Source organism: Biomphalaria glabrata, chromosome 9 (genome assembly GCF_947242115.1).
Source record: "Biomphalaria glabrata chromosome 9, xgBioGlab47.1, whole genome shotgun sequence".
Lineage (NCBI taxonomy): Eukaryota > Metazoa > Mollusca > Gastropoda > Planorbidae > Biomphalaria > Biomphalaria glabrata.
Genome location: NC_074719.1, coordinates 26,377,377 through 26,521,555, shown reverse-complemented (window position 1 = coordinate 26,521,555; position 144,179 = coordinate 26,377,377). Strand labels below are relative to the sequence as shown.

The following is a 144,179-nucleotide window of genomic DNA, read 5'->3' as shown; positions in this document are numbered from 1 at the left end:
GCTATCTAGGGAGTCGCCACCAGGGAATACGAGAAACACTGCCTTACTATGTTTTATTTCAAGTCATTGTTTAAGTGACTTGTACTTTGGATTATTTACTTTGTATTAAACTCAAGAAAAATATTGAGCGCTGTATCGCTTCATTTGTTGGATACATTTGTAGGCACCTCTGACTCCGCGTATGTCATATATGATTGTGGATACAATGCACATCTCTCCAAAATACAATGGTGATAATTATAATGAAAGTGTACAGTACGTTGAAAAGGTTCCAACAACAAAGGCTTTTGTAGTTGGAGCTTTTGTTTTTTTTCAGATTATACTTTCACTTACAATAACAAACAAGTGAACATATCCACGTCCAGACCATATATCACTGTTGAGCAGTCAAAGTGATCGAGAAATTGTATATAGATCATGACCAATGGATCTCATTCAGCAATCGTAAACAAACAACGTTTAGCCACGTGGTTCTCTATCTCTTCTAGACAAATTACGTAATACGCACAGGCTGTCACGTGACTTTTTTTCCCATTGTTTTATCAATATTATCACGTGGCTAAATGTTGCTTGTTTACGTTTGGTGAATGAGGTCCATTACACTGTTCATTTTAATATACCTGCGCAGCTCATTAAATATAATCGTCGCACATACAGGAGCATAAGTGAGTAGTCAGAACGAGATCAGTTTGTAATTAGGATAGGTCATAAGACCAGTGACTTCTGCTGTACTGGCAAGTTAGTCTAGTGATATTTTGTGGTCCCAAATTATACTACCCAGGCTATTAATTATAACCTCTAGAAACTTACTAAGACATACAAGTAATAACTTTGAGATTTCAGTACAACTAATAAAGAGTTTATTAAGGAACAAAAGAAAAAGATCATTAAAAGAAAATGGGCATAAGGGCCAACAAAGGCAAGTCAAATAATGAAAAACAAAATCAAAATAGTAGGGCCGGTTCAGTTCAACAAAATCATAGAACTGCCATCACAGAGGCACAATAGTGTCTCAGCTCAAAACAAACAAATGATTACAATAATATAATACAGGTCCTAACAGTCAAATGACCGTCATCCATGAGACACACAACTGTCTCTTATCAAGACAAAAGTTTGTCTTTTACATACTATACGACCCAAATCTGGTCTTTAAAAAAAAACACATACAGGAAAGGATAAGAGACTAAGTAGACATAATATTTACATAAACTAAATTATTAACAACTAATAAATAAAGTCTACTTAGCTCGTTATTGAAAGATACATTCCCATAAAGTGGCACACTCCTCTTGATTAACACAGTTAATTTATTATAAACTATTATATAAACATTATGGAAATTTAGTTCACAATAATGTACAGTGGTCAGCTCAAAGACTGAAGAGGAAGTGGCAATTGTACACAGGGACCTCAATCAAGTAATAAAGGGGACTAAATTCTAATAAATAAAAAATAAAGGTAGCCACCCTTATTGTCTCTCTTATCACAATAATAAAGAACCAAGATGTCAGGTTTCTGAGATCCGAAATTATTCCTAGTGCATGATTCCTAGTTGTACTTGAGGGGTACAACAACTGCGAATATGAAAGGGAAAAATGGAATGGTCTACAAAAGATAGATTTAAATTAAAGTGCACTTTTGGAACAGTGTCCAGCTCAGTCTTAATGGATTTTTTTTCTAGAAAAAAAAGGGGGCGGCATTTTTGAAAATTTCGCACGCAGGCGGCCACAACCCTTGCGACGGCTCTGATTAGTTGTTCTCCTATGTATGTGTTTTGTAGTGTGTCACTGAGGTTTTGGAAAAACTCACTTTTTCTCTCCCTCTCTGAGCGGGTACGTAAATGTTAACTAGCATGTATTTCTGTTGTTGTGAAACTACTTTAACTATTGCTACCCTTCCATTGTTGTCGTTGTGAGTGTGTGTGATTTTGTATCTATCGGATGTGTGTAAAATGGCTACCCCTTTATAGTTTCTCCCTACGCTAAAATGACCTCCCGTGAATCCCATGTATGTAATAGTTTGTTTTGCTTGATATGTGGTAGAAGTATTTGTTTCTTGAAGGAAAATAAAATCCGGTTTATTTTTTCTAGCGAGGGTGTGGTCTTGTCTTCGTTTTTTTTTTTTTTTTTTTGGTAATAAAATAATGTATGCGATATTACAATCTGTGGGCGTCTGTGCTGTTTCAAGCATTGCTTTATAAAGTGTTAGCAGTAGGGGCCCTATATGTGGGAAAAACGAATTCGTGCGTCAAACCGTCCGGACCTGGGGCTTTATCGTTTTGTGTAGTGTCTAGGGCAGCCCTCAATTCCTCTAAGGTAAAAAGGGGGGGGGTGTCTGTAATTGATTTTTCTGTCGTCGTTATTGTCTTACAGTTTTCGATGAATTTTTGTGTATGTCTATGTCTGTCAGTTCTTTGTATGTCTATGTCTGTCAGTTCTTTGTTATACAAATTTTTGAAGTGTTGCGTCATTATTTCTAAGATTTTAGAACAATTTTGCGTTTCCATACCGTCTTTGTCTTTTATGGTTTTTATTGTCTTGTCCTTTTGTATGTTCTGTTCTATCGCTAAGAACACTTTACTAGGCTCTTCCGCCATTCTAGGCTTCTTACACCGTATCTCGGCCCCTTTATACTTGTACATAGTTATTGATTCCAATTGTTCCTTTATTTGAGCTTCTTTCTATTTCATCTTGTGAAACTTGTAGTAAATCTTTTAGTCTCTCCTCTTCTTGGCGTCTTTTTTCACTTTTGGATGCAGCCAGGATTTTAATTTGTTGCTTTAGTGACTTTTTCATTATAGGCCAGTTTTGGATCAAGTTACACTCTCCTTGGGTTTTCCTCCTATAGACTCGAGCATTCTTTGAATTGATTCCACTATCAATGGATCTTGAAGAAGGCTATTATTCATCTTCCAATGTGTGTCCGTTTGTTTTTTGTCACCTGTATTTCCTCCTAACCTTAATAGCACTCCTCTGTGATCCGTGTAGTCTAACGTCTCGTGGATGTGTTTAACTCCAAATAATGTACAAGCTACTGGAGTGTAGAATCTGTCTATTCTTGTCTCCTCCGGGTATGAGCTATGTTTCAGAGTAGTTTCTAAGAATTCCTCTGACTCCCTATTTTCTTCTTCTAATTCTCCTCTTTCTACTTCTCTCTCGTGATCTTCACCCCTGTCGGAAGACGACGAGGAGAAAGCCAGAGTTCTTTTTCTGTTTTTTTATTGGGGAACTAGGCTCCGATCTTGCTTGCACACGTTTTCATTTTCTTTGTATGTGTTACTCCCTATGATGGTTACTCTTTCCACTCTTTCTACCACTTTCCTGGGAGAAGGGGTGGAAGGGGGGATTTTCACACCTCTTGTATCTGTGTTGGCCCCTTCCCTTTTGTGGTTTACCACCACAGCAAACCCATCTTTCTATAACCATGTGTCTTTTTGCGTTTCATCCTGTGTTTCCTTTTGTGTGTTTTGTTTAGTAAATTTTTCTACTGTTTCCTCCCTCCTCAAGACTGAGGCATAGGTACCTTTAATATTGTGCTCTTGTTTTCTATCGGGGATTTTTCCCTTCCCTTTCAGGGTGGCCCTATTTGGGCACTGGTTTGACCAGTGTTGGTCTTGTCCACAGTGCCAACACTGCTGTCTTCTCCCCGGAATGGTGATAAGCACTTTGTATACCCTGGGATCATCTACATACTTCAAGTGAATGTAATGAGGGACTTCTGTCCCTTTCTTGATTTTTAACCAAGCGGCCCAGTTGTCTGAATTACCTAACTTGACAGGCTCCACCTTGGAGCCTTCTTCACTGAAAGATTAAAAAATCTCTATGATTTTGTTTTTAACAATAGTGGGTGCCACCCAATGCAGTGTTACTTTGACCTTTTCATCTTCTATGGTTGACTCTTCAACTTTGAGGGTGCGTTTTAGTCCCAAAGGTCTTTCTCACCCTTGGACTATTTGGAACTAAGAATTAGACGAAAGGGTTCTCGAATCTATAGAGTGAACCCACTTCGTTAGGAGGCAGACTTAAAATAGTCATGAGGCTAGCCATTGAAGCCTTAATAGCCTCTTGCCCTGTCAATTTGAGCAACAGATTACCGGAAAAGTGGACCAAACCACCTTCCAAGTCTTTCTTCTCAATTAAGAAAGTTTTTACTGACATGATTGTGTAAATGGATCTCAACTGAATTAATCAAATAGAAGATTAAGATGAACTAATGAAAAAAAGAAAAAAATAAAGTATTTAGAATATAAACACTATGGAGTGTGTAGAGTGAATACCAAAATAAAAAGGCTTCTCACGTCACACTAATAATCCATAAAATAACACAGAAAAGCACAATAATCCAATAATGAATACACAAAAAACTTTTAGAAATTCATAGACAGAGACGGTCTAGAATGAGTCTAGATCAACTCAACGTCTGGGTCTCCTATGTGAGTCTAAAAGCACCATCACAGTAGGGGAAATAATAGTCTCTGTAGTTTGTGCCTGGTGTGGCGTGTAATACGCAACACAATATACCTGTCTGAACCAAATACAATACTGTACAAATTAAACTTTTAAATATTTACAACCTAACTCTTTTCATGACTATAATAAGTATATCCTCTCTCCACTTACCTATTTCCAAAATGACCAAACTTTTAATTGATGAGTGATGATGATTATAATAAAAAAATTATTTGCTGAAGATAAAAATACTTACTTTAGAAAATCATGTTTGACTTCCATAACTCAAACTTATCTCCCCTGATTTATAAAACAAACATTTACTGGATTATCTCCCTTTTTATCAAAATACCAGTATTTTTTATTCATGACCTTAACTAGTACATATATATTTATAGTATATATGTATATATATAAGAAAATAAATATCTGAAATTACCAAAATATTTCATATATTTGAATATATACAGCTAATTTAAGTTACAGTAACTCTTGACAACATATCAGCTAGAATGTTTAGTTCTCCTTTTATACCTTCTATCCTAAAATTATATTCTTGAAGTATTAAAAACCATCTATACCAGTGGTCTTCAACCTTCTTTTTAACCCACCGCCCCCTTTTTGTAAATTTTCTCTTAAAATCTCCAGCGCCCCCCCAACGGACATATAATAGTAAAGAAAAATTAATTTCAGAAGGTAAATTGTACAAAAAGAACATGTATTGATTTATATTGGCATTGTAACTTATGTATTGTTAATTAATCTAAAATTATTAGTAAAAAAAAATTAAAATAGCTTACAGGATTTAAATACAAAAGTTAAACTGATTGTCTTTGACATTTTTTTTTTACATTACAAATATCAATATTAAGGAAATCCAAGAAAATAATATACAAAAAAAGACAGCCAAAAATCTACTAAATACTTGGTAACGAACAATTGTTAGGAAAATTTATAGTGCTGTAAAAGATGAAACAGGGTGGAGGACACGCATTAACCATGTGATATCTCAATTGTATAAAGACCCAAAAAAAAAAAAAAAACAGACTTCGTTGGGGAGGTCACCTTGAAAGAATGTCAGATAACAGAGGAGAGAAAATTTATATACTGGCAAAAACCAAAAGGCAGGCGACCCAAAGTCAGACCCCAAATACGATGGATTGATGATGTGGAGGCAGATCTGCAACAGTTTGGGGTTAGGACGTGGAGACGAAAGGTCGAGGAGAGATCTGAATGGAGAGATGTGTTGAAGCAGGTCAAAGCCCTCCAAGGGCTGCAGCGCCACTAGTATGGATGGATGGATGTTAAATTATAGAACACTACTATTTTTTTTACATTAAAATTTTACATTAAGTCTTATATTTAATAAAAACAATCCGCCATACATCAATGCGCTTGAACTAATGGAAACCTTGTGCCTCATGCAGTTCAACAATATTAGAAATGTCAGGCTTTAAATGAGTCAAAACAAGGCGAAGGTCTCCTCTAGTGGCTACATCCAGTCTATTTCTTTGTTTACTCATTATGCTTGTAACTGCACTAAATCCTGTTTCCGCCATATAAGTTGAAGGAAAAGCTAAAAATAGCAATCCATTTTTGACCACAGTTTTGAGTATTGACAGAAACAAATTGCTGCAGCCACATCTCTTCTGTGACTATTTTTTTGAAATTCATTTGACTGGTGATATCATTTTGTAACTCTACCATTTCTTCCTGCAAATCAACTTGAACATCAGTGACAGATGTTTCAAAAGGATGAATCATCTATGTTTCAATTTTTAAATTTATGACATCCTGGAAGCGAGTTATCATTTTGTAACTCTACCATTTCTTCCTGCAAATCAACTTGAACATCAGTGACAGATGTTTCAAAAGGATGAATCATCTATGTTTCAATTTTTAAATTTATGACATCCTGGAAGCGAGTTATCATTTTGTAACTCTACCATTTCTTCCTGCAAATCAACTTGAACATCAGTGACAGATGTTTCAAAAGGATGAATCATCTATGTTTCAATTTTTAAATTTATGACATCCTGGAAGCGAGTTGTCATTTTGTAACTCTACCATTTCTTCCTGCAAATCAACTTGAACATCAGTGACAGATGTTTCAAAAGGATGAATCATCTATGTTTCAATTTTTAAATTTATGACATCCTGGAAGCGAGTTGTCATTTTGTAACTCTACCATTTCTTCCTGCAAATCAACTTGAACATCAGTGACAGATGTTTCAAAAGGATGAATCATCTATGTTTCAATTTTTAAATTTATGACATCCTGGAAGCGAGTTGTCATTTTGTAACTCTACCATTTCTTCCTGCAAATCAACTTGAACATCGGTGACAGATGTTTCAAAAGGATTAATCATCTATGTTTCAATTTTTAAATTTATGACATCCTGGAAGCGAGTTGTCATTTCTTCCTTGAGCATTTTCAGGTGAGTAGCATAGACGTCAATGTCCTCAGGCAGTAATTCATTAGTCAACAAAGCGAGTCCTGGGAGATTGTAAAATTCCTTTCTGGAAATATTGTGGTAAAAGAGATTCAATTTCTCAATGAAAGAGACAATGATCTGCTTTGTATCAATAAGGGTTAATTTCTTTCCTTGCAGCTGCAAGTTCATTCCATTCATTTTACGATAGATCCCAGCCATGTAAAATAAATCTTTTTTAACCTTCTTTAAGTCATTGCAAACAGATAGATCTTCCTGTTGCTCAAAAAATTCCAAAATTGTATTGAAGAGTTCAGCAAAACAAGCAAGACAATTCCCTTTGGAAAGCCAGCGAACCTCAGTGTATAATAAGAGTTGAACATGTTGCTCATTATTTGTTTCACACAGCTGTTGAAAGATGCGCTCATTTTTGGTTTTATAAGTCATAGAAACAAGGAATTCCCGAACTCTAAAAATAAAATGATTATTTGTCTATATATACTTCGCCAGTGCCGCTTTGAAGAAAATTGGCTACATTGAAAACGTTTTTCTTTTTTTTTCTTTTGTTTCAAAGTACCTTAGTTTCTTCTCTGTGCCCCCGATTGCCCCCTATGTGTCCAGCACCTCCCTAGCTCCCATTTTTTAGCCCAGCGCCCCCCTTCCGCCCCTTTTGCTGCCAGCGCCCCCCATTTTCATGAAATCGTCCCCTTGGGGGCGATATCGCCTCTGTTGAAGACCACTGATCTATACAATCTTCCATTCTTGACACTTTTTTCTTGCCTAAACCTCAAGGTTTATGATCACATAGTAATACAAATCTGTCTCCTATAAGGTAACTTTCTAATTTAGTAACACAATTAGCTAAGGCTTCCCTTTCTATTACACTGTATTTCTTTTCAGCATCTGATAACTTTCTTAACATAAATTATAGGATGTAATTTCTCATATTGTTGCATAAGGCAACCCCCTATAGCATCACCAGAAGCATCAGTAGTTAAAAAAAAAATATTTTATTCATGTCTGGTAATCTTAATATTAAGTCTGAAGAAAAAAATGTCTATAATCTTGACTATTGCTTTGATACATTTTAAATTACATGTTACCGGTACTTTCCTAGGCTGTCCTTTCTTTCATAAATCATTTAAAGGATTAACTATCTCAGCTAAATTTGGCACATACTTCCTATAATAATTTATCATTCCTAAAATAGATTTAATTTGTTTCTGAGTTGTTTCAATATCTTCTTAACATTATCATCAATAGGACAAATAGTATTATCTTTAACTCTGTGACCCAAAAATCTTATTTCATTTAATCCTATTTCTACCTTCTCTGCTTGTACAGTTAACCCATGGTCTTTAAGTAATTTAAATATTTCTCTAACTCCTTTTATATGCTCTTCCCAACTCTCATGAAAAATACAAATGTCATCCAGATAACAAATTACATTACAGAATTCATCATTCTATTGAATGTAGCAGGAGCTAAGACTGAAACTCATAAAATTCCACTGAAATGTACCATATGGAGTAATGAAAGCTGTGAATGGTTTAGCATTATCAGTTAAAGGAATTAGCCAATATCCCTTTGTTAAATCTAGTTTAGTAAATACTTTAGCATTAACTAACTTATGCACTATACCATCTATATTAGGCATAGGATATGGATCAAATTCAGTGATCTTATTCAGTTGTCTGTAGTCTACACATTATCTTATATCTTTGCTATCCCAATAGGTGATGCATAGGCTGATGTTGATGGCTCAATTATCCCTAGCTTTAACAAAGTATCTATCTCATACTTCACTTTTTCCTGAAGATGCAATGGAACTCTATAAGGTTTCATGTTATTAGGTCTATCACTAGTTAATTTAATATCATGTTTGATTACATCTGTTTTCCCTGGCGAACTAGAAAAAAATTCTTTAAAGTCCTTAATTACATTTAACATTTGCCCTATCTGGTGATAAATTAACTTAAGTTTCTCCCATGTTTGCTCATTTTTAGTTTCTAATATAGGAATGTTTTCACTTTCTCTAACACTACAATTAGTTCATTTGATTTCAAATCTTTTTAAGTAATCACTGCCTGTTAAATGGTTGCATGTTTTTCTTTAGCCAATAACTATTACTATTATCATTACTAATTTGTATGTCATTTCTATGTACTGGTGTGTCATTGTTGGTGTTGATGGAACTAGCTTGTGTGTCAGTGGGACTAGTTTGTGTGTAGATGGGGTTTGCTAGTGTGTTTATAGTGTTTGCTTGTCTTTTGCTTTCAGCCTCTAATCTACATTTTTCTAAGTCATATAGCAACTTTCTGTTTGCTTCCTCCCTAACTAAAAAATCATGTCTATCTTTTTCAGCTCTAAACCTTTCTTCTTCCCTTTTAGCTTTTTCTATTTCTATCTTATTTAATCTGTCTGCCTCTTCCCTGGCTAACTTTGCCTCTAACCTAGCCTTCTTTATTTCCATCTTATCTCTGCTCTCTGCTTCTAACCTAGCTTTTTCCATTTCTACTCTAGCTTTTTCCATTTCTATCTTATCTCTACGTTCTTGTTCAATGGCTACCATATGTTGCACATACTGTGTCAATTCTTTACCCTTTAATCTTTAATTCAAGGTCCCTTTTTCCTTCTAAAATAATTTTCTGGCGAAACTTTTCCATGTCTTTTTCTGATGCCATTATTTAGATTTAAAATCAGCTTCGAATTTCCCTCGTGATCACCGGCAGATAGGCAGAGATCTTTAAGGTCCATAGCAACAGGCTACGCAAACAGTGGTGACGGAGACGCTGGGAATTGGAGCGCCGTCTGTGGCTGTGTTTTGGGCAAGTCTTGCGGGGGTGACTTTTCAAGACGAGAAACGTGACAACGATTGCTGCGACGATCTCAACAGGATGTTTCGTATCCAAATGAAAGAAATAAATGAAGAAACTAGGGAAGTCAGCTATGTGCCTGAAGATTTTATTCCTAATGTATCTGCAACAAGTACCTCAATGAGCCGAACAGATCAAAACAAAGTTTTTTGTCTGCGTCCAAGCTAGCTGCTGTGGACTTTAAAAACCCCTGTTTATCTGCATAGTGATTTATACTTATCTAGATTTTACCCACTTATAGATCTAGATTTCAAGTAAGTAACAACTTAGAACTTAGCTATTCCAGCTACTAGTCTAGAGTTTAGTCGAGATAAATTTCAACAATGATGAATGACCTGACATTCTCAGTACAGGTGTCAAATAAATTCAGTTCAGATCTAGATAATTCAATGATCAATCAATTTAATGCCCTTCAAAAATCGAACAATTATTACCATTAGCTGAGTTCAATATTTGTCTCTTACTTTTGCTGCAAAACTGTATCAATCTTAGCAAAATTTGTGAAGATTTGTGTAATAATATGTGCTTCAAAACACAAAAACTTATTAAATCTAGATTGAGGCTAGAGTCCAAAAGTTAACTATGGCTATACAGTTAGTCAGGTATTCTCATGGATAAATAGGTAAATTTATCCGACTAGATTAGATTTATTCAACCTACTCCAGTTCACACAAACATAACTTACCCGAGGTATAGCGATAAGTTAAAATAACATATCTAATTTAAATTATAAACAATAAAGAATAATAAAATTAAAAATAAATGAACATATACTAAATGAGACTAACTTCTAATGATGGGACCTAGGCCAATCTGAAATAAAGATCTAGATTTGATTCTTACTTTTCCTTACAGTACAAAAGATGGTGGTACAATGTAATGATACAATTCAGGAAAAAGAAAAAAAAATTCTATATACATGGACATGACCGTTACAACCCTAAACCTACACATCTAGTTATAGTGTTTTATCTGATTCACGTCTTTCCACTTTAAGGTGCACCACCTAAATTTAAATTAGGCTACCGTTCCAATGAGATAAAACCTATTGCTAAGGGGTAATCTAAACATAAACTATCTAATACAAAGAAAAATGAACTATATTTATCTCTGCTATTTCACCATCCTATGATCAGGTTATGACCTAGAATTAGGATAGATCACAAGACCAGTGACTTCTGCTGTACTGGCAAGTTAGTCTAGTGATATTTTGGGTCCCAAATTATACTACCCAGGCTATTAATTATAACCTCTAGATATATAACTTACTAAGACATACAAGTAATAACTTTGAGATTTCAGTACAACTAATAAAGAGTTTATTAAGGAACAAAAGAAAAAGATCATTAAAAGAAAATGGGCATAAGGGCCAACAAAGGCAAGTCAAATAATGAAAAACAAAATCAAAATAGTAGGGCCGGTTCAGTTCAACATAATCATAGAACTGCCTTGACAGAGGCACAATAGTGTCTCAGCTCAAAACAAACAATGGATTACAATAATATAATACAGGTCCTAACAGTTAAATGACCGTCATCCATGAGACACACAACTGTCTCTTATCAAGACAAAAGTTTGTCTTTTACATACTATACGACCCAAATCTGGTCTTTATAAAAAAACACATACAGGAAAGGATAAGTGTCACCGTGTGTATTTTGATGCTATGATATTATTGTTGGTTCATCTATGTAGGCGTGGTGGTGACATTGGGTATTATAATGCACAGAATAAGGAAATGACACTCGATGTAGCAGACACAAGTAAGTTTAATATAAGTAATAAAACGGCATAGTGAATATGATACACAATTCAATTCAGGAATGGTCAGTAGAATGGTCAGTAGAAATAGAAATATAGAAATATATTATCCTATAATATCCTATAGAAATATGGCGAATATAATAATAACTTTGTAACTATTCTTACTCCTTGTATCAACTGTCTATAACCAACTCCTTTAAGTAACTAACTCAACTGACTATATCAAGTGCTTGCTACCAACTCTCTATATTGACTGACTGCCCTTAACTCTGGTTCACTTAAGGTCAAAAGTGTTCACCTTAGGGCAACATGAGTTGTAAATAACATTCACAATATTGAGATAGGGTTTCTACACTATGGCACCAACTTTGAGGTGGTGACATTACCTATCACCTCCCTTTTGAAAAAAAATTTGAAGAAATATAATTATAATAAGTAGGATCAATTGGAATTCTTGTAGTCTATGAAATGTACAATTGCAGAGTTCAAATAGAACTACAAACTTCAAATAAAATATATAATATGACAGTGTTACACAAAATATTTGTACCAAAAAAATTCATACAAGGGCAAAATTCTCTAATCCATCATATTCTTGCAAGACAATTCAAATTATTCCCTGAGTCAAATGCTTTACATCTCAAATAATTCTTTACATGTAATTCTAATATATACATCAATGTTCAAATGTAGATAATGTTACAAGTAAGTCTCAATATGTAAGTGATTAGTATGGAATAATTAATTCAAAATATATCTGTCAAAATTCAACATCTAATTGCTTAATGATCATTGTTACAAATTCAATGTATCTATTTACTTCAATATGAGGTTTGGCATCTCCAAAAAAAATTTGTTGTGCATTAATATTACACAAGTAAATATGTCTACTTTAAGTATCAAATATTTGATCAAAAGTATCAACATCAAATCAAAATAATAAATATCCTTAAATCAAAATAATAAATATCCTTCATAGTGCTAATTGTTGCATGCACCTTATGTTACAAATACGTATTTCTCATAGCATATAAGTTTAATATTACATTATTTATCAAATAATTATTGTGTACAAAGTTAAAAAAAAAATCTTTGTCAAAAAGATTCAACTGAGAAAATTTGTCAGTTGTGATACAATCTTTGAATTTACATTCATTTGTTCAAGCATATATACAAGCATAACATCCTACTAGTTTAGTTGTATTCATTTTAATCTGTTGTGAAAAAATGTGTAAGTCCAATTTAAAAGAATAATATCAAGTTTCTCTTTCAATACATGAAATATCAAAAAGTGCATACAAGAATCTTCTTGTTGACATCAATGATTGTTACAAAAAATATAGTTCATAAGAATAGTTGCACAAAACTGTTTTAAAAAAATACAAGTGTATGTCAATATTTAAATATACTAATTGACATTAAATAAATAATTTACATCATGAATCAATCTCTTTTTTCCATATTATTGAGAGATTAAGTTATATAATTGTGATAAATGACATAGTAAAAAAATTGCAATCTTGTTTACAATAGCTGTAGAAAAAAATGTCAGTTGTTCACAATACAATGAGAAAAAATTTGTTTACATTGTATGGAAAAAAAATTAAGTTAAGTACTGAATAAGTTGGGGAAAAAATTCAATTTGTTTACATTGTTGAGTACAAAAATGTTATTCTTGTTGACAAAAGAATGTGAACAAAGGTTGGTTACAATGAAGTCATCAGATTCCAAAGTTTGTTTACAAATAGAGTTTTTTAAAAAAATGAGTTCTAGTTCAATGTTTACAAATAGTACTCATTGTTTACAAAATAATGCTCAATGTTTACAAAATAATGCTCAATGTTTACAAAATGGCATCATAGTTGGTTGTAAAAATAATTGTGTTTACTTTAAGGTGTGAATCTTAAATCTTTGAAATTTACAATTGTGACTTTAATTCTTTGACCTTGAATAGTGTTTTCATACATCTCATGCAAAACCTTCTTGTATTCCTCAAAATCTTTGTTCTCTAACCACATAAAGTAGCCATATTTTGGATGCTCTTCAATACTACTATAAGTAAAATTACTAGATACATTTTGAACACAAGATAAGATATCATCCAATGAACAATTACCAGGCAATTTGTATAGACATAGGTTAGTTCTTATTTGTGGCTTTTCCCAAGGTTTGACCAAATTTCCCATTTATCCATGGTGATGTGATATCTACCATAGCAGTTTTGCAGTGTATGATTTTATTGTTGGGCAAAGTAACAATAGCTATGTCATTTAAATAGTTCTCTTGCTTCACTAAATATTTATCTACAAAAGTTGTGGTAGATTCTTCATCTATTATGCACTTCACATCGCGTTCATTAATTGATGCAGTATAGAGTTCTAGTTGTTTACTATTTTTAAATGTTAAGGCCATTCTCTCATTAGTAGCTTTGTATTGAGGTCTGTATTCATCTCTATGAGCATTTGTATAGGAACATATTTCTGTTTGTATCTCACTATCTAGTTTTAGTGTTGTGTTAGAATCTGTTTGACATTCTAGATCTATTTTATTTTGTATTTGCAATTGACTGATTATGTTTAGTTGCTTCATTTATACTGACATTAGTTGATGCTAACTCAATGTTTTCTTGATTCACACTATTAGCCCATTTTACTATGGCTTCTTCTGAAAATGCAACTATGTTTTCTATGTTACCTATAATTAGTTCTTCAGCTGGGTTGCTCATTACTATGGCTTTGTATTGACCAGTGAACCATGGTGACTCTATAAAGACTAATGCTTTTTCACATACTTCCCATAGATCTTTATTAGCATATGTCAATGTGACCTTGTCTTCTAGTATCTGCTCAGGTTTTAAAAGTGACTTTTTGACAATGATTGAGGTACAGCCACTGTCACGTAATGCAAATACTTTAATGCCATCTACATAGGCAGTATAAATTTTTAATTTGGCTACTTTTGTTTGTACATACGCTGCTGTTTCATTTTGCATTGATCTTTCAGTTGCTACTGCTGCTATATTTTGTCTGGTATGATTGTTATTGTGGTAAGTATGTTGTCTATCTTGAAATTGATCTCTTCTAGACATTCTGTTGTTTTGCCATCTTCTGTTTGTTTGATATGATCTAGTGTTAGATGGACTGTAGCTTTGCCATGTTCTTCTGTTTCTTGCTTCACTGTTATATTGTTGTTGATAGGATCTAATATAGTTTGGACTAAAGCTCTGAAAATTTCTGCTATTTCTTCCATATTTGTTGTTTCTGTTTGAATATTGCTGTTGTTCTTATGCTTTTCTCTTTCTACATTCTGCTTTGGTGTGACCCAATATGCCACAGAAAAAAACATTGTAGGCTCTTGGCATATTTAAAAATTTATTCGTAGATCTTGAGTTATCTTCTGTCACTGTTGCAGCTACATTGTACAATTCCCTTTTGTCTATTGTGATGTTTGGGTGAAAGTCCTTGTATGTTGTTAAATTGGATATTAATTCAGCTTCATTTTTTTATTTTTCTCTCCTTCAAGAATGAGAATGCTGCATCTGTAACGTTTATTAACACATTCTCAATGAGAAAGAAATCTAAGATCTGCTTGGGGTCTTCTAAGTTACAGTTTGCGAGCTGTAGCCATTTTATCATATTTTGGCGCATGTCATGTATTGTTCTTTTTAAATCTGTGCTTTTTGACAATTTAATTTCTCTAAAAAGTTTACGGTAGTGTTCTTCTGTTTTGCCAAAATGCTCAATGAGTCTTTGCTTTACTGTTTTGTAGTCTTTTCTATGTTCTAAAGTTAGTGTATCAATAATGTTTAATGGTTCACCTCTAAGATTCGCTAGCAATTGTTGAGCCATTTGTGCACTATTCATATTTGCTGTTTGACAGATGTATTCAAATTGGATAATGAAATTCTCTAATGTGTCTTCTTTTGGGTCAAAGTTCCTAAATTTGCTGTGGTACTGATGATTGTAGGCAGATGAAGTGACTTTCTGATTTATCTTTATTTTCCTTTGCTAGTTTTGCCATTTTTTCCTCATGTTCCTTTAGTTTTATTTCATGCTGGCGTTCTTTTTCTAAGTTTTCTTGTTCTTTCTCTCTGAGTCTTCTTTCATGCAGCCTTTCTTCACGTTGCTTGTCTTTTTCTAATCTAATTCTGTCTATTTCAATTTTTATGAATGCAGCTCTATCATCTTCTTTTAACTTTAGTTTATCTACTATCTCTATTAGTTTTTCATACTCAGCCATTTTCAAAGATTCAAATTAGTAATATAGTTGATTAATAGATATGTGTGTACTAGGTAGTTGTTAATGAAATATTGTACAATTAATAACAATTATTATTGCTCAAATATCAATTACAGATAATAGTAGATATATATTTTGTTTTCAACAATTGAGTTTATGAAATTTCTTAAATTATTCTTGGTACTTTGTCTAGTTCATAAATATGTATATATAATACTTTACTAATCAATTATGTGGTCACGTGTATTTTTAGTAGCTCAAATAGCAATTTTAAAAAATTATTGCAACAAATACTTCACAATTATGTGAGTCTTATTTAGTGATCCATTTCTTTTTTTTAATTCAATATGTTAATCAAGTTATACTTTTTTTCACTCATCAGTGTTGATGCTCAATGAAAATAGTGTCAATAGTATCAGTGTCCAAGCTCAAACTCAATGAAAATAGTGTCAATAGTATCAGTGTCCAAGCTCAAACTCAATGAAAATAGTGTCAATAGTATCAGTGTCCAAGCTCAAACTCAATGAAAATAGTGTCAATAGTATCAGTGTCCAAGCTCAAACTCAATGAAAATAGTGTCAATAGTATCAGTGTCCAAGCTCAAACTCAATGAAAATAGTTTCAAAAATAGTTGAATGTGCTCAAAGTATATACAATCAATCTTGTCACAATCTCAAATAAAAGTATATCACATAGTGTATCAAGTATAGTGTAGTGTTGTTAATAATAATAAAAATTAGAGTAAGTATAAATGAATATATATATTAGTAAGTAATTAGACAAACATAAAAACACTATAGATAACTAGACAGTCTGCTGTAAGGAAACATTACAAGATAGTAGAAATAGTAGACAAAAGAATTACAATGAGTAATAACTATGACGCAAAAAAAGTTCAACAAATGTCATTAAAACAATACAAGAGTTTAACAATATGATAGATACATGACGAAATATAATATGGACTTGTACAGCTATACGATCAAGTATTTACTTTATCTAAAGAGTCCCTACCAATACCTGGATGAATTGGAAAAAAATTATAAATGCTCAGACTCAATAGATAATGAAATTTAGTCCCTAAAGGTCAGATGTATATATAAATACAGATGTAAACAATGAAAAAAAAATTGTGATGTAGTTCAAAGAGAACTAATCAATACTCATTAATACTAAAGGGTAATTAAAGTTACTTTCCTTAAATATTCCCTTGATGCTTGACTTGTCCAGAAAGTTCCGGTGATGCTCCATGTAAAGTATGTCACAAGTACAATTCATATACGTTTGAACAAAATAGTAATCCACTTGGTAAATCCACAGTACAATGGTAAAGGATACAGTACTCAAGTCCTTGAACAATAGTAATCCAATAAATGCTTCATATGTTTGATAGGTAATCCACTGTTTCGAACAGTTGCTGAAACAAATATAAATAACTAAAAATGACCTTTAAGGTAGTGACGGCAAGAGAGGTCTAAGATTAAGAGCGCTCTCTTATTAAATGTGCTGTTAGACAGCGACAATAGGAGTGTGTCATTAGAATTATGACGAGAACTCTGTAGATGATCTTGAATATGTCAGCTACTTCGACTGACCATATATCAGAGCTGTTTTCAAACGATGACTTGAATAACTTGTAGTTCTAGATTTTCACCCACACAGGTTGTAAGATCAGGGTTTTCTAGTTTCATCCACACAGGCTGTAGTATCAAGGTTGTCTCAGCATATCATGTTTGATCTCTTTTGCTTAGGATGTTAAAGTGATTTTGAACAATGCTGTGCTCCTAAAGCTATCTCAACTGGTGTAGAAGTACAATCACATATTAGGCTTCCAGATAAATGACACTTAGGACAGTAGTCAACTGGAAAATATGTTGAAGTTGAAAATACAGCTCAGACAGGAACAGTTAAAATTGTTCATTTTATCACAGGTGAAAAAAAATAGCTTGCTAACAGTAACTGTGTCATGGCAGGTCAATGTGACATGTAGTAGTAGATCTAGATACCAAGTGTGTAGTCAACAAATTTAATAGATTCTCCATTAGTTGCAATTGATGCAAAGTTCAATCTTGAAGTACAAGTTAAAATAGTAGGCACAGTTAACTTTTAATTTCAGCTTTGTTTTCTGTTAGACTAGCTCAAGATAATAATAATGTCACTCTTGGATCACGTGAATCTCACTTGAAAAATTGTGTGCTGGTCTCAATAAATGTAGATCTAGGTCATCTCTAAAATGTTCAATGTGTCGCTGAACGACACCAAATGAGAAATAGTAGAGTCTAATAATCAGATCTTAGCTTTCTTGCTAGTTTATTGGCGCCATGATTTGTGTAAAAAAAATATTTTAAGAGTTACTTTTTCCTGTGTTTAATAAATAGTTCACTTGCCAAATTCAAAAAAAAAATATCCGTATAAATGTTACTGTAAGTAACTGTAGTATTAAAATACTTCTGACAGTGGAGTTCCTTTAGACACTTTTGACATCATAAATGACTGGTACTTCTGCCACTATAAATGTCGTTTGCTGGCACTTCTGACACCATTCAATGTCGTTTTCTGACACCATAAAATGTCACCGTGTGTATTTTGATGCTGTGATATTATTGTTGGTTCATCTATGTAGGCGTGGTGGTGACATTGGGTTCATATTATAATGCACAGAATAAGGAAATGACACTCGATGTAGCAGGCACAAATAAGTTTAATATAAGTAATAACACCACATAGTGAATATGATACACAATTCAATTCAGGAATGGTCAGTATTAATCCTCTATAGAAATATTGTCTCTCTTGTCACACTGATTCACGTCTTTCCTCTTTAAGGCGCACCAAATACATTTAAATTAGGCTACCGTTCCAATGAGATAAAAACTATTGCTAAGGGGTAATCTAAACATAAACTATCTAATAAAATGAAAAATGAACTATACTTATCTCTGCTATTTACCATCCTATGATCAGGTTATGCGAATATTCTATGGCGAATTTCACGTTTGCTTTCATGTCCTGTCGATGCGTCTGCTCTCCGGTTCTATTTCTTCAACTGAGTACTGCTACAGGTGTGCCACAGATTCACTGTTACGACGAAATATAGTCTATAGGCTCCTACTCCACAGTCCAACGACGAAATGTATCAATCACTAATACTAAGTCCGTTGAGTAAGTTGCGATGATGACAAAGTGTCTCCTTCAAAACGACAAATGACCTGGGCTGACGAATAACGACGACAAAATTCTCCAGGAAAATAAGGTCCACTGCTTCAGTAAGTAATCGTCACTGTATAATGTGCCACCACTGGACGAATAGGTGGGCAAGGTCACCTTCAACGATCTCCAACGTTGATAACGGCTAACGGTGGGTATGGCTGTTCCCCCAACAATCCCGATCTAGGAAAGTTAGTGCAGGAGAGACCAACTCTCAAACATAGGACGAGTGTTCAATAAAACGACGAAATGGTACTGACCTTCCACAAGGTTGACTGCAGTGACCGTTAATAGTACTACCGGATCTTCTGAGCAAGCGGCTGTGCGTGGACTCTCTTGATGACGAAATGGGGTGAAAAGTGAACTTGATATCAACTGTGACAGCGGGCAAACTGTCTTTCTCTGACCTTGTGTGACTACGACTCTTTCTGCTGTCCCATCTGCATGCAGGTCTGCTAACGGCTAACCCAATGTCCAGGCTACCAACACCTACGTGATCAGCGACTATCTAGGCGTCAGGCAAATTACACGATGCCACGATCAATGAGTGCTCTGGGTGTACGTCAAACTGTTTCACAGTTGTGTTGATTCGTTGTCTACGTTGATGGACTGGCGTTGTGGCTTTCAATCACTACTTCAGTAAAACGACCCGTCGACCATTGAACCAAAGTTCTTCACTGAGACAAAGTGCGATGAAGATCACTGCTGTGACGATGATGTCTGCAGTAACAATTCATAAAGCTGGCGCTCAGGCGTGATCACCACTGCTCTAACAACGAACCTCTACGAAGACGTCTGGATCCGTCAACTTAGCAAGACCCTTAGAGCGTTCGGGGTTGCCACTGTAACGAATGCATCTATATTTATTGTCTGTCATAGGAAGAGGTCCAACCAGGTCTATAGCGATTTTCCTAAAGGGTACACCTTGTCTGTCCATCTTCCCCAGTACTGCTTTACCAGCTCGACCTGGAACTTTAGCTCTCTGACATGGGTCGCAGCACCCACTAACTGTTTAACCTCTTTGTCATTTCCTGGCCAATAAAATTCAGAGTAAATGCGTAATTTGGTCTTCTTTACAGACATATGCCCTGCCAATGGTGAGCTGTGTGCGTTTTCCAGTATCAACTTACGTGTGCCCTTGGGAACAACTAAAAGATCTTCCGTCCCGAGACATGACGTTAAACTGCGCTCCTCTTTCCTTAGCACTTTTGGAGCTCAAAAGTGCCCTACTTCTTTTCTATCATTGTGTCTGTCTCCTCTTTTCCTAAGTCTGCCTTCATTGATCATCACACTGTCTCCTTAACTTTAAATTCTCACTACGTCCTAGACCAGTCCGTTTGCCGTGGACTGCGACGGGTAAGGGGGGATAAAGAGATCCTGGTGTTTGAGTGGTGGCTATCTGAGGATAAACCACAACAACACAATACTTTGGCTCCAAGTTCCCCTAGACCTGAGACCCAGATGGCCCGCTCTGGGTCAACCGGCTGGTCATGCCGAGCTACCAGCATAGGTCGTCGACCTATGCTGGAGGGCGGTGGCTGGAGGGTCAATCAGGGAGCTGCTGTATCGGACACATGTCCGATGTAGCAGCTGACTGAGTATAGCACCTGTGTAGCCCTGGCGGGCTCATTCTGGACATCCGAATGGCCCGTCCCCTTGTTGGACTCGATTGCGGGTGGGGAGCACAGGTGCCGAATTAACCAAAATATATATGGACAAAAAAACACACACAAAACTACTTGCCCCAGACCTATGTCTGGGCAAGAAACGACGAATTGACGATAAAAAAGAGGAGGTCCCAAAAAGCTGTGCCACCTGGCCATCATTTCTGGTGGTAAGATGCACAGAGGAGGGAAAAAGCCTGACAAAGTTGAGCCCTTTTATTATCTATAAGGGACTCAAGTCAGTAGTGGGAGAGCCCAAGAGTGTGTCTAAGCTACACAAAACAATGGAACTCCTTGTAGAAGTAGACAGCAAGACACACTCTGATGGGCTTTTAAGATGCAGAAGACTCTGTGATCTCCAAGTGGAAGTCATGCCACACAAGAGTCTGAACACCAGCAGAGGTGTAATCAGCTCTAGGGACCTACTGGAATGTTCCGAGAAGGAAATAGTGGAGGGCATTGAAGGAGTCACCCATGCCCGGCGCATTACCAGGCGCAGGGAGGGTGAGGAGGTCAAAACCGCCACTATTATCCTCACATTCGGAACTAGGACACCGCCAGAGTATGTGAAGGCAGGATACCTACGAGTTCCAGTGAGGCCCTACATACCTAACCCCATGAGGTGCTTCAAGTGCCAGGGTTATGGACACGGCGCGGCAGTCTGCAAGAGGAACACTGTGTGTGCCAGATGTGCTGGAGAGGGTCATGAGGACAAGGGCTGCACAGCCCAGTTCAAATGCCCAAACTGTCAAGCTGGCCACTCAGCCTACTCCAAGGACTGCCCTGTGTGGAAACAGGAGGTTGCCGTGCAGGAGTACAAGGCAAGAAACGGATGTACCTTTAGCCAGGCGAAATCGGCTGTACTGGCCCTACCCAAGGGCCAATTCGGCTTGACAAAGACCTACGCCCAGGCTGTTGCTAAGAAAGGAAGATCCATAGCCACACAGACGGACACATTGACCCCACCACCCCCTCCTCCTCCCCCAACGCCAAAGAACACACCTCTGAAGAAACAAGAAAGCCCTGTTGTCATGCTAAAGAACAGGTTCTCTGTGCTCGCTGATGAGAGCATGGAGACTGAGCAGCATGTCAAAACCAATACTCCGGGAGAACCCGGAGACATCATGTCTGACACAGGTTCTCCTCAGAGAACCCAGCCAGACACCCCAACCTCTACCGAGTTAGAGGTTGACCAACTCCCTAAGGGGAGAAATCAAAGCGGAGAGGATGCCCGAGGTGAGAGAGGAGGAAATCACCTCCGCTCTAACCAGAGGGATCTCCCCTCTCCAGAGAGAAAGACTTCCCCCAAAAGGGGGTTGTCCTACTCTCCATCCAAACCCAAGAATAAAAATACCAAGGTCACTGGAATAAAGGGAAACCCCTCCGGGGGCCTCCCAAGGCCAAATAGCTCCAAGTAGGTCATCTAGAATAAGCCATGGATTCCAGAATTGTACAGTGGAATTGTAGAGGCCTCAAGGCCAATTACGAGGAAATGCAGCTACTGATGGACTCTGAGACTCCTGTAGCTGTCTGCTTACAGGAAACATTTCTAAAAGATTGCATCAGCTTCCGAAGCTACCGTGCTTACACCAAGAATGTTGAGGATGCAGAGAGAGCATCAGGTGGAGTCTGTATCCTTGTGAAGGATAGCATCCCCCATGAGAGGGTAGAACTACAGACCACACTACAGGCCGTAGCAGCTAGGATAACCCTTCACAAGGTTATCACTTGCTGCAGCCTGTATCTACCACCAGGCGCTCCATTAAACCGAACAGACATGGAGGACCTATTGAAACAACTCCCCCGGCCTTATTTAATCCTTGGGGATTTCAATGCCCATAACACCATGTGGGGATCCAACAATACCGACACAAGAGGTCGTATGCTGGAGGATATCTTCCTCCAACATGATTTATGCATACTTAATGATGCATCACCGACCTACTTGCACCCAGGAACTGGATCATTCACATGCATTGACCTCACCGTATGCGTCCCCGGACTTCTGGACGATTTTAAATGGTCAGTTAGCAATGATCTACGGGGAAGTGATCACTTCCCAATCATCATTACTAACAATCTCCCTTCATTGGGACGACCTCAGCGGTGGAAACTGAATAAGGCCGATTGGGAACAATTCCAAAAAAGATGCTCTGAGGATATCACAGAAAATATCCTCCATGAACAGAACCCAGCTGATACCTTTGCTAGCAAGCTACTAAGTATAGCCAGGAAAGTTGTACCCCTAACCTCTGCAAATCCAAAACGGCCTAGCAAACCATGGTTTGATACAGCTTGCAAAAGTGCTATTGGTGATAGGAAAAAACGACTGGCTGCATTTATAAAGAATCCTTCCCAGGAAAACCTAAAGCTATTCAGGATAGCTAGAGCAAAGGCTAGACAAACCATACGGTCAGCCAAAAGGAATTCCTGGAGAAGTTTTGTCGGCAGTCTGGATGCCAAAACTTCTGCTAGAGCGGTTTGGAAGGCAGTAAGGCGAATCAAAGGGAAAGAATCAAATGCAATAGGGCATTTGAAAAACCAAGGACGAACTGTCACGTCCCCCAGAGAAATAGCTGACTGCCTTGCATCCTCAATAGCAGAAAAATCATCCACTGCACACTACACGCCAGAGTTCCAAAAAGCCAAAACCAGGGAGGAAAGACACCCCATTGATTTCAGGTCAGAGAACAATGAAGACTACAACAAACCGTTCTCGCTTGAGGAACTGAGGGAATCGCTGGACAAGTCACATGACACAGCGCCTGGAGAAGCCGAAATCCATTACCAGTTTCTAAAGCACCTTCCCGAACCCTCATTGGCAGTCCTACTAGGGGTCTATAACTGTGTGTGGCAAACAGGCGCTTTCCCAAACAGCTGGAGGAAAGCCACAGTTATACCGATACCTAAACCGGGAAGAGACGGCTCTGACCCAGCTAACTATCGACCAATAGCACTAACAAGCTGCATCTGCAAAACCATGGAAAGAATGATTAACAGTAGGCTGGTCTGGTACCTGGAAAGGAATAAAGTGATCTCAAACTACCAGTGCGGATTCCGGCAGGGGCGGACAACAACTGACCACCTGGTAAGGCTGGAAGCTTATATTAGAAATGCATTACTCAGAAGAGAACATCTAGTAGCTGTATTCTTCGATATAGAAAAGGCCTATGACACAACCTGGAAACATGGCATTCTACGTGACCTGGCGCTTATGGGGCTTAAGGGACACCTCCCCCGTTTTGTGGAGGAATTCCTGAAAGATCGAAAATTTCAGGTCCGAGTGGGCAACTCCGCTTCTGACACTCATGACCAGGAAATGGGTGTACCCCAGGGCAGCATTCTGTCAGTCACCCTGTTCAACATTAAAATAAATAGCATCATAAATGCGCTGTCCCCTGGCATAGAGTGCTCTTTGTATGTTGATGACTTTGTCATTCTTACTTATGGGAAAAACATGAACACCTTAGAAAGGAAATTACAGTTATGTTTAAACAAAATTCAGGGTTGGGCAAACTATAATGGTTTCAAATTCTCAGACTCCAAAACAGTTAGTACGCATTTTTGTAATCTAAGGGGACTCCACCCAGACCCTGAACTATTTATACACAAAAAGAAGATCCCTGTCGTGAAAACTACAAAATTTTTAGGCCTCACCTTAGATTCCAAATTTAATTTTCTCCCCCACATTAAGGAACTTAAGAAGAAATGCCAAAAGTCATTAAACATACTAAGAGTACTCAGCCATACGGACTGGGGAGCTGACAGAGATACCTTGCTGCTGCTCTATCGGAGTCTAATTCGATCCAAGCTAGACTACGGATCCATAATATATGGAGCAGCAAGGAAGTCGTACCTAAAAATACTGGAACCAATACAAAATGCTGCCCTGCGTCTCTGTCTCGGCGCGTTTCGTACATCACCTATCCCAAGTCTCCATGTGGAGGCTGGAGAACTCCCCATGGATATAAGAATGAAAAAGCTTGCAATGCAGTATATAGTCAAGCTAAAATCCAACCCCACGAACCCTGCTTTTGACTCCATATTTAACCCCACAGAGGTAGAATTATACAATCGAAGGCCTAACGTCATACAGCCCTTGGGCCTTCGAATGAGAGAACCCATCCAAAATTTAACCCCACCCATTGACCAAATCTCTAAAATAGAAACCCCTCAGAATCCTCCTTGGCTAATGAATAAACCTAAATTAAATTTATCCCTCCTTAATTTCAAAAAAGAAAATACAGACCCAAGCATACTACAAGTCCACTTTAGGGAACTGCAGGAGAGCTACGGAGATTGTGGCACCATCTACACAGACGGATCCAAAATGGAGGGAAAGGTCGCGTGTGCCTGCTCCTTTCGGAACAAAACAATCTCCCGTAGACTCCCCGATGGCTGCTCCATCTTTACGGCCGAATTGCACGCAATATTGCTTGCACTTATGGCCGTAAAAGCATCAGAAAGGAGTAAATTTATAATCTGCTCCGACTCCAAATCTGCATTGCAAGCTTTGGGGCGGATGAAGACTGACATCCCATTGGTACATAAGAGCCTGAAGCTGTTGGACCTAATAACAGCCGACCGTAGGGATGTCACCTTCATCTGGGTCCCCTCCCATGTTGGCATTGAGGGAAACGAAGCCGCAGACAGAGAAGCAAAGAGAGCCCTAAATCATGCGGTGTCAGGAACCCAAATTCCCTACTCGGACCTGAGACAAAGTATTGCCTCTGCCACCTATCGAGAGTGGCAGAACCGATGGGAGGCTGAGACTCACAGTAAACTCAGGCAGATTGTGGCGGATGTCAGGTGGCGGCCCACATCTAAGGGTCTGACAAGGCGTGGTAGCACAACCATGTCCAGACTTAGGATTGGCCACACCTACATCACGCACTCTTTTGTACTGAAGAGAGAGGAGCCCCCACTTTGCGAGTACTGTGACTCTCGCCTCACCGTGGAACATATCCTCGTTGATTGCCCCAGATACCAGGATGTCAGGGCGAAACATTTTAGAGCCACTAATCTAAAAACACTATTTAATAATGTCGACCCTGGGAAGGTACTGGGCTTTATTCGGGAAGTGGGGCTATTTACGAAGATCTGATTTCTGAATTTGTGAACATGCACTATTTACATTAGATTTTTACCAAATATTTAAATTTTTACTACCTTTACTATTTTAACTGTGAATAGACCTTAATTTTAATTATATGACTGTATAGAATCTGGCCCTTGTTGTTTAGAGAGAGAGTAGTCCTTAAGGGACTGCAGGCACGACATGGCCTAAATTGTGCCGATGTGCCTCAAATCAACAAATCAAATCAAATCAACCTGACAAACGTAATACTTGCTTCTTTAGTTACCTGTGTTATTTGCTCGGTGTATTTCTTCATAGAGGTGCCAGAGTTTCATCTTTTTTTGTTCATTCCTAGATTTCCTTCTATAATTGTACCTATGATCGGAGTCTTTACTTGAGTTTCTTCCCTTTCTCTGTCCTTCATTCCTCTCGTCTCTACGGCTGACACAAACAGACCTTTCACATTTCCTATTAAAACATCTGCGACTGGCAAAGGAAACAGTACAACGATAAATTCTCCCTTAAGGTATGATGTATCAAGCATTGCCTTTGCGGTTTTGTATCTGAATACTTGCCCGTCTGCTAAGCACAATGAGCATTTCTCCGGCAAAATATCTTCTTCGTTAACAAGTGACTCTCTTACTGCGAGAGCCGCTATCTCTCAGAATCGACGCCTTTCTTCCATTAAGCTTTCCTTCTTCTATATTTAGTGATCCAATGGACTTATCGTTCCTAATGAAGTTAGCCACACTTTCTGGATTGTGATAAATCAGATTTCAAGTCCCTTGTCTTTCAGGCAGTTGCACCACGGCACATTCGGCTTGATTGGAGTAATTCCTTCTTGTCTCAGTTCTATACCTTCCTTGGTTGTTCGGTACACTCCATTACCATAGTTGTTTCTTCTGATTCTGTTTGCTTGGTTGTTAAAGATGTTACTTGGCCTATTCCATCTTCCTCTGGCTCTGTTGTACGAATTGTTATAACGTGGTCTGATGAAATTTCTTCTGGGCTCATTGTATTGAATGTTTGGCCTGATATAGTTTGCTCTGCTGGGACTGGTTTGGTAGTGGTAATTTTGTCTATTAAAATTTCTTCTGTCACTCACTGCGTTGGCCTGATACATTCTAGATTTCTTAAAAATGCTTTTACTCGAGAAGATTATCTTTCTATTCTCCAACAGATCCACTAGCTCAGGTTCTTTGTCTAGGATCTCCTCTCTTACTTCCTCGTTTAGGGCACTAATTTTATGCACATTATGCAGTCTTTGAATATTAAATCCTCTAGCTGATCAAAGTTCCGTTCTGTTTAAGCCGCCTCACACCACAGTCGGAAGTTTTTTTGTAACGTAACAAAAAATTATCTTGGGGGTATCTTCAATTGGGACAGTCTCATGCCATCTTTTCCGACAGGCTTCCTCCGTTATTCCCACATACTCTAGGAGCTCTTTTTTAATTTTATCGTAGGCAGTGCAGTCCACTAATCTTCTCTGTGTCAGGAATCGTCTAAGTTAAGGTGTTATTTTCTCCTGCAACTGTGCCACCCAGTCTTCCTCTAAAACCCTGTCTCTCCTAGCTGCCATCTCGAACATGTCGAGGTAACAGGTTAGATCTTCGGTTGTGCCGTGACTCCGGTTGTCGTAGTTGGCGTTTTATTTTTTTCCTGGGCAATTTGTAAATCCAATTGTTTCATTTTGTCCTCATGCTCCCTCTGCTCCTTTTTTCTTGTCTTTCTTTAACCTTTTCCAGTTCCCTTAATCTTACCATTTATTGCAGCTTGGGCAGTTCTCTTTCTTCCGCTCTCTCAAACCTTTCTCTTCTTTGTTTCTCTGCCTCACTCTCCTTTTCCATGTTTTAGTTTTTAACTACAATACAAAGCGCTCAGTACGTGCGCTACAAGTGTGCTACACAACAGTCCTAGTAATTCTTTTTCCTTAAATTATTACACTTAAGAATAGTTATAGTATTCTACTGAAAATACAATACGCATTAGTAGAAAAGGTACAAAAACATGAGAAAATAAAATCAATCCCTGACGAGCCCCCAAATGTAAAGGGTTTGGGATAGTTCTTGCTATACATAAATGACTCGATATACTAAGGGTATGACTCTCCAATGCTGGTTCTTAAAATGTACAAGTATTATACAATACACTCAACGAAGGAGTATAGAATTTTTATTTATTTACAGCCAACAATAGGCTACACATGTTACATTGAATACATAATCTTCAATAACTATAAGTACTAAATGTGCCCAAATTAATACTACAGGGCGCTTAGACTAGATTCAATTAACATAGGCTATCAATGACACACATAGTATTACCCCCAAATAGTCCGTTCACACACATAGCAAGAATAATAATATAACATCTCCTTACGCTAAGCATAAAAACTGATAAACAATCACAAGCACCCTACTCAGACCAGGTCAGCTCTCCAACTGCTAGACTGACCGCTAGAAACCTTATTGTCCCCCCTTGAAAATCCCGTGATAAAAACAATTCACAAACCAACTAATGAAATAAACAAACTCACTCACAATCTCACATCTTACACCCCCTCCCTCTCATGACATCAAGCCATGACGGCGATCAAGCCTCAATCAAGTTGACGATGAGTACATTAAGCGTCTATACACATCTTTTCTGATTAGGCAATTAATTCTGTTGAACTCTAGCTTGGCCGTTGAGTTGAAGTAGTACGTTGACCGTTCAAGCGGAGTGGCCAATGTAGAGATGATGTCTAATCTGCGTCTGTATAATTTGTACTGTTGGTAACCTAAAGTGCGTCTCTACATGTGTCAATGTTGTCCCCATAGACATAAATAAATATAGACTGGAAGTAGGAAGTTATTTTTATTTGGGGGAAGTCAAATATGTTTTATGTACTCTATCTATGTGAAAAAAAATGGCGACAATTGAGCTATAAATTCTAGGACTAACATTTCAGCCAATATATAATTATGATCTTTAGTTTTGAAAAATACAAAACTGCCATATTCCCAATATTTTGCCTGTGTTTCATAATCATAGACATAGGCAAATATATATAGGTTTGTGATGTGGATCTATGTTTGTTGACATGGCTTCTTTATTAATGTATGGCGGTCGTCTTATCGATTCAAATTGTTAGAATTAGTTTTTAGTCAAAAAAGTCAAAGAAAATGAGCAGAACGTGCTCTAATGTTCGTAGTACGATAGGCCAAGGATAAATTCTAAAGGTTGAAAAAAAATTGAAGATTATACACATTAACTTTTAGTTTCAGTAAGTCAGAATAATTCAGTATCACTGTGACTGTGACTAATTTAATATTGATAGATCTAAATCTAATAAATATGACTAATATTTGTAATAACTAGATCTAATACTTTTCATACTTTTTACTACTAACTATTAAACTAGTCAGTCTATCATCTATGCATGCAGACTATAGACTAGACTAGATCTAGTATAAGTATAGATTATAGATCTAGTGACAATCTTGAATCTAGTCCTAGACTATTTATATACTAACTATAGACTAGACTATACAGATTACAATTATAGTTTATAGTATAGTATAGTAGTATAGTACTAGTAAAAGTAGTATTTTTTTTACTATAGTATCTATATAGACTAGATCTAAATCTAGTATTTAAAACTATTTATAATTAGGCACGATTAGAGATATAATAATACAGAAGGGGTTCTATCAATTATATAGGTTATGACTGAAAAAAACAACAACTATAAATACTTTTAATTTTACACTGCTCATAACTGCTGTATAACTCATACAAACTTATCTTTTCCCAAATGTTTCCCATAATAATTTTTACTTTATCGTCCAGTCTATATATATGTCTATGGTTGTCCCCATCTAATGAAGCCGGGAATTTTCTGTGGAGTGTTTTTTTTCTTACCATTGGCGAATGTCATGCCCTATGTCGTCCAAACCGACATTAACATCATCATTGTGTAGGTTAAGAGGGGTTGCTTCGGAGTCGTATTTGGGTAGGAGGCGTGCAGTTTTGATCGTATTTTAAAACTTGCATATCACATAATTCGAAGATGTTCTGCAATCCACGACCTACGTCCTTCCTGGGCAGATATAACCTTATGGTGGAGGACTTTGGGTGTAAACATCGAAATTTGGTTAGTCATTTTCTCGTGGGCCTGTCAATGTCATGTAGGTCGGTGTCAGTCCATTTGATGACACTGGACGTGTAAAGGAGCACTGGTACGGCCCAGCTATTTATTGCAGTGATGAGGTTACTGCCAGACAGTTTATAGTGTTGAGAATTTTATTTACTCTTTGCTTATATTTACCAAGAAAGTCCTCATTCAATTTTGTATGTTTTATCGTCGCATTCTGGTTTATTCCAAGATATTTATTAAGGAAGGCAGAATTCATTTCTTCGATGACTTCAAATGTTATGTTAGTGTTGGCTGCCATGTCCTTACTGATGATATCACACTTATCCAAACCCAAAAAGACAAGCGTTTTACCGTTTTAATTAAGGTGTGTAAATTTTGCTGTCTCTGCATATAGCTTTAAATCATCCATATATGATAAATGGGTCACACATTTAGTGTCAACCCTAAAACCGTTTGTAGTGCCATGGAGTAATTTAGATAGTGGGTTAATCGGTTAACTAACCGTCGTGATATCCCATCATTCTACTTCCGTCCAAATAAAGTTCTATTTTAAGTGGGAAGCGTGGTCGAGAGGCCAAGTGAACTTGGCTACCTAGAAGGGGGCTCGAGGTTCGACACCCGACTCGGGCAGAGTTGTGTTTACTGAGCGCCTCAAGGCAGCACGGAAAACCAACTCGTAGATACCCCCCCCCCCCCCCCCACTGGTCCACAAATGAGATTGGACCAAAAGCGCCCTGAGCATGCAATAAGCATGAAAGTAGCGCTATATAAAAGCTATAATAATAGTAATAATAAAGTCGCGTCGCTCAAAAGGAAATCTAAACCTATAACACTAGCCCGTCCCGGGGCGTTCAGCCTAGTATGTTTCTAGAAACTGAAACAACTGTTTCTTGTCAGTATATTCATCCTCTAGGACGACAAACATCTTTTCAGTTTGTAACGTGCTGAGTCCATCGGTCATACACAGTTGTCTTTCTGGTTTTTCCTTGATACTAAGGTCTTTCTCGATCCATGATGTCTGGGAAGCTGCAGAAAGTGTGGGAGGGAGTGGTGGGCGAAACCGTTTTTGCAGCTGGTTAAACTGTTTGTAGTTTCTTTTTAATCCGTGTGGCTTCTGGAATCTTTCATGCTTGGCCTTGTTTGGCTGACCAGCCTTTAAGTTCCTATTTCTCGATGCGGGGTATGCTTGACTGGAGTTGCACCTCTAGTGTAAATTGCATTAACTTGTTGCTCACTGGTTCGCTGTTCTACTTGGTGGGTTGGCTGTGAAACAATGGGCTCACTATTGCACACAGATTAAACCTCACCCGTGAGTTGTGGTGATGGCTGATATTGACGCCCTACATGTCCAGCTTCCCAGCAATTGGTGCAGACTGGTGATCCGCTATCAGTACAAGTGAAAAATTCTTTTTTCGTCCTTGTCCACACAAGACCTGGCGGTGCTGTTTTGTTAAGAATGTTCGCGGTATGGTTGTTTCCAAGATATTGTCCAATTGTATCAATTTGGCTCCTTAGCTGATTACTATTGTCTTTAAGTCGCCGTTTCCACGCTGGCATATGGTTGTTGTTGTTTTTTTTTGGTCCTGGATTAATTGGGCCTAGCTCGAAGATCCAGAGAGCTCCATGACAGCCACAGCAGAGCAGTATGTAGCAAGGTGTATCTCAAACAAATTTCTTGTTGTTTCAAAATGATTGACTAAAACTTTATTTATTTCATTAATATAGGTGTTTGTCTCTGTCTTGATATTTAGCTTAGGGAAACGAGGCCTAGAGTTAAGATTGGTATTTATATAACGGTCCATGAGAGTAGACAACTTTAAGCATAGCTCATTGCTTATTGCTGATGTTAAATCATTCTCTTGTTGGTTGGCTGGTCTACAAATGTTTTCTTTCGTCGGCTGGGTGGGTATGTTATTTATATCTGAGATAAGCTCTTGTATTTCAAGCTCATGACCTACTTATCACGCCAATTTCTTTAGGGGGTCAAATAACATTTTTTAATTATTACAGACCGTCTGTAAGGTTTAGATTAGGATATATTTTGTTGAATTCCTGGAAGAGTTTTTGCCTATAACCTGGGAGAGGTTTATCATCACAGTTATTTATACGGAGGAACGATTTGATAATGTCTATATTCATTTCTCTCGTCCATTTGATCCTTTTGGCTCCTCTTGTTCTACCACCAACAGCACCTCTCAATTGTGTGGGTGCGAGTCATGAGGTTGTGAATTCCCTTCAGTAAACACTCGACTCATTGGTGAATAACATTTACCCACCTATGTCATTTCATATTTATCACTGTCCTGGAAGAAGCAATGGACTCGTTGTAATTCTCCTCGATAGGAGACAGGAGCCAGAGTCGGTTACCATCACAACTGTAGTTTTGGGTTATTCGGGCTCTAATAGCCTCGAATGTCCGAGTTATCCCTGTTAGTTCAGCGTCCTTTTGAATATGCAGCGAAGCTGCATAGACCTGAGCTGATCTGGTTCTGGCCGATCTGGGTAGATATAAGGGCTCCATGTACAGATCTATCGGGATCCATCAATACCGACCCATCGGTATAACAAAATATGGCATCTGATGGGTAGGATTTTAATGTAGCTGATGCCAGATTCTGGAGTATGGCAGGCCTATGAATGCCTAACCTCAACTGACCGTATATCTTATCTAAGCTACCGTCTCGCTTTGAATTCATGTCGTCACAATTGCGCGTTCACCAGCAGTCACCGAAAGTGCGTCTGTACAGATCTACATCTGCACAAGTGTAACAAGTTCCTTCTAATAAATCTTTGACCTTAAAAAGGTATCAAACATGTAACAATTTTCCCCTCTTTTTTGTTTGTTTTGGTTATACTGCATGTAGTTATCCTAAGCTATTGTATTGTAACTAGTTACTTAGAATAATATTTGTTACATTAGCAAATTATAATCTGATTGATGTACAGTTATGTGAAAAAATATATAATTATACTTATTTAAGGTCTTAGATAAATATCCACAGTTTACAACGTCATCACCAAGAATAAAGATGAGAACCTGATTTCCAATAGTCAATACATTCATAACACAAAAACGTGATTGAGTTTCAGTGACAATAGAGTTATACAATTTTTTATTAGGACATAGTGTTATATCATGTAATGTTATGTATACCTCTAAGATACCATCATTTATAATGTATAAGTATTTATCCAATTTAGTCACTCATAAATAGCCAATTATTCAAAGTGGATTGTATCTATAGACAAAGCCAACAAACTTGAAAAATGGCAAAAGATGACTGCGACTCAATGAAAAGAATAAGACCAAAAAAAAATGAAATTTCTGATTATTACCTAACTGAAAAGCAAATCATTCTACGGTGGATTCTCAGTGTGTCTTTAGTTCAACTCCATTTGTATGGACCTGATCTTTGAAGGTCTCACTACGCTAGTAATTATTGGTTGTAAAACTAGACCTGGATAGTACTGGGTAGTACCGGATAATGGTGTACGTTCCATGCTTTTTTTTTTTTATTTCTTGTTATAATTTTATAGTCAATAAAACATTTAAACAAATATTAAATTGTGCCGATGTGCCTAAACTCAAATACTATTTAGCATCAAACTGCTTCACTTGGTGTTCTTCAATGTTATAGCTAATCTGTTTTACCTTAAAGATTGTAAACAAAAAAAGTATACAATTTTCATGTCCTGCTAGCATACACTGCCAGTGTAGCCTACATCTTATAGCATCTTTAAACTTTATGGCATTTTCATCCATTATTTCACAATGTCTTTGTTTGACCAATAGAAATGGATATTTTATTGAACAAAATAGATTTAAAGCAGTACAAAAAAAGTTGTGGTGGTTAATGGGCTAAACCAGCCTTCTTGAAATCCTTAGAATGAAAATGACATCTGGTTTATATTTCCTTGAAGCATGAACAGTAGGTTTCTGTATTGACAAAACTGTAGAGTCTGACATGACTGCATAATGTAGAGGAACGATGTAGTTCTCCAGCTGTTTAAATGTCGCTTTTCTCTTGCACAAGAACTCTTTGTTTTAATATTAATGAATGCAGTTGTTTTTTTATTTTCAGCTAAATATTTTAGATTGTCCATGTACAATAGATGAACACACATTTTGAATACATTCAGTCTATCCTGAAAGTAGTCTATCTTACCAGTAGCCTTTTTTATTTTTGGGGTGATTTTGTGATTTTGAATAGCCAGTTGTGCGGAATTGAGTCAAAGGTTAATACAGCACGTGTATAAGTTGTGTGGAACTGAGTCAAAGGTCAATACAGCACGTGTATAACTTGTGTGGCACTGAGTCAAAGGTCAATACAGCATGTGTGTAAGTTTCATCACTACTTATCTGTACTTTACAGCCCCATCGATTCTTTCATGCAGTCTTGTTCTTCTGCCATTCAAAACAGAACTTGTACATTTGAGTTTTCAAAATCGAAGTTAGAACAAGCACATGGTAGGGCGGTAGTCTGACGGCTGGTTTGGATCACCTTTTGGGGGGGGGGGGGAGAGAAAATATGTTCTTCCTTTTATTTTGTTAGCATTAGTTCAGACATGAATTTGTTCACGTTTGCTTGGATGTCAAGTTTCTGCCGCTACAAGCTGTTGAGATCTCGCCTACAGGAATGAGCTTTCAAAATGGCAGCCATCATATCCTCGACTGTGAATTCTTCATGTCGAGTATTTGAGTGTTTGAAATGTGTACGTCATCTCTCCAAGTCTGTTGTACAGGACGGGACCAGAGCGCTGCCTACTTCTATTGCATGTTACGTATTCTTGAGCGTCAATAGTCTGGATGGTGGGGATGTCGTTTTCAGCGTATGGAAAACACAATTCTTTTTGTCTGGAATAAAGTTGTCTCTCCTTTGGTTTCCTTGTCCCCTTAATAATAGCAGCGTGTCTTTTGAAGTGTCTTGTGCGGCTCTCGGAAATTCCAAATAGTTTTTATTTGATGAAGGACTTTCATTGAGCTAGTATTACCCAAAGACTTCCCAGATCTATCCATCTTGAACCTAAATTTCATTGGACGTATGTCCAAAGTCCAGACATCTCTATGACAGCCACTGCGGCGCATTACATTGCTATACATCTCTGGCAGACACCACAACGAAGGATGAACTAACAATGTCCCAGTTTAATACCAAATGAAATACACAAATAAATACGACAAACCGCGCACATTGTATCTGCTTCCTTCTCAGCTGCCATATCTAGGCGGAAGTCAAGTCTGTCTCTAAACAACGTATCCATGTTGCGCGGTCAATTGTGCGCACCAATAGCAGGGCAGAGAACAATGTATCTATTATTAGAACCTATTTTGTGCCAACTTTAGGTGCAACGGCTACTTGAAGTATTTTAAAACGAACCATTTTGTTTTTAAAATTGAATCTACAAACCTTTTTTTTTTTCATATATATATATATATATATATATATATAACCCTAACCCTATACACAAATCCTTAAACAATCCTTAGAAGACTAATAGGTCTGTATTATGTACTTATAATAGTACTTCTAATGAAAGACATGGTATAATAATAATAAAACTAATTCTTATTGTCATAATAATGTGTTATAATTGTATCAGTTTGTGATTAAAATGTTTTGAACTAACTATGTTGTTATATGCTAGTTATAAATGTATCAGTTTGAGATTATAATGTTCAAGTTTCAAATAATCCTGTTTTAGTTATACTTGTACCTTTTGATGCACTGTGTGGTAAGACTCTTTGAGATGTTGACATGAGAGCTCTCTAGTCTTGAAAATAAATGCATTTTCTTACCATCTGCATTTGTTTGTTTATTTATTTGTAGTACTTTTAAATACTAGTTTGTACTGTTGAGCTCTACTGGTTGATGCTGCAAGTTATTATTCAAACATCTTACCAACGGATTTCAATTTAGGAGCCAAAAAAAGAAAGGTTCAGAAAGTAAAATGTAGTGGGGGGGGGGGGGGTTTCGCTGTCAAATGTGTTGGAGTGAGTCTCCATTACTAGAGAATGAGAGTGATTTGAAACAGCTTAGTAATGTACTTTCTGTACGAGTCTTATGACATAGCTCCAGCTTTCATTAGAAGGACTTAGCAACTGTTTTTATTGATTGATGTTCTGAGAACTTCTTTGAACACTTTCTGGTCTAGGAAACAATCTACACACTATTCCAATGACATAACTAGATGTACCTCCCTAAGCGTCTGAACCTGGACTTTGGTGATTACATTCACGCCTAACAAAATTTTTTGAGCGCCTCCTACTGGAGATAATGAACTGGGGTGATACTAATACGTATTAACCAAGCCTTTCTAGCAGACTTCAAGAAACAAATAAGACAATAAACACATTAAGAAAATGATAGGAACAATGGAGGTAAACAAATGTATCGAGTTACAATTCTTGTAGTCTCTAACCCCTATTCCTTCTCCCCAAGGGTCTTGTCACTACATGCCCCCCTCTTTCCCCTAAAGAATCAAATACAATCCAAATTAACCAGACCAGACTACCAAGATTTAAACCTTTATCAACAGTTGCTTCCGATATAGAACTTCGGCTTTTAAAGTAGCTTTAAAAATAGTTCTCGTCAACAGCTACATATTTTGTTGCTCTTCACGATAAACTGATATCAAGGAGGCTACATTGAACTTTATTGCTACCAACTAGGTAAAGACAAAGAGAGACAAGATTTTAAAAAAATGTCCATTCTACAGTGCTAAAAGGTTCACAAAAGCTCTAGAATTGAGCAAAACACATAATCTCCCTCCATTCCTTGGTTCTGTTCACTGGCAGCACCAAGAAGCAAGTTATTTCTAGTTTACGCCCGAGATGGAAACCTCCTATAGTGTAATGCAAGCTTGGAAATACAATCTCTCAATATTTTAAAGTATGTACGTCACTGTAGATCGAAACATAATTGGAACAAGTCAGTACTAGGAGGAAGTAAACCCTACAGAGATAGACGTATAAACCAGGAGTCCATTAAAGAGGCGTATTGGACTGACTTGTGTTCTGGCTGGCTAGACAAGGAAGTCAAACCTAAAGGAATACAAAACAAAATGTGATACCTTGATGATGCTTTAGTGTAGCGTTGTTCAGTTGAAACTCGGCTCATGAACTAACAAAAGAAATGTTATACAGAAACAACAACGAACTAAGAAACTATTAACAAAGAATTTCTTGTTGATTCCATCCAATACAACAGTCACTTGAAGCCAGTAGAGGTCGTCTGACTTTATGGCATGTTGATAGTCGTGTATGAATAGATGGATAGAGACAATGCAAGAGAAGACAATCACCTTCTTCATTATGTCTGGTCAAATTAGGAACCATTATTACCAGGAAGAGTTTGAGTTTCCTTGAAACCTCGACGTCTAAACATTCCTTTGTCAAATTGAAGGATAATATTCTTGGACTTCTAGTTACACAAAGGAGAAATTCGTTAGCAATGTTCACAAGTAAAAAAAAAGGTCTTTGTTGTCATAAAACGAATCGAAAATTTAAAAGCTAGAATTACGACATTGACATTTTTTTGTATATGTTATTTTAAACGTCTTCATGAATCAATATTTACTAAATAGTTTGTTCCTTTCTAACTTGGGGCACTGAAGAGTTCTATTCCTCAATAGTAATGAAACACTTAATGCTTTCATTAATCCATGAATATAATGTACCTCGATGTCGTACACTAGTTGTGTAAAGTTCTACTAGCACTAGCTAATACAAATACTAGTCATAAATAGTCGCTTTTTTTTTTTTTTTTGGTTAATGTTTGTAATATAAGCATAAATGCCGCTAGATTTTCTATAATGGCGCAGGGTTTTGTTTGAAGTCAATATTTAAAACACAACCTTCTAATAGAACGTTTTACAGTGGATATGTTCTCATCTGAAACTGGCATTTCTCTGGGTTTTTCCCTTATTATTTTAGAAAACCGAAAAATAAAAAAAAGTCACTTAAATCTGACACTGGTATTAGCATAATGACATAGAATGACAGGTCTGTAATGATAAGGTAAGTTGTACCTTTATTTCCTACGAAGTGGAGGGCTTGGGGAACGCAATCGTTTAATAACCAGTCTGGAAGATGCAGCCTTGACTACCCTAGTGGTCTATGATTGATAGCCAGCACAGAATAGTTCTTCGTCCTTTTATTTGAAGCATATATTTTCTTTTGTGTGTCGTCTGCTACGAGACGAACAAACGCTAATGATTTTTTGTCTCTTGTTTTATGAAACATTTCTTGAAATCAGATAACTCTTCTGACTTATTCATGAAAAACCTCCGCTATCTGTTAAACGCTTTATATCAATAATAAACACTCTAATCAACACAGAAATCACAGGCTTGACCTGGTAACAGTATTTAGGAATGTACAGAAACAGCTTGAAAATATATAACTTACAAAGGAACAAAGTCAGTGCAGCCATTTGAAATAGGCCTACGACTAGATCGATCTAGGAGCCTTCGCTATAAGCAAAGAACGCATACATGATGCCATCCAATGTTGAGTTATCACTGAAGCAAACAGAGAGCATTAGAGAAATGGTGAGGCCATATAGTGCAAACGTCTAAACAGTAGCGCTCCAGACTGAGTAGGCCTATTCAAATAATCCTAAAGTTAACTGTTTCTTGCCAAATGTAAACTACAATGGCTGAGACAAAAAGTGTTATAACGGAATCAAAGCCGGTTGTTGTTTTTGATCCGTTCATACGATACATTGTCACAATCATAGTCTCACTTCTGCTTGCGCAGATCGTCTGCGTGTTCGGCATCGTCGCCAACGTGATCAACATCAAGCTCTTTCGCAAACTGGGTTATCAAGATGGCGTCAACGTCACGCTCACAGCTTTGGCCATCAACGATCTCGGGGCCCTCTTGAGTGAGCTGGCGTTTTTAAACAGTGGCAACCCGTTCATTTCCGAATTGGACGTCGTGGTCTCCAAGGTGGCAACCGGGATGATCTCTGGCTACTCCCAAGAGTATTTCGTCAGAGTCAGCAGCGCGGTCACAACTTTCGCTGCTTTGGAGAGATGTCTGTGCGTGACACGGCCTCTGAAGGTCAAGTCTATGATCACCACGAAAAAGGCGGTCATGGTCAACTTATGTTTATTTCTCATTTATCTAGCTTATCTTTATGTACAGTTTTCTTATGTGTATATGGATTGGACGTTTCTACCTGAACGTAACAGAACAGTATTCATGGTATTCTTCACCAAGATGAGAACAGTTATGTTTCCCATATCTTACTACGTCACGGAAATTATTGTCCCATACCTCACATTTCTGATACTTATTGTCTGCTCTGCAATTCTGTTTGTAAAATTGAAATCCAAATCTAAGTGGAGGCAATCTCTGTCCAGCTCTAAAGATCAGCTTTCTAGCTTGACCTCCAAGGACAGGAAGACGGCCATGCTCTTCATGACGGCGTCCATCCTGTGCGTGGTGTTTCTACTTCCCGCCCATCTCTTGTTCACCACTGCCATATTCAGAAGAGAGCTGGCACTAGATGGCGCGCTCAGTGATCTGAGTCTAATGATCAGCAGCATCACCAACTTTCTAAAGGTCCTGAACTCTAGTTTGACTATATTTATCTATTATACAATGAGTACAAAGTATAGAAACGAGTTTCAGTTAATGGTGGGTAGATGCAGACAATGGCTAGGTGGTCAATTAGAGTACACAACTTCAGATATATAAACCGAATGACTAATTAATATTCACATCGCTCTCATTCAGTGCTACATCTCTTGCTGCCGCGTTGTTTGCTTTTATTGCTTCATCCCTAGCTGTTGATGTAGCCCCATCTTGCTTACTGTTGATGTAGCCCTATCTTGCTTACTGTTGATGTAGCCCCATCTTTCTTACTGTTGATGTAGCCCTATCTTGCTTACTGTTGATGTAGCCCTATCTTGCTTACTGTTGATGTAGCCTTTTTATTATTTACTGCGGACCGATGGGAGGCTGAGACTCAAAATAAACTCTGGCAGATTGTGGCGGATGTCAGGTGGCGGCCCACATCTAAGGCGTGGTAGCACGACCATGTTCAGATTTAGGATTGGCCACACCTACATCACGCACTCTTTTGTACTGAAGAGAGAGGAAAACCCACTTTGTGAGTACTGTGACTCTCGCCTCACCGTGGAACATATGCTCATTGACTGCCCCAGATACCAGGATGTCAGCGAGACATTTTTTAGAACAAACACCTTGAAAACACTATTCGACAATGTCGACCCTGGGACGGTACTGGGCTTTGTCCGGGAGGTGGGGTTGTCACGAAGATCTGATTTTGAACTGTGAACATATAATATTTACATAAGATTTTTACCAAATTATTAATTTGTTACTACCTTTACTATTTAAACTATGAATAGACCTTGTTTTTAATGATTTAACTGTATAGAATTTAGCCCATGTTATGTAAAGGGAGAGTGATCCTTAAAGGATTACGGGCACGACATGGCCTATATTGTGCCGATGTGCCTAAACTCAAAACTCAAACTCACCTATCTTGCTTACTGTTGATGTAGCCCTATCTTGCTTACTGTTGATGTAGCCCTATCTTGCTTACTGTTTAGATGTAGCCTTTTTATTATTTACTGCGGACGTGGTGGCTGAGTATTAAGGCACTTGGCTTCCAAACTGATAGGCCCCGGCGTCGAATCTCACTTACCATTGTCTCTTTACTTCACATTTTATGTTGACAACGATGCAAACTATGTCCTCAGAGTCATCCACAGCTAGCAAGTAATGTCCTTTAAATTGTGGAAGTCGCTAGCCACTGATAGCAGATTATTTATAAAAGTCACACGAGCCATGATTACGTCTTTTGAGACTCTAGGGCACTCTAGGCTAATAAAAAGATTTCCCTCAACGGATCTGGATGAAAGCAACTAATTCATCACACCATTTTTTTTCCGGGGGCTCTATACATAAGACACTCCAGGGCAGTATGTGCGCCAATTCATTTTACAGTTTCTACCCCACAACTGTGAGGAAGGGTTTGTGGGTCGTGGCGTGGTTGCTGGTGCTTTCTTTCATCCCCACCAACTGCAATGAATTGGTGCCCACAGCTAGCAAGTATTTCTTGTCATTAAGGTCAAGAGTTCAGATATAGCTACCCTTCGCTCAGCCTTTTGAAACAAAAGTTTTCTTGTCATTGCTTTATATTTCAGAGAAATAGGAACAAAACCTGAAGTCTAAGTAGTGTGAATAGACAGATTGTACTAACGAATCGCAAGCAGTAGTCTGTCGCAAGCAGTAGTCTTCACATCAAAAAAAAATTTTAGACACATTTTAGTAGAAACCCATTTTTTCAATGTTTAAGGAATTTCGAACCTGGCAAATAATGACTTTTAGCTCAGTGTGAGTAATAAAAAGTACTTAAAAAGTGTTATTATCATGAAAGACATGTTTTACAAGTCATTATACGCTTTAGACAACATTCCTTCAATATTCACAAAACTAAATGATATAACTAATATACAAGAGAATGGCAGGCTAAATGTACAAGAACAACATGACGTACTCAAATTCAACAGGAACACTTTCATTTGACATTGAAAAGTCAATTATCCAGACATTGATAGGATCCTAGCGCATAGAGAAAGCTAACGACATGAAATGAAATAGCGCTAAACAAAATCAAAAAGTAAAAATATTTCTGATTGATACAATTACGCTTAATATAAGCTTTGTGTTTTAAGTATTTTTAATGTTTTTCTTGATTTCAAAAATATTATTTATATTTTTCCTGTTTAGTGTAACCTTACTGTGCACATTTCTCTGTTTAGTGTAACCTTACTGTGCACATTTCTCTGTTTAGTGTAACCTTACTGTGCACATTTCTCTGGTTTGACTTCACATTATACAATTATTTCAGCTTCTAAACTGTTTCATTTTCACTCTGACAATCATTTCCTGTGTCACAATTGTGTCTATTTGTTTGTAATTCACTCCATTATTTGAACCAGTCCAACTAACGTTCCTATGTTTTGAATACAATGTAGACTCTGCAGACCTTATTGAATCATTCACACAATGAACAAGACGTGTTACACATTCAACAATGGACAAAATCAACCAATAATTCTCATTTCAACGCTTTAGTATTTCTGCAGTGAATCTGTTTGCATCTGAAATTTGTCTTCAACATGAATGAAACAAATAAACACATTTCAAGAAGTTTTTTTCATGATTCTTAACTGAAGATAGGCAAACAGTAATAAACAGACAGTGTAGAGTAGTAGCGCAACAAAGTTCTGCCACAAGTCCCAAGGATCTGCGTAGTTGATATCTTGATCCTCCAGGTAAGCATTACCACTGTGGCTGAGGAAAACCAAAATGGATCATGGATAACTTAGATTATCATTTTGATCATACGTTGTATACAATTGTGAGTCATTGTTGAACAGAAGTCACCCATGTTATTGTATTGTTTAAGCATGGATACATTGGTACAACAAGAAGTGTGTATGGCAGAACTTACCAAACAGTTTTGTTGTTATTACAGAAGTATTTGTCTTTGAATTCAGTGATGTAGAGCGCCTGAAAATAGAGAATAGAGAGTAGATGTTCTCAGTGATACGGTGGTTAATAGATTTGTGTTTGTGAATGTATATACATGTATGTATGTGTGTATAATAATAATAATAATAATCTTTATTGTCCGTAAGGAAATTTGTCTTACAATTTGTGCATTACACCAAACAAAACACTATAAAAAAAACAAAAATGTACATTCACAGCAGACTCACTCATAATTATATCAGATTGTTTCTACTTAATGATTTGATTGCCAGGGGAGCAAAAGAGTGTTTGTGTCTGTTTGTCTTTGCTATCTGTGTCTTTTATCTCTTTTGTGATGTTAAAATCATAAAATCCTGACTTACAGGGTGATTTTAAGCTACCCCCGAAAGGGGAAAAGACGCTATTAGTTTTGTACGAAATGTCTGTCCGTCCGTCCGTTTAGATCTCGTAAACTAGAAAAGATATTGAAAATCCGACATCACAATATTTTAGACCATTCAAAGTTCTGATGCAACGGCTACTTTTTTTTCTGAAAGCGAAAAATCTAATTTTTAAAATCAGTTATGCAAGCAGTTTTTTAAAGAGAAAAAGCTAATTAGAATGCATTATAAGTTAGACCTAATTTAAAACGAATAGTAATCTTGTAAACATCATTTTCGTGAACAATTTTTTTAATTGTGGAAATGTCTTTTTTGTGTGTGTGTGTGTGTGCATTCGAATAAGAGATTGATCCTTTTCAAAACAATTAGATCCATTATAAGACTTCAGTTAGACCAGAAGAGGCACGGTAGCTGAGCGGTAAAGCGCTTGGCTTCCGAACCGGGGGCCGCGGGTTTGAATCCTGGTGAAGACTGGGATTTTCAACTTTGGAATCTTTGTGCGCCTCTGAGTCCGAATGGGTACCTGACATTAGTTGGGGAAAAGTAAAGGCGGTTGGTCGTTGTGCTGGCTACATGACACCCTCGTTAACCGTAGGCCACAAAAACAGATGAACTTAACATCATCTGCCCTATAGACCACAAGGTCTGAAAGGGGAACTAGTTAGGCCAGGTTCACATCTAACTTTACATCACTTTCACCTATCCTTTGATCTGCGGAAAAGTTGGGGCACTACACAAGATCTGTTAACCTTCTTTCTCCATCCTTATCTCTCATTTGTCTTTGATATAATTTCATTCGGATGTTCTTTCTGAAAATATTGAAGCCTGCCTGGGTGGACCACTTCGGGGGCCGATTTTGAGTTTGTGTTTCCACACAAACTGTCTTTGTAACCTTGTTTTTTTTTCTAGAATCTTTTTAGCTTTTTTTATTGATGTTTGTCTCAAACAGCTGCTTTTTACCAGCAGCAATTTAGGATTCTATGAGGTTTATTTTTATTTTTAATGCTCCAGATTGCTATACTAGGCAGTGATGCTAAAACTTAAAATATTGCAGATGTGAGCGTGATAAAACATAGCCAAGGCCTTTTTGCTAACATTAAACGAGGACAGTTTTCTCATTAATCGTAATCTTTGCTGCCCTTTTTTGCTGATATAATCAGTATTTGCAGTAAAATTAAGTTTATTGTCTAGGATAGAACCCAGGTAATTAAAAGTTTGCACTATTTCAATAGTCTTTCCAGCCGCACTCCAGCGACAGAAACAATATCTTTTTCCTTCTTTTCCCTACGAAAATCAATTATCATTTCTTTGTTGTTGTTGTTGTTTTGACATTTAATAATAAAAAAATATCTTAACAGTATTTTTCAATGTGTTCTATTTATATGTATGTGTGTATGTATGTATGTATGTATGCATGCATGTATGCAAGTAGAAGTATTTTGCCCTTTTTAAAATTATCGACTATGTTTTTGAGAAACAAAAAAAAAAACAGTGTCTATGCCTATTTCTATATTTCATCCATTCTGTGACATCACTGACTATGTTCTCGTGACCTACCCTTAAATCCTTCTTCATAACTCTGTCAATGTCATCTGGACTGTTATTATACGTCACCCTATGTTCTAGTAGCCCTGAACAATTTAGATAGACTTTTTTGGGGTAATTTGTTTACTATTGTAATATTTATTCCTGGCCTTGTTGAGAAATCGTTAGGACTCTCATCTATAATATTACTACTGCTGGTTCTTTGACAGACTCCTTTGAAACTCGCGGTTGAAAGGCCCAGTTATTTCCCACCATATAGCCGCTACTGGACCCCATAGAGAAAGCTCTGGTGCCGCTACTGGATCCCATAGAGGAAACCCTGGTGCTGCTCCTGGATCCCTAGAGAAAACCCTGGTGCTGCTCCTGGATTCCATAGAGGAAACCCTGATGCTGCTCCTGTATTCCATAGAGGAAACCCTGGTGCTGCTCCTGGATCCCATAAGGAAAACCCTGGTGCTGCTACTGGATTCCATAGAGGAAACCCTGGTGCTGCTCCTGGATCCCATAGAGGAAACCCTGGTGCTTCTCCTGGATCCCATAAGGGAAACCCTGGTGCTCCTCCTGGATCCTATAGAGGAAACACTGGTGCTTCTCCTGGACCCCATAAAGGAAACCCTGGTGCTTCTCCTGGACCCCATAGAGGAAATTCTCGTGTCGCTACTGGATACCATGTTCGTCTGTGCCAGTGATCCCCACATTATTTTGGCCTAAGGACCATTAAAACATCCGACGCGCATGTCGCTGACCGTATCAACACATGTACAAATAAACTCGTCGATTGTCTGATGGAACAGTCTCGTCAGCATAAAGTTATTCACTATTGGCAGAAGTTTTTACGGACCGAAAGTAGCCCAAGTGCCGTAGTTTGGGCAATACTGATGCATCCATTGCTTCTCCACATAGTGTGAGCTATAGTTCGATTCTTTGTTAGATTTCTAGTGTGAGCTAGTTAGCCTGTATGAAGCAAGGATTGAAAAAAAGGCTTCCTATTGTAAAACTTACCGACAGAGCATATTTCAAAAAACTCAAATACTGAGCCCAGTACAGCCAAGGTCCCACAGAGTTCAAACTAATTAGAAACCCCCCTAAAAGCTGTAGAGAAACAGAAATACAATTTTAGAAAAAAGAAACTGTTAGACAAAGTAGACTAATGTCAAGGTTAGTGTAGGAAATCAAATATTTAAAAAATTCAATATGTTGACTTAAAATGGTAAATCACGTAACTGTTGGTACAACATTGAAAGATATTAGATGGTACATTCTTAGTTGCGAATATTATGATGCAATAATATATAAAGATTTATGGTACGATAATTAAGATTTAATATAATCTTTTTTTTTTGTTCACTTCTAACCCTAAAGTATTTTAAAGTGTTAATTTTTCTCCAGTGTGTTTAAACACCAAGTTTTGTATGACTCAAAAGTTAAGTAGCAATTATACATAAAACACTGAACCATAATCTTCAAATACAAAAACAGAATTTAATAAAATACTCTGAAAGACACAAAGATAAGGGCACATTCCTCGTTCCATATGCTAGGACAAATTTGTACAAATGCTCCTTCTTCCCTAGTGCTATTAGAGCATGGAATGAGTTGCCTGAGCCAGCCTGGAAAGCCAATGACTTGGCAGAATTTAAGTCATTGGTTAAAATGCATGACTAGATGCATGACGCGTAGGACGTAATCATCTTCTTTTGAAGTAACGTCTATATTATATAAGATAAAGATAAAAAAAAATAAAGATAAAAGTGAATTAGAAGTGTAAAAAATCAATAGGACTTTAATACAATAACTTCATATCACATAAAGAAGGCAGTATTTGTCCTTGTGACAGGTGGGGAAATGTGACGTGTGTTTGGCGCGTTTAATGTCTAGGGGATGATTATTTTTAAAGCTATCACACACCAACCTATCAGCATATGAATCGGGAGCAGACACGCAACGAGACAAAGCAATGAAAGATAGATACAAAAGTTAAAAATGAAGAATATTTATTTACATAAATATACATATAAGAATAAAAAGGGGGAGGGTTTGCTTCTATCTCTAAATAATATTAGATTTAATCATCACTCTTGCACCTAATAAGAGAGTATGTCACTTTGTCCTCTGACTTAGCTGGTTTTCCTGTGGATGTCGCAGCTGGCTGTGTCCTGGCTTGAGGTTCTGCAGCTGGAGGTGGCGCTCTAGCGGGTAGAGGGACGCCGGTGATTCAGTTCTTGTGGAGTTCCAATCCAAACTTCTGATATCTGTAGTGGGCACAGTAGGGCGGGTGGCCGGCTACCGTGGGCACAAGGTTACTGCGGGCAGAGCTGATCTGCCGTGGGCAGCGTAGTTAACAGGATATGTCCAGTGAGTTGCAGAGGGTTGGCGTAGCTATGACGTCTCACACAGATCTGAATCTATAGGGACATCGAACCTAATAGCTTGACAGGTGGGCTGTCGAATAGGCGGGCAATGCCGATAGCGCCAAGTGGTAGAGTTGAGTAGATCTCAGTAGGCAAGTGCAGTGCTGAATAGCACTAAGCACAGATGCAGGTAAATAGATCGTTGATCCAAAAATAAATAGGCAGGTAAATAGGCAATAGGTGATTCTCGATAGCAAATAAATAGGCAATAGGCAGACACCTGCACCTGAGGGAGGCTGCGGATAAATAAAGACAAGTTAGGACATGTCTCTCATACATCTTATCGATGCCCTCGACTGAGGTGCATTCGTCAGATTGGTAAAATTGCTTTAGAGCACAATGGGGAGATGATGACAAATGGGATTTGGAAAATAGATGGCAGATAGTAGCAATATAGAAATGTACATAAAAGGGGAAATAATAATATAAAAATGTACATAGAAGGGGAAATAATAATCTCAAATAAACAACACAGGTGGATAGAGAAAGAGAGGGGGGGGGATGGGCGGTGGTCAGCGACCCAGATGATTGTTTACATATGACCGTGGGTCGAGAACAATGGAGCGCGCTTGAATGGAGAGGGTGTCCGTTCAAGCGGCGCAATTCTCATTAGAGTAAAATGAGTAAAGGGGAGATAATTCAATACAGGGGAGATAACTCATAACTCTTTTCTAGACGCAGTATTAGTGCGCTAGCAAAATTATCAAGGCTGTCAACCGAAATAAAGGAAATAAAATAAGATGTACAAATATATACATGGTTGCATCAACGATCAATTGAGCAACGTAGCATTAATAGATTAATGCAATACATAAATAAATACATAGGACATGTTTATGTTTTCTACTTACGCCAGTGAGAAATACACAATGCACTAATTAAATATAAATGTAATAATAAACTACACATGATAACATCCAATGGAAATAGCAAAAAAGTAATTAAGATGGAACTTGTGATTAAGTTCGGCTTACCACCAGGTATTCCTCTAGGAGAAAGAATGTATGAAGTAGTCCAGACTCGATAGCTCAGCTCGAATGAGAAGTGAAAGAGAGTCTGGCCTGATTTAATTTACCTTATATACAAAGGCCTGGAAAATGCGAGCGGAAACAGGAAATGTCCTAGGCTAAAAATTATCTTACACGTGGGTGAATTAGACTTAAGCTGGGAGCGTCGAGAGGCGCTTTGACTCGAGTAATCTCCTAGATCAAAGAGAGACGTGGGGGGAGAAGGGGGGGGAGAAAGATTGGTTTGCATTCCAACCAAGGTGGTGTCAACCGCGACCGTCCTTCAGACATCCGGCGGGTAAGACAAAAGAGATTGTGTGTTTACCTTTCCCCGATCAAGGGCAGATAAATGAAAGGACGCGCCTTAGCTATCTCCAAGGTGGCCAACTAAGTCTAGCCTGGATGGGAAAAGGTGGCGCGGGTGGAGAATTTAGGGGTAGGATGGGGAAATAATTAAAATAAAATAAATAAATAATGAAAAATAATAATTAATGCTGTGATAAATTTGAGTGACTCTGACAGCGAGTTTTTGACTTGTCACAGTCCTGACGGTTTCATTTCATTACTGGAAAGGAGAGAATTTCTTTTTAAAAGCTGCAACAATACTTGCATTTTTATGTCAATTAGTTTAAAATATGTAGTCCTCTGATGAGATAAAGTCCTGGAAGAAAGTTCTAGAGAGAGAAATGTTACATTTTATTTCCTGCGGTCCTGAAATGCGCCAAGAAACAAATGATTGCAGTATTTTATAGCTTCAGACCATGAGTGTTGGTATTTTTAAGCGAATACATTTAGTTGGATAGGAATTTTGCAAAAGAATCTTCTTATAAACTACAGACGTTCCTTGAAAAAAAAAGGAAGATAATTACGTCCTACGCAACTATGCTTATCCATGTGATAATGTAGTCGTGCTTGTTACCTATAACTCTACTAAGTCATTTCTTTCCTGGCTGAGTCGCACGCTCCATGCTGCCTTAGGGAAGGAAAGGCATTTGTATGAAAAAAGAAATTTGCCTATACCTATATATCTGAGTACTTATTTTATTCGGTTCTGTTGTTGTTGTTTTTTATTGTTTTTTTGTTTTTTTTTTGTAGTTGACTGACAGATTATGGATGGTAAAGTACTAACACTAATACAAACACTCCAGATTATGGTTGGTAAAGTACTAACACTAATACAAACACTCCAGATTATGGTTGGTAAAGTACTAACACTAATACAAACACTCCAGCACCAAAACACTCGCCACTGCCTTGCATCCCATCTTGCTTGAAAATGTTTGATTTAGAAAAAGGAGAGGTGTCGAAACGGGCCTTCTACGTTTCTTGCTGTTACAAGCTAAGTAGAAAAACAGGGGGTCGGGAAAGTAGCGCGGTGTGCTTTCTGCTTTGCAAATGCTAAGTAGTTACTGTGTTGAATAAAAAAAATGTTTTACCGAGTCCTAGTACTTAATTTAAAAAATATCTTTACAAAGGATAATACTATATAGGTTTAGTTCAAAGAGCTTTACCAAAGCTTAGTAGCCTACTACATAGATATCAATAATAGAGCTTTACCTATGCCTAAGGACTTTTTATTTTCATATAAAAATTATTATTCACTGCTCTGTCTTCATAAACAGAGATAGATTTTTTAAAATGATAATATTAAGAAAAAAAACGTAAGCTACCATCATGAGAACATAGCACATCCCCAGTACAATTTGCGCCACTGCGAACACACTGACAATGGAACTGACCAGAAGACACAGAGCAGACGACCCCATGGCTGTACAGAAGAGACAAAAAGTGAACAGGAAGAAGTGCTCTGCTCCGCTGTTTAATCCTGTAAGAATCAATGAAGTGTTTGAACTTTGAACTCGACTCTAAGATAAAGTAACATGAACATTAAATTGAATCTATTATAGAGACTAAAATCACCACAGAACTCTTTGCAATTTTAGTATTTAGCAACTGCAATAGATAATTTGTTAATAACAGTGTAGATCAAGATCTATTACTTTTTAGCGGCCCCCGTAAGGGGAAAAAGCCGCTATTAGGTTTGTGCAAAATGTCCGTCTGTCCGTCTGTCACACTCAGATCTCGAAAACTAGAAGAGATATGAAAAATATTATTTCATCATTAAATGCGGCTTGAAAAGTTTAGGTGCAACGGCTACTTTTGGTTTTCTAAAAGCAAACCGTTTAATTTATAAAATTAATTATGCAAGCGATTTTTTCATAAAAATACAGCAATTCTAAAACAATTACGTAAATGTAAGGGAGGCAATGTTACGATATGCTAACAAAGATGGACAATTTTTGTGTATTTTCAGTATCACTAAGTCAAATATATTTTTAAAATGTACAGGAAATGTTTACAACAAATATAAATAATAGTTAAAGATGTTTTTTGTGGTCAACTAGCTGCTAAAATTAAAAAGAAAACATTTCTGTTTGTTTATAAAGGCTAATAATGCACTTTGTATGTAAATATCACGCACATTTTTTTTAATGGATTTTTTATGCAGCGATTTTCGTGCAGTAGCGTAACGTCGCAACATGAACAGGTGCAAAACCAATTCCTTAAACTTTTTTAAAAAATCAGATTTTATTTATTTTTTGTTTAGTGCCCACATCCGAATAAAAGAATATTATTTTTGTGCGTTTTGTCTGTTGGTCGGTCTGTCCCTCACGATTAAATTTAAAAAAACAAGAACTCTAAAAGCTATTGAAAATCTGATTTACCCTTTAATGTTCCTCCCTTAACATCTCAATAGTTTTAAGTATCTAAAAATTGATTGTTCCGGATTTTTTTGTGCAAAACTAATCAACGCCAACAAATGTTTGTTTGCTCTTCTAATTTATATTACATTCAATTTCCATGCTTAAACGTTGCAAAAACACATTATCAATAATATGTTGTTCCGGTTTTTTATGTAAATAGCATATTAATGCTAAATCAAAATCTCTATACTGACTTATATTTCATTAAGTGTAAAAATGTTCCGGATATTGTTTTATAAAATATGAATTATGCCTAATGATTGTTTGAAATCGCATAATTTATTAATATTACACATATATTTTTTGATAATGCGTCACTATAATTTGGTTATCAATATCAAATTGTTCCGTATTTTCATCTTTAAACAAATTTTAAAAATATCGACAATAGGTTGTTCAGGGCTTTAAAAAAAAAGTAATTTACTATAATTGATTACTGAACATTACTTTTTAGACATTTAATTTTCTTGCTGAAACATAACATAGAAGTTTTGTAATCGATAAAGAATGTTCCGGATTTTGTTTCTTACAAATCGTCGCCAGAAAGTTCCGAATTTATTTAAAAATCTACTAACGCCAAATAATTGTTTGAACTCCCTCTTCTAATTAATAAACAAATAATCTTCTCATTTACGAAAAAATGTTTTTACGGATTTTTATGAAAAATATTTTAACTCACTACTCTCTTACAGTACATTTAACTTTCTACCTAAAACATTAAAAAATCTAATTATCATTAATATTATGTTCCGATTTTTAAGGAAAACAGAATCCAAACACCAAAGTAAGGTATGAAAATCTCTCCACATGGCTGTAGTACATCTAATTTTTATACGAGACCATCCAAAAAATTTAATTAACGGTATTATATTTATCTGAAATTCTCTTTTTCTTTTACTATTTATACAAACATCTGGAACAATCTATTATATAAACTTTTCAATTGTGTTCATACCTAAAAATTATTGCGATGTTTTGAAACGTAAAATAAAGGTTAATCAATTTTTAATAACTTTTAGTTGTTGTTTTTTTTTATATCAAGATGACGGACAGACCGACTGACAGACAAAACGCAAAAACAATGCGGCTTTGATCCTCTTTAAATAAATTTTATTAGAACTCAGTGCACCAATGTCTATGAACCCTCGTTAAATATCTCGTGTAAATAAAGACATTTTTTATGGTACCGGTACTAGAGTATACTGAGGTAATGGAATTTTTTTTCTTTGACGTCATATGAATGGACTCTTTAAAAGAACGCATTCGGTGCACCAATGTCTATTAACCCTCGAAAAATTGCTCGTATTGATGAAAACATATTTTAGTCTAACTAAGCCGTGTGACGTAGTGTTTTTTTTTCCTTTGACGTCATATGGACTGAATTCTTTAAAAGAAATGCTAAAAGAACGCACTCGGTGCACCAATGTCTATGAACACTCGATAAATGACTCGTATTGATGAAGGTGATTTTTAGTCTAGCTAGGCCGTGTGAAGTAGTGTTTTTTTTTTTCCTTTGCCGTCATATGGAATGAATTCTTTAAAAGAAATGCTAAAAGAACGCACTCGGTGCACCAATGTCTATGAACACTCGATAAATGGCTCGTAATGATGAAGGCGATTTTTAGTCTAGCTAGGCCGTGTGACGTAGTGTTTTTTTTTCCTTTGACGTCATATGGAATGAGCTCTTTAAATGAAATGCTTAACGAACGCACTTGGTGCACCAAAGTCTATGAACACTCGAAAAATGGCTCGTATTGATGAAGGCGATTTTTAGTTTAGCTAGGCCGTGTGACGTAGTGGTTTTTTTTCCCTCTGAAGTTATATGGAATTAATTCTTCAAATGAAATGAAAAAGGAACTCGGTATAGTAATGTTTATTAAGCTTCTTTATGTGACTCGCGTTTTAAAAAGGAATGATATCTTGATTTAGATCTAATCTAGATTTTTTAAACTAGATCTAGATTTTTATTACAGTAGGCTATATCTAGATCTGGATTTATATTCTAATTAAAATTATTTTAGAGTCTATATCTAGAATTTCTAGATCTAGTTTAGACTAAAATAGACTAGATTAAGATGTAGAATTTTAATTTCTAAACTTAAAGTGTAAAAAAAAGTGTAGATTTTCATTTCCAAACGTTTTGATCAATATTGCAATGTTATAATATACTAAAAACTAATCTACTATTTTTTATTTAATTTAAATTTACGGCAAATGAATCTTTGAAACATTATTACTTTTGACCATCAAAATTAAATCACCTCTTGAATATTATTTGCGAATATGCAGATCCGATAGGGATCCGACTTCGACGGGGGCCGCCTCTGAGTTTGAGTAACACAAACTCTCTTTGTAATCTTGTTATTAATAAAACGGATTCAGAGAGAATAATTTAGTTTTGAATTGCATCGGCCATAAAAAAAAATGTCAAGACTAAATTGAATTAATTAGAAATGTAGGTATATTTTCAAAACTTGTGGATGTCCAAGGTATATTCTTGATCTACTTACCAACAGAAAAATAAACAGTAGACGAGAGAATGAGGACTGGCACCAGTCGGAGTGGGACCATATCAAACAGAACTTTGACCAGGAAGTAAGCAGAGACTCGGTAGAAGCCACTGCTGTTCTCGTGCCTGGGAGGAAACAGAAACATACAGGAACGTTTTTTTAAAATGTATAGACTCTAGAGTTGTGTTCAACGTGGTGCACTGTAGTTCACCTGACAGCTAACTTTGTCAGCCTCCTACCCAACTGTGTTCAACGTGGTGCACTGTAGTTCACCTGACAGCTGACTTTGTCACCACCCAACTGTGTTCAACGTGGTGCACTGTAGTTCACCTGACAGCTAACTTTGTCACCACCCAACTGTGTTCAACGTGGTGCACTGTAGTTCACCTGACAGCTAACTTTGTCACCACCCAACTGTGTTCAACGTGGTGCACTGTAGTTCACCTGACAGCTAACTTTGTCAGCCTCCTATCAAACTGTGTTCAACGTGGTGCACTGTAGTTCACCTGACAGCTGACTTTGTCACCACCCAACTGTGTTCAACGTGGTGCACTGTAGTTCACCTGAAGCTAACTTTGTCAGCCTCCTATCCAACTGTGTTCAACGTGGTGCACTGTAGTTCACCTGAATGCTGACTTTGTCACCACCCAACTGTGTTCAACGTGGTGCACTGTAGTTCACCTGACAGCTAACTTTATCACCAGCCAACTGTGTTCAACGTGGTGCACTGTAGTTCACCTGACAGCTAACTTTGTCAGCCTCCTATCCAACTGTGTTCAACGTGGTGCACTGTAGTTCACCTGACAGCTAACTTTGTCACCAGCCAACTGTGTTCAACGTGGTGCACTGTAGTTCACCTGACAGCTAACTTTGTCAGCCTCCTATCCAACTGTGTTCAACGTGGTGCACTGTAGTTCACCTGACAGCTAACTTTGTCACCAGCCAACTGTGTTCAACGTGGTGCACTGTAGTTCACCTGACAGCTAACTTTGTCAGCCTCCTATCCAACTGTGTTCAACGTGGTGCACTGTAGTTCACCTGACAGCTAACTTTGTCACCACCCAACTGTGTTCAACGTGGTGCACTGTAGTTCACCTGACAGCTAACTTTGTCACCACCCAACTGTGTTCAACGTGGTGCACTGTAGTTCACCTGACAGCTAACTTTGTCAGCCTCCTATCCAACTGTGTTCAACGTGGTGCACTGTAGTTCACCTGACAGCTAACTTTGTCACCACCCAACTGTGTTCAACGTGGTGCACTGTAGTTCACCTGACAGCTAACTTTGTCACCACCCAACTGTGTTCAACGTGGTGCACTGTAGTTCACCTGACAGCTAACTTTGTCAGCCTCCTATCAAACTGTGTTCAACGTGGTGCACTGTAGTTCACCTGACAGCTAACTTTGTCACCAGCCAACTGTGTTCAACGTGGTGCACTGTAGTTCACCTGACAGCTGACTTTGTCACCACCCAACTGTGTTCAACGTGGTGCACTGTAGTTCACCTGACAGCTAACTTTGTCACCACCCAACTGTGTTCAACGTGGTGCACTGTAGTTCACCTGACAGCTGACTTTGTCACCACTCAACTGTGTTCAACGTTGTGCACTGTAGTTCACCTGACAGCTAACTTTGTCAGCCTCCTACCCAACTGTGTTCAACGTGGTGCACTGTAGTTCACCTGACAGCTAACTTTGTCACCACCCAACTGTGTTCAACGTGGTGCACTGTAGTTCACCTGACAGCTGACTTTGTCACCACTCAACTGTGTTCAACGTGGTGCACTGTAGTTCACCTGACAGCTAACTTTGTCACCACTCAACTGTGTTCAACGTGGTGCACTGTAGTTCACCTGACAGCTAACTTTGTCAGCCTCCTACCCAACTGTGTTCAACGTGGTGCACTGTAGTTCACCTGACAGCTGACTTTGTCACCACCCAACTGTGTTCAACGCGGTGCACTGTAGTTCACCTGACAGCTAACTTTGTCACCACTCAACTGTGTTCAACGTGGTGCACTGTAGTTCACCTGACAGCTAACTTTGTCAGCCTCCTACCCAACTGTGTTCAACGTGGTGCACTGTAGTTCACCTGACAGCTAACTTTGTCAGCCTCCTACCCAACTGTGTTCAACGTGGTGCACTGTAGTTCACCTGACAGCTGACTTTGTCACCACTTAACTGTGTTCAACGTGGTGCACTGTAGTTCACCTGACAGCTAACTTTGTCAGCCTCCTACCCAACTGTGTTCAACGTGGTGCACTGTAGTTCACCTGACAGCTAACTTTGTCAGCCTCCTACCCAACTGTGTTCAACGTGGTGCACTGTAGTTCACCTGTCAGCTAACTTTGTCACCAGCCAACTGTGTTCAACGTGGTGCACTGTAGTTCACCTGACAGCTAACTTTGTCAGCCTCCTACCCAACTGTGTTCAACGTGGTGCACTGTAGTTCACCTGACAGCTAACTTTGTCACCAGCCAACTGTGTTCAACGTGGTGCACTGTAGTTCACCTGAAACCTGACTTTGTCACCACCCAACTGTGTTCAACGTGGTGCACTGTAGTTCACCTGACAGCTAACTTTGTCAGCCTCCTACCCAACTGTGTTCAACGTGGTGCACTGTAGTTCACCTGACAGCTAACTTTGTCACCACTCAACTGTGTTCAACGTGGTGCACTGTAGTTCACCTGACAGCTAACTTTGTCACCACCCAACTGTGTTCAACGTGGTGCACTGTAGTTCACCTGACAGCTAACTTTGTCACCACCCAACTGTGTTCAACGTGGTGCACTGTAGTTCACCTGACAGCTGACTTTGTCACCACTCAACTGTGTTCAACGTGGTGCACTGTAGTTCACCTGACAGCTAACTTTGTCAGCCTCCTACCCAACTGTGTTCAACGTGGTGCACTGTAGTTCACCTGACAGCTAACTTTGTCAGCCTCCTACCCAACTGTGTTCAACGTGGTGCACTGTAGTTCACCTGACAGCTAACTTTGTCACCACCCAACTGTGTTCAACGTGGTGCACTGTAGTTCACCTGACAGCTGACTTTGTCACCACTCAACTGTGTTCAACGTGGTGCACTGTAGTTCACCTGACAGCTAACTTTGTCAGCCTCCTACCCAACTGTGTTCAACGTGGTGCACTGTAGTTCACCTGACAGCTAACTTTGTCACCACCCAACTGTGTTCAACGTGGTGCACTGTAGTTCACCTGACAGCTAACTTTGTCACCACTCAACTGTGTTCAACGTGGTGCACTGTAGTTCACCTGACAGCTAACTTTGTCACCACTCAACTGTGTTCAACGTGGTGCACTGTAGTTCACCTGACAGCTAACTTTGTCAGCCTCCTACCCAACTGTGTTCAACGTGGTGCACTGTAGTTCACCTGACAGCTGACTTTGTCACCACTCAACTGTGTTCAACGTGGTGCACTGTAGTTCACCTGACAGCTGACTTTGTCAGCCTCCTACCCAACTGTGTTCAACGTGGTGCACTGTAGTTCACCTGACAGCTGACTTTGTCACCACTCAACTGTGTTCAACGTGGTGCACTGTAGTTCACCTGACAGCTAACTTTGTCAGCCTCCTACCCAACTGTGTTCAACGTGGTGCACTGTAGTTCACCTGACAGCTGACTTTGTCACCACCCAACTGTGTTCAACGTGGTGCACTGTAGTTCACCTGACAGCTAACTTTGTCAGCCTCCTACCCAACTGTGTTCAACGTGGTGCACTGTAGTTCACCTGACAGCTAACTTTGTCACCAGCCAACTGTGTTCAACGTGGTGCACTGTAGTTCACCTGACAGCTAACTTTGTCAGCCTCCTATCAAACTGTGTTCAACGTGGTGCACTGTAGTTCACCTGACAGCTAACTTTGTCACCAGCCAACTGTGTTCAACGTGGTGCACTGTAGTTCACCTGACAGCTGACTTTGTCACCACCCAACTGTGTTCAACGTGGTGCACTGTAGTTCACCTGACAGCTAACTTTGTCACCACCCAACTGTGTTCAACGTGGTGCACTGTAGTTCACCTGACAGCTGACTTTGTCACCACTCAACTGTGTTCAACGTGGTGCACTGTAGTTCACCTGACAGCTAACTTTGTCAGCCTCCTACCCAACTGTGTTCAACGTGGTGCACTGTAGTTCACCTGACAGCTAACTTTGTCACCACCCAACTGTGTTCAACGTGGTGCACTGTAGTTCACCTGACAGCTAACTTTGTCACCACTCAACTGTGTTCAACGTGGTGCACTGTAGTTCACCTGACAGCTAACTTTGTCACCACTCAACTGTGTTCAACGTGGTGCACTGTAGTTCACCTGACAGCTAACTTTGTCAGCCTCCTACCCAACTGTGTTCAACGTGGTGCACTGTAGTTCACCTGACAGCTGACTTTGTCACCACTCAACTGTGTTCAACGTGGTGCACTGTAGTTCACCTGACAGCTGACTTTGTCAGCCTCCTACCCAACTGTGTTCAACGTGGTGCACTGTAGTTCACCTGACAGCTGACTTTGTCACCACTCAACTGTGTTCAACGTGGTGCACTGTAGTTCACCTGACAGCTAACTTTGTCAGCCTCCTACCCAACTGTGTTCAACGTGGTGCACTGTAGTTCACCTGACAGCTAACTTTGTCACCACTCAACTGTGTTCAACGTGGTGCACTGTAGTTCACCTGACAGCTGACTTTGTCACCACTTAACTGTGTTCAACGTGGTGCACTGTAGTTCACCTGACAGCTAACTTTGTCAGCCTCCTACCCAACTGTGTTCAACGTGGTGCACTGTAGTTCACCTGACAGCTAACTTTGTCAGCCTCCTACCCAACTGTGTTCAACGTGGTGCACTGTAGTTCACCTGACAGCTAACTTTGTCACCAGCCAACTGTGTTCAACGTGGTGCACTGTAGTTCACCTGACAGCTAACTTTGTCAGCCTCCTATCAAACTGTGTTCAACGTGGTGCACTGTAGTTCACCTGACAGCTAACTTTGTCACCAGCCAACTGTGTTCAACGTGGTGCACTGTAGTTCACCTGACAGCTGACTTTGTCACCACCCAACTGTGTTCAACGTGGTGCACTGTAGTTCACCTGACAGCTAACTTTGTCACCACCCAACTGTGTTCAACGTGGTGCACTGTAGTTCACCTGACAGCTGACTTTGTCACCACTCAACTGTGTTCAACGTGGTGCACTGTAGTTCACCTGACAGCTAACTTTGTCAGCCTCCTACCCAACTGTGTTCAACGTGGTGCACTGTAGTTCACCTGACAGCTAACTTTGTCACCACCCAACTGTGTTCAACGTGGTGCACTGTAGTTCACCTGACAGCTAACTTTGTCACCACTCAACTGTGTTCAACGTGGTGCACTGTAGTTCACCTGACAGCTAACTTTGTCACCACTCAACTGTGTTCAACGTGGTGCACTGTAGTTCACCTGACAGCTAACTTTGTCAGCCTCCTACCCAACTGTGTTCAACGTGGTGCACTGTAGTTCACCTGACAGCTGACTTTGTCACCACTCAACTGTGTTCAACGTGGTGCACTGTAGTTCACCTGACAGCTGACTTTGTCAGCCTCCTACCCAACTGTGTTCAACGTGGTGCACTGTAGTTCACCTGACAGCTGACTTTGTCACCACTCAACTGTGTTCAACGTGGTGCACTGTAGTTCACCTGACAGCTAACTTTGTCAGCCTCCTACCCAACTGTGTTCAACGTGGTGCACTGTAGTTCACCTGACAGCTGACTTTGTCAGCCTCCTACCCAACTGTGTTCAACGTGGTGCACTGTAGTTCACCTGACAGCTGACTTTGTCAGCCTCCTACCCAACTGTGTTCAACGTGGTGCACTGTAGTTCACCTGACAGCTGACTTTGTCAGCCTCCTACCCAACTGTGTTCAACGTGGTGCACTGTAGTTCACCTGACAGCTGACTTTGTCAGCCTCCTACCCAACTGTGTTCAACGTGGTGCACTGTAGTTCACCTGACAGCTAACTTTGTCAGCCTCCTACCCAACTGTGTTCAACGTGGTGCACTGTAGTTCACCTGACAGCTAACTTTGTCACCAGCCAACTGTGTTCAACGTGGTGCACTGTAGTTCACCTGACAGCTAACTTTGTCAGCCTCCTACCCAACTGTGTTCAACGTGGTGCACTGTAGTTCACCTGACAGCTGACTTTGTCACCACCCAACTGTGTTCAACGTGGTGCACTGTAGTTCACCTGACAGCTAACTTTGTCACCAGCCAACTGTGTTCAACGTGGTGCACTGTAGTTCACCTGACAGCTAACTTTGTCACCAGCCAACTGTGTTCAACGTGGTGCACTGTAGTTCACCTGACAGCTAACTTTGTCAGCCTCCTACCCAACTGTGTTCAACGTGGTGCACTGTAGTTCACCTGACAGCTGACTTTGTCACCACCCAACTGTGTTCAACGTGGTGCACTGTAGTTCACCTGACAGCTAACTTTGTCACCACTCAACTGTGTTCAACGTGGTGCACTGTAGTTCACCTGACAGCTAACTTTGTCACCACTCAACTGTGTTCAACGTGGTGCACTGTTGTTCACCTGACAGCTAACTTTGTCAGCCTCCTACCCAACTGTGTTCAACGTGGTGCACTGTAGTTCACCTGACAGCTAACTTTGTCACCACCCAACTGTGTTCAACGTGGTGCACTGTAGTTCACCTGACAGCTAACTTTGTCACCAGCCAACTGTGTTCAACGTGGTGCACTGTAGTTCACCTGACAGCTAACTTTGTCACCACCCAACTGTGTTCAACGTGGTGCACTGTAGTTCACCTGACAGCTAACTTTGTCAGCCTCCTACCCAACTGTGTTCAACGTGGTGCACTGTAGTTCACCTGACAGCTAACTTTGTCACCACTCAACTGTGTTCAACGTGGTGCACTGTAGTTCACCTGACAGCTAACTTTGTCAGCCTCCTACCCAACTGTGTTCAACGTGGTGCACTGTAGTTCACCTGACAGCTGACTTTGTCACCACCCAACTGTGTTCAACGTGGTGCACTGTAGTTCACCTGACAGCTAACTTTGTCAGCCTCCTACCCAACTGTGTTCAACGTGGTGCACTGTAGTTCACCTGACAGCTAACTTTGTCACCAGCCAACTGTGTTCAACGTGGTGCACTGTAGTTCACCTGACAGCTAACTTTGTCAGCCTCCTACCCAACTGTGTTCAACGTGGTGCACTGTAGTTCACCTGACAGCTGACTTTGTCACCACTTAACTGTGTTCAACGTGGTGCACTGTAGTTCACCTGACAGCTAACTTTGTCACCACTTAACTGTGTTCAACGTGGTGCACTGTAGTTCACCTGACAGCTGACTTTGTCAGCCTCCTACCCAACTGTGTTCAACGTGGTGCACTGTAGTTCACCTGACAGCTAACTTTGTCACCAGCCAACTGTGTTCAACGTGGTGCACTGTAGTTCACCTGACAGCTAACTTTGTCAGCCTCCTACCCAACTGTGTTCAACGTGGTGCACTGTAGTTCACCTGACAGCTAACTTTGTCACCAGCCAACTGTGTTCAACGTGGTGCACTGTAGTTCACCTGACAGCTAACTTTGTCAGCCTCCTACCCAACTGTGTTCAACGTGGTGCACTGTAGTTCACCTGACAGCTGACTTTGTCACCACTTAACTGTGTTCAACGTGGTGCACTGTAGTTCACCTGACAGCTAACTTTGTCACCACTTAACTGTGTTCAACGTGGTGCACTGTAGTTCACCTGACAGCTGACTTTGTCAGCCTCCTACCCAACTGTGTTCAACGTGGTGCACTGTAGTTCACCTGACAGCTAACTTTGTCACCAGCCAACTGTGTTCAACGTGGTGCACTGTAGTTCACCTGACAGCTGACTTTGTCAGCCTCCTACCCAACTGTGTTCAACGTGGTGCACTGTAGTTCACCTGACAGCTAACTTTGTCACCAGCCAACTGTGTTCAACGTGGTGCACTGTAGTTCACCTGACAGCTGACTTTGTCACCACCCAACTGTGTTCAACGTGGTGCACTGTAGTTCACCTGACAGCTGACTTTGTCAGCCTCCTACCCAACTGTGTTCAACGTGGTGCACTGTAGTTCACCTGACAGCTAACTTTGTCAGCCTCCTACCCAACTGTGTTCAACGTGGTGCACTGTAGTTCACCTGACAGCTGACTTTGTCAGCCTCCTACCCAACTGTGTTCAACGTGGTGCACTGTAGTTCACCTGACAGCTAACTTTGTCAGCCTCCTACCCAACTGTGTTCAACGTGGTGCACTGTAGTTCACCTGACAGCTGACTTTGTCACCACCCAACTGTGTTCAACGTGGTGCACTGTAGTTCACCTGACAGCTGACTTTGTCACCACCCAACTGTGTTCAACGTGGTGCACTGTAGTTCACCTGAAACCTGACTTTGTCAACACCCAACTGTGTTCAACGTGGTGCACTGTAGTTCACCTGACAGCTGACTTTGTCACCACCCAACTGTGTTCAACGTGGTGCACTGTAGTTCACCTGACAGCTGACTTTGTCACCACTTAACTGTGTTCAACGTGGTGCACTGTAGTTCACCTGACAGCTAACTTTGTCACCACTTAACTGTGTTCAACGTGGTGCACTGTAGTTCACCTGACAGCTGACTTTGTCAGCCTCCTACCCAACTGTGTTCAACGTGGTGCACTGTAGTTCACCTGACAGCTGACTTTGTCACCACCCAACTGTGTTCAACGTGGTGCACTGTAGTTCACCTGACAGCTGACTTTGTCACCACCCAACTGTGTTCAACGTGGTGCACTGTAGTTTACCTGACAGCTAACTTTGTCAGCCTCCTACCCAACTGTGTTCAACGTGGTGCACTGTAGTTCACCTGACAGCTGACTTTGTCACCACCCAACTGTGTTCAACGTGGTGCACTGTAGTTCACCTGACAGCTGACTTTGTCACCACCCAACTGTGTTCAACGTGGTGCACTGTAGTTCACCTGACAGCTAACTTTGTCACCACCCAACTGTGTTCAACGTGGTGCACTGTAGTTCACCTGACAGCTAACTTTGTCACCAGCCAACTGTGTTCAACGTGGTGCACTGTAGTTCACCTGACAGCTAACTTTGTCACCAGCCAACTGTGTTCAACGTGGTGCACTGTAGTTCACCTGACAGCTAACTTTGTCAGCCTCCTACCCAACTGTGTTCAACGTGGTGCACTGTAGTTCACCTGACAGCTAACTTTGTCACCAGCCAACTGTGTTCAACGTGGTGCACTGTAGTTCACCTGACAGCTAACTTTGTCAGCCTCCTACCCAACTGTGTTCAACGTGGTGCACTGTAGTTCACCTGACAGCTGACTTTGTCACCACTTAACTGTGTTCAACGTGGTGCACTGTAGTTCACCTGACAGCTAACTTTGTCACCACTTAACTGTGTTCAACGTGGTGCACTGTAGTTCACCTGACAGCTGACTTTGTCAGCCTCCTACCCAACTGTGTTCAACGTGGTGCACTGTAGTTCACCTGACAGCTAACTTTGTCACCAGCCAACTGTGTTCAACGTGGTGCACTGTAGTTCACCTGACAGCTGACTTTGTCAGCCTCCTACCCAACTGTGTTCAACGTGGTGCACTGTAGTTCACCTGACAGCTGACTTTGTCACCACCCAACTGTGTTCAACGTGGTGCACTGTAGTTCACCTGACAGCTGACTTTGTCACCACCCAACTGTGTTCAACGTGGTGCACTGTAGTTCACCTGAAACCTGACTTTGTCACCACCCAACTGTGTTCAACGTGGTGCACTGTAGTTCACCTGACAGCTAACTTTGTCAGCCTCCTACCCAACTGTGTTCAACGTGGTGCACTGTAGTTCACCTGACAGCTGACTTTGTCACCACCCAACTGTGTTCAACGTGGTGCACTGTAGTTCACCTGACAGCTGACTTTGTCACCACCCAACTGTGTTCAACGTGGTGCACTGTAGTTCACCTGACAGCTAACTTTGTCACCACCCAACTGTGTTCAACGTGGTGCACTGTAGTTCACCTGACAGCTAACTTTGTCACCAGCCAACTGTGTTCAACGTGGTGCACTGTAGTTCACCTGACAGCTAACTTTGTCAGCCTCCTACCCAACTGTGTTCAACGTGGTGCACTGTAGTTCACCTGACAGCTAACTTTGTCACCACCCAACTGTGTTCAACGTGGTGCACTGTAGTTCACCTGACAGCTAACTTTGTCACCACCCAACTGTGTTCAACGTGGTGCACTGTAGTTCACCTGACAGCTAACTTTGTCACCAGCCAACTGTGTTCAACGTGGTGCACTGTAGTTCACCTGACAGCTGACTTTGTCACCACCCAACTGTGTTCAACGTGGTGCACTGTAGTTCACCTGACAGCTAACTTTGTCACCAGCCAACTGTGTTCAACGTGGTGCACTGTAGTTCACCTGACAGCTAACTTTGTCACCACCCAACTGTGTTCAACGTGGTGCACTGTAGTTCACCTGACAGCTAACTTTGTCACCACCCAACTGTGTTCAACGTGGTGCACTGTAGTTCACCTGACAGCTGACTTTGTCACCACCCAACTGTGTTCAACGTGGTGCACTGTAGTTTACCTGACAGCTAACTTTGTCAGCCTCCTACCCAACTGTGTTCAACGTGGTGCACTGTAGTTCACCTGACAGCTGACTTTGTCACCACCCAACTGTGTTCAACGTGGTGCACTGTAGTTCACCTGACAGCTGACTTTGTCACCACCCAACTGTGTTCAACGTGGTGCACTGTAGTTCACCTGACAGCTAACTTTGTCACCACCCAACTGTGTTCAACGTGGTGCACTGTAGTTCACCTGACAGCTAACTTTGTCACCAGCCAACTGTGTTCAACGTGGTGCACTGTAGTTCACCTGACAGCTAACTTTGTCACCAGCCAACTGTGTTCAACGTGGTGCACTGTAGTTCACCTGACAGCTAACTTTGTCAGCCTCCTACCCAACTGTGTTCAACGTGGTGCACTGTAGTTCACCTGACAGCTAACTTTGTCACCAGCCAACTGTGTTCAACGTGGTGCACTGTAGTTCACCTGACAGCTAACTTTGTCAGCCTCCTACCCAACTGTGTTCAACGTGGTGCACTGTAGTTCACCTGACAGCTGACTTTGTCACCACTTAACTGTGTTCAACGTGGTGCACTGTAGTTCACCTGACAGCTAACTTTGTCACCACTTAACTGTGTTCAACGTGGTGCACTGTAGTTCACCTGACAGCTGACTTTGTCAGCCTCCTACCCAACTGTGTTCAACGTGGTGCACTGTAGTTCACCTGACAGCTAACTTTGTCACCAGCCAACTGTGTTCAACGTGGTGCACTGTAGTTCACCTGACAGCTGACTTTGTCAGCCTCCTACCCAACTGTGTTCAACGTGGTGCACTGTAGTTCACCTGACAGCTGACTTTGTCACCACCCAACTGTGTTCAACGTGGTGCACTGTAGTTCACCTGACAGCTAACTTTGTCACCACCCAACTGTGTTCAACGTGGTGCACTGTAGTTCACCTGAAACCTGACTTTGTCACCACCCAACTGTGTTCAACGTGGTGCACTGTAGTTCACCTGACAGCTAACTTTGTCAGCCTCCTACCCAACTGTGTTCAACGTGGTGCACTGTAGTTCACCTGACAGCTGACTTTGTCACCACCCAACTGTGTTCAACGTGGTGCACTGTAGTTCACCTGACAGCTGACTTTGTCACCACCCAACTGTGTTCAACGTGGTGCACTGTAGTTCACCTGACAGCTAACTTTGTCACCACCCAACTGTGTTCAACGTGGTGCACTGTAGTTCACCTGACAGCTAACTTTGTCACCAGCCAACTGTGTTCAACGTGGTGCACTGTAGTTCACCTGACAGCTAACTTTGTCAGCCTCCTACCCAACTGTGTTCAACGTGGTGCACTGTAGTTCACCTGACAGCTAACTTTGTCACCACCCAACTGTGTTCAACGTGGTGCACTGTAGTTCACCTGACAGCTAACTTTGTCACCACCCAACTGTGTTCAACGTGGTGCACTGTAGTTCACCTGACAGCTAACTTTGTCACCAGCCAACTGTGTTCAACGTGGTGCACTGTAGTTCACCTGACAGCTGACTTTGTCACCACCCAACTGTGTTCAACGTGGTGCACTGTAGTTCACCTGACAGCTAACTTTGTCACCAGCCAACTGTGTTCAACGTGGTGCACTGTAGTTCACCTGACAGCTAACTTTGTCACCACCCAACTGTGTTCAACGTGGTGCACTGTAGTTCACCTGACAGCTAACTTTGTCACCACCCAACTGTGTTCAACGTGGTGCACTGTAGTTCACCTGACAGCTAACTTTGTCACCAGCCAACTGTGTTCAACGTGGTGCACTGTAGTTCACCTGACAGCTAACTTTGTCAGCCTCCTACCCAACTGTGTTCAACGTGGTGCACTGTAGTTCACCTGACAGCTAACTTTGTCACCAGCCAACTGTGTTCAACGTGGTGCACTGTAGTTCACCTGACAGCTGACTTTGTCACCAGCCAACTGTGTTCAACGTGGTGCACTGTAGTTCACCTGACAGCTAACTTTGTCACCAGCCAACTGTGTTCAACGTGGTGCACTGTAGTTCACCTGACAGCTAACTTTGTCACCAGCCAACTGTGTTCAACGTGGTGCACTGTAGTTCACCTGACAGCTAACTTTGTCACCAGCCAACTGTGTTCAACGTGGTGCACTGTAGTTCACCTGACAGCTAACTTTGTCACCAGCCAACTGTGTTCAACGTGGTGCACTGTAGTTCACCTGACAGCTAACTTTGTCAGCCTCCTATCCAACTCCTGAACTTCACTCGATATTTCTGGAAAGACGGCGCGTGTAGGGTTCAGAGTATTTCATAGCTTGAGGATCCGAAATGTCAGTAAAAAAAATGAGGAGCTGTTTACTCTAATGAACTAAACGAGAGTCCTATTATTCTTTTTTTATCTTTACTTTTCTTCTTCATTTGGTCTATATCTTTTATTTTTTGTATTTTATTTTATTTTATTCTTTTATTTTATTTTGTTTAATTTGTTGTTTTTCTTTGTTTTATTCTTCTTTTGTACCAATTTAAATTTCTCTTTACCATCAAAATAACACAAATCTTGTAAACTATCCATGATCCTCTAAACGTGTCTTGTGGATGAATATAAATATACATTGTTTATTCTTTTTTCTGTAAATAATATTCTGACTTCGTGGCAGTTCGTGGTTACGTTCTCTAGTGTTTGAGAACTTCTAAATTGAATCAGTTTGCTTGTAAACTAACTTGCCCTATGTACAAAAGTTCTAAACATTTATTTACATAAAGATTTTTCTTTCTTGAATAAAGACTTCCACCGCAGACAAGTTGAAAAACAATTGGATCATAATCATGAAAAATAAAACTCCAGATCTGAAAATAAATGTGAACAAACTATAAGAATACATTAAAAGTAAACAAAACAATTAGTTTTCTTCAAAACGTGGAAGTGTCAAAATCCATAGGACTATCATAGTGAAGCTTTAAATCACATAAAGATGGCTTTGAAATAATTGTGGAGAACAAACTAATGGGATGTTTTGGGTAAAACAATATTATAGCATTCTCGTATTCAAACCAACAACAGAGATGCCACATTAATTTAGTAAGCAGCAGTCAGATCTCATTTTTTTAGCCCATTAACTGCAGTGCTTTGTATAAATACCCATATAATGTCTCACACACTCTCCAATGCCTCATATACACTTCTATCCGATGCCTCCAACACTTCTATCTGTGGCCTCACTCATACACTTCTATTTGATGTCTCACACACTTCTATCTGATGCCTCACACACTTCTATATGATGCCTAACACACTTTTATCTGATGCCTCACACACTTCTATCTGACGCCTCACACACTTCTATTTTATGCTGCACACACTTCTATTTGATGTCTCACACAATTCTATCTGATGCCTCACACACTTCTATCCGATGCTTCACACACTTCTATCTGATGCCTCACACACTTCTATCTGATGCCTCACACACTTCTATCCGATGCTTCACATACTTCTATCTGATGCCTCACACACTTCTATTGGATGCTTCACACACTTCTATCTGATGCCTCACACACTTCTATCTGATGCTTCACACACTTCTATCTGATGCCTCACACACTTCTATCCGATGCTTCACACACTTCTATCAGATGCCTCACACACTTCTATCCGATGCTTCACACACTTCTATCTGATGCCTCACACACTTCTATTGGATGCTTCACACACTTCTATTTGATGTCTCACACAATTCTATCTGATGCCTCACACACTTCTATCCGATGCTTCACATACTTCTATCTGATGCCTCACACACTTCTATTGGATGCTTCACACACTTCTATCTGATGCCTCACACACTTCTATCGGATGCCTCACACACTTCTATCCGATGCTTCACACACTTCTATCTGATGCCTCACACACTTCTATTGGATGCTTCACACACTTCTATCTGATGCCTCACACACTTCTATCGGATGCCTCACACACTTCTATCCGATGCTTCACACACTTCTATCTGATGCCTCACACACTTCTATCGGATGCCTCACACACTTCTATCGGATGCCTCACACACTTCTATCCGATGCTTCACATACTTCTATCTGATGCCTCACACACTTCTATTGGATGCTTCACACACTTCTATCGGATGCCTCACACACTTCTATCCGATGCTTCACACACTTCTATCTGATGCCTCACACACTTCTATCCGATGCTTCACACACTTCTATCAGATGCCTCACACACTTCTATCCGATGCTTCACACACTTCTATCTGATGCCTCACACACTTCTATTGGATGCTTCACACACTTCTATTTGATGTCTCACACAATTCTATCTGATGCCTCACACACTTCTATCCGATGCTTCACATACTTCTATCTGATGCCTCACACACTTCTATTGGATGCTTCACACACTTCTATCTGATGCCTCACACACTTCTATCGGATGCCTCACACACTTCTATCCGATGCTTCACACACTTCTATCTGATGCCTCACACACTTCTATTGGATGCTTCACACACTTCTATCTGATGCCTCACACACTTCTATCGGATGCCTCACACACTTCTATCCGATGCTTCACACACTTCTATCTGATGCCTCACACACTTCTATCGGATGCCTCACACACTTCTATCGGATGCCTCACACACTTCTATCCGATGCTTCACATACTTCTATTTGATGCCTAACACACTTCTATCCGATGCCTCACACACTTCTATCTGACGCCTCACACACTTCTATTTTATGCTGCACACACTTCTATTTGATGTCTCACACAATTCTATCTGATGCCTCACACACTTCTATCCGATGCTTCACACACTTCTATCTGATGCCTCACACACTTCTATCTGATGCCTCACACACTTCTATCCGATGCTTCACACACTTCTATCTGATGCCTCACACACTTCTATTTTATGCTTCACACACTTCTATCTGATGCTTCACACACTTCTATCTGATGCCTCACACACTTCTATCCGATGCTTCACACACTTCTATCTGATGCCTCACACACTTCTATCTGATGCCTCACACACTTCTATCCGATGCTTCACACACTTCTATCTGATGCCTCACACACTTCTATTTTATGCTTCACACACTTCTATCTGATGCTTCACACACTTCTATCTGATGCCTCACACACTTCTATCCGATGCTTCACACACTTCTATCTGATGCCTCACACACTTCTATTTTATGCTTCACACACTTCTATCTGATGCTTCACACACTTCTATCCAATGCTTCACACACTTCTATCTGATGCCTCACACACTTCTATCCGATGCCTCACACACTTCTATCTGATGCCTCACACACTTCTATTTTATGCTGCACACACTTCTATCTGATGCTTCACACACTTCTATCTGATGCTTCACACACTTCTATCTGATGCCTCACACACTTCTATCCGATGCTTCACACACTTCTATCTGATGCCTCACACACTTCTATTTTCTGCTTCACACACTTCTATCTGATGCTTCACACAATTCTATCTGATGCCTCACACACTTCTATCCGATGCTTCACACACTATCTGATGCCTCACACACTTCTATCTGATGCCTCACATACTTCTATCCGATGCTTCACACACTTCTATCTGATGCCTCACACACTTCTATCCGATGCTTCACACACTTCTATCTGATGCCTCACACACTTCTATTTTATGCTTCACACACTTCTATCTGATGCCTCACACACTTCTATCTGATGCTTCACACACTTCTATCTGATGCCTCACACACTTCTATCTGATGCCTCACACACTTCTATCTGAAGCCTCACACACTTCTATTTTATGCTTCACACCCTTCAATCTGATGTCTCACACACAAGACACATCACGAAGGTGTCTGACAGACCTCTTACAGCTCGCATACACTCACCTATCTTTGAAAGTTTTTGATGGATCACTTCCAACATTCCAGTAAATGGCCGCAAGGACAGCTGAAAATATAACGGATGTTGCAATCTGAAAAATATAACGGAAGTTCCAATCTGAAAAATATAACGGAAGTTGCAATCTGAAAAATATAAGGGATGTTGCAAATGTGTAATGCACAGTTATCAGAAGAATGCAATTTTATTTTTTGTTCCCTTTGTTTTTAATGACAAATGTACACTTAAATAACAAAATACCACTTTTTAATAATTACACTGTTTGATGACAGCATTAGGCATTAGATTATAAAAAAAATGTTATGACTTACTGTAAAAATTGCTAATTGTGGATTTCTGATCAAATTGAGTAAAGCTCTCTTGGCAACAACAATCACCTAAAAAAGTGTGACAAATACAAGCATTAAATGTGACAGGTATTAAATATGACAAATATTAAATAGTGCAAATATTAAATGTTAAAAGTTTAAATTAAGCTTTAAATGTGACAAGTATTAAATACTACAATTATAAAAAAAAATACTTCAATAATTACATGTTTCAAAAATTAAACGTTACATTAAGTATTAAAAGTGACTAAAGTATTAATTTGGACATGTCTATTATTAGCACGGGGCCAATTATCATTTTTTGAAACTATTGAATATTGTATCTTTTATTAGGTATTTGCAACAAAGCTTGAGTTGTTTAAGCGATACAAACTAAATGACTGCATCATGATTTGAGAGTTGGCATCTAAAAAAAAAGCTTTATCTATCTAAATATATATATATATATATATATATATATATATATATATATATATATATATATATATATATATATATATATATATATATATAAAAGGGGAAGAACAGCACTATTACTGTTGTATATCTCAATACTGCCAGATTTATCTCCATCTTTCTATATAAAACGAAATAATTATTACCACTAATTTATTAGCTAATTGGTTATTTCTATTGATTCGTGATTTGTCTTAGATGATCTTAATCTATACAGATATGAACTTGATCCTAGACTGGGAGGTGAGACAAAGAACGTGTACAAGGTTAGTACCAGATAGTGTGAGTTGGTAGAAGCTTTGTTATAATTACATTTCTCTTGACCGCATACAAGAATTGAATTCTCAAATAGAAATCATGAAAAGATTGAACACAATCGTATATCAATGGCAGCCTCCCCCTATTTGTAGCTTCCTGAACTCATTTAGAAATTAAAAGTTCTCTAATTTTCTGGTATTGGAAAACAATTATCTCCCCAAACACTGTTTCTCTTCTGGGTAGAAACTGGAAACTACGCGAAGACACATTGTAAAAATACAACTTCCTGTCTACATTTTAATTCTATAGCTGGTCTTGGTGGCACTTCCATATTCTTGAGCCCAGGCACACGGGTACACCTCTGTCTCCGAGAATGAATATGAAAACTAAAGTGATGGAGATTTATTCAATTATATCTCATAGACTTAGTTGTTTTCTCACCTGATGACCAAAAGAAGTTGCGTAGTCAACAGCTTTATGTTTCAGGCCATCATTAGATTTATAGAGAGCGTATATTGCTTGAGCTTCTTGCTGGAGACTGAACAATCATACTGACTTAGTTTATTTTTGTTATGATCAGGAACATGCAAAGGTAATGCAAGAGTCTAAGTTAGAAGAAAAGTCATTCTAAAACTAGCCTTTCAATTGAACATCTTTATTTTAACATTTTGAACAAACTTACATCCAATTCCAAACTGAGTTCCGAAAGCCATCTACCAGCAGCTCGTGCGGACTTTGTAAAGTGGCTGCAAAAATAAACACACGTCGTGAATGTTTTCAATCAAGGGAGGTAAATGAGGGGGGGGGGGGAATGTCTTCATTTTTGGAGCAGAAGACCAGGATTGGATAAAGATAAACACTAGCGACACTTTCAGAAGAAGTTACTGTTATTTGTATGTGTCTTAATATGTCTTTAGTAGGAAGTTCTCTTTGTCTTTTAAGAAAAAAACATAGTATAAAAACTATGGACACTTGGACACTAAAGTATATTTTAAACAGAGTTTTGAAAAAATCATTAAAGAATGTCGAAAACTGCTTCGAATTGTTTAAACATTGAATAAAGAAGTAAGTTCATGTCTTCTATTCCGGCGGTTGAGGCATTAATTCATGTGACTATGCAGACTCAGTTGCGATAAACAAAATTTTCTACACCTGATACAGACAATGCCTTTGCCCAAAAGGGGTCTATGTAATCTCTATTTTCGTCGTCTGCTCAGGTCTTCGGTAAGTACTTTTCTTTAGGTCTCAAAGTTTTTTCCCGCAACCTTCGTTAGATCTCTCCAGCTGTCTCTCTCAGCTACCAACTGCTGCCAACTGTCTCTCTCAGCTACCAACTGCTGCCAGCAGCTCTCTCTCAGCTACCAACTGCTGCCAGCTGTCTCTCTCAGATACCAACTGCTGCCAGCTGTCTCTCAGCTAACAACTGCTGCCAGCTGTCTCTCTCAGCTACCAACTGCTGCCAGCTGTCTCTCTCAGCTACCAACTCCTGCCAGCAGCTCTCTCTCAGCTACCAACTGCTTCCAGCTGTCTCCCTCAGCTACCAACTGCTGCCAGCTGCTCTCTCTCAGCTAACAACTGCTGCCTGCTGTCTCTCTCAGCTACCAACTGCTGCCAGCTGTCTCTCTCAGATACCAACTGCTGCCAGCTATCTCTCTCAGCTACCAACTGCTGCCAGCTGTCGCTCTCAGCTACAAACTGCTGCCAGCAGCTCTCTCTCTCAGCTACCAACTGCTGCCAACTGTCTCTCTCAGCTACCAACTGCTGCCAGCTGTCTCTCTCAGATACCAACTGCTGCCAGCTGTCTCTCTCAGCTACAAACTGCTGCCAGCAGCTCTCTCTCAGCTACCAACTGCTGCCAGCTGCTCTCTCTCAGCTACCAACTGCTGCCAGCTGTCTCTCTCAGATACCAACTGCTGCCAGCTGTCTCTCTCAGCTACAAACTGCTGCCAGCAGCTCTCTCTCAGCTACCAACTGCTGCCATCTGCTCTCTCTCAGCTACCAACTGCTGCCAGCTGTCTCCCTCAGCTAACAACTGCTGCCAGCTGTCTCTCTCAGATACCAACTGCTGCCAGCTGTCTCTCTCAGCTACCAACTGCTGCCAGCTGTCTCTCTCAGCTACCAACTGCTGCCAGCTGTCTCTCTCAGATACCAACTGCTTCCAGCTGTCTCTCTCAGCTACCAACTGCTGCCAGCTGTCTCTCTCAGATACCAACTGCTTCCAGCTGTCTCTCTCAGCTACCAACTGCTGCCAGCAGCTCTCTCTCAGCTATCAACTGCTGCCAGCTGTCTCTCTCAGCTACCAACTGCTGCCAGCTGTCTCTCTCAGCTATCAACTGCTGCCAGCTGTCTCTCTCAGCTACAAACTGCTTCCAGCTGTCTCTCTCAGCTACAAACTGCTGCCATCAGCTCTCTCTCAGCTAACAACTCCTTCCAGCTGCTCTCTCTCAGCTACCAACTGCTGCCAGCTGTCTCTCTCAGATACCAACTGCTGCCAGCTGTCTCTCTCAGCTACAAACTGCTGCCAGCAGCTCTCTCTCAGCTACCAACTGCTGCCATCTGCTCTCTCTCAGCTCCCACCTGCTGCCAGCTGTCTCTCTCAGCTCCCACCTGCTGCCAGCTGTCTCTCTCAGCTCCCAACTGCTTCCAGCTGTCTCCCTCAGCTACCAACTGCTGCCAGCTGCTCTCTCTCAGCTAACAACTGCTGCCAGCTGTCTCTCTCAGCTACCAACTGCTGCCAGCTGTCTCTCTCAGATACCAACTGCTGCCAGCTGTCTCTCTCAGCTACCAACTGCTGCCAGCTGTCGCTCTCAGCTACAAACTGCTGCCAGCAGCTCTCTCTCAGCTACCAACTGCTGCCAACTGTCTCTCTCAGATACCAACTGCTGCCAGCTGTCTCTCTCAGATACCAACTGCTGCCAGCTGTCTCTCTCAGCTACAAACTGCTGCCAGCAGCTCTCTCTCAGCTACCAACTGCTGCCAGCTGCTCTCTCTCAGCTACCAACTGCTGCCAGCTGTCTCTCTCAGATACCAACTGCTGCCAGCTGTCTCTCTCAGCTACAAACTGCTGCCAGCAGCTCTCTCTCAGCTACCAACTGCTGCCATCTGCTCTCTCTCAGCTACCAACTGCTGCCAGCTGTCTCCCTCAGCTAACAACTGCTGCCAGCTGTCTCTCTCAGATACCAACTGCTGCCAGCTGTCTCTCTCAGCTACCAACTGCTGCCAGCTGTCTCTCTCAGCTACAAACTGCTGCCAGCAGCTCTCTCTCAGCTACCAACTGCTGCCAGCAGCTCTCTCTCAGCTACCAACTGCTGCCAGCTGTCTCTCTCAGATACCAACTGCTGCCAGCTGTCTCTCTCAGATACCAACTGCTTCCAGCTGTCTCTCTCAGCTACCAACTGCTGCCAGCAGCTCTCTCTCAGCTATCAACTGCTGCCAGCTGTCTCTCTCAGCTACCAACTGCTGCCAGCTGTCTCTCTCAGATACCAACTGCTGCCAGCTGTCTCTCTCAGCTACCAACTGCTTCCAGCTGTCTCTCTCAGCTACAAACTGCTGCCATCAGCTCTCTCTCAGCTACCAACTGCTGCCAGCTGTCTCTCTCAGATACCAATTGCTGCCAGTTGTCTCTCTCAGCTACCAACTGCTGCCAGCTGTCTCTCTCAGCTACCAACTGCTGCCAGCTGTCTCTGTCAGCTACCAATTCTGCCAGCTGTCTCTCTCAGCTACAAACTGCTGCCAGCTGTCTCTCTCAGCTACCAACTGCTGCCAGCTGTCTCTCTCAGCTCCCACCTGCTGCCAGCTGTCTCTCTCAGCTCCCACCTGCTGCCAGCTGTCTCTCTCAGCTCCCAACTGCTGCCAGCTGTCTCTCTCAGCTCCCATCTGCTGCCAGCTGTCTCTCTCAGCTCCCACCTGCTGCCAGCTGTCTCTCTCAGCTACCAACTGCTGCCAGCTGTCTCAGCTACCAACTGCTGCCAGCTGTCTCTCTCAGCTACCAACTGCTGCCAGCTGTCTCTCTCAGCTCCTTCCTGCTGCCAGCTGCTCTCTCTCAGCTACCAACTGCTGCCAGCTGCTCTCTCTCAGCTACCAACTGCTGCCAGCTGCTCTCTTCCCAGACACCGTCATACGGGAGAGGTGTCCATTCCAGTGCAACAGTTCAACGGTAAATAGTGTCTCTACCGTTCATCGCATTTAAAGTACTAAGAGTAAGTACAAATGACTAGCACACGATAGTTAAGGAGATTCGTAGTCGGTGGTGAGAAATAAGAAGCCATCTCCAAAGCAAACCGAATGACTAGACTCTTCAAATGGATCCGATTACTATGTCTATAATTGTTCTTTTGTCATACATAAAGCTTATCTTTTTATTGTAGATGATAACAAGCCAAATATTTTTTTTAAAATACCTAAAAGAATCAAACATATATAGGGAATATATTCATGTTTACATCCATATATCTAGATATTGTAATATTTATTTCCCTTTAATAAATAGTTTACAATAATAAATTAATTAGTTTGTAGAATTTTTATTGATTCATGAATAATTGTGCAAAGTTTCAATTTGATCCGAGAATGGGAAGTGGTAGAAATGACGTTCAAACTTTGTACCAGACAGACAGACAGAGTGAGTTAATAGAAGCTTTGTACCAGACAGACAGAGTTGATAGAAACTTTGTACCAGACAGACAGAGTGAGTTGATAGAAACTTTGTACCAGACAGACAGAGTGAGTTGATAAAAACTTTGTACCAGACAGACAGAGTTGATAGAAACTTTGTACCAGACTGAGTGAGTTGATAGAAACTTTGTACCAGACAGACAAAGTGAGTTGATAGAAACTTTGTACCAGACAGACAGAGTGAGTTGATAGAAACTTTGTACCAGACAGACAGAGTGAGTTGATAAAAACTTTGTACCAGACAGACAAAGTGAGTTGATAGAAACTTTGTACCAGACAGAGTGAGTTGATAGAAACTTTGTACCAGACAGAGTGAGTTGATAGAAACTTTGTACCAGACAGAGTGAGTTGATAGAAGCTTTGTGCCAGACAGACAGAGTGAGTTTATCGAAGCTTTGTATTAGACAGAGTGAGTTGATAGAAGCTTTGTGCCTGACAGACAGAGTGAGTTGATAGAAGCTTTGTATTAGACAGAGTGAGTTGATAGAAGCTTTGTACCAGACAGACAGAGTGAGTTGATAGAAGCTTTATACCAGACAGACAGAGTGAGTTGATAGAAGCTTTGTACCAGACAGACAGAGTGAGTTGATAAAAACTTTGTATCAGACAGACAGAATTGAGTTGATAGAAGCTTTGTACCAGACAGACAGAGTGAGTTGATAAAAACTTTGTATCAGACAGACAGAGTGAGTTGATAGAAGCTTTGTACCAGACAGACAGAGTGAGTTGATAGAAACTTTGTAGAAATGGAAATTGTTTTAAAAGTTGTACATAGTTGGCAGTGAGAAATAAAGAAGCTAAACATTTATTTTGTTTTGTCTTCAGTATTGAAATATTTTATTTTTTTTAAAAACAATTGTATATTTAAATTTGTACATCTAACAGTCCATTGATTTCTTTGAATACTCAGCCTGGGTATTGTATGAAGAACACAGTGAGCATAAATGTTCTGTCGTGTTCAATTAGTTCTGTCGTGTTCAATTAGTTCTGTTGTGTTCAATTAGTTCTGTCGTGTTCAATTAATTCTGTCGTTTTCAATTAGATCTGTCGTGTTCAACTAGTTCAGTCATGTCCAATTAGTTCTGTCGTGTTCTATTAGTTCTGTCATGTTCTATTGGTTCTGCCGTGTTCTTTTAGTTCTGTCGTGTCTCATTAGTTCTGTCGTGTTTTATTAGTTCTGCCGTGTTCTATTAGTTCTGTCATGTCCAATTAGTTCTGTCGAGTTCTATTAGTTCTGTCGTGTTCAATTAGATCTGTCGTGTTCAACTAGTTCTGTCATGTCAAATTAGTTCTGTCGTGTTCTATTAGTTCTGTCATGTTCTATCGGTTCTGCCGTGTTCTTTTAGTTCTGTCGTGTTTCATTAGTTCTGTCGTGTTTTATTAGTTCTGTCGTGTTCTATTAGTTCTGTCGTGTCCACTTAGTTCTGTCGAGTTCTATTATTATTATTATTATTATTATTATTATTATTATTACTAGTTATGTCGTGCTTTATTAGTTCTGTCGTGCTCTATTAGTTCTGGCATGTCCAATTAGTCATGTCGTGTTTGTTTGTAAAATGTTTTACATGTTTCGGATGTTCCTTCAGAGTTGAAGATAGTTTACTTCCTAGTCCAAACCTCCCGCAGGACGACGGGGATGGGAGCGGGCAGGATTTGAACCCTCGACAATCGATAAATCCGAACAACAGTCCAGCGCGCAAACCTCACGACCAGGCAGCCATCCTATTAGTGTTCTATTAGTTCTGTCGTGTTCTATTAGTTCTGTCGTGTTCTATTAGTTCTGTCGTGTTCTATTAGTTCTGTCGTGTTCTATTAGTTCTGTCGTGTTCTATTAGTTCTGCCGTGTTCTATTAGTTCTGTCGTGTTCTATTAGTTCTGTCGTGTTCTATTAGTTCTGTCGTGTTCTATTAGTTCTGCCGTGTTCTATTAGTTCTGTCGTGTTCTATTAGTTCTGCCGTGTTCTATTAGTTCTGTCGTGTTCTATTAGTTCTGTCGTGTTCTATTAGTTCTGTCGTGTTCTATTAGTTCTGTCGTGTTCTATTAGTTCTGTCGAGCACCGTTAGTTATGTCGTGTTCTATTAGTTCTGTCGTGTCATATTAGTTCTGTCGTGTACTGTTAGTTCTGTCGTGTTCAATTAGTTCTGTCGTGTTCTATTAGTTCTGTCGTGTTCTATTTAGTTCTGACGTGTTCTATTAGTTATGTCGTGTTCTATTAGTTATGTCGTGTTCTATTAGTTCTGTCGTGTTCTATTAGTTCTGTCGTGTTCTATTAGTTCTGTCGTGTTCTATTAGTTATGTCGTGTTCTATTAGTTCTGTCGTGTTCTATTAGTTCTGTCGTGTTCTATTAGTTATGTCGTGTTCTATTAGTTCTGTCGTGTTCTATTTAGTTCTGTCGTGTTCTATTAGTTCTGTCGTGTTCTATTAGTTCTGTCGTGTTCTATTAGTTATGTCGTGTTCTATTAGTTCTCTCGTGTTCTATTAGTTCTGTCGTGTTCTATTAGTTATGTCGTGTTCTATTAGTTCTGTCGTGTTCTATTTAGTTCTGTCGTGTTCTATTAGTTATGTCGTGTTCTATTAGTTCTGTCGTGTTCTATTAGTTCTGTCGTGTTCTATTAGTTATGTCGTGTTCTATTAGTACTGTCGCGCGCTGTTAGTTATGGATTAACTCTAAATCTCGTAGATCAGTATTAAACAAAATGTACCTACTTTGTATACTGTCCAGACTAGAATCCATATCTTCAGCAGTGAATAGATTCTTGTTGGAAGTGTATGCTCTGAGATCACCATTCATGACATCCAGGAAGAAGTCTGGGGGATTGTTGTGTTTCTCACACATATAGCCTGCAATCAAAATACAAGTCTAAAAGTAATTTATATATATCCAATATAACAAATACAAGTCTAAAAGTAGTTTATATAAATTCAATGTAACAAATACAAGTCTAAAAGTAGTTCCTACAAATACAAGTTATTTTATTTTTTCAGCATATAAAACTCATACATTTTAAAATATGTGTGTCTGTGTTTTAGATTTGTACATGTATTTTTAAGATCATCCCAACTTTTGACGTCGAGACAAGGCTTTAGTCAGTCTAACCAGAATCAGAATTTTAAAAAAACGTTAAGAAAACTGTTATCTTCACCAGATCTATGCTAAATTTTAGATTTTGATGAACGTCCCATCTTCAGAAAGGGTTATACTGTCATCATACACTTTTAAGATAGAGCGAGCGAGCAGTTGAATCAGTTATGCCAATTGTGGGTCTGACTCTTTTTTTGTTTATTTCCTTGTCACTTTGAGAGCGGACTTAGCCTCCTGAAAATTTCTATTCCAATGATACCCTAAGGACTCTTCGCTAGCAGAGTTGTTACTGCGTTGGCTTGAGAAGCCCGAGAAGACTTTAGCCCACATGTTCGAATTAAGGTCGTTTTTTTTTTAATTAAAAAAATACTATTAAAAAACGATCATCCAGATACTCCATTCTTTCTCCCCCTTACCAACTGGTCCAGACACGTGATAGGATCATAGCGTAGTGAGAAGGCTAAAAACATGAAATTGTGCTAAACAAAAACAATTGTTAAAAAAAATATTTCTAATCGAACAGATTCATTATTGTTAGTCTAGATTCCTAGATCAATTACAAATTTAATTACAAACTAATTGATACACATTAATATAAGTTTTGTTTTTTCTTTTAAAGCATATTTTGTATTTTGTTTGTTTTAACAGTTCTGAGTAACGTTTCTTAAGTCCATGCTAATAGTGTTCAAGTGTGTATTGGGGGAGGGGGGGGGGGCGAGGATGGGTCACTACCAGGTGTTCCTTGGTTTTATTTATTTCTATTTATACGTTACTAACATTCAACTAGCTCTAAGGAAAGGGAGATAAGATCTTATAAGATCTTGTATTTCTGTTCGTTGTGATTGTTATTTCTTATAGCGTCTCTCACCTTGCATGGAAAAAAAATGTAGAGCATCCCTGGCAGGTCCGAAATAGACAGTGTGACCTTGAGAGAGAAGCAGAAGTGTATCAAACATCTTGTAGATTGAAAACCTGGGCTGGTGGAGAGAGAAGACGATTGTTCTGCCACGACGAGCTAATCTAGAACCAAAGAAATGTGAAGGAAAGTTGTATTGACATTTATAATTGTGTATACACTTTCTTAAACGATTAAGTGACCCTAAGAAACACAGACACACACACAACCTCAGTGTACAAGAACTGCCAAGAGACACAGACACAGCCTCGGTATATAAGAACTGCTTAGAAACACAGACACACACACAACCTCGGTGTACAAGAACTGCGAAGAAACACAGACACAGACACAACCTTGGTGTACAAAAACTGCGAATAAACACAGACTGCCAAGAAAGACATTCTAGAGCTAAATATTTGGAGGTTGAATGTTTTAGCGTTGAATGTTTTAGCTTTGAATGTTTTGGCGATGAATGTTTTAGCGTTTAATGTTTTTAGCGTTGAATATTATAGCTTTGAATGTTTTGGAGGTTGAATGTTTTGGCGTTAAATGTTTTAGCGTTAAATATTTTAGCTTTATATCTTTTGGCGTTGAATGTTTTACCGTTAAATGTTTTTTCGTTGAATGTTTTGTCTCTGAAGATTTACACTAATAGTATATGTTTATTTTTTTTAAAGAAAAGATTTCATTAACATCTCTGAAAACACCTGGCCACCAATGCCACTGGGAAAGTGCTCTAAACTACTTAGTGACCTTCTCTACTTACAGACATGAATTCTATCTCCAGATTGTTTTCCTTAGCAACACGACACATAGGAGACTTTCTAATAGACCTACATAATATAGAAATAAATGGAACAAAAACCTTTTTAAAAACAAAAGAACTGTTTTTGCTGTATTAGCATCCAGGCCAGTAGTTGGCTCGTCTAAAAATAGAACTTGTGGGGAAATAATCAGTTCCATTCCAATATTGCACCTTTTCCTCTCCCCTCCTGACACACCTCTGATGAAGTCATTGCCGACCTGTTGATTTTTTATCACAAAACAAAACAAAAATATGAGTATTGAGATTTAGGCACACGATGTATGTGGTAAATAAGATAGTACCATTGACTATATATATTGCTATGAAGATTACCTTTGTATCCGCACACTTTTCTAATCCCAGTTCTTTAATAACCTTGTTAATTCTCTCTTTCCTTTCTGCGGCTTTGATAGAAGCACGAAGTCTCAGTGCAGCAGAGAATGTCAAGTTCTCTCTCACTGAGAGCGTGCCCATCACTACGTCATCCTAGACAGCCAAAAGTTGGATTTATGCATAGTTCTAAAGTTATGCTGACCAATTTTAGGAGTGTAAGAATAGCGTCCCTTACATGTTTAATTATAGCATAGCACTTGCTTAACTGTTAACAACATAGCAGATATTCAACAATCAAAAATGTGTCATGTCAGAACATTCCAACCTGAACACTTGGAATTCACGTTCGGATACACATAAGATAATTTTATTCGTCCAAACGAATGTGAATTTAGTTTGACTACAATTCTCCACCTCAGAATAACCATTACGAGATCTATTATATACTCAAAAAATTAGTATTTTTTGTTTAATCTACATATGTATATATCTTGCTGCACGTTAGAACTATTTCCCTTGTCAGGAAGTTAATTTTGTCATGGTGATACTTTCTTCATATGCTAATGTCTAAATGAAACTCATCCATGAATCAGTGTTGGCGTTGTTTTTTGTTTTATTTAAATTTTGTTTTACTAACAAAATTAATGTTTTTATTTCTTCATTTTGTTGTTGTTATTCAATCTTAGCAAGAGTTATCAAGTCCGGCTCCTGTAAAGTAACATAACATTGTCAAGTCGTGAATTAACAAAAGTGAAGCCAGTCATTATCTTGCACTTTGTGGCTCTTTCCTGGTGTTTTACACTACAGAACCAATGACATCTTTTCTATTACAATTATAAGAACCACACAAGGCAGAAGCTTTATATAAAGGTTGTTGTGACATATAAAATCACAAAGCAGGACCACCTCACCACCTTAGCGATAGACAAGCTAGGCAGCCGCCTAAGGCTCCAAATTACCTAATGCCGGTCCTTCACAAAGAACATTTGACGTGTTGCGACAGAATAAGAGATGCGTTGTTAAAAAATAATGTGCCATAAAAACCTGCATTATTTTAACAAAACCTTTTCTCTCCCAAAATGCAGTGTAATGTTTTGTGCGTAAATAAGCTTCATTCCATACATAACAGAAGGGCCTGACATACTCTCTGGACGAATGAAGTAAACGTAAACGATGGGTCAACTATTCATTCAGTGCTCCAGCTGAAATAACCGGCGGTCCAGTGTGCATCCGAACATTCCGTACTTAATTAGGTCTTACCAGCCACATGAGGAAGCACAAAACCCCAGTGCAAACCCCAGTGCAAAGCCCTCGGCTCCTTGAATGATGAATGCGTCATCATCGAACCACAATGGACGAACTATATATGTATATGTGTAAATCAGTAAAACGTAAGAAACTACCAATATGCATATCAGTCATTTCTTTGAATCAAGAAAAACATAAATAAATGACGCAAAAATACTGATCAGTAATTTGAATACTACAATGATAGTGGATTACCTACCTGAACAACATATCCCACCATGCATTTAAAATTTGTAGGCACTGGTTTCCCATTGAGCAGAAGTTGACCAGAAATTCTTTGATTGTCTTTCCTTCCTGCTAGTATATCTAAAAGTCTGCGAGATTCAATCACAGCTCAACATTAAAGATATTTTAAGAATTGAACTTAAAACTTTCATTTGCTGTCATCCATTTTTTTCTTTATGCTTCTACCTATTTGAAAAGTTCACATGACAAGTGCAACAGAAATCCAAATTTTCGTTTCAATTTTTTAAAGTATTTGCCTAGATGTATGTCAAAGTATTTGCCTAGATGTATGTCAAAGTATTTGCCTAGATGTATGTCAAAGTATTTGCCTAGATGTATGTCAAAGTATTTGCCTAGATGTATGTCAAAGTATTTGCCTAGATGTATGTCAAAGTATTTGCCTAGATGTATGTCAAATTATTTGCCTAGATGTATGTCAAAGTATTTGCCTAGATGTATGTCAAAGTATTTGCCTAGATGTATGTCAAAGTATTTGCCTAGATGTATGTCAAAGTATTTGCCTAGATGTATGTCAAAGTATTTGCCTAGATGTATGTCAAAGTATTTGCCTAGATGTATGTCAAAGTATTTGCCTAGATGTATGTCAAAGTATTTGCCTAGATGTATGTCAAAGTATTTGCCTAGATGTATGTCAAAGTATTTGCCTAGATGTATGTCAAAGTATTTGCCTAGATGTATGTCAAAGTATTGCCTAGACCTAGTGAGCTACGACTGTATCTAAACTCTAGATATGTGTGTCAGAAATTTCAGAGATTTCATTCAGTGTAAAAAAGAATGGTTAACATGTTTCGGATGTTCCTTCAGAGCTGAAGACATTGTACTTCCTAGTACAAACCTACCGCAAGGGGGAGGCAGCTTGCAGGGAATGAATCCAGGACCATCGAGTCGATCGAACAACAGTCCAAAGCGCATACCGCTCGACCAGGCAGCCCTCGATGCTGAGCTTGACGTCACTTATATTTTCTAAAGTGCAAGACTACGCAACGTTTTAGTTTTATAGAAATCATGTTTTGGTCACTTTTTGAAGTTCACATCAAATGTATTTATGACATAGAAAAATGAAAGGTTGCCACCAGTTTAACTGATTTCCGATTTCTAAGTACGCACTATTTCTTCTTGTCAAAGTGCTGGTCCAATAAAGTGAAGAAAATGTGTGACGGGCCAATACTGAAGTGTGAGAGACATTCAAGACAGTAGAGCATTGAGTTGTGTAAAGGGCTGGATCGTCATTCGACATTTCTCGTGTTCAGCAAGACGTCTCGCTTTGTTTACACCTAAAAGACGTCTCGCTTTGTTTACACCTAAAAGACGTCTCGCTTTGTTTACACCTAAAAGACGTCTCGCTTTGTTTACACCTAAAGGACGTCTCGCTTTGTTTACACCTAAAAGACGTCTCGCTTTGTTTACACCTAAAAGACGTCTCGCTTTGTTTACACCTAAAGGACGTCTCGCTTTGTTTACACCTAAAAGACGTCTCGCTTTGTTTACACCTAAAAGACGTCTCGCTTTGTTTACACCTAAAAGACGTCTCGCTTTGTTTATACCTAAAAGACGTCTCGCTTTGTTTACACCTAAAGGACGTCTCGCTTTGTTTACACCTAAAAGACGTCTCGCTTTGTTTACACCTAAAGGAGGTCTCGCTTTGTTTGCACCTAGAAGACGTCTCGCTTTGTTTACACCTAAAAGACGTCTCGCTTTGTTTACACCTAAAAGACGTCTCGCTTTGTTTACACCTAAAAGACGTCTCGCTTTGTTTACACCTAAAGGATCTCGCTTTGTTTACACCTAGAAGACGTCTCGCTTTGTTTACACCTAAAAGACGTCTCGCTTTGTTTACACCTAGAAGACGTCTCGCTTTGTTTACACCTAAAAGACGTCTCGCTTTGTTTACACCTAAAGGACGTCTCGCTTTGTTTACACCTAAAAGACGTCTCGCTTTGTTTACACCTAAAAGACGTCTCGCTTTGTTTACACCTAAAAGACGTCTCGCTTTGTTTACACCTAAAAGACGTCTCGCTTTGTTTGCACCTAAAAGACGTCCATGACCGTTCTGACGTTTATAAAGACGTGTAGTCTGTAGCATGGAATTGATGACGACTTATTGAAATGTCTTTTTTAAAGAACTTAATGTAGAACTTGTTGCCAAACGATTTATGATAGTCTCTTCTTAGAAAATGTTTTGAATGGATTAAAATCAAATAAGGATGTAAAAATACAGATTTAAAAAAAAACTTCGCGCCCCAGTAGTGCGGACGAATTATGGTAAAGAAATCACACAATTTGTATACGAACCCTACGAATTTATTAGTTATGTTAATAATATATACTAATTATTTATATTTCAACCTATTTTTAGATTATTTCGCCCCCCCCCCCACTCCAAAGTTCTGGATCCGCTAGTGCCACGTAGTAGCCCTCAGATTGATCCATTGTGTCCTATCTCTTACGATGATTTCCCAGATCCAGTGGGTCCAAGGACAGCTGTCAGACCTGCTTTAAATATGGCACTGCAGATGAAAAAAACAACATTGTTACAGCTCTAGAAAAAAATTCTCTATTTTATTTCTTTTTAAAGCCATAAAAAAAACGAATTCTAGTCAAACTAGATCTAAGGTGAGTACTCACGTAACGTCAAATAGAATTTGTTTCTCTTCACTGCTACAGAACCTGGATGCCACCTTAATGGTGTAGCTCACATTGTGGGCAGAGAGAACAGCTCCGCTTGCTTTCTTTCTTGTCACTGCAATCTTCTCGTTGTATTTCTCCACATCAAATATGGTCATTTCACGACCAGCCATGGACTGCCTAGAATAACTTACGATTATTTAATTAGCTATTGGTGTAAGAAGTGTGTACAAAATGAAAACCAGTCCATAAGGAATAAAACATGTTGGAATTATTTGTAAGTGAAATTTATCGTGAATTTACTTTGTCAATTTCAACTTTTAATTTCTCTTTTAAAAAGCGAAAAAAAAATCATGATATTTCATGTGGGAAAAAAAATTAACTTCTCACAGAAACAAATAACATTTGCTTTGCTGTTCGTGAAGGTTATATAGTCATTTAACAACCCTCCTCCTTCTCCCCTCCAATGGGTTTTAACTTTTAACATAAAGAGAGGTTGAAAAAAACGCCCTAAATTCTTACTGCTGTTTAACCTGTTAATAATACTTTGCTCTTAAGCTCGATAGCAGATAACATTACATTTCAACATTGAAACATATTTAAGTTGGTGAAAAAAAATGCATTTTGGTCGAGCTACGCATGTGTAGTGACCTTTTTTTTATAAACATTTAAATAACTAGGTTATAGATACAGAGAGAGAGAGAGGGATGGGTGGATGGATAGATGGAAGGGTTGTTCCCAAACAATACAGACAACACTTGAGACATATTTGGGTAAAATCTAGAGACCCTACTTTTGTTTTAGGACGTGGTGGGCGGCAATGTTCTGAACAAAGTGAATGTCCTAGATTGCTCCCCTCTCCACTAGATCCTTTTTATGTGCCGTCATAGGATGAGTGTTGATGTAATGGAGCAAAGAATACTTCAACAGATGGTTGCTATTGGAGGTGTTGTGACAAACAATAAACCTGTACAAGAGACAGATCTAGGGTGTGATCTCTACACAGCCGAGCATTGGTTTTCAAACGTAGGGAAACGTAGTGAAGTAGAACCGAGTGATATTATCCTTAAACATGGGAAGCTTGAACTTGGCTTGGCTTTTCTACCTAGAAGGGGGTTCGACACCCGACTCGGGCAGAGTTGTGTTTACTGAGAGCCTAAAGGCAGCACGGAAAACCAACTCCTAGATGCCCCCTCCCCCCCCCCCCCCCACTGTTCCACAAAAGAGATAGGACCAAAAGCGCTCTGAGCATGCTATAAGCATGAAAGTAGCGCTATATAAAATCTATAATAATAATAATAATTAGTTTTTATACAAATATTTTTTGATAGGAAATATAACCACACCCAAAAAAAAAAAAAAAAAAACATATCTGATTAAGTCATTTTGAATTTACACTTTCTGAGTCAAAACAAAAATATAAATAAACTTTTTTAAAAAGTTTATAGTAAGTGTAATTATATTAATTAGTTTGAATCAGTCCAACACATCTGTAAAAGACTAACAACAATAAATCTGTGGTTATTAATATTTTTACAAATTGTTTTTGTTTAGCGCTATTTAATGCTTTTAGCTTTCTCACTACGCTATCATCCTATCACTTATTTGGACCAGTTGGGAAAAGCCTTGCATGGGAGGAGGATGAATGTGAAAAGGTGACCGTGATCGCTTTGTAAATGTAGTTTATAAACAAAAAAAGTTGTACGACTTCAATTTGAACTCAAGGGCTCAAGCCTCCTCAAGCCTCCTCAAGCCTCCTCAAGCCTCCTCAAGCCTCCTCAAGCCTCCTCAAGCCTCCTCAAGCCTCCTCAAGCCTCCTCAAGCCTCCTCAAGCCTCCTCAAGCCTCCTCAAGCCTCCTCAAGCCTCCTCAAGCCTCCTCAGTCCAACACAACCGTTCAAGCAACGACCTAATTCTCTACACAAAGTTTAAAGGGGACTTTAACTTATGCCACCACATCTGTCAAGTACAATTGCCTTCCCTTGTTCGTTACCTAATCAAATATTTAATTACCAAGAATTAATAAACTATTGTTTTTTATTGATTCTTGTATTGTCAGGCACAATAAATGATATCCAAAATTTCAACATGATCCGAGATTGGGTGTTGGAGAAATAACGTTTACAAAAATTGTACCAGACAGAGTTATAGTGAGCTTTGTAAAAAGAGAGTGGAGTAAATAATTTACCAGCTACCTACACTTCTGTTATAGGTTACGCCTTTACAGAATAAAGCGCATACGAGATGAATCAATGTCGTTCTACGACTGACGGAGGCCAACAGTCGAATATTTCGTCCAAAAAAATATACGTTTAAAAAGTTGTAAACTATTTTACTTGGTAGATAAACTCAAAAGTCGTTTTGTATTTTATGGGGAAAAAACTACATTTGGAATTACGAATTTTTATTTAAAATGTAAACTTTTACTAGCATTATTCTGTCATGACTGACCTGACCTCACTTGACCTAATCTGAAATTGTATCGGTCGGGATACATGACATCCCGAAAGAGTAAAAAGGTATCATGATCTACTCCAACAATAAAACATGGGCCACAACAAAAGACAAAAAAAAACGAGAAATCAACCAAAAGAAAAGAGCATTCATGTATGACGACAGACAGGACAAGAGCACAATGAAATCTCAACGTTGCTCTTGAGAAAGGGAGGAGAAACTACCGCACCAAAGTAAAACCCTCGATCAAGACAAGTTACACGAGACAGGCCTGGGGTATCATGAACAAAATGGCAATAACACAAGTCAAAAGTAAAAATAATTTTGTTGCAATAGAGACGAAGAAACATTATCCAACGAGCTCGATGACTTCTGCTGTCGTGTCGACACTATCACTTACTTCTATTACGTCGAAATGTTTAGAAAATTGTTAAAATGTTTCTTTTGAATGATCAAGTTAGACCCTTTACAATTTGCTTACCAGAAGGATAAAGGTGTAAACCAATGATTTCCAAAGTGATTTATATAGACCCCCAAGGGTCTATGACAACTTCCAATGGGTCTACGAGAGTGAAAGAATAAATTGAGGGTCTATGAGATGTAAATGGGGCTGATAGTGGATCGCATCTAAAATAAATACTACTCGTAAAGTCATTGGTAAAAAAAAAACATTTGGATAACTGTTTGAGAAAAACATTCATAAGAAAGCTAAAAATATTTTAGAAATAAAAAATCACCCTCTGGGTCAAGACTTCGGGATTTTTACCATCACAAAGGAGATACAAGAAACCGTTTACAAAAACAGACACAAAAACTCCTTTGTTTCCCTGACAATCACATCATCAAATACAATTTACGTCGCTGATATAAACGTTTCGCATGTAACTTTTCGATGCATCTCTAGTTCTAATGTTTGGTTTTGTGTAATGCACAAATGGTAAGACAAAGTTCCTTATGGATAATAAAGATTTTTATAATTGTTTTGATTCATACCTGCGAATATCAAATAAACAAAATTTACCTATTTTATACTTCATTTATTGCAGCAGCATGTGACAGACTGAAACTAAATTGAGTTGAAACACTCGCGCTCTAGTTTACAAAGCTTTACATCCACAACGCCTCCGCTTGAAATTGCCTTCTATTTTAAAATGTTCTCCACTCAATGCCTCGGCATCACAACGTTCTTCATTTTACAATGCCTTACACTCCACAGTGCCAACCACTCTATAGTGCCAACCACTCCACAGTGCCAACCACTCTATAGTGGCCACTAAACACGACTTAAATTGTGACAATTGATGAAGTTTAAATGACTGTCAAAGTTTAAATTTGATGTTCAATTGGCAGCTTTTTAACTACCTTCATTATTTTACTATAAAAAAAAATACCCAAATAATTTTGAGGTCAATATATTGGGGCGTGGAGACTGAGTCGTAGTGCGCTTGGCCACATTACACCCTCATTGACCATTGAGCTGGACATCCGCAAGGTTTCAAAGTGTTACTTTACTTTGACTCTAGATGTTCTACTCTTGTATACGTCCCTCGCCTTTGTGATGAGATCCACGTGCTCTATCCAGTTAAATGACTGCCATTAGTTTTGTTTACATAGAGTCTAAACCTAATCTGTGTCTTAATCATTTTCTGTAAGATCCTGTACCGCTGAACATCTGATAGGACATGTTGCCATGACGGCGACCTTAAAGTTTTTGTGTTGTGATTTTTAAAAAAGTGGTGTTCCCTTAGTCATGTACAGCAGACGTACAACAGAAGAACATGGCATGCTGGGATAGACGCGTCTTAAAGGGCCTGAACACTGACCTGCTACCTCGCAGGCTGTAGGCAGCGGCAACGAGCTATTGGTCTCTTCGTGTGCTATACAAGATGAGTAAAGTGCTTGGCTTCCGAACCGATAGGTCTCGGGTTTGAGTCTCGTTGAGGATTTAGTGAATCTTTGGGTTTTAGGGCAGCAGTGAGTCAAGGCAACTCTGACATTAGTTTGCAAAGGGTAAAAGCGGTTGATCGTTGTACTGGTTACATGACACTCTCGTTAAGCGTGCGCCACAGAAACAGATCTTATCTTATCTTATATAATACAGACGTTACTTCAAACAAGAAGATGATTACGTCCTTCGCGTCATGCATTCAGTCATGCATATTAGCCAATGACTTAAATTCTGCAAAGTCACTGGTTTTTCTGGCTAGCTCAGGCAATCCATTCCATGCTCTAATAGCACTAGGGAAGAAGGGAGTATTTGTACAAATATGGAACTACAAATGTGCCCTTATCTTTGTGTCTTTCTGAGTATTTTAATAAATTTTGTTTTTGTATTTGAAGATTATGGTTCAGTGTTTTATGTATAATTGCTACTTTACTTTTGAGTCTTCTATCCTGAAGGCTTTCTAAATTTAGTGATTTTACTAAAGGTGTTACTCTAGTCAAATGTGAATATTCGTTTGTTATGAATCTCACTGCTCTATTTTGTGTCTGTTCCAGTTTCTTAATGTTTACATCTGGCCAATGGATAGCGAATAATAAATACAAAACAGACTTATAAAATTAAGCTTTAAAACAAGAAAAAAATACTTTAAAAAACAAAAACAATGCTTTTTTATTGTAATTTTATCAGTTAGTTTGGTTCAGTCGTGTGATTAAATTTCTAATAGATCTTGTCTAGCAATAATGAATCTCTGAGATTAGAAATATGTTTACCAATTGTTTTTTATTAATGCAATTTCATTCTTTTAGCTTTCTCTATGCGCTATGATCCTATCACTGGACCAGTTGGGAGGGGGTGGAGGAAAAAGGAAAAGTTTATCTGAGAAAGTGATAAACGCATTATAAAACAAGGTTACAAAGACAGTTTGTATGGAAACACAAACTTAAAATCGGCCCCCGAAATGGTCCACCCAGGCAGGCTTCAATATTTTCAGAAAGAACATCAAAATGAAATTATATCAAAGACAAATGAGAGATAAGAATGGAGAAAGAAGGTTGACAGATCTTGTGTAGTGCCCCAATGGTGCTGCAGATCAAAGGATAGGTGCAACTGAATGCAAAGTTAGATGTGAACCTGGCCTAATTAGTTCCCCTTTCAGACCTTGTGGTCTATAGGGCAGATGATGTAAAGTTCATCTGTTTTTGTGGCCTACGGTTAACGAGGGTGTCATGTAGCCAGCACAACGACCAACCGCCTTTACTTTTCCCCAACTAATGTCAGGTACCCATTAGAGCTGGGTAGACTCAGAGGCGCCCAAAGATTCCGAAGTTGAAAATCCCAATCTTCACCAGGATTCGAACCCGGGACTCTCGGTTCGGAAGCTAAGCGCTTTACCGAGCCTCTCCTGGTCTTTAAATAATGTAATTGTTTTGAAGAGGCTTAATTTTTTATTTGTATAGACTCTGCCTACGCGTTAAAAGTTCAAGAAAATGAAGTTTATAAGATTACAATTTGTTTTAAATTAGGTCTAACTTATAATGCATACTAATTAGCTTTTTCTCTTAAAAAAAACTGATTGCATAACTGATTTTAAAAATTAGATTTTTCGCTTTCAGGAAAAAAAAAAGTAGCCGTTGCATCAGAACTTTGAATGGTCTAAAATATTGTGATGTTGGATTTTCAATATCTTTTCTAGTTTACGAGATCTAAACGGGACGGACGGACAGACATTTCGCACAAAACTAATAGCGTCTTTTCCCCTTTCGGGGGCCGCTAAAAAATGATCATCTTGAATTCGAACTCAGGGCGCAGGTGTCCTCAAGCTAGTATAATATCCTCCATACCAGTATTTAACTTTGAAAATTGATGGTTATATACAGGGGCGGACTGGCTATATGGGCAAACGGGCAAATGCCCGGTGGGCCGGTACCAAATGGGCCGGTCTGGTCGCGACCAAAGAAAAAAAAATTTAACGCAGACAACTTTAAAAAAAAGTGGCAGCAGCAAGACACAAAGGCCCGAAAACGTTTTCTTGTTGTTTTTTTTTAAATTCTTATTACAATTAATTTTGTTTGAAATTCATCAAGAATATCAACAAAAAAAATACACTATACACTGTATGTGTTATCATTTGCAAAACGTTAGACTGTACTTTCTGCTATGCACGAGCGGCATGGACTGCTTTGATGTCTTCGAGGCTGTGTTTGGCCTCATCATTTTGCTGGTCGGCATGGGCCTTTGATGGCAATCCCATTTTGTTTAGCTCCTTCCCTCCCCCGTCTTTTAATGGTTCCAATGAAATTTAACCAAAAAGAGGGATGAGAGAGGTTAAGTTAGAAAACATTGATATAACGCAGCAAAAAAAAAAAAAGGCGAGAAAATTAGAAATTAACTTTAACACATACACACAGCCGCGAAATTGCAAGCCACCCAACTTATTCACAGCTCAATAGGGGTATAAAGCTATTCTTTCTGCGATTTGATAAGAAAAAGTAAGTTTCTTTTTGTTTATTTTTAATAACATAGATCTAAAAATACTACACTTAATTAAAATATTTAATAAAAAAATAAATCTAGATCTAAATCAATTTTTATACAATTATAATTAATGGCAAATTTATGCTTAGTAATAATAATAAGGCTAGTCTTCGAGTCCGAAGATTAGTGAGGAATGCAGTATTTCCCTTAACTGCGCAGCCCCAGCTCAGACCAACATATTTTGACACATCCAGGGCAAACATAACCTTTGTCCGCAGGTGGTCGATTTAGATTCTACTTTCGTCGTCTGCGTTTGTCCTCGGCAGCAGATTTTCTTTTGGTCTCAAATGTGTATCCCGCGGCCTTCGTGAGTGACCTCCAGATGTCTCGTTCTGAGGCCGCATTCAACCAGGTGCTCTCTTCTACGCCAGCCAAGGAAAGTTGACGCTTAAGCTGGTCTTTGAAGCGTTTCCGTGGGACGCCTCTGTTACATCGACCACCTTTTAGCTCACCAAAAAAGACTGCCTTTGGCATACATTCGTCTCCCATACGGGATACGCGGCCTACCCAGCGTAACTGTCGGACCAAAAGAAGTCCCTCTATACTGTCCATACCGGCGTTCGCAGGGAACATCGCTGTTTGTAGTGCGGTCTTGCCACCATATGTCCATGATAGAGCGCTAGCATCTTTGGTAGAAGCGCTCAAGAAGTCTAAGATGTTTCCTGTATAGTGTCCATGTCTCAGAGCCATACAGAAGGGTTGAGAGAACCACCTCCTCGTAGACACTGATTTTTGTAGGCAGGCGGAGCGATCTGTTCCGCCAAACTCTCGCCTGAACGCGTCCAAAAGCGCTACTAGCCCTGGCCAGACGGTTATCAACTTCCCTTGAAAGTGAGGCGTCATTTGACACTATACTACCTAGATATGTGAAGTGGTCTACCACATTAAGGGGCTGTCCGTTTACGGTGATCCTTGGGGCTGAGTATGTTTTATTGGGTGACTTCTGGAACATGACTACTGTTTTCCCGAGGTTTATACATAGACATAAAGAGGCGGAAACGTATGCAAATTCGTTTACCGCGTTATGGAGATCATGTTAATTGTGAGCTAGCAGGGCGCAATCATCGGCATAGAGTAGCTCCGTTATGACCATCTCCTTTGTTTTTGTATGGGATAGTAGACGTCGAAGATTGAACACATTGCCGTCAGAACGAAACCGGATATAGATGCCTTCGTGCAATCGCTGCCTCATTTGACCCAGCATTACGCCAAAGAAGATAGCGAATAGAGTAGGAGCAAGTACACAGCCTTGCTTCACACCATTTTCTATTGGGAAGTGATAAGAAAGGGCACCATTGTGTCTGATCTGGCCTCTTTGTCCCACGTGAAGCTGCTTGAGAATGGAAAGGAACGTAGGTGGGCATCCCAGCCTAGCTAAAATCCTCCACAAACCATCGCGACTGACTGTGTCGAAAGCCTTGGTGAGGTCCACAAAGGCAGCGTATAGGTTTAAATTCTGCTCTTTGCATTTTTCTTGTAATTGTCGCAGAACAAATATAATGTCAGATGTACCTCTACCGGCTCTGAAACCACATTGACTTTCGATAAGACCTCGTCCACTAAAGAGTGGGTTAGTCGGTCGAGCAACTTAGTATGAAGTCATTAATGATGAAAATTATTACAATAATTACAATAATTTATATAGCGCTGTCACATCCGATATTTAATGAAAGGAGTTTTATATTTTCAATAATGGGTTATGGTATATCCCTATACAAATGGCGTTTTTGAGAATGTACTAGGAGGAAGCAAGAGCTTTTCACATTAAGTAAGTGCCTCTCTAACCGTTATACTTTCTCTTGTCTTTTAATGGAATGGGTTGCCTGAGTCAGCCAGGAAAACCAATGATTTAGCATATTTTAAGTCACAGATCAACATACATGACTAGATTGACACATGAAATGCGTAAGACGTAACAATTTTATTTTTTTAAGAAACGTTTGTAATCTGTAAGTAATACCAAAAAGCTTCAAACTCATTAGGCTGCTATTGTATTGTTTATAGTTTTCAGACTACATACATGTATAAATAGAATACATTATGTAATCCTACGAATGCATACATCCAGTTTTCGATGCGTTATCAAACTTTATATATTTTGTAGAGAATTAGGCTTACACCTATAATATAACAGATGGGCGTAGCCGGGAGGGGAGGGTCTTCAAACCATCACTTGCCTCAGACCTCATTGTCTGAAAGGGAAATTTTACTTACTGCCCAGTGCAGCCAACTTAAGCAAACTACAGTCACCAAATTTCATGAGCGTAGCCAAAAGGGGTTTTGTGGTTTCCCTTCCCCCTCCAGTACAAAAACTAAAGCATTTTACCATTTTCTACCAGTCGCTGGACTCCATTGAATAGCAGATTTGGTTTTTGAATTTTTTTAGCGAAAGAGTAGCAGGCTAATTGCACTGTAGATACCTCAGAATATGCATTTTTAAAGCTTAAAATAACGGAAATAATTCTTTGTTTCGGGGCTTCGCCCCGGACCCCACTAGGAAGAGCTCACAGCGCTCCCCCGGACTTCCTAGCTGCCCTTTTGCGGTGTGTACTGTCTTTCCACTAATTATAGGAAGAGAGTATTCTAGGCTAGAAAAAAAAACGTTTGAAAGAATGAAAGATCCGAATGTAATGAAGGTTACTTATATATACACACACACATATATATATGTATATAAATTGCGGAGTGGGATAACCCCCCCCCCACACCGAAAATATTTGACATGCCATTTGTGGGCCGGTTTATATGGTAATGCCCGGGCCGATTTTGATACCCAGTCCGCCCCTGGTTATATATATATATATATATATATATATATATATAGACAAATTTATTTTCTAATATAAACTCTTAAATTTCACTTATTGTCCGCTTCCCTACCCAAACTTGTCCCCGCGAAATCCGTTTCGAATAGGACCTCACAATGCCTTGCTATTTAGTGTTTTTAAAATGTTTGTTTGAAAAATGTTTTACATGTTTCGGATGTTCCTTCAGAGTTGAAGATAGTTTACTTTTTAGTCCAAACCTCCCGCAAAGACGAAAGGGGATGGAAGCGGGCAGGGTTTGACAGTCCAGCGCGCAGCCATCCGTAGCGACGTGTTCTCCTCTCTCCCCCCCCCCCCTCCTTTGTTATTTCGTAGGGTGACTCCGCAGAAATAAGAGAGTGATCTTTCCTTTACTTCTTGCTAATCTAAACTGTTGAGGGAAGAAGAGAATTATATTTATAGATAGATAGCATACGCGATTTCGCAGGGCCATGTTTGGGTAGGGATACGGATAATAAGTGACAATTAAGAGTTTGTATTAGAAAATAAATTCGTCTTTGCATTTTATTCATTCTTTACTACATACAGACTTACTTTACGAGCCTTGCGTTTAGCGAAGTCATACAGTATATCATAAAAATTCTGTTTCCTACATAGATCATGCTCAATAGCAAGAATTACCAAATGTTTCAATCTATCTACGAGAATAGTTTACCTCAAGAAATTCTTCATTAGTTTGAGGAGCGAGAAGCTTCATTTACTAGATTCCACAATTACGGGCATAATGCCGATTTTATTAATCGCGCGTAGGATTGGCGTTTTCCATATTGAATGACACTTTTTGACAAATGACAATTTTTGTCTATATATTTCACGAGATTTGTATGAGTTTTCAAAAGATTTTAATTTTCCGAATATTTCCAGAACTTTTTCTTATATTTTGCATTTTCAGGAGATTTCCAGGAGCTCCTGGTTAATCGACAGGAGGCCGCGGGAAATCTGTCATACTTTATAAAATGATTTAATTTATTAATTTATACACCTAGAATTAGCGCGGGTCCTATGAAAGTGTGGGGCCCACTGCGGTCGCATAGGTTGCAGTGGCCTAAGGCCGGCCCTGCAAAATAGCGGCGTATGCTACGCCGCCGGTCGACTAGTTTAAAATATTACAATAAATATTTGTCTTGGCTGTTTTCTTCACAGACGTAGCTCATTAGTTACGCATGCGCACTAGCCTAAAGTGCATGCGTCACATTACCTCTGCAATAAAGATCTCCTTCCTACTCGTGATCTCCCAGTTGTTGGGGCATTGAAAAGTTTTATTCAGATGTATCTATTACTGGAAAAGGAACAATTTAATACATTTAATGTCTTTCATAAATATAAGGAATCTCTTTTTATTATTCTATGTTATATCCTTGTCTGAGAATTAAAAATAAAAGCATTAAATCATCTTGAAGTTGTTAAACCTTTTGACTAAATATTTCCGCAAAATATAATATATATTAAACCATTAAACCTACTACTATTTAATTAACATTTAACCCAGAAATATTAGTTAATCCGAATGTAGTGATGTTACACAACTTATATCACAACAATCCCCCTCCCCCAACAACCATAATATGATATTTTGTAAGCCTTCTTTTTAAACTTTAGTTTGACAGTCTTTGCTTTGCTGACTTGGGTGGTCAACTATTTTGTAAGCCTACATTTTAAAGTTTTAATTATTGATAATTAATTATTTTGTTTGGTATTGAAAAAGGGACATAAATGCTTCTTATTAAGAGATGTGGCGGTCGGTAAATGTGGGACTATTTCCCTTATTATGTTTTAAAACGCTTCTATCAACTCTGTCACTGTCTGGTAAAAACTTTGTACACGTTATTTCTCCCACACCCGATCTCGGATCAAGATGACACGCGGCAAAATTATTTCTTTTAACTAACAACACGAGAATCAATTTAAAAAGCAAATAGTTAATTAAATATTGGTAATTAATTGTTTTGTTTGGTATCTCAAACAAGGAAAGAAAGAGTACTTCACTGAAGCAGTGGTATAAGCTAAATTAAAATCAAAAAGCTCCCTCAAAATAACTTGAACGTTGTACACAGATGTATATGAACTTCAACCCCAGTGTTTTAAGCTTTAATGTAAGGCTTTGCTTTCCATCAGGTTTTGTCAATTGTAATGGTGGCTAGCCCTAATCGTGTGTTTGAGGTGGCATCGTTTCCATATCGGCCCATTCTTTTTTTTTTTCTATTGGTAGTATTACAGGAGTGTTGGGGGGGGGGGGGGAATGGGGAGAGTTTGGTTAAGAAGAAGGGATAGTCCTGATTGTCACTAATTAAAATTTCGATACAGCTGCAAATTATTCAATTTTCTCAAAGCTTAATATGTTTTTTATTTTCTTCTGTATTTAAAATATGTAAATTAATATTGTCAGTCATGGCAGTTTTATATTTTAATTTTAAAGTTAAGTCTAGTTTGATTAACATATACCTGTACAATGCTCAGGTAGTTTTCCAGAAATAGGGTGTTGTGGGTCAGGGATATCTGATACTGTGTTGATTGTTCTGGAGTAGAGGATACTTGTATCATTTTTCTGTCTTTAGGGGGTTCATTGGTTAGGTAGTATATCTTTGATATTAAATAATATTTCTATTACTATTTAAAAAAAATAAGTCTAACATTTGAGGAGTAACGGTTAGACTAATAAAGTTCCTCTGGACCTGTATACAATGGCACCGATCTCATTTCTTAGCCGCAACGTGATGCCAATATGACTGGCATTTGGGCATAGTCTCATCAGAAGAAGCCGCTCGTGCATTTAGAAAGAGACGCACAGGTTTCTTACATTGCTAATTAAAATGCCAGAAAAATGTTCAGTAAATAAATATTCGATCTATTTACTGTTAAATAATGGACGTAGAACTAGATACTACTTTGTATCAATGTTTCAAAGTTTGACACTTAGAAATGTTTTAGGAATGTCAATATGTTGAATGGGATCTAGAACTCATAAAACATTTCTTTATAGATTTGAAACTCCGTTAACTTGTTTCATTCTGTTCAAAAATTGTACAAACGTTGACTTTTAATTCGTGTTGGAGCTCTAACAGAGTCAAACGTAATAAGATTATTTAAAAGCTGCTCTTCATGCATTGGAATGTCTTTTGGTCAATGTACCGATTTATTACTCAATTGTTTTGTCATACATTGTATTCGTCTTATTGGGAGAGGGAGCCACCAATACATTCTTGAACTCGGGCCCACGGGTATCTTGCTACGCCACTGCTCACTTCCCATTCTCAGATCAAGTAGAAATATTTTGCATAATTATTTATAGCCGATTACAATACATAAATTTTAAAAAATGGTAATTAAAAAGTTGTACTTAATTTTATTACATACATAAAAAGGGAGCTTATTCTTGTAGTATTGAGATATATAGCAATGATTTGGTGGTTCTTCAAATTAGATAAGCTTTGTTTTTTTTTTATTATTTTTTTTTTTACAATTTTCGGGAAAAAAAATATCCGACTTAAGTAGAACTCTTATATGAAAGTGATCATGTTTGCTGTAATGATTGTTTTCGCTACTAAAAAAAAAAATCAAAAGAAAATATCTTTTAAGGCTACAATGACAAAAGAATAAAGTCTAGGCTCTAGATTTGTTTGTGTGTGTGTGTGTATACATAGGCCTACTATATATAGGCCTATATATTACACATCAAATCGTTGAGACGGGGAACTGCTGTGCGGTCAACACGTTCCAACCCTAGCCAATGGAGGTCTAGCATTCATTTCATTTCTATGAGATTATCACTTTGTTAGTTGTGACTGAAGGACACCATATAAACTTTGTGTGTGTGTGTGTGCGTGTGTGTGAGTTAGTGAGAGAGAGAGAGAGAGATTCTATATAGGCCTATTAGGCCAGTGTTTCCCAAACTATATTCCACAAAACCCTAGTGTTCTGCGAGACGTGATTAAGTGTTCCACGAACTGCTGGAATAGTTATAACTAGTAGGCCAACACGTGAATTAATCTCTCGTAAATATTATAATGTGCGAAATGTTCCGCTTTGGAAACAGTTTGGGAAACACTGTAGGCTTAGTCTCTAAAAAAAAAAAAAACTTCTCGTTCTAGATTTCTAATCCTTGTCATAACTCTCTCTCTCTCTCTCTCTCTTTCTCTCTCTCTTTCTCTCTCTCTCTCTCTTACACACACAGACACACACACTGCCACACACCCAGATCTGCATATAAGTCAGTGAAGAACGCTCATAACATATAAATATCATATATATAGGTAATCTGACTCACAATGAGCTCTCGAGTAAAAAGAAAAAACAAACTTCACTTCACTATCACCAATGACGCTGCATTCTGCGAACACAAGGATATGACTTGGCAAAAGATATTAGATCTAGACCTAGATTAGTAGATATAGATGTAGCTCTACCTAAACCAATTAATGCAAAACAAAATAATCTTCCATTACCATTGATGTCTTCATTAAAACGTAAATTAGATTTTAGTGTATCTCTGCTTACGAAACTTAGCATTGGTAACAAATTTAGTAGTAGTAGTAGTAATGTAATAGTAATAGTACTAATAGTCGCAAATATTTCAGCCCTAAGTCACACTAAGTGGCCAAAGACAAATTATTACTTGTTTGTGAATTTCTGTGTTAACATAGGCCTATGTTCATGCAGCATTGTTGAAACTATTTATGAAAGCAGTGTATTATTTATTCCAAATTCTAGAAACATTCAAACTACAGAATGTTTCAATAAAATAACCAAAACTAATTATTTCTATACGTTGATGACTAGTCAAAGTCAACCAAGTGCTCTGAGCTGCCCAGCTTCCCTTGTACAGACAGTTACTAGATCTAGAGGCTTTCAAAGCATGAGCCAAGATAATAAAAAAGCAACTGAAACAGTTTTACCAGATCACTTAACTGTCCATGCTGCTCACATAACGGAAGTTCATAATGTTCCACTACATATTCTAATACGGCCAATTCCTTCAATACTGGATGAAGAGAAAGTTAAGTCACTTATGGAAACTATTGAGGTAAGATTTTCAATTAAACAATGCATTATTAATGATTATTTGCCACCACTGTGATTCTCACTAAAATATAGACCTAGGTTCCTCACTTAACATTAAGTTGATTATAAGAATTAAACCTGAGTATATTTTCCAGATTTGAAGCCTGCTCTCCCAATCCCTCGTCTACCTGCATAAGGTATAGGCTAGGATGTAATCATTTTTAAATCTGATGGAACATCTGAAACATATATAAAACAAACAAAACAACAAATAACCTATTTTTTTAATTCTCAGGGGAGCAGGTGAGCTGACAATTGGATCTAAATAGCATATAAAAAGTTTTGGTCTCAAACTTGGTAAAGACTGGATTTGGCCTGAATTCAATCAGATTTACACATTTGATCTAGAATAATTATAATAAAAGCTATCTTATAAACCAGGGGTGGGCAAATTACGACCCGCGGGCCACATGCGGCCCGCCGAAGTGTTTTATGCGGCCTGCCAACGCTTAAAGAAATCAGATGTTCCCACACATTACACATATAAAAATGCAAATATACTTATATAATAAATAATTGTAAATATCTATAGACCTAGAAATAATTGAAACTTCTGATTCTTATCACTTCTCATGAAGTGGCTAAAGAAACATTGTCTTAAAATGTCATTCTAAAAAGTTACAAGTAAATGAAGATTATTCTTAATGGCAATATTTTGAAACATTCAGTCAAAGACAAACACAAGCCATAATTTATTCAATTCTATCAAAATCTGTGTTGAAAGTGTTTGGTCGGCTTGTACAAGATGGCAAGTGTAACAACTAATGGAGCTCGTGCTTTGACTAAGAAAAACAGACTTTTTAATAAAATAAAGCAATTAATATCAAATATATTGTTGGAATTGATTTCTCAATGATCTTATTATTGGCACAGGGCCAGCCTTAGGCATAGACAAAGTGCTTAGGGTCACCAATTGGTGAGGGCCTTGCACTGTCTTCCTTCTTATTATTTTAGAGAAGAAATAACAAAACTTGTCCTCAATGTACAATATGTTTTTAATAAATTGAATAATTTTACTGTTGTTGCTTTTTTATTTTATTTTAGTTTATTTGAGGCCACCAAATTCACTTTGTCAAGGGCCTCCAATTATCTGCCGGCCATGACTGGCAATTCCGAGAAGTACTTGAAGATTTGGAAACAAAACATTCCGATGTTCGGTTACACAGTGGTATCCGCTGGCCTAGAAGAATATGGAATCTCAAGGAAGAAATAGTTAGCTTCATTGAAGGACATTGACTGTGACTTTGTTACTAATATTTCTAATGAAGAGTTGAAGACAGACTTCATGTTTATTATTCAATGTATTTAATGTTTTGTTTGCAAATGAAATGTATCTGCATCTTAAATCTTTTCAAACAAAGTTATTCCACTTCTTGAAGCAGCGATTGAAATCGGGTCTTAACATTTTCCTTAGCTGAATGGTGAAACTATTTCTAGTGAAATGGATGAAATTACAAGACTTATTTGGATTCCTTGATTGTGGAATTTGAAAGCAAATTTTAAGACATCAAGATCTTGGAACTAGTTTTCAATACCATCAGCTCACCATTTAATGCAGAAGCTGATTTAGCTCCAGATGACATACCTTCAAGCTAATTATGACCTGAAAGAGTAATTCCAGTGAGTTCTTCCATAGAAGTTTCATACTGCCAGAAGTATACTTAAGAAAACTTTGTTGCGAAGCTGTCACATTATTCGGAACCTAATTCATCTGTGAACACGCTTTATTTCGTTTGTTTGTATATTATGAAGTGTTAGAACAGGTCAATGCTCACTGAATGTAATTTGACAGCAGTCGCAAGAACAAAACAACTAGTAAGCTAGTTCTACAGTTACAGAACATTATGCACGGATGTAAATAGTTAAATGCTTCACATTAAGTACAATTGTACATTTGTGGTGAAATGTTGTGATGTAAAAAGACAATAACAAAATTAAAAAAATTATTCATAAAATTAGTTTAAAAAATTGCTAACTGTTGTTGTAATTCCTCAATTGGGAGTAAAAAAAAATAATAATTTATGCGGCCCACCAGTACCCAATTTTTTTTAATGCGGCCCTCGGTAGAAAAAGGTTTCCCACCCCTGTTATAAACTATTGAATATAGAAATGGATTTACTTAGCTAACACTGCACCATCTTTATATCTTTAAAGAAAATCTTATTGATTCAGGAGATTTAATAGCTAGATATTTATTGATTTATTCTTGTTATTTATTTTTTTTTATACAGTGGGTCCCTACTTAACAACATGGTTAGGAACCAGAAAGTCTGTCATTTAGCATGTTTCATCATTAAATGCGACCCTAGATTTGGGTTAGGTATTAAACATTTTTTATAGTAGAGTATGTAGTAACTATTTTTTCTTTTGATACAGGGCTGTATACAATTTCTACTTTTGTATGATTTGTCATCTTCATAACTAGGTTGATTTTTTTTTGGGGGGGGAGGCTTCTTAGTTGTACATCCTGTAGGAGTTGTACTCTTCCTTTTGTCAGCCATGTTGATGGGATACATTTTGATCATAAAATTTTTTAAAAAATCATACATGTGGGAAAGAGCAATCACTTTGCCGAGATGAGCTGTCTCTGCCCAGCTTAGCATATACACCACACCACTATATTGCCACTGCTCTGCGCACCTTGCGAAATTTAAAGTATCGCTCGTCCAATTTGGCTGTAAATCGAAATTTGTGTGAAAGTTCAAGTCATCATTAAACAGACCCGTCGTTAAGTGAGGAATCAATGTAAGCACTTTGCTATCAAACCAAGGGGTCTTGACTGAGATTTTGAAGTTTGGGACTTTTAGAATGACCTTGAGTACACCCAAGTCTAATGGGTATCTGACACATGTTGGGGAAGTAAAGGTTGTTAGCCATTGTCATGGCCACATAACACCCTGGTTAACCATCAGCCAAAGGAATATATGAGCTTTACATCATCTGCCCTCATAATTGAAAGTTCTTCAAGGGGTACTTTTTATAACTACATTAAGTGGCTTGCATAGAGGGTATTGTGAAGATTTAGTAATATGTATAATATGCCTACAGTTAAGTCCATTGATGTTGAACTTAAATGTTCAATTAAGGATTTTTTTTCTCCTTTTTAATTTTAGTCTGAAGAAGTACAAAATGTAGTTCCACCTATTGACATTCTGTGGATTAAAGGGAGACTAGGAGGAGACTACTATTACTCCTTTGGAGGATGTCACAGATATGAGGCTTATAAGAAGCTCAAGAGAGAGACAATTCCTTGCAAGATATTTAAATCTACCATTGAAGATCTGAGGTCCTATTTAGGCTCTTCAACACCTGACTTGTTATGATGAATTGAGTTAAAAATACTTGCACAATAAAAGAAATACATTTTAACATGTGATACCTTATTATGAATGACTTACAAAATAAAAATTCAGTCTTATTACTTTGTATTTATGTATATATATATATTAAATAAATAGTTAAGTCTTTTTTTTTGTTGTTTTTTTTTTTTTGGTTGGCTTTCTTCAATTGTAGAAAGACTAAGGTTCATCTTGTAGAGCACTTTTTCATGTGACTCTAGAGCCCTGTCCTGGAGAACCATTCCTGTCCACATGTAAGGCAGATAAACGTGCATTTGCTTTGGTGGTAGAGGAATCAGCCATTTTTTATTAGCATGCTTTTCTTCCAGAGCTGAGGTCAATGCTTTTTCATTGTCCGTAGCTTTCTTTATCACCAGCTCTCTAGACATAGTGCAGTCTAGGACTATTTCTTCCCAGTACTCAACATCTATGTCCACTGCTTTGAGGTACCATTTGATTACATCCACATATCAGAGGTCGGGATGACCAGTTTTCCTTGTGCCCATCATGAGTTGTCCATAAAGAATACTTTTTGGGATATGTTCATCTTCCAGACATGACTAAGCCAAACAGTGCTGTTTTTGCATGGTAAAGATGCTTAGAAGACCAGTTTGAGCAAGCATCTCAGTGTTACACATTCTTTCTTACCATGTAATTTTCAGCTTACCATATAGACTGAAATCAGTTTAAAATTGGATACTTTTAAATCAGATTTAAATTAATAAGTTACTAGCATATTGTTTTTCTAATTGGTTTATTTAAAGATGTTAAAATTTTGAATTCAGAGAAATTTAACAGTGAATGGGATGTGTGGCTGAGAGGCCAAGACAACTTGGGTATGGTTTGCTGACCTAAGAAGGAAGCTCACATTCAAAGTCCCACTCAAGCAGAGTTGTGTTTGCTGAGCACCTAAAGGAAACCTTCTCCCAGATATTCCTCCCCCCATTGGTCCACAAAAGAGATTTGACCATGAAATATGCGCTGTATAAAAGCAATTTCTTTTTGACATCTGTTAAAAATATAGAAATGCAACAATCTTTTTTTTTTATAAATATTTATGTTGTAGTTTTTTTTATGTAATGAGACCTAAAATGGCTCATTAAAAAAATGATTGTATATTTTGTTGTCTGGACAATAAAAATGTTGTATTCAATGACAATGAATTTTCACTAAAAATCTTGCAACATTTCTCTATCATTTAACTAGAAAATTTTATTCATTGTCAACTAAAATTTCTGAGTTTTCTTGTGTGGTGAAAACCAAAGATACATGAGCTTTCATCACAGTGCCCAATTTTTTTTACATCATTTTTTCCAAATACTTGAACCCCTTTTTATAAATACCAGATTAATATTTTCTGTTCAATATGATATCTAACAAAGATCAATAATAAGTACAACACACATAGGCCTACACACAATCAATTAGTTTTATAAGCTGCTTTGTTTTATTACAAAGACTTGTTTTATTAATACAAATGTAAACAATAATGGCATAAAAATGTGTCATCCCTTTTGGCAATAAAATACAATTTTAGTTTTTTTTTATACAATAATATTAGAGGCACACAGAAATAAATCTACAATTTTACCTTAAAATATTCTCTTCAATTCTTCATTGCAACTATCCAATCAGATCTTATGAAAAAAATTTTTAAGTCATAAAAAAACTTAGTGATTGACATTATGTCAGTTTAAAAATCTAAATACTTTAAAATAAATTCATTTGAAAGTCAGTCACTCTTGCTTATATAATCAAAAACTTAACAAAAAATATTTGACCTGACGTGGTTTTCATTAAATAATATGTCCCTTTGCTGGTGTTAAACAAGGTTTTAAAATATATGAGGATTAAAAAAAAATATTAACAAAGAAAAAAAATTAAAATATATATATATTGAACTACTAGTATTCTTTTTTTAATTGAATGTTTTGATAATTAAACTGTTAAGTGAACTAATATTACATGTAGCTTTTAACTTAGTAGACTTAAATTAAAAGCTACTTTTTAAAGAAACTTTTTTTTAAACATTCTGCAATAATCATTGTTTAAAAAATTTATTAATACTTGTTTTTTTGTTTGTTTGTTTGTTTGTTTTTTAAGTCAATGGTTGAGCCTAACTTTTAGTTTATGTGACAGTTCTATAAAATGATCTTATTATATCAGTGAGACCTAAGGTTAGCTACTTAAAGGTATAGTACTTGGACGGACAGGGTAGTAAGCCTGGATGCTAGATTGACGAGCTTTTAACTGAGCCACTCTGTTGCGTGCATCCATCATGCGCTCATTAGCTTCAGCCAACATCTTGGTTCCAAGTGCAGCTTTGGCCACAGAAGTCTCTGTCTGTCTCATCAGTTGTCTGTGTTCCATGTAATTTTTCACAACATCCTGCTGCTCCAGTTCAGTTAACTGTAAAGAAAAAAAACTTTAGTTGTTTACTGAAGAAAATCTTTAGGTTACCTGAACATGGGCATTTCCTGTTATAAAAACTCTCTGTGCCAAAATGTTAGATAATACAAAAGTGACATTGTTTCATTTATTTCAGTGTCTGAAGGAATATAAATTACAAGTTAATAGCAAATGAAATGAAGCTTTCTATAGAGAAGTTATTATTTGAATTCTTAAAACTTAATGAATATAGATAAGAAGTGAAGAAGGTTTATTGTAATTAGGAGTTGCTGATGTGTTCAATAAGTTACTTTTGTAACACAAAGATTATGATGTAAATGCTTCATTTTACTTGTAGGCATTATTCATTACACAATAAAGTTGTTTAAAATATTAGTTTCAATGGCAGATGATATAAATATATCTTTAATAAAACAACCTTAACATTGGTCACTTGGTTCCGTCTGTTTGAATGGCTGTCCTCCCATCTAGCCTGTCTGTCATGTCTGAGAAGAGCTTTAGACACAGATGTATGCTGGGAATTGAAGTCTACAACAAATGTTTGGTTTGACCTAGACTGTTTGTTCACATCAGAACTTCGAACCTGTAATGTTTGAACTCATTAAACAAGGTAAGTAAAAAAAAATTTTTATTGGCATGTTTGATAGTTATTCTTCTTCACCTTTTTTTTTATTATTGACAGTAACTAAGTGTACTGTTCATATTTTTGTTTAATCCTTATTATTCATTTAATGCTTAATGTTAGTTATTTATATATCACAATGGTCTTGAATTTCATGATAAGAATTTCATACACTTGGTATTAAATAATCTGTACTAACAAATAATAATTATTTTTGTCCATTTTATATGTATTTTATTTATCTTATATACTTAACAAGCATACTAAAAGCAATTATCAGATATCTACCAGAAAACTATCTCAATTTGAAACATTGCTAGAAATATCTCGAATGTAAAAAAAATATCAATATATTGCTGCTTACTTTACGCTCTTGTTGCTTATCCAGGAAGTTTATTTTTTCAAGTTCATGTTTTTCTATCTGCTCCATTATCAATGACCTCTCCAGGTCTCGAGCCTTGAGAACTTGAAGTCGTCTCTGCTCACGATACATGTTGACCCTGTCTTGTGACCGTAATCTTTCTTCTCGCAAGCCAAGAATATTCTCTATTTTGGCTGCAGCCTTTTCTGCTTTTTCTCTTTCCTATAAAGAAAAATATTGTTTGTGAAATCTTTAATGTCAAACATGACTCTAAGATTGTTAAACTATCTGTGATTATATTAAAAATATTTAATACTTTTATTACTAATATAATGAACAATGCATTCACATTTGGATTTTGTTATCTGGAGTTTAAATACTAACTTCATTCTTGAATAATATAAGATTTCGTTAAGCAAAAATGGGTATCAGGGGGAGGGAGGATGGAAGTGGACAGAGTACAAACCTGGGACCATCAAGACCACCTAACGACAGTCCACATCCAAAACACATACCACACAACCAGGCTGCTATTTAATTTTTCCAGTAAATTTTTTTTCCATTGTACAATTTGTCATTTTTTTAAAGTTGAAAATCATATAAATCACTGAGAGTACTTACAGAAACAACTTTACCAACCCTGACCACATTGCAAATAAAATTGTAGATCTTGTCCCACTGGCTAATATAAAGAAATTTAAAATAATGAATAGTTAAATTTTAATAAACTTTGTAATCTTACATTGTAAGCTTTCTGAACAGCCATCAAACATGATAAACCCATTGTACCTTGGGCTCTATTGAAAAATCTTTGTTCATTAGTCAGGAAATTGGGTCGTTCAACTTTTGGCTATTTAAAAAAAAAAATTCATTAATTTCTTATCAGATGTTATTTAAGTGATTTGTATTTTATTGCTAAATAAAATAAATATCACAGGTTATATATTAATTTCTATTAAGAAATAAATTGTTTTAATTGAATCAGAGATCATCATCACCATAATTATAATCATCAAACTCCATTTCAGTGTGGGCTTTAATGGCTCAAATCCTCTTTTGCAGAAGCCCTGGACAGATACCCTGCTGTTTGCATAATGCACAAATGTAACTAGACAGGTCATGAAATTCTGACATCCCAGACATATTGAGACAGAGATCAGGCAGTCAAAAGAATATAAAACATGGTTTCCTATTCCTCCCTGCAGCAGAGACACATTGAGTCCAAGTTTGATCTGAACGGTGAGAAATATTAACCAACAGGCCAGCAGTGGTCCATCCTGCACTGTGCTATAATAGCTTGACCTGGGGGCCTCCTGTTCTCCTAGACTCTGCAGGCCCTTTGGGACTTGTTCTAGTACTCAAACCATTTTTCCATTTATAGATTGTTGCAGAGTCCTTTGCCCATCAGGCAAGGTTAACACCACTTAATGACCAGCCTGTGAATTTCTGTCAACAATTCAAAAGATAAAAATATTGAAATGAAGGTAAAAAAAAAATATGTCATTTACCTTTGTTTCAAAGAATGCTTTTGTCATTCTCTCCGTTTCTGCTTCCCTTACCATTTTACCAGACTCCTTCTTATTCAATATCATCTCTGTGGTAGCATCAGCAATAATACATTTTTCAGTTTGCCCTGCAGAAAATCATCAAAGTTAAATTAACTAACTGTTTTGTTTTTTTTATCTTTCAATGTTATGTAAAATTCTATTTAAAAAGAATATTTCACATTATGACCTACAAAATTACCTTTTAGTCTAAAGCTATTGAATGGTATGGACTCTTCATCTTCAGAGTCATCTAGGGAATCATTGAACACAACAGGACCAAAAAAATGTTTTTGATTTTTGATTCGACTGAACTTAGATTTCTGTTGAATAGGAGAAATGTCCATATGAGTTCACCAAAATGCTTAGCATGTACCACATATTTCAAGAGAATTTCAATGGCATCAATTCATTTTATTTAATAAATAACAAATGTCCCTTCAAAAAATAAGATAATAATAACATCCTATGCATATCCAAATGTTAATCTAGTCTAGTCTTACATGTTAATTAGAGACTTAAGCTATGCTAAGTAATTGGTTTTCCTGATACTAATGGCACTGCACTAGGGAAGAAGAAACACTTGTACAAATTTGTCTAAGCGTATCAAATAAGAAATGTGCCTTTCTCTTTGTGTCTTTCTAAGTATTTTATTAGGTTGTGTTTTTTCTATGTGTAAACTATGATTCAGTGTTTCATATATTTTTGCTTCTTTACTTTTTAGTTTTCTGTCTTGAAGTGTCTCTAAGTATACTGATTTTACAAATCAGTCAAATGTGAATAAACATTATAAATAAAACAGGTCTACTTTGCATCTGTTTTAGTTTCATGTTTTCTTGAGCTGAAGGTTACTAAACAGAGGATATATAAACTAGCACAAGTCTAACCAAGGTTAAATGGCATTTTACTTTTGTTTACGTACTATGTCAGATTTTTTTGCCTTTTTGATGGAACTTTCTTTAGGAGAATTATGAGGAAGTCCAATCTTTTGTTTGTCTGCTAGTAATTTCTCCATGGCAACTGTGTCTGCTTGTAAACTAGACAGCATGTCCTCCTCAAGTTTATCCATGTTGATAACAATGAGACTTTTGTTACTGACCATGGATGGCATTTCTTCCGATTGCATGGTCCTGAAAGTCTACAAAGGAAAAATTTCTTTCATTATGTTTATATGTCAATACATTATAAAAACAGAATGGTCTTTAGCCATTAGATTGCTGTGAGTTATATAAAAATTGTGCATTGTGTTTATGTTTGAAATACCCAAAAAGATGCTAAGTTCTAAGATGTTGTTTACATTATGCCATATCATGTTGTCTAAATCAGAAATATTTACTTTACATTTTGATATCTAACTAATAACAATATACTTATTAGTTTACATTTTGATATCTAACTAATAACAATATACTTATTAGTGCAATGTACATTTAAACTTCAAGTATTTTCTGATTCAAATATGAGCATATTATAGTATTCTTAATCAAACATTAAAACTAAAATTTATTGTTAGTCTTGATTGGTTGTCCACATGCAGAGTGGGATTCTATTTAGATCAGAACTGGGTTATTTTTAGTCAACCCATTAAATTAACATGATTTTTTAAGTTTTGCTGGGGTTTTTTTTGTAATTTAATTTTTATGGGGCACTGGGAAGAACAATGTCTAACCTCTTCTGGAACTAATGAGCCTGGACGACGATTTTTCATGTAAGTGTCATAATCAATATTAACTCCAAGAAGTGATGTCTTGACTTGATCCTTCAGATAAATTGGTGTCCCAGGTGGAGGAAATACTTCTTTTAGTTTGAGACCACCTAGAGCATGTAGCCTACATAGTCTGCAAAACAATAACAAATAAAATATGTTCTAGCTTCAAATGTTAATGGATAATTGTGCAAATGAATAAGTGATGCTGTGACCTTTCACTTGTAAGCCAAAGTTTTTTTTGTTTGGAACTATGTCTGATATTTTTTCCTCAATATGAGGTAAATTAAAGTTAGCTATATTGCTGACCTCAAAGTGGATCTAATTAAACCCAAATCAACACACACAATAGTCTGTCTTCAACACATAGTTTTAGATCTATAACTTATCAGATTTCATGTTTGGAAAAACGCCATTATTTCTCTTTCACAACATTGGCGCTCTATTGTGAATGGTAAATTGGTGTGCATTGCACCAAGAATACTGGAGTGCAGTACAAATAAAAAGAAAACATAAACTTAGTATTTTAGTGATATTGTCTTCATACCTTTTTCTGACTAAAAAACCCCTGATACACCTCTGAACAATCAACACAGGAGAATGTTTGGCAAGTATTCTATTCACCTTCATCATTATTCCTTTGATCCCCTCCAACTCTGTGCTGTAGGTTGGATTCTGTGAGATTTAGATGCAAGAGGGGAAAAAAACTGAGCTTGAGTAATGATGGTCTTTGACTTTTTACACAAGTATTCTAATTATTTGATTCGTGAGAATGTTTATATGTATCTGTTAGTAAATCTCCCCTCCTGTACAAACTTATATCATGAAACATGCTTGATCGTGTGGTACGTGCTCTAGACTATCTTCTCAATAGTTCTGGGTCCAAACCCTGCTTTTAAAACAGCTTACAGTATATTTTTCAAATAAAATTGTTCATAGAGGTCATAAAATCAGAATGACTTTATTGGAGCTTTATTACAATTGTGATATTATTATTTATGTATTTCAGAAAAATGGATAAGTATCAAAATCATTTTTAATATGAAATTGATTAAAATCAAGTAACCCATTCTTTACCCTAAATTTTCAGAATATAGCCTCAGTTTTTTTTTAAAGTAAAAAGGAATATATAAATATCATGAAAGATGTATTACAATTACAGACCAAGAATCAGAACTATATTAAAAGTCTAAATAAATAAACTTAATGCAAAAGTAATCTTTTGGATAAAATTTTTTGAATGAATGTTTTTTATTAGATTAGAACTTTTTTTCTGAGGCAACACATCTCTCATTAGGAAAAATCTCACCAGGTGACCCAGGAAACTGTATGATTAATGAAGAGGTGCATGAAGGGAACTATTTAATAAGGAATGAATGTTTAAAAAAATGTAATGTTTGAAAATATATTTATCTTAAACACCTTACAGCATAAGTTGGTGGACAAAGGATGATTCTGAATGGTGGACTTAATGCTTGAAACCTGCCATTAAAAACAGCATCTTCAATTATCTCTTCATCAGAAATCACAAAATGATCAAGAGCTTTGAGTGTCCAAATACTGTTCACAACATGGTGTCTGAAATAGTAAAAAAAAGTAAAGTTTCCTTTTCAGACCTTGTGATCTATGGTGCAGATGATGTAAAGGTCATCTGTTTCTGTGCCCCATGTTGAACAAGGGTGTCCTGTGGACAGCACAATGACCAACCACCTTTACTTTTCTCCAACTAATGTCAGGTACCCATTAGAACAGGAGGGACTCAGAGGCACACTAAATAGAGAAGCCACAATCTCTTATTGACCTTAATCTTAGCATCTGATACAAGAGTTAATCTTATCTCAATTAAAAAATTCTCTTTGAAAATCTAGACCCTTGATTCAAGCAAACACTTTAAAGATACCCTCTTAGTTTTATATTAAGTTTGTTAAATTTGTTTATATTTGCTTTTTTTTTCTAAGTTATATTTGTCTTATTTTTTCTGTTAGCTTATCATTAAAAGTTATTAAAAATGGTTCTGAGATGTTTTACAGATATTAAAAGCTATAAGATGGTTGTATATGTATGAAGTGGCATTACAAATATATTACATAATGATTTCCTACAAAACGTCTTGAAAGATTACAATAAACTAGAAAAAGTAAAGGGATCATGGAAATCTTACAACAAATGGATTTTCTCTAGGGTTATACATCCCAATAGTTTCAGGCATCAAATATTTGTTAGGTTTTAATCCTCCAGATGTTAATAAAGTGATGACTAACATTTTTTTAAAATAATATAATTAATATAAATATAATATAATTAAAATGTTTAATAAAGCTTTTTTTTTTGTTTAGCAAGTTTCACACTTTTAATTAATATCATTAAAAAAATGGACAAAGTATAGACTAAATAGGAAACTACATAACATCATGGTGCCATGACCATGGTGTGAGAATCAATGAAGACATCATAATAGCCACTGCAGTGGAAAAAAAGGCAAAACAGCTTCCTAAATAACAGAAGAGGCTGTCATCAACTATGATGGACATATTTGATTGATTGATACTCTATGTTTAATAAATTGTGTAATCTGCTGTTAATAGTATAGTTTGTTGTATACATATTTAAAAGTGCAGTATGCTTTATACAGCTTCTAAAGGGTTTTACCTGTAGTTTTTCTTTAATGCCAAAGGAGTATCATAAAGTGTAAGTAGAGTCAAATAACTGCATGAACTGAGATTCTTTAATATTTCAAACTTCCCCAAAGGATTATCATGTAGATATAATATTTGTAGGTTTCGTAAATGGCTCCAGAAATTCAGGCCTGGAACTGTAATTAGCTGTGATAAAACATTTGAACAAACATATTGAGATAATGACAAGGCCACAAGAGCTCTAACTATTCTTAAGAATTAAAGTGTGAAGAAGAAAAAGACAATTCTAATGATTATTTTAAATATCAAAAGTTGTTTTTTTTGGCTCCTTTTTTTAAATAAATAACCTTTGTTACAAGAGTGAGTGAAATTTAAATCAAGATGATAGTGGACTAATCTACATAACTGAGAAGGAATATTTGTATAATCCCAATTCATTTATTTTATTATTTCTAATATATTTTATAAAAGAAATTTTAAATTACCTGATTTGAATGAAGATCTAGTTTTATCAGATGTTTGCAGTGGGCTAGTGAATCAATTTTAGTCAAATAGTTATTAGAGAGAAGACATATGGTTAAGTTAGTGCAGCACCAGATATCTCCCAAGTTTCTGATGTGAATACCAGCAAGTGAAATAAGTCTGAATTTGGTGACATCATTCTCCTCTGGATTCTGATCAATGCAGTGAGATGACAATGCTTCTTTTGTAGCCACAAAAATATATCTAAAACATTGAACCAAAGAAATAGTTCAAGCCAGGGCTTCAATTCTTCTTAGGCAACTAAGCACTTATCCACTTAGGTTACTATCTTCCGATTATAAATTTATACTGAGACTTTCAACAGATTTGAAAATTAAATTCCTATCAAGATTCTCATAAGATATTTTTTAGAGCTAGTAAATTTTTATTACCATTTTGCTGGCAACCAAAAGTAACATAAATAGGAATATACTGCTTTGATTGCACCATGAAGTAGATTTTTAAAGAGCCTTTTTTGTTTGATTTATAGATGTAGCAGTTTAAAAAATCTTCATCTAAATTTAAGACAAAGATTGAATCTTAAGAGGGCAATTAGATGCATTAAAAAAAAAGATCACCATTGAAGCCTTTCCACAGTCTGACACTTGCAAAGTTGAAGAACATGTTCTTATGAAAATGTCTTGATTTAAGTAAGATACAGGGAATAAAAAATTATACATTCAAAAGTAAATTAATTCTTTCAGTGCAGTGTTACTCTCAGGGAGAAACTTAGCTAGTGCTGGCGGTGTGGCATATTTACTCTCAGTAACTTGGTATATAATATTTATTGCATTATCTTTATAATGTTTAACTTTTTATTTCTCTTTTTCAGAAAGTGATTGTTCTTGGTTTTGGTTGTCAATTGGATACATGAAAAAAGACAATATTGTGTTCATGGATCCTCTTTTTAAATTTATCTTGTGGGACCCAAAATGATGTAAATCAGGCATGTCAAACACTGTGTTCGGGGGCTGCATGCAGCCCGTGACCACTTTACATGCGGCCCCCTTGGCTACCTAAAAAATTATCAAAATAATGTTAAACTATAAAGCTGGAAAATAAGAGATGACAAGCTACTTGAATTGAAAAATAGTTATTGTTAAGCTAAATAACAAGAGTGAGTCTGCAGTGAAAGCAAGCTACATTTTGTCAAACTTAATTGCAAGCCATAGCAAATCATTTAGTAAATGTGATTTTATGAAGGAGTGTGTTGTTAAAGTCGAAGTCCTGTGGAAGGTTTGGGCTAGGATATCATTATCTTCAAACCTGAAGGAACATCCGAAATATGTATAACATGTTTGAATGTTAGAAACAAAAATGGGCAGTAATGCTTTAAAAAGTTCTTTGCTATAGTGTATCAGAAATTATTTAATTTTAAGGCATTGTTGTTTCATAAAAGTATAAATAAAAGTTATAGATCCATAGGGGGAAAAAAATCACTATCGAGTAAATATTTTATAGATCTACTTACCCACTTTCTAGAGCATGTTTCATAACCTCAGTTTCTTTTTGTTTATAAAACTTATTGAGAAGATTTTGTGAATCTTGTTGTTTAGTGTCAATCAACTGAGCAAACCTAGCCCAGTCTGGTATGCTCACCATTTTCAAAAATGTCGATATCAAAATTACTAGGTTACATACTTAATTTATCTGGTATGATCATGTTTTAGCTGGCGGCCGCCATTTATCTTATGGATCAGTATTATAAATCCATAGACCAGAGTAACTATGATTATCTTAGTTAACTTAGTTGTAGACTCTAGAATTAGAGTATAGTACTAGACTAGATCTAGTCAAATCTAGTAATAGTATATATTAATATATATTATTTTCAATATTAATATTGATAATAAAAAAAATAATCATATTATAGATCTATCTATAATTCTAAAAATCGTATTGATTCATAAAATTATATTATTTTACATCTACAATACAAGGTAATATCCACACTGTATGTCAATATTGACGCTTAGTCAAATTTAACATGAAACTGAAAGAAAATCTTTTGGTAAAAACATTTTTAAAAAATGTTTAATATGTTTCTATAACAACAAAGGGTGTTAACTCTTAGAAATAGTCATTATTTTCCTTCGCATTTTTTTTCTGTGCTTCTCTGAGAACTCTTTTGTTTATATGTAAGATCTTAGTACTGAGTCTATACACTTTTTATACAGATCTAGAGATCCATAGATCTCTTAAATATGTCAAGTGCAAACTGGAAACAGTTTCCATGCAACAAATTAGAACTTTGTCTTGACACAGTTCTAGTCTGTGGGCAGTCGTTTAGGTATGCCGTATGGTAACCGATTACGTTTGGCGTTATTAATAATTCTTATGGTAAAAAGTAAAAACTTATAACTTATTTTTAAATAGTAGCCGTTACTCCGCGATGCCCGGGCGGTAGGCCTACTTAAATCTTAAAACTATAACAGTATAACAGTTATTAAAAGTACAAAGCTAATTAAAGTCTTAACTTTAACATTTAGTAATCTTAAACTCTGTCAGTGACTGTCACTCTAGACTCTACTAAAAGTCTTACTCTTACGGTACTGAGTTACTCAAGACACTTTTAAGTGACAAGTCAGAGAAATCTAAAATCTAGACTAAAACACCATATATTTATAATGATATTCTAGATCTAGTCTCTGAATCTAGAGTTAATTAATATTAATATACTTTAAATATACATTATACAGCATCAGTATGATCAGATAAGTCTAGATTGACTACACTAGTTCTACTTCTCTACTTAGATAACTTTGTTAAATTATAAGTTTTGCATTTTCCTGACTTAAAGACTAGGACACAAAAACATGTATTACATTATATATTAACATACATAACATACATCCAAACCTCCAGCAGAAGCAATAAGACAACATTTCAAGGATGTAGAGCTAGACCTCTATAGGGTCTATTAATTAAGTCTATAGATCTAATACTTTTAGTTTTAGTATGTGACAATAAATAGCCATACACTGCCCCTTTCTGAGGCAAAACCAGCCAAAAATCATAAAAATGCTTTGGCAAGATGAATACATTTTTAAGTATTATAATGTACTAGTCGACCCGCGGCGCAGCATACTATACGACATTATTTTACAGGGCCAACCTTAGGCCAATGCAACCGCAGCGGTCCCATACTTTCAAAGGACCTTTGCTAATTCTAGGTGTAAATTATTAAATTAAACCATTTTATAACTTATAACAGAATTCTCCCAGCCTCCTGATTTACCAGGAGCTCCTTGAAATCTCCTGAAATTGCAAAATATATGAAAAAGTCATGGAAATCTCTGGAAATTATTTAAATCTTTTGAAAACTCAAAAAAAAATAATTTCCTGAAATATATAGACAAAAAATTGTCATTTTGGGGTGTCATTCAAAATGAAAAACACCAATCCAACGCGTGATGAAAAAAAACTGCATTATGCAATACCTGTAATTGTGGAATCTGGTGAAAGAAGCTTCTCGTGCCTCAAACTAATGAAGAATTACTTGAGGTGAATAATTCTTGAAGATAGATTGAAACATTTGGTAATTATTGCTATTGAGAGTGGTCTATATGGGAAACATAATTTTTATAATATACTGTATGGTTTCACTACATGCAAGGCTCGTAAAGTATTTCTGTAGAAGGTAGTAAAGAATGAATAAAATGCAAAGACCAATTTATTTTCTAATACAAATTCTTAATTTTCACTTATTACCCATATCCCTACCCAAACCTGGCCCCGCCAAATTCGTTTCGCATAGAGCCCCACAATGGTTGAGACGGCCCTGCTATTTAGTGACCGGTGAATACAGAGTAGATTACTTGTTCTCCCCCCCCCTTTTTTTTTCACCGCTAAAACTACGTGGGGTAGAAATAAAAAAGAGTGACCTTTCCATGACTTTTTGGTCACCATGGTTAAGTCTGGCCCTGCTATTTTGTGATGGTTGAATACTACTTGTTCTCCAAACTCTTGAGCCAAGAAGAAAATTATAGATATAGTATATATTTGTGTTCCCATATCCAAATTTTTTGCCATTTTTTCTACATTCTTATGTGCCAGCAATTTTTTAACTAATGTTCATATTCATTTGCAAAAATTTAGATTTTCATTCACTGGCTTGAATGTGTTTCTTTTTTCTAGTAAGATAGAAATTCTGAAATGAATTATGAAATGCATGAATTAAGTGTCCCTAAATTGGCTCAAATGGCCCAGAGCCAAGACAATTCTGGACAATTTAAAGTATGCCAAGATACTAGATCTAGATATAACTTTTTAAAAATTTCATCTTAATAGCTTACTAAGTCTAGGGTTGTCCATTTTCAATCTTTCTGACTTTCAAAATGTAAAAATTTCTAATTTCAAGGCTTATCCCACTTACAGTGAACTGAATTAAACCCAATAAAATCTTATATATTTGAATGTTATAATTGTTTTCATATTTATTAATTAAAACTTAATACTGAAATCTTTTCTTGACATTATCAGATGGAGAAAGAACAGTTCTGGTGAATGGTTGGGTGTAATGGCTGGCTATGTCTGGAGACTAAAACAGTCTGATGATAGAATACTCTACCAAGTCTATGGTAAACACAACACTGCAGCCAGGGAGTCTGCTGATATAAATGATAAAAGTTTTAAGCTTGGGCAAAGCAATCTAAATACACTCTATGAGAATGAAGCACTGAAAGATCCAAAGATTGTTAAAAATGAGGTCAAACAGCTCGCACAAACTACAATAAAAGGAGCCAAGACTAAGGCAAGCACAAAGAGGTCAAATGCAAAATGTAAATTGCCACAGGTCGACTCAACTAGTTCTCACACCATCGATTCATCTCCAGCTGTAAATGATGTTAGCCTCAGTGATGATGATCACTTCTCCTCTTTATTACATAATTACTTTCAGCTTGGAGTTGACTTAAGACAGCTTTATAAATCTTGGGCATCAAAAGATCCTTATTTCAACCAAGTGGCTTCAAACTTTTATGGCATTCGTATTCTTAGGCAGGATCCAGTTGAGAATTTGTTTAGCTTTGTGTGCTCTTCAAATAATAACATTTCTCGTATCTCCAGCATGGTCGAGAATTTATGTACTAACTATGGAGAATTTATCACTAGAGTAAGTGTACATAATCTATTTTAAGATCACAATTTTTTTTTTATCCGAAATTTCTTAATGGAAGATTTATATTCAGGGAATTTATATGACCAAATGGGTTCCAAAGGACTGTCAATGCCGGGGGTGAAAGTGGGGATAAGCACCCACTTTCCAAGAAATGCTCTCATGGCTTGCGTCTCTAAATGCCTCTGACAGTCAAATCCAGCTCCTGGCCTTCACGTGTGATTTTCTCAAAAATCCGGCGGAACCTGTTCTTACAAACTGACAGGAGAAGGGATGAAAGGCGGAACACTGGCGCCTCAAAACCAGTTTAGCTTCGTGTTGATGGGGCACGTCAGCCTAAATAACGCAACCCATCTAGGAGAAGGAAAACTCTGACTCCAAACCTCCACTCTGTGGCGATACTCCCCCGTGTGGGTATCGGGGCTTGGAAATGACCAAGAGAAATAAATAACCCCACTGCCTTTCCACTTGCATTTCACTAAGTGAATAATAGTGGACCTTCCCCCCCTCTAGGTGCTTTTTGACAGAGGTCTGGATTGCACTACACCAGACGGAGGTCCTTGTCTCACTACATTCTAATACTAGACATAAACCCAACATGAAGTGTTTTTTTTCTAAATCTGGTGAATGTGATATCGTGAAGGGGCCTGGATCCAGGATGTGACGATTCCACAGAGCATACCCAGGGCACAGTCCACTTTAAGCTTTCTACTGCAGAAAAGTTCCATTTGGAGAGCTCTATGGATGGCGGAGAATGGACCATTGGCCAACCCCACCTTGTCCCATGGATATTCCGGTTACAGTCCTCAGACCTAGATGTTTCCTTTTATGTCAGTATTGGAGAAAATTGCCAAGACCGAAAACTCCCTTAAAATGCGGGGACTATATATTTATATATTAAAAAAGCCTGAGGAAACACCCAGCCTACACTAAATGCCAAGGAATTTAACGAAAAATCCATACGAGCTCAGACGTCGCCTCGTAAAAGGTCTGCGCATGGCAGTTTCTTCCAGGACTGCCTGTGATAAGTCAGCTACTGGAAATAAAAAACAGACTAGCAGCAAACACCTAAACCTTTTGCAACTCAACATCTTAGGCCTACAAAACAAGACAACAGAACTCCAACACATACTCAAGAAGCATGATATACACATAGCGCTACTGCAAGAAACACTACTGCCCAAGAAAAAAATAAACATCACAGGCTACACACAGTACAGATGCCTTTGCACCAAATGCCAGGGAATTATGACCCTCATAAGAAACGACACACAAGCCACAGTAAAACAAATACAGAACAATACAGACATCGACACGCAGGAAATACTTCTTTGGAGAGGAGGAACAAAGTACACCATCAAAAACTACTATTGCCCACCATCATCAACAGCAGAAATAGACATACAACTACCACACTACACAAGGACAATAATAGCTGGCGACTTCAATGCACACACACCTTCCCTAGGCTACCCACACTACAACAAGCGTGGCAAAGAAATAGAGGATGTAACAAATGCCTCTAACCTACACCTTCTGCAAAACAAAACTACACCTCCAACTTTCCTCCACAGAGCACACAACACAACTAGCAGACCTGACCTAACTTTTATCTCTACAGACATTACCGACTCTTCTAAAATAACAGTACTTGAAGACATAGGTAGTGACCACAGGCCTATACTCCTCAATATCGGAACGCCAGGTAGATACCAATCCAACAAAACAACTAGATGGAACTATAAAAAAGCTAACTGGGCAGCTTTTTCACAAGAAACAGACACAAGACTATCAAGCGTAATTGAGACAGACATCAATTCAACCTACACAACTATAGTCTCCAACATCTTACAAGCAGCAAAAAAATACATCCCTCGAGGCCAAGTTAAGAAATACAAACCTTTTTGGACACCTGAATTAGATAAATTAGTAAAAGAAAGAAACATGGCCAGGAAGACTATAGAAAAAAATCCTACTAGAGAGAACAAGACAACGTACAACAAATTGACAGGGCTTATAAGATACAAAATTAAAACAGAAAAAAAGAAAAAGTGGACCACAACATGCGAACAACTAGATCTAAACAAGGATGGTCGAAAGGCCTGGACCCTTCTGCACCGGCTAGCAGGAAAGAAACAAATAACAAACCCCCAACCTATAAAAGACACTGACGACATAATAACAGAAAACCTTAAAAAGGCTGAAACCTTCAATAAATATTTTGCCAGCATTAACAAGTCAAAGCCAAGAAAACAATTGGACCAGGCCTTCAGTAATATTTTAAAGAAAGAAGAAAAAGCTCCAACAGTCAACTGTCAGATCTTTGACACTCCCTTCACTCTACATGAGCTCAATACTGCCCTAAAAAGCCTCAAGTCAAGAAAATCCCCTGGACCCGATAAAATAACAAATGAAATGATTCGGGGACTAGGACCACAGGCCCAAAACTGTATACTTAACTTTATCAACCATACATGGAAAACTGGAGACATACCACAGGAATGGAGAACCGCAAACATAATACCCATCTTAAAGAAAAATAAACCACCTGGAGACCCAAAAAGTTATAGACCAATCTCTCTAACATCCAACATTGGCAAAATGGCAGAAAAAATGATCAATAACCGACTTTATTGGTGGCTAGAAAGTACTTGCTCACTCCACAATGCACAAGCTGGCTTCAGGAAAGCAAGTAGAACAGAAGACCACCTCTTTCGTTTTATCCAGGACACAGTAGAAGGGTTTCATGAAAACAAGCACACTACAGCAGTATTTATAAATTTGCAGCAAGCCTATGACAGAGTGTGGAGAAAAGGTCTATTTTTGAAGATGAAAAAAATGGGCATCCATGGAAAAATGTACAGCTGGATCAGAGCATTCTTAAAAAACAGAACCATCCAAACCCGATTCGAAGGTGCCATCTCTAGTCAAAAAAGTTTGGAAGAAGGACTACCACAAGGTTCAGCCCTTAGCTGCACTCTCTTTCTAATCTTCATGAATGACCTCCCGGACCTCATTTCGGTCAATAAGGCACTTTATGCAGACGACCTTTTAATTTGGACTACAGAGAAATATCCAGTGCTGACTAGATCCAAACTAAATAGAGCCCTCACAACTATCTCCACATATTCAAAATTATGGAAAATGGAAATAAACAAAGAAAAGTCAGTTTATTCAATCTTTAGCCACAGCAACAAAACAGCAAAAAGAAACTACATCCTAAAAATAGACTCTCAGCCAATAAATAAAGAAGAAAATCCAACATATCTTGGTGTAAAACTAGACCAAAGACTGTCTCTAAAACACTTTATGGCAGATTTAAAAGAAAAGGCATCACAAAGATTAAACATAATAAAACACCTAGCAGGAACATCCTGGGGAGCTGAAAAGAAAACCTTAAGACAGTTATACACTGGATATGTCAGATCTGTAATGGATAACTGTCTCTCCATACAAGTAGCTGCCAACAAAACCTATCAATCATCATTAGATACAATCCAAAACCAAGCCTTGCGGTTAATTAGTGGAGGTATGAGAACTACTCCCACAGCAGCCTGTGAAATAGACTCCAATATTGAACCTCTTAAGTTAAGGCGCAACAGAGCAGCATTAGAAGCTATTGAGAGATACAGAAGGTTGGAGGACGATCATCCAAATAAATTACTAACACAGAGAAATAGGAAAAACAACCAAAAAAAGCAAAGGACTCTGATCCAACTTACTGACGAACTAGCCCTAAAACACCACCTACCCAATAACAGAGAAAAAATTACCAGGTTTTCAAACATTACACCCGGACTAAACTACAAACAACCAACCATCAAAACACATTTACTAAATAACACCTTAACAAAAGAATCAAATCCACTGGAGCTCAAAGTAGGCACGCTTGAAACAATCGAAAGCTATCCAAAAACAGCTATCCATATTTATACAGACGGATCGGCTTTCAAAGCTACCATCAATGCTGGTCTTGGTGCCTTCCTGGTCTTCCCTAAAAATAAACACTTTGAGATAAGCGCACCCTGTGGTGATTACTGCTCAAACTTCCAAGCCGAAATTGAGGCAATTACCATAGCACTCCAGACAGTAGAAAACAAATTATATGAAGGAGTGCAACCACCATCAGATATTGTTGTCTTTACAGACTCCCAATCTACTCTGGAAGCACTTAACAGCAGCACCTCAAACAGCCCAAGAGAGTTGACAACACTCAGTGTGATAATCCACCAGATGATATCAAAATTAAATATCAATATTACACTACAGTGGATCCCTGGACACATTGGCATCATGGGAAATGAAAAGGCAGATAAGCTATCAAAGGCAGGTTCAACTATGGAACAACCAGATAGACCTGTTAACTACCTCACCCTAAGGTCAATGTTAGTCAACAATCACAAAGAGGAGTGGCTCAACCAATGGGCATCAGGAAACACAGGCAGAGCCATGTACAGAGAAATGACTACGCCTAACAAACTGGACAGTATTAACTTCCTCCCCCGCAAAGAACAATCTACAATCTTCCAACTAAGAACAGGACACACACCACTATTAAATTACCACCTGAACAAAATAAACTCCACACAACTACCCCTTTGCAGACACTGCACCCACCCCTCTGAAACCGTAAACCATATCCTCTTTGAATGCCCCTCCCTAATCCACCTTAGGCAGACCCTACTTCCACTACAGCCCAACATAACCAACACCCTGTACGGCAGTGCTGAACAACTGAAGAAAACAGCACACTTTTTTTCCTTGGCACAGTCTGCAAAAGAGCTCACAGCTCAGCAGCAATAAAGCTGGCTAGAAGAAGAAGAAGAAGAAGAAGAATATGACCAAATAAAGTATCTATGTGATTTATTGGTTCAGTGCCTGGTTATCATACTTAGGTTTGAGCAGTCAATTTTAATAGAGACTCAGATTTTTAAATCAGTATTTAGGATGTTCTTGAGATCACACAGCTCTAAAGATGTTAGATGGTTGATTGTTGTTCTAACTACATAGCTTATATGAAAACAGTTGCCACAAAAATCTCAACATCTTTAATTCCTTGAGGCAAAAAGTGTGCAATATTCTTTTTTGATGATTAGAAAGTGTTTACCTGCTCAAACACCAATTTCCAATGCTCTCTTAATTTTAATAAGTGATTTTTCATTAACCGTTGCTTCCACTTATTCTGTGTTCCAGCTAGATGAAACAGATTATTTTACATTTCCTAGTATCTCAGCACTTTGCAAAGAAAACATTGAAACCCATTTGCGACAGTTGGGTTTTGGCTACAGAGCCAAGTTCATTGCTAGGATAGCAAGAGAGATCACTGAGAATAAAAGTGAAAATTGGTTGAGGTCACTTAGAGACAGACCATACAGCGAAGCCAAGTCAGAACTATTGAATCTCTATGGTGTTGGAGCAAAGGTCAGAGAACTTTGACATGAATAGCTCTAAGCATTATTAATGTGAAAAATTACTTTAAATTCTTATAATTTATATAATTATTATAATCATTTGTTTAGATATTTACATTTATTTTAAATATTTATTATATTTTTTTTTAGTATTGAAAGATTTTCAAAATATATATTTGGCCCCAAACAATTGTTTCATTTTGAATAATCGAATAGGTCAAAATGAGTTCAACTCAATAAGATTATAAAGTTAAGATGATATACTTAATAAATTAGTTCAATAAAGTTTTTAATTTATTTGGGGTGTCTGAATAGTCTCAGACCTAAAAACAAAAGATAGAATTTATTCTTAAAACTAATTTAAAATCTCTAGTAATCTTTTACATCTATGCACTTCTACAGCGATACTTTGGTAAAGGATTCTGAATAGACAAAAAACATTGCACTGACTTATTAAATAAAGAAAAATCTTGTTGATATTTGAGAGCAGAAAGCTATGCAGTATATTATTTCATAAGTTAAAAAAATTGGGTTTCTTCACCATAAAGGTTGCAGACTGCGTTTGTCTGATGTCACTGGACAAGACTGAAGCTGTACCAGTAGACACACATGTGTGGCAAATCACATTGAAACATTATTTGACAAAACTACAAAGTGCCAAGTCTTTAACTGACAAACTGTACAATGAAATAGGTAACATAGAGTTGTAAACATTTTAAAATTAGTTTTTTATATATATACTAGTTGACTATTTTGCAGGGCTGGCCTTAGGCCACTGCAACCTATGCGACCCCAGTGGGCCCTGCACTTTCATAGGACCTGCGCTAATTCTAGGTGTATAAATTATTAAATTAAACCATTTTATAACTTATAACAGAATTCCTGCAGCCTCCTGATTTACCAGGAGCTCCTGGAAATCTCCTCAAATTGCAAAATATCCGAAAAAGTCATGGAAATCGGAAATTATTAAAATCTTTTGAAATCTCAAAAAAAAAATTTCCTGGAATATATAGACAAAAAATTGTCATTTTGGGGTGTCATTCAAAATGGAAACCGCCAATCCTACACGCGATGAAGAAAAATGTCATTAAGCCATACTCGTAATTGTGGAATCTGGTGAAAGAAGCTTCTCGTGCCTCAAACTAATGAAGAATTACTTGAGGTCAACAATTCTCGAAGATAGATTGAAACATTTGGTAATTCTTGCTATTGAGCGTGATCTATATAGGAAACAGAATTTTTATGATATACTGTATGGCTTTGCTACACGCAAGGCTTGTAAAGTAATTCTGTACATAGTAAAGAAGGAATAAAATGCAAAGACAAATTTATTTATCCTTACCAAAACTTGGTCCCATGAATGGTTAAGTCGGCCCTGCTATTTAGTGACTGGTGAATACAGAGTAGATTACTTGTTCTCTTTCCATGACTTCTTGGTCACAATGGTTAATTCTGGCCCTGCTATTTAGTGACTGGTGAAAACAGAGTAGATTACTTGTTCTCTTTTCATGACTTCTTGGTCACAATGGTTAAATCCGGCCCTGCTATTTAGTGACGGGTCAATACTACTTGTTCTCCCCCCCCCCCTTTTTTTTTTCGCCTCTAAAATTATGTGGGCGAACTCTAGTCCGTCTGACTTGCAGATATAAAAGAGTGATCTTTCCATAACTTGGTGTCCAAACTCTTGAGCCATGAAGAGAATTATATATAGAGATTTTCAAATCCTAATTACTTTTATTGTCATTGGGAAAGGCTGTTTAAAAGTGTTCTTCAAATGAACATAAATACCCTAGTTTCTTATGCCAATTATTTTTGTTGATGTTGTGTTGCTTACACAGCCATATTTCCTCCTAGTTGAGTCATGTTTTTTTTTTTTAGAACCTGGTAAACTCAAAGAACTTCAATTCAGACCTACCAAAAAAAACTTTGACATGATTTTCCCCAGCATTCAAGCCTCAAAACATTGGAACAGTAGAAAATGGATTTGCTTCTTGACCCACCCCATTGTTTGACAAAATGTCTAGGAATTATTTCTATTCTGAAATGTTTTCAATTCTCCTATTTAGTAAAGTTCCATGTTAATGATTTCATTCAATTTCATTTTGATGTTTTTGTTGACTGTATTTGAACGTCTTTCCTTACTAGGTGATTTCTACAGAAGTTTATGGGGACCTTATGCTGGCTGGGCTCATTCTGTAAGTTATAAGGAAACAGGAAAAGTGTATTCTTTTTTTTATTTCCTCTTTTGACTTCCTTCCTTCCCATCAAATGTTGTGACATAAATTTACTAATTAAACTAATAGGGTTATGCTTTGGACATAATTATCTACTTTTTTTTTGATGATACATAAAAACCAATGCTAAACCAAAAAAAGGAACTACAAAAGAATCAAACCTCCTATCTTACAACTATTATGTAATAAAATAATATAATCTCTTATCCCTTAGAGGGATTACAGTTGTTCACAATTACAGATCCCTTGTAGTTCAACAGCCAATAAAGAGACTAAGTACCATTCTTTTAGTACAATTCACCTATATTATTAAATCTCATTAATGGTCTAAAGTAATTGATACTAAACTGGTTTAAATATTTTTGTCACCTACATTAGGCTACATTGAAGAAAAATCTCACACAAACTGTGTTTAAACATCAATTTAAACTAACAATTTGTAACTCAACATTCCTGGACCTGAGCAAGGTCATTGGCAGCTTACCAAATCTCCTTTAGCCAGATGGTTTGTCTTTACTTTATTTAGATATGTGAGAACATGAGCTTAGACTCTATTTTTTACACAGGTTCTCTTTACTGCTGACCTAAGACACAACAAAAGAAAAGGTGAGAATGAAACCACAGAAAAAAATGTAACTGACACAATTTGTAATCAAATTAAAAAGAAGAAAAAATAAATACATATTAAGAGTTGCTTTTTACAAAGCTTATATCAACTCACTCTGACTGTCTTGTCTGGCCAAAAGTTGTACTTGTTATTTTGCCCACAACCAATCTTGGCTCAAGGTAAATTTTGGACAATTATTTCTTTTACCTGACAACACAAGAATCAATTCAAAAAATTAAACAATTAGTCAATTAAGTATTGGTAATAAATTATTATGTTTGGTATTTCAAACAAGGGAAAGAAATTGTACTTGATTTAAGTGGTGGTATAAGCTGAATTAGTCCCCTTTATAGATTGTTGTCAAGGCTTAGTGAATAATAACTGTACAAACTTCCATGTTAATAGACTCTTTGCTAGTAGAGTGGTTACACCTTTGGCTTGAGAAGCCCAAGAAGGCTTTAGTCCACAAGTTCAAATTCAGGTCATTCCCTTTCCAACTGGTTGATACAAGTGATAGGATCATAGCATATTGAAAAAGTTAAAAGCATGAAATTTGGCTAAACAAAAACAATTGGTAAAAAAATATTTCTAATCACACATATTTATTATAGTTAGTCTACAATCTAGATCTATTACAAATTTTATTAATTTTTTAAAAAGTATTTTTTTTTGTATTTTGCTTGTTATGTGAAACAAATAGAAATTTTCTTCAGGACAAAATAAACAGTATTTGTTCTTTGATTTTCTTTAAAACATTCCTCTCTCATAAATTATAGTTTTTTTGGAAAGTAAAAATAATGAAAGCTGGTATCATTCTTTCAAAATCATTTATATTTACCCTTTGACTTACTTGTGAAAAAAAAAGCCAAACAAATATAAACAAGGTTCAAGGTGAATGTTTCAAACAGTTTATATATTGATCATTTCTATTTTATGTTTTGAAAATTTAGAAAACAAAATTGATGAATTAAAAAAGATTTAAAGAAACAAAACAAACTTTAACTACAATGGATGGATGTTTAAAAAAAGTTGCAGAATCGATTTAAGGAAAATATTACAAAGATACTGTAAATAGGTTATATCCTGAAAGGAGAAAGGATACATGAATGGATGAACATTGGTGGATTACTACAGATGTGAGGCAGGAATACAGGATAGAGCAGTGATGCCCAACCTTGTACTGTCTGCGAGCCATTTTAATTTCCGACACTCGTGTTGCGGGCTAAATCAATGAAAAGATGAAAAAAATGAAATAAAAATATTTTAAATAGCTTATTACAAACCCGTGGCTCTAGTAGGCAACGCAACGTAGAAAACAACTCTCTGCATCGCTCAAAATTTCTCAAGCAGTTGTCTATGGCTTTGTAAGTCAATCAGTTTCAGTTGCAGATCTGTCGGGGCACTCCTTAGAGTCAGTGAAAAACATTTCAAAATCTACTTCTCTGTCGGAACATGCGTTGTCTCATTTAGTTTTGAATAGCGATTTGTAGGCTACCATATCTTTTGCAATTGTCATGCGAGAAAGACTGACGGCTTTAACTGCAATTGTTTTTAGCATTAATTTCTTTCATCACTGCTAGCAAGTACTTCTTTGACACTTCATTTCTGAACTCTGATGCGAGCAGCTCTGTAGTTTGCCATCAACTCATTTTTTTGTTTTGGTCTCCTTTTGCTAAATATTTTCGTCAGTGGCTCAAACCAATCAACTAGGCGTAAATTAACAATATTTTTCTCTGTGGCTCAAGCCAACAATGTCTGCTTATTTTTTTATGTTTTTGTTGACATTGTATTTTTATGTTGTGCTCTTAAAAAGCAGCCAGAAAATTAAAAGCAGCCACATTTTCTGTACAAATCAAACATGTTGGATTATTATCAAAAAAGCAAAGATCTGTCCACTTTTTTCATGAAGCTTCTACATTTAGAATCTACTCGTATTGACACCAAAAGAACATGAACCAAAACAATGATTTATTGATGGCCTGTGTTACACACCCAAGATGTCAAGCACACGGCCAGCTTGACAGCAGCGGTATTGGCCAAGAATAAAAATAACTGTTAACTTTTGTTGCCGAAAAATAAACGTTGTGCTCTAAAGAAAACTACCATGAATATTCAACTATTAGATTCGAGTTAAATCCATTCATCTCTAATGTAGGGAAAATACATTTTTCACCCTTTTTATTTTTATTTTCTACACTTTGTTTGGATGTTCGGCGGGCCGGATGAAACCACGCCATGGGCCGGTAATGGCCCACAGGCCATAGTTTGGGCATCACTGGGATAGAGGAATACGGACAAGTTAGTACTTAGGAATAATCAATGAATGGATCCAGGAATAATCAATGAATGGATCCATAGTGCAAGAGTTATATTTCTTAGGCAGGAATTATGGAGGAATGGATCTATAGTGCAATAGAAGCTCTAAAACTTGTAATCATTGTTCATATACATTGGTATGCAATGCTATTTAAAGTTTTTTTTTGAGACCTCTTCATGTTCTGCTTTATTTTTAGGACTATTTATGTTTAGCTCTTATTTTATAAGTTACAGATGTTACTTCAATAGAGAAGATGATTATGCCCTATGCATGTCCATGTGTCCATCTAGTCCTGCATGTTAATTAGTAACTTAAAATCTGCCAAGTTGTTGGTTTTCCTGGCTGATTTAGGCAACCCATTCCATGCTCTAATAGCACTAGGAAAGAAAGGGCATTTGTACTAATTTGTCCTAGTATATGGAACAAGAAATGTGCCCTTCATCTCTTGGACATTAATAGTTCATATAAAATATTAGTATTACAATATTTAATAAACTAACTCAAACAAAAATGTAACTAGAGAATGCCAGTGACTGTCATAAAACCTAAGAATTAGTTGATGTACACTCTTTGTGAACAATAGTTGTGTTTGAACATTTTGGTTAGGCTTATCCCCCCCTTTTTTTTTCATAAAACCTAAGAATTAGTTGATGTACACTCTTTGTGAACAATAGTTGTGTTTGAACATTTTGGTTAGCAAAAAAAAAAGGGGGGGGGGGATAAGCCTAACCAAATGTACAGAAGGACATTTGTTTAATGTGGTTTTGCCTCTTGAGTCTCTATATTTATATCTAAATCTTCAAGGAAATATACTATTTACTGTAATCTTATAGCTATCTAAATGTAACATAATTTGAATAATTTATGTTATATAATGCCATATTTATCCTTTGTAAACTTTAAACTCCTAGAGTTGAACACTTCTTTGATGATGATCAACATTTGCCAAGAGATGACCATTAGGAATGTTAGTCTGTATGTAACATTAGTTTCAATTTATCAACAACATCTGCCTTGGATGTCCTAAATCATGCAAGCAATAAATCCAAAAATGGACATTTAAATAACTGAATGAAATCTGAATGCTTTATGTAAAATTTAAAATGTGAAATTCATTTTAATAAGAAATTATTGTAATATTTTCAGCTCTTAGATATTAAATATTGATATTAGCATAAGGTCATTAATTTTTCTGAGACCTCAGGTTTGAAGTTTATGTCATGTTATTATTTTAACTAAATGCAACACTCATTATTGCAGAAAATGTTTAACTTCCTTTTAGAAATGTGTTCTATAAAACTACTGGATTTTATTTTATTTTTTTTTTTTTTTGAAGAGATAGATTATATTTTGAAAGCAAGTGTGGTAGCATATAACCAAACATTTAATAACACAAAATTAAACACTGAAGTCACACCAAATTCAAAACATTTAATAACACAAAATTAAACACCGAAGTCACACCAAATTCAAAACATTTAATAACACAAAATTAAACACTGAAGTCACACCAAATTCAAAACATTTAATAACACAAAATTAAACACTGAAGTCACACCAAATTCAAAACATTTAGTAACACAAAATTAAACACAGAAGTCACACCAAATTCAAAACATTTAATAACACAAAATTAAACACCGAAGTCACACCAAATTCAAAACATTTAGTAACACAAAATTAAACACCGAAGTCACATTAAATTCAAAACATTTAGTAACACAAAATCAAACACAGAAGTCACACCAAATCAAATGACAGCAAAACACTTTGTTTTTTTGTTTTTATTAAGTTCAACACTTGAGTGATAGTTTTTCATTAGAATTGAAAAAAAAGGATAACAAGGGAATAAAATGTGGACTAATTAGTTAAGCAAAGAAATAAAAGTATATAGTATTAAAAGGCATACATTTAATGAAATAAGTTGAATTACTTTTATCAAAATTGTTAAAAGTAGTTTGTACATGTTACTTGGAGGACAAGTTGACAAATGAACATTTCATTTTGTTTTCATGTCCTCTAAATGTAAAGGTCTAAAAATGAAAGCTTAATTGTCTCCACCTTTCTTACTTATTCAGATGTAATATTAATCTTACACTGACCATTGTAGCATTCAAACTTTCAACCATGTTCAGGCAAACAATGGAGTTGAAAAATGTCATAGAAATAGATTTGAGGTTTGCTATAATCAGAGAATGACAAGTTTTGTTTAAAAATCTCTAAATACTATTTTTAAAAAATTAAAAACTTTAAATGTATCCTTTTTGGTATCACAAACACAATTCAAATGTCAAATGAATCAAAATGCAAATTTGTAGTAGCTGAAGTATGTGAATATTTATAAATAGCCTACTTCAACAGTGCAGAAATAAACAAAGATATAATAACATAAAATCACTTTGAGTTTAATAAATGTTTCTTTATTTTAAGTTATTCATCCTTGAAAAAAAGGAAGAAAGTGATTCATTAAAATGTCTAGAGAACAAAAATGTTGACTCAATAGTTCAGCAGAGAAGCTAAAGTACCAGTATAGAATCATCTTTAGAATGGAAATTACTTTCAATAAAATTGTGAACAGTAACTAAAAGAAAAACAAGTAGTCAAAGCTTACATTCAGTACGAGATGTCTTGTGTGATCAGCTGAGCTGACATATCAGTACTGGTTTAGAGTTCCAGACTATTGGCTATTTTTTGAAAGAAATTAAAGCCAATGATTTGACAAGTACAAAGGGCTGAATACAACAAAATCACCAAATGAAAGAAGACCAAACATAAAATCAATGAAATATATTAAAATAACAATTTAAAATTGTAAAAATAATTTGGTAAAACACTGAAAACATATGGGTCCTACAGAATGTACTTACTATTTGAAAACAGAAGTTCCAGTCTCTCCAAAACAGCTGCCACTTGTTTGTTAGTGGCTAGTTTTCTCTCTACAATAGTCTCCACATTGTCTACAGGACAGAAGCAGGTACATTTCACTGTATACACTGGGACACATACCTTACAAAGGCTGTGTCCACATCTTAATACTTTAGGACAATGATTCCCCTTTGAGGTGAAAGTGTTTTTACATCCTGGGCACTTAAGTGATAGGTATGCCTAGAAAAATTTTAATTAGTCTTTTAAAATGTATTTATATATTATCTTTTAAATATATTTCTAGATATTTAATACTAAATGATTATTTTTAGTTTACAAGTGAGTAAAAGTGAACACTGACATTTCTTATTCTTCTCAAAATAGTCCTTAGTCTTTCCCTTTGAGTCTGTATGTCTTGCCTTTGTCTTCTTAGTTCTTGCTCTGTCCTTAAAAGTTCTTGTCTTGCCCTCAAAAGTTCTTGCTCTACAGTGTGACGTTCTCGCTTTGACATGGCTGGATCAATTTCTGAAACTGAAAACGAAACATTTTAGTAAGGTTTAGTTTGCAAAGTTTGGAACTGTAAGACATAAAATATTAGTTTTTATTTTTTGTAAGCATCATGGAAGTCAAATTTTGAGCTATATCTTATTGGTACAAAAAAATTCAGAAAAAAAAACTTGTTCTTAGCAATTTTTCAAGGCTTTTGGAAAAGAAATCCTTATTTTATAATTCTTATCATAAACTTTTTTAAAGGGATGGACTATGTATACTTAAAGAAAAACTTGTTAATGAATCACTATTATTTAAGACAATGCTAGACAGATAAGCAACAAGACAGGTACAGAAAGTGCATTTATCTGTAGGGTTAGGGTATCTCAATATTGCTAGGATGGTGACAATAATATTTGATAGGGTTAAGTGTATCTCAATATTGCTAGGATGGAGACAATAAGATTTGATAAGGTTAGGGTACCTCAATATTGCTAGGATGGAGACAATAAGATTTGATAGGGTCAGGGTATCTCAATATTGCTAGGATGGAGACTATAAGATTTGATAGGGTCAGGGTATCTCAATATTGCTAGGATTGAGACTATAATATTTGATAGGGTTAGGGTATCTCAATATTGCTAGGATGGAGACAATAAGATTTGAGAGTACTTGCAAGAGCCTCTCAGTTCCCTCAACAAAATGCCAGTTCTCTCATGTTTGTCTTTTGAAGGCTGAATGACCAATGGTGGAGGTGGAAGATCACCTGCTTGACCATCAAAGGTGAACAGAAGAGCTAAACTAAATTGCACTCTAACCTACATAGTTAAACAATAGGACAATACAAACATTCAGTGCAGTAGAGAAGACTACATAGTTGAACAATAGGACAATACAAACATTCAGTGCAGTAGAGAAGACTACATAGTTGAACAATAGGACAATACAAACATTCAGTGCAGTAGAGAAGACTACGTAGTTGAACAATAGGACAATACAAACATTCAGTGCAGTAGAGAAGACTACGTAGTTGAACAATAGGACAATACAAACATTCAGTGCAGTAGAGAAGACTGCGTAGTTGAACAATAGGACAATACAAATATTCAGTGCTGTAGAGAAGACTACGTAGTTGAACAATAGGACAATACAAACATTCAGTGCAGTAGAGAAGACTACATAGTTGAACAATAGGACAATACAAACATTCAGTGCAGTAGAGAAGAATACATTGTCTAACAATAGGACGATACAAACATTCAGTGCAGTAGAGAAGACTACATAGTTGAACAATAGGACGATACAAACATTCAGTGCAGTGGAGAAGACTACATAGTTGAACAATAGGACGATACAAACATTCAGTGCAGTAGAGAAGACTACATAGTTGAACAATAGGACGATACAAACATTCAGTGCAGTAGAGAAGACTACATAGTTGAACAATTGGACGATACAAACATTCAGTGCAGTAGAGAAGACTACATAGTTGAACAATAGGACGATACAAACATTCAGTGCAGTAGAGAAGACTACATAGTTCAACAATAGGACGATACAAACATTCAGTGCAGTAGAGAAGACTACATAGTTGAACAATAGGACAATACAAACATTCAGTGCAGTAGAGAAGAATACGTTGTTGAACAACAGGACAATACAAACATTCAGTGCAGTAGAGAAGACTACATAGTTGAACAATAGGACAATACAAACATTCAGTGTAGTAGAGAAGAATACATTGTTGAACAATAGGACAATACAAAAATTCAGTGCAGTAGAGAAGAATTGCATAGTTCTAGCCAACTTTCCTCTATGTGCTGACCTGAGATGATTGAGGTAGGGGGCAGACATTTTCACTATTCACCTCTTTTCATATATACGCTATCTTCTTCACCCACCCTCCACATAATCTGCTTAATCTTCTAAAGATAATATGAGTTAATATTTATATATAGACTAACAGTAATAATAATAAATCTCAAAATAATAAAAAGCATTGATTAGAGTTAGACGTTGATGAAGGGTATTTCATTACAAAAAAATATGCTGCTATATGGCTAGGCCTACTATATTTTAGGCCTATATGGCTAGGCCTACTATATGGCTATATTGATTATTTTATATAGCCCTAGATCAGTAAGGTAAATTGTTGACATTTCGTTAAGAAGTCTTAGCTTCTATGAGAAGAGGAAAACCAGTGACTTGGCTGAATTTAAGTCATTGGTTAATATCCATGACTAAATGCATGACGCGTAGGACGTAATCATCTTCTTTTTTGAAGTAACGTCTGTATTATATAAGATATATAAGATAAGATATCTCTGTAGATCTAGATTCCAGAAACACTGTTCCACTCCAGCTTCTCCAGACCTGTGTGCCTCTAGAATCTAGATCTATTCTAGTCCTAGAGTAGAGCGCTGTTGGTAGCGATTAGATTAGAGATGGGAAACGAACCGAACTCGAACCTCACTTATGACCGAACCGAACCCGAACTTTGAAACTGCTCGGTACGAACCGAACCGAACGAACCCTCCTTATCTTAACCGTATATATCAGTATATTTCTTTAATATTTCATCTCTATCTCAAGTTAAGTATGTGAATATTGTACTAACAGTTAGGCTAGATTGAGTTTATGTTCACGTAAGAAATGTCTTTTAAAGTTCATGAAGTAAAAATATAAAACGTCTTTATTGGTTCAATTGTTCTAGCTGTTTGTAAGCGACAAATCAGCGATCAACTAACATGGAGAGGGGGGCGTCGAAAAAACATGTTTTATTTTCAATGTAACTTATATCTGAATATTAGTAAAATTACATGTGTAAAAATTAAAATCTATTAAGTAGAGATGTCGTTTTATCTTCTAATAAGACCTTGTTAAATAAAGACCGCTTTTTACGAGGCGCGTATGCCACAATATGGGTCAACGTTTTGAAGAAAAATTTTAAGACATCTCAGCTAGTGTGATTCTTCTGGATTTTTTGTCTCAGAATGGTCAAATTTCTTCCGTCTATTGCAATTTATTATAGTGACGACTTTTGTGTGAAAAAAAAAAAGTCCTCTACGGAGACGTCTAAACACGAAGAATATTTTTTAAAAAGATCACGCCCATTACAGAAGTCCCTCGCATAATACTATTGGCCAGAGCTGCCTCTTTATTATTAGATTTAATATGGCCCTCGACTTTTTTTTTTATTAGGATGAACAGTGCGTTCTGAAATAAAACCCATCAATATTAGCCTTTTTTAAAATTCTCTCTTCTTACTAAGAGAAAAAGCTTTGCGCCGAGTCCCTCCCGTAATTAAACCCCTTGGCGACTTGATCGAAAACCAGCCGCATCTTCAATTCTATCTCCATTAAGAAATGAGTAAATGTAAATTGGATAAGAAATGGACCAAAAAGGATTTGGAGGAATTGATAAAAGACGGAGCAGCTCGGTTAGTTCCTGCCTCATGGACGGAGCAGCTCGGTTAGTTCCTGCCTCATGGACGGAGCAGCTCGGTTAGTTCCTGCCTCATGGACAAAGAGTGAATGCTGGACACGCTTCCGTTGTGTTGAAGTTGGGAATGGGGTATGTTGATTGCGCACAAAATTTAGTTTTTATAAATAATTAATTAATCATCAAAGACATCTCACTAGCAATGTAAATTGCAAACAATGCCATATATATACTAAATAGAGTCAATAGACAGTAATGACAATTTAATCGACAAATAAATGTATTCTATTTATCTTATATAACTGTACATGATCATGTTGTGTAATGTCTTTCAAAAGATTATCAAAGAGTTTGCTGTGTGTAAGCAATGTGGACTATGGTTGTCAGTACCTATTGGCCATACTACATCTCTGCAAAGACATAATGCATCATACACCAAAGCGATCAATGTAAACCCTGGACAATTTAAAATGACAAGCTTTTTACCTAAAACGTCAGAGGTTAGTAAATATAACTAGTTAGCACATGTTTCATTCTATTTACTTTTTAACTTACTAATTGCTATCTTTGATAGACGACTTGTTTTTAATAACGATACACATTTGTTGGTAGTAGAAGCCGAAAATTAAAACATGATGTATTATGTAGCCTACATACCCTTTTCTATTTATAATTTACAGGTTCCAAAACATGTTCGTGAAAAAGCACATCGTGCAGCTATGTACATGATTGCTAAGGACATCCAACCCTTCTCATGTCTGCATGATGATTGCTTTCGTCACTTTGCTCAAGCAATGATTGACATTGGGTCAAAGTATGGATCGGTGTCATTTGACGAAATCATATGTGATTGAACAACGCTGTCCAAGTCACTCTTGCCAAGATTTTATAATGAATATGTCCAAAAGCCTGCCACTTGATGCACACACCTTGCCGTGGTGTGACAGCTTGAGTGCCTCAATGACCCTCAGGGCTATACAGTCGGGAGCTCATCGCTCCTGGCAGGTACTACCAAGTCGGACAAAGAGGCCAGACAAAAGGTGCATCCCCCTCCCCGGGACATAGGGGTTGTGCGATAGGCTAACAACCTGTCCACGGAAAAAATAGTGCTATAGAAACCAGAGCGAAAACAAAAACACGAAACATAGTCAGAGGCGAGAGTAAAGCTCCACAAATGAGACTTATGAAGCTATGCAGGGAAAGTTGAACGAATCCTGTGAGGCCGACCACTCTACTTAAACCAATGAAAAAGAAACACTTCTTTATTCAGAAGGCAATATTTAACTTGAAATGCCTGTACATTACTAGAACCAGGTAGATGTGCACAAATTGCCAAGGAAATGACAACTACAAACTACAGATCCTGGGAATGAGTGAAGTTCGATGGAACACATTCGGTGAAACAAGACTGCAATCAGGAGAAACCCTTCTCTTCTCTGGAAAGGAAAAAGAAGATGACTTACATGAAAATGGTGTAGCACTACTACTAAACAAGGAAGCTTTCAAAAGTCTTTTAGAATGGGAACCAGTTTCAGAACGAATAATTAGAGCCAAATTTTTGTCTAAGTTCAAAAGTGTTCACATCATTATGTGCTATGCTCCCACCAACCTTGCAAGTGATAATGACAAAAAATACATTTTATGACCAACTGCAAAGTATAGTTGACAAAATACCTACAAGAGATGTTTTGATCGTCATGTTGACTTGAATGCCAAAGTGGGAAGTGACAACAGAGAGAGAGAGAGAAAAGTATGGGCACCCATGGACTTGGCACCATAAATAAAAATGGAGAAATGTTTACAGACTTCTGCAATTTAATGAATTAGTGCTAGGAGGCAGCATTTTCCCCCACAAAAAATGCCACAAAGTGACATGGGTTTCACCAGACACAAAAAGACAGAGAATCAAATCGACCACATTACCATAAGGCGGAATTGAAGAAGCACATTACTAGATATACGAAACAGAAGAGGAGTAGATATTGGCTCAGACCACCACCTAGTTGTTGCCAAACTAAAAATGAAGCTGGCCAGCAATAAAACAGAAATAAATAAAAGGAAAAGATTTGACATAGACAGGCTCCACAACATCCAGATTAAAAAGGAATTACAACTATCCCTTCAAAATAGATTTGCAGTGCTACAACTAGATGAGGCCGAACTAAGCGTTGATAAATCTTGGCAAAATTTCAAAAAAATTATTACTTACTAAACAAGCAATGAAGTACTAAGCCTTAACCCTAAGATGAAAAAACAGTGGATTAGTGACGAGACATGGAAATTAATTGAAGAGAGGAAATGCGCTAAACAGGCAGTTAACCTAGTAAAAACAAGAAACCACAAACAACAATCCAAACAAGACTACCAAGCAGTTTCACAAAAAGTCACCAAAATGCTCAGACAGGACAAACGATCATTTTACAACAATCTCGCTGCAAGGGCAGAAGAAGCAGAAGGTAGAGGAGATATAAAACTACTGTACAAAATCACCAAACTTCTTAGTACCAAAAAGGCTAATTGCAATGTTCCAGTCCGAGACAAATATGGAAAACTACTTTGTTCAATAAATGAACAGTTTGAAAGATGGAAAGAATATTTTCAAGAAGTGCTCACTAGACCCAAACCACTAAATCCACCAGATCTAAATGTAGGACCAACACTAGACATAAACATGGAAGAAATAACAAAAGTAGAAATAAGGAATGCACTCAAACACTTTGTTGTCACTACCAAGCAAGATTTTCAGCAGAATCCTGCTTAACAGAATAAAGGGAGCATGTGATGAACATCTAAGGGAAGAACAGGCCGGATTCAGAAAAGGGAGATCTTGTGCTGACCTAGTAGCAACACTCAGAATAATTGTAGAACAATGTGTCGAATGGCAATCTCCTCTGTATGCAACTTGTCGACTTTGAAAAGGCCTTCGATAGTATCGACAGAGAATCTATCTGGGCAGCAATGCGAGATTACGGGATCCCAAATAAAATAATAACAATAATTATAAACCTTTATGATGGTTTCACCTACCAAGTAGTCCACCGTGGCAAGCTGTCAGAGGAATTTCCAGTCACAACAGGAGTCAAACAGGGATGTCTTCTCTCACCACACCTGTTCCTTCTAGTATTGCTTAGGGTCACTAAAGAAGCCTACTCCAATTCAGGGAAAGGAATCCAATGGACTCTCACACAAAAGATGGAAGATCTGGAATTCGCTGATGACATAGCCCTATTATCACACAGACTACAGGATATGCAAGAAAAGGTCACAGCTTTAAGTGAAGTAGGAAAAAGAGTAGGCCTCATAATAAACCACCAAAAAAACAAAAGTACTTAAAGTAAACAATAAACAAATTGGAGACATAGTACTGGATTCTCAGACCATATACCAAGTAGATAAATTTACATACCTTGGGAGTGTAGTCAGTGTATCCGGTGGAACAGATGAAGACATTAAACGTCGTATAAATCTACCGCGTCAGACATTTACACAGCTAAAACCAACCTAGAAATCTCCGCACATCTCAAACAAGACTAAAATAAGAATCTAACTCTAATGTCAAGGCGGTCCTACTGTATGGTTCTGAAACATGGAGAACAACTGAAGCAACAATAAAAAAAAGTACAGACCTTCATCAACACATGCTTGAGAATCATCCTAAAAATACACTGGTACGACAAAGTAGAAAACACCAAACTGTGGGCAGAAAAATATAGAGATGCAGATCTTAGAGAGGAAATGGAGATGGATATGTCACCCCCTTGGAATAGATACCAAAAAACAGAGCTAGGCAGACCTTAGAGTGGAGCCCCCAGGGAACAAGATGTAGAGCAGCGGTTCTCAACCTTTTTAGCTCGGCGACCCCATCTTACGATTCCTCACGTATTCGCGACCCCCAACAGTAAATTATTTTCATTCATTAATATATGTAATTGTGCTTTCTCTAATGTTACAAAATCAAAACACTAGGCCTAATGTAAATATCTGATTTGCATTGTCAAAGCTTATTGTTAAATCACGGTACAGTATGTAATTATATTCTTGAAATATATGTTTCTTATTATTATCCAGTTACAAATAAATGAAATAATTTCTTTACAACGAGCATTTATTAACATTTCTATTTCTTATTCCCATTACCCACACTACATACATACAGAGTTTCCGTATTTAAATTTGATAACTAATAGGCTGTTTCGAACAATATCTATTATTGCAAATGGAAGAAGGTACAACAAAGACGAATCGGAATATGACTGCAAACGCTTGATCCAGATTTGTGTCGAGGCCTAATGAAAGAGAAATGTTTCACTGTTATACTACTTCTGTCTCCTAAACATCTTGAACTTTGACTTTTATTGGAGTTCTGGCAAGTGTAAACGGAACCATCCCTTTTGGGATATTAAGTAGATAATAGATGTGGAAATTAGGATGAAATTTTGTCCAAGTACATGCGCAAATGTTCTTTCAAAGAAAGTATTGTTTGCCAGGTTCAGAGTCATTTCCCTCATAGAGAGCATATCAGGTTGGAAGCATGTCAATATTAGTTTCTGTACAAATGACGTACTGAAGTTTTTTTCAAATCCTGCTTAAACTAATGAGGCAGGAAGAGGAAACGGTGGCGCATGTCTTACGTGTGTCCAAGAGCTGCGGGGAGACAACTGAAGGGTCACTTGTGTGCTATGAGGAACTACGTTCAACAACGGAGTTTCTTACCAGAGCTTTACGGTCGATCAATGCTTTCCTCCCTTGCTACCATTAGGAGTTCATCCAAGGTTTATGTCCAATGCGTTAAAGATTTCTAAAAGTTTACGTATTCAAATTTATGGATGCCTAATTTAACCTTTTTCTAAACGTATGTCGTTTAGTTCAAATATTACGAAATTATCACATATTCGTTTGTTATGACTATTAAATGCTGTTCTCAATATTTGTAACCATAATTGTTTCACTAACATTTAAAGCAGGGATTCTCAACCCGTGGGTCGCGACCCCTTTGGGGTCGAATGACCATTTGCCAGAGGTCGCCTAAGACCAAGGGAAAATTATGTTGTTGTTTTTTTTTTATAATATTTAATCGGAAGTTGTTTTTTTTTTGTTTGTTTCAAATGTGTTGTTACAAGCATATTTGTACCATAGTGGATAGATATTTACATAAGAGTCTGTAGTGGAATAGGACATTACTCAAGTTGCATTATTACCAAACAAATTATGAAACGATCGTCAAGCTTCAATGAAAAAAAAAGTGGGGGTGACAAATATAAACACGGACTTTGATAAGTTAATAAAAGAAAGTTAATAAAAGAAAAGAGAATGACGATTTTTTTGAGGTATAGTTTTGCTTCAATAGTTTGAGCAGCAATTCAGAAACCCCGATGCGACATTTGTAATGAAGTTCTCTCTGCCGTATGTATTGAGGCCGAATAAACGTCCGAACTTTGCCAATTACGACATCCAGTAGTTTAGTTTAGACTCAGATGTCAAGTACATATCAGCCTACGAATCTTCTTGTTTGGCGGCTATCAGAATTCTAAAACCTCACACCATTACCAAGGAGTTATTGTCAGCGGCCAAAAACATTGCTCGTTATGATTGGAGCCAAATTGATTAATAAATTTAGTGCAATTTCCATACCTGATGACACTATTGACAGGAGATTAGTTGACAAGTCTTCTATTGAGAAAATGATGTCTTCTTCTTTTACAATATTTAGCATCCAGCTTGATGAATCCACAGGCTTTGTCAATTGTTCACAATTACTAGTTCCGGTCTACTTAAGATATAGACATGAACGTCCTCTACGTGTGATGTAATTGACAAAGTTGATTAAATTTGTAAAAGTAAAAGACTTCTTGGAAAATGATTTGTGTTGTCTGCACAGATGGTGCTATAAGTAGGCTTGGATGTCGGTCTGGATGTCAGAATGAATAAGAATTTATTGTAACTCATTGTATGATTCATCGACATATGTTAGCAACGTCAATAGCAATGCATCTTAATATTTCTCTTCAATGTCAGTTACACAATTCAGGATCAATTGTTTGCTGTCATTCTATTCTAGTTGAGATTTTTTTCGAGACTTCCTCTTCCATTTCCAACACTGTATCTGTGTGAAACATGTTTTTTTTCTGCCAGTCAGTTATCAAGTCTAAATACAGAAATAAACTTGATTTGAATTCCTAATTTAGTGAAATAAAAACAAGCTCAACCTTCGCACTAATTTAGGCGCCACATTGTTCAATATAAGTAATAATTTTTAAATTGTAAATTATGTATTTAACATGAATATTTTAAGCAGGCTTTAGAAAAATAAATAAATGAAAGTCATAAAATATGTTGTTGTTTTTTTTAGTTTAGCGCAAATTTATTTTATACTAAATAAATATGAAACGTTTCTAGCAATTTAATTAATATAATATCATGGATATAAGTTCAGACATTTTGATAGCCATTTTATAACATTAGCTAAATCACAATTACCTAGACAAAAACTTTTTTTATGGTTGGGGGTCGCCTCCTAGTGAAAAGTTGTATTAGGGGGTAGCGGAGCTAAAAAGGTTGAGAACCGCTGATTTAAAGTGTTATTGATAGCTCTTGTCTCATAAAGTTGTGGACGTAATACATTAATCTACATATTTTAAACTTATACAAAATATATCTCCTGGACAATTAAAATGTTCGAAATCAATTATGATTCAGTTGTCTTCAACATCTATGTAAACATCTAGTAAATTCCAATGAAAAAAAAACTTATGTGATAAGTTTTACATGTTAGAATGGATCCAAAATAAAATCCATATTTTCGATGGGCCCGAAGGGGTCGAGATCCACAGGTTGAGAACCCCTGACGTAGAGGAAGACCAAAAAGAAAATGGCGACGCAGTATACTAAAGGAACCCGAGAGGACTAGAAAGAGCTAGGAAGCCATCAAAAAACTAGCAAGAGACCGTGGAGACTGGCGTGTTTTTGCTGAGGCTCTATGTTCCACGAGGAACCCAAAGGAATGATGATGATGTCCAAAAGCTAAAAAACGAGCTTTGGTTGCACATGTCGCAATTTACAACTGATCACTGGACCGATGCTATTCAAATACATTCTTTTACAGTCCATTACATTGACAATAATTGTTGCCTTACAAACAAATGTATTGGACTATTTGAGTTTACTGAGTTCAAGACTGGTGTAGCAGTAAAAGCAAAGACAACTGAAATTCTTAAAAACCGTTTTCCTGAGTCTTTAAAAAGGAAGATAACTTTGTATTTGTTACTGATAATGGCAGCATTATGAAGTCCGCTTATCGTAACGATGTTAAAATTAGTTGTACAGGTCATAATCTGAACTTAGGTGTTGAAAAGGCTCTGAAATCACCTGGTGCTGATGTTCACGATATGATTAAAACATCAAAACAATTGGTGGGCTACTTTAAGCACAGTGGAAAAAATCAGGAACTAGAACACACTCTTAAACATATGTTCCTAACTTTCTACTCGTTGGAATGGTCAGTTTTTTTTTTCTTCTGCAATCGTTGTCATGTCAGTTAAATCATGTTAAGTCCAAGTTTGACAAACTTGAGCAACTAAACAATGTAAATGAAAAATTGTTAAGTGACGTCGTTGAATTTTTGCATCCATTTCACAAGGCTACTGTGCAACTGTCTCATGACAATGGGCCGACATACCCTGATGTATGGTCAATGCTATTTCATCTTCGGTCAGTCTGTAAGAGCAATGGTTCAGACAGTGACAGTATGCATGATTTGAAGGCAGCTTTTCTGTCCAGCTTGGATGAAAAGTATATTATTCACCCACTGCACCAACTTTAAACTATTATTGTGCCATATTATAAATACTTGAATTTTGTGAATGCAGAAGATCGTGAAATTGTTTATTCGGCAATGCGTAAAATGGTCGACAAGTTTAAGTCTTCAACACACCAGGTGGAATCAAAGCACTCAGACGGTGCATATATAGACAGTTTGGGCGAATGCAGCCGTTCGGATCAACGGCCTCTTACCAAAAAAAGTTGACCATGAATCGTTTGATTTACTATCAGACTTTATGACAGCAATGACTCCATTAGCTAATGTTGATAGTAATGACACGAGACATGAACTTGAAAAATACTTGGCACCGCCCGTGACTGACTGCAACACATTGAAATTTTGGAAAGATTATGAACATAAGCATCGATCGCTAAAAAGTTGTTGGCTATTCCTGCTACAAGTACTGCCAGTTTAAAGAGTATTTTCAGTGTTAGGAGTGACAATGAGTGATCGCAGGGCTAGGCTTAACCCAGAAACATTACCAATGCTGACATTTCTCAAGTACAACATGCAACTCTGATTGTTTAACTGACCATAGGCTATTTTAGATACCATTATATGTGTATAATGTCCTATCATTATTCATTACATTTACTGTTATTATATTTTGTGTATATAACTGCAGCAATTTGTAGTTTGAATTTGCAATAGCTATTATGTTGCAAAGTATTTGTTTTATGTAAAAAATTCAAATGAAAGTGTTTTAGCTGATAAATTGCATTAAACCTTATAACTTAATTTTGCTATTACATAATTTCATAACATCAAACCAAACCCGAACTATACTCGTCACAGAACCAAACTCGAACTTAAATCTGACCGAACCGAACCTGAACTTTAAAAGTTGGGTTCGATTCCCATCTCTAGTAGCGTCGTTACAACTAATTAAATCTAATTTGTTAATGAATATGAATAATAATAATATTAGATAAGCCAAGACTTTCTTAAATTTCTAATTTGATATATCTAGATCTAGTCTACCCTGTAGTGCAGATAAAATGAAAACTTCAGAGGTCTCCAGATTCTCTGAGCGAAATAGTCGTTTAATTTCTCTGTCGATGCACACTGTGACTATTCCAGCTTCGCTCAGGATGGTGCGCCGCTTGGTATGCTGTTGCTAGGCGTGCGCAACCCAACGCACCATTCAACAAATCTTTTCTTATCTTATAAAATAACAGACATTACTTCAAAAAAGAAGATGATTACGTCCTACGGGTGTTTCTAGGTTAAACTCAATACAAAGGAACAAACAAATGTGTATTGAACTCGGGGCCACAAAATGTTAAATGATTGACCAAATGTTGAAGGGATAGTTGTTTAACTGAGAATGACAAGGAGTGAGACAGTGCGAGATGAAGAAATGTATAGAACCAC

The 144,179-nt window shown here is 37.5% G+C and overlaps 5 protein-coding genes and 1 long non-coding RNA gene across 14 annotated transcripts; 3 read left to right on the top strand and 3 right to left on the bottom strand.

Moving 5' to 3' along the window:
* Positions 1 to 38,501: 38,501 nt before the first annotated feature.
* LOC106058196 (uncharacterized) lies at positions 38,502 to 39,551 on the top strand. Its single transcript, XM_013215572.2, has one exon. The coding sequence runs from the start codon at positions 38,502 to 38,504 to the stop codon at positions 39,549 to 39,551; it is 1,050 nt and encodes a 349-aa protein (XP_013071026.2).
* Positions 39,552 to 41,388: 1,837 nt separating this feature from the next.
* LOC106058197 (broad substrate specificity ATP-binding cassette transporter ABCG2-like) lies at positions 41,389 to 85,014 on the bottom strand. 3 transcript variants are annotated; one of them, XM_056042106.1, is made up of 17 exons: positions 84,554 to 85,013; positions 84,376 to 84,435; positions 81,882 to 81,996; positions 80,375 to 80,527; positions 80,102 to 80,259; positions 79,207 to 79,358; positions 77,963 to 78,097; positions 71,264 to 71,327; positions 71,023 to 71,119; positions 69,850 to 69,915; positions 69,526 to 69,611; positions 66,365 to 66,454; positions 53,002 to 53,126; positions 49,397 to 49,551; positions 45,311 to 45,400; positions 42,343 to 42,401; positions 41,389 to 42,182 (listed from the first exon to the last, which is right to left on the bottom strand). In XM_056042106.1, exons 1-17 carry the CDS (start codon positions 84,724 to 84,726, stop codon positions 42,032 to 42,034), a joined length of 1,929 nt encoding a protein of 642 aa, XP_055898081.1. In that variant the 5' UTR covers positions 84,727 to 85,013; the 3' UTR covers positions 41,389 to 42,031. The 3 variants fall into 3 exon arrangements, with proteins under 3 accessions (XP_055898081.1, XP_055898083.1, XP_055898082.1); XM_056042108.1 differs by having other exon boundaries at positions 81,882 to 82,093; positions 84,554 to 84,604; XM_056042107.1 differs by lacking the exon at positions 66,365 to 66,454 and having other exon boundaries at positions 84,554 to 85,014.
* Positions 85,015 to 98,442: 13,428 nt separating this feature from the next.
* Positions 98,443 to 103,866, top strand: LOC129928079 (sulfiredoxin-1-like). 5 transcript variants are annotated; one of them, XR_008779687.1, is made up of 3 exons: positions 98,547 to 99,331; positions 101,601 to 101,689; positions 102,483 to 102,617. XR_008779687.1 is itself a non-coding variant. In XM_056040443.1 (3 exons), the coding sequence occupies exons 2-3, from the start codon at positions 99,080 to 99,082 to the stop codon at positions 102,690 to 102,692; spliced, it is 462 nt and encodes a 153-aa protein (XP_055896418.1). In that variant the 5' UTR covers positions 98,591 to 98,774; positions 99,019 to 99,079; the 3' UTR covers positions 102,693 to 103,866. The 5 variants fall into 5 exon arrangements, 3 of the variants coding, with proteins under 3 accessions (XP_055896418.1, XP_055896417.1, XP_055896416.1); XM_056040443.1 differs by lacking the exon at positions 101,601 to 101,689 and having other exon boundaries at positions 98,591 to 98,774; positions 99,019 to 99,331; positions 102,483 to 103,866; XM_056040442.1 differs by lacking the exon at positions 101,601 to 101,689 and having other exon boundaries at positions 98,591 to 98,819; positions 99,019 to 99,331; positions 102,483 to 103,866.
* Positions 103,867 to 103,879: 13 nt separating this feature from the next.
* On the bottom strand, positions 103,880 to 114,450 carry LOC106051317 (leucine-rich repeat and IQ domain-containing protein 3-like). The gene is made up of 14 exons (XM_013206485.2): positions 114,433 to 114,450; positions 113,978 to 114,305; positions 112,470 to 112,710; positions 111,998 to 112,170; positions 110,776 to 110,926; positions 109,896 to 110,023; positions 109,313 to 109,481; positions 108,566 to 108,781; positions 107,846 to 107,966; positions 107,608 to 107,732; positions 106,842 to 106,949; positions 106,103 to 106,321; positions 105,535 to 105,699; positions 103,880 to 105,116 (listed from the first exon to the last, which is right to left on the bottom strand). The coding sequence occupies exons 2-14, from the start codon at positions 114,106 to 114,108 to the stop codon at positions 104,886 to 104,888; spliced, it is 2,178 nt and encodes a 725-aa protein (XP_013061939.2). The 5' UTR covers positions 114,109 to 114,305; positions 114,433 to 114,450; the 3' UTR covers positions 103,880 to 104,885.
* Positions 114,451 to 114,639: 189 nt separating this feature from the next.
* LOC106051318 (N-glycosylase/DNA lyase-like) lies at positions 114,640 to 129,836 on the top strand. 3 transcript variants are annotated; one of them, XM_013206487.2, is made up of 7 exons: positions 114,640 to 114,796; positions 116,989 to 117,619; positions 122,816 to 123,043; positions 123,582 to 123,726; positions 125,179 to 125,228; positions 125,834 to 125,873; positions 129,103 to 129,836. In XM_013206487.2, the coding sequence occupies exons 1-7, from the start codon at positions 114,711 to 114,713 to the stop codon at positions 129,216 to 129,218; spliced, it is 1,296 nt and encodes a 431-aa protein (XP_013061941.2). In that variant the 5' UTR covers positions 114,640 to 114,710; the 3' UTR covers positions 129,219 to 129,836. The 3 variants fall into 3 exon arrangements, with proteins under 3 accessions (XP_013061941.2, XP_055896415.1, XP_055896414.1); XM_056040440.1 differs by having other exon boundaries at positions 114,720 to 114,846; XM_056040439.1 differs by lacking the exon at positions 114,640 to 114,796 and adding an exon at positions 115,722 to 116,010.
* On the bottom strand, positions 129,558 to 143,938 carry LOC106051319 (uncharacterized). The gene is made up of 4 exons (XR_001214846.2): positions 143,787 to 143,938; positions 131,418 to 131,587; positions 131,059 to 131,296; positions 129,558 to 130,875 (listed from the first exon to the last, which is right to left on the bottom strand). It is a non-coding gene; the product is annotated as an uncharacterized LOC106051319 (long non-coding RNA).
* Between the last annotated feature and the right edge of the window lie 241 nt (positions 143,939 to 144,179).

Bases quoted from the DNA above. Each gene is read 5' to 3' on its own strand.
- LOC106058196 (XM_013215572.2), top strand. From the start codon at position 38,502: ATGGCTGAGACAAAAAGTGTTATAACGGAATCAAAGCCGGTTGTTGTT.
- LOC106051318 (XM_056040439.1), top strand. From the start codon at position 115,895: ATGAAAAACACCAATCCAACGCGTGATGAAAAAAAACTGCATTATGCA. The intron at 117,620-122,815 runs GTAAGTGTACAT...TCTGTGTTCCAG, and splicing joins ATGGAGAATTTATCACTAGA to CTAGATGAAACAGATTATTT. The intron at 125,229-125,833 runs GTAAGTTATAAG...TTTTTTACACAG, and splicing joins ATGCTGGCTGGGCTCATTCT to GTTCTCTTTACTGCTGACCT.
- LOC129928079 (XM_056040441.1), top strand. From the start codon at position 98,759: ATGTCTTCATTAAAACGTAAATTAGATTTTAGTGTATCTCTGCTTACG. The intron at 99,332-102,482 runs GTAAGATTTTCA...TTTTAATTTTAG, and splicing joins CACTTATGGAAACTATTGAG to TCTGAAGAAGTACAAAATGT.
- LOC106058197 (XM_056042106.1), bottom strand. From the start codon at position 84,726: ATGGCTGGTCGTGAAATGACCATATTTGATGTGGAGAAATACAACGAG. The intron at 79,359-80,101 runs GTTTTTGTTCCA...CTTTGGTTCTAG, and splicing joins GTTCTTTTGTTTTTAAAAAG to ATTAGCTCGTCGTGGCAGAA. The intron at 71,328-77,962 runs GTAGGTACATTT...TTATTTTTGCAG, and splicing joins TAGTCTGGACAGTATACAAA to CCACTTTACAAAGTCCGCAC.
- LOC106051317 (XM_013206485.2), bottom strand. From the start codon at position 114,108: ATGGTGAGCATACCAGACTGGGCTAGGTTTGCTCAGTTGATTGACACT. The intron at 109,482-109,895 runs GTATGAAGACAA...ATTGTTTTGCAG, and splicing joins GGTTTTTTAGTCAGAAAAAG to ACTATGTAGGCTACATGCTC. The intron at 106,322-106,841 runs GTAAGATTACAA...TTTTCTTTATAG, and splicing joins CTGTTCAGAAAGCTTACAAT to GAAAGAGAAAAAGCAGAAAA.